The 137,826-nt window shown below is 39.9% G+C and overlaps 1 protein-coding gene across 4 annotated transcripts; it reads right to left on the minus strand.

Moving 5' to 3' along the window:
* Positions 1-48,964: 48,964 nt before the first annotated feature.
* NEK7 (NIMA related kinase 7) lies at positions 48,965-113,216 on the minus strand. Of its 4 annotated transcripts, none has more exons than XM_033067441.1 (10): positions 113,111-113,216; positions 100,243-100,327; positions 95,482-95,622; positions 85,864-85,926; positions 85,227-85,337; positions 71,675-71,783; positions 69,379-69,486; positions 62,539-62,633; positions 58,026-58,139; positions 48,965-51,842 (listed from the first exon to the last, which is right to left on the minus strand). In XM_033067441.1, the coding sequence occupies exons 2-10, from the start codon at positions 100,297-100,299 to the stop codon at positions 51,732-51,734; spliced, it is 909 nt and encodes a 302-aa protein (XP_032923332.1). In that variant the 5' UTR covers positions 100,300-100,327; positions 113,111-113,216; the 3' UTR covers positions 48,965-51,731. The 4 variants fall into 4 exon arrangements, with proteins under 4 accessions (XP_032923332.1, XP_032923334.1, XP_032923333.1 ...); XM_033067443.1 differs by lacking the exon at positions 113,111-113,216 and adding an exon at positions 112,579-112,654; XM_033067442.1 differs by lacking the exon at positions 113,111-113,216 and adding an exon at positions 112,518-112,605.
* Between the last annotated feature and the right edge of the window lie 24,610 nt (positions 113,217-137,826).

Genomic DNA, 137,826 nt, shown 5'->3' on the forward strand with positions numbered 1-137,826 from the left:
CACATCCCAAGCCTGCTGGTAGGATAACTCTTGGCAGACGTGGAGCTGGCACCCACCTGGCACCTCTGCATGCCCACCTGGCACCTCTGGGCTTTGCCATGGGAAGGTGGCTCCTTGGCACGGGCACCAAGGGCTGTGCAAGATGTGCTCACCCCCAGCAAAAGTGTGCTGCCTTAAATATGGGCTTCTCCATGCTCTTACATATGAACAGTGAGTGTGAAAATGCTGCCTGTCCATCTGTTCCTTAAAGGTTTCTTTCTTTTGCTGTGTGTTATAATTTCTCCCCAAATCTTCTTCAGCAGCACAAATCACATCAGTGACATTTATAGGTTAGGTAAATGGTATGCTGCTGACATCATCTAAGCACAGTAACAGGCACAGCTAGGTTGTCTGTGGATAGCTTTCATGCTATGGACTTCAAGCTACATTTATCCTGTTCTCAATGAGCAATAATTAAAATGTGCAGTAACAGAAGTATTGCTCTGAGAAGCAACAGCCCTACCATGCAAAAACCAGAAATTTTCCCAACAGAACAGAGTATTCAATCAACAGTTTCAACCATGGCACAGAAGTGAAAACTCTGATGTTTAAAACTTAGAGAGGACAGCAGCACAAGAGTAAAAACATGAGCTTACCTTGCATTGCATGGAGTCATCTTGTCTCAGGCCCAAGGAGCAGACGCTGTAAATTTTTGCCACTTCAGGCTCTGCACTTCTGGCTGTTGCAAAGTGATTTTTCTTCCTGGCCATTCCTTACTATTTCCCCAGCCTGCCTAGCCGGCACAACTCAGGAATTACCAATACCTCGGCAGTGACACAATTGATTAAGTATGAGCAATACCAGCTTGGGTTTTGCATTCAGTCAGAGCTCTGTAATGGCAGCACAAGGGGCCTCTCTTGTTGAGCAAGAAGGGCTTTATGTCACTTGTCCCTAGAGCAAGGCACAAGTGATCTTGATGGAGAAGGCAGCGAACATACTGTCAGAAGCCATATTCGCAGGGAAAAGGCAGAACAATGGAGATTAAATGACAGGGCAGAAGCAAGGAATTAAATCATCCCTGAGGCTCAGAGATTCCAGGCTTCCCCATGACACCTGCTAGAGGCACAGGGGAAGACCTTGAGCAAATCCCTGTGGAAGTCTTACCGTCTGTACCAACACTCTGATGGAAAACCTGCAAAATCGCTTGTGGCTCTTCTAAAAATCATGGGCCATACAACCTCGTGTCCAGCTGCACACTCTCTTTTCAGCCAGTTTCCAGTCAGAAAACTGGACTGGAAAACAACAGTAGAATTGTTTTGAATCCAACTCTCTTTAACTCTTTCTTTCTGTAAAAAGCATAACTCCTGCCTGCCCTCCTGCTGCACTAGCATGGTTCACTTCCAAGTGGTAAAAAGAAAGGAAAATTGCAGGAGGGACCCTGAACCCACACCTGTCCTTTCAACAATGCACCCAAACCACCACAGCAGAGCCCTCTGCACATGAGCATCTTTTTCTCCAGATGCTCTTCTATGCGTACACAGACCCACAGAAGAGATTTTGGCTGGGAAGGCAGAAAGGAGAGATTTTGGATTGTCACCTGAGACACAGCCACAGTTCCAGGCCCAGTGCCAGGGAAAAGCTAAGTTTTCCAGAGACAGGGAAAGAACTGTGAGGAGAAAGGGATAACTAGAGGTCTGCTCTGTCTTTAGCAGCCTGATAGCTATCTCCTCCTATACCAGAGGAAAGACACCTTTGTTTCAGAAATGAAGACAAACTCTGGTCTGAGTCAGATGGAAAATTTAACCCTTGATACTGCCTTTCCCAGATTTGTGCTGGAAATGGCACAATGACTGCACAAGGGTGAACAGCAACATTTCAAAGTCCTGGTGAATAAGTTCCAGATCAAATTACAGCAACTTAGTGCTTCCTTATATTGAATAAAAAACATTTGCTCCTGTGGAGCAATGGTTCAGGCTGGCTGTAGGTTTGTGAAGTTCCTTGCTCCTTTCAATTCAGTAATTTATGGAGATGATGGACACTGCTCACTTTACAGCTCTGTATGCCTCTTCTGGTGTGCTGCCACTACCTCCCTGCCTCTTTGGACCATCCCTCAGGTTGGTGCAAAACTCAGGGATCTTTTCCATCTCTTGCCTGTAAAATAGAAGTCACAATAGTAACTATTTAATACAAGAAAACTAATTGTATTTGTAGGCAGTCTCTCTGTGCCCCATTTTCCAAAGAATTTTTCCTCCTCATTATTTACTTTGCTTTCAAAACATCAGGGCAGGAAAGGTCACAGACAACTGGCATAGTCCTGTTGCCAATGTCCCATTGCCAAACCTCTAAGCTTGCAAGGAGGTTCCTCTGATGCTTTCCATAGTTACAGAACCCATGTAGAAGGACACTTATGTTTGCATGATACCAAGGATTGTGGGATCTTAGTTGAAACATGAGGCCTCTAATCCCCACCAGTACAAAAAATAATCTTCAACTGGTGCCAAAGAATCTGTAGGCCATGCTCAATTTCACTAAAACAGCATCCTGTCCCTGCTCAAAACAGAAGAGAAAGTCACAGAACAGGAGCCACCACCTGCTTGGGAGTGGCTGCAGCTGCCACTGCTCAGACAACAGGGAGCTGATGTTACACAAGTCAATCACAAGGGAAAAGTGACCAGCAGCAATATTAAATAATTTATTTCATTCATTCACATTTACTTCATTCATTGTCAATATGAGACTGTTTCCCTTATACTTTTCTCCTCACCAAAACAGGTTCTCTATGGAATTTGCTCCCAGCTTTGAGATGGATACAATCCTTTTAAAACTAGCTGCTTAAAAAGGAGAAAACCACACTCTTTGGCATGGCTTTGGGAAATTAACATTATTTGTCACTAGTAGGATATCACTGGGGATTTTGTTTAGCCAGAAAGGTTGTGTTTAGGCTAGTGACTGAAACACATCTTCGAGACCCCCAGAGCACGTGTCCCTCACACAGCTCCTGCTTTCCATGGGGGAATCGTGAGGCTGGCACCCCCCTGCTGCCAGCACCACACCTCAGCAGAGAGGGACGTGCCTTTAGCACCACTCCATGGCTTTCTTAGCTGCTGATACTGCCAGTTTCCCTGTACCTGCAGCTGCTTGCTGTTTAGACAGCTTCTATAATATTAGAGAGCTGCAATGACTGGTCTTGAGCCTAAAGCAGTATTTTCACTGCAAGCATTGCTGCTCAGCCCTCTGAAGTGGAGCTAAGTACTTCTGGGAGAATTTTATCTGACAAATATAAACATGGTATGCATGAGTTTTCATTAATATTTCACATGAAGAAAACAAGGCTGAATCAATCAGATTGTATTGCAATCTAGCCACTATCTCTGGTGATAAGCAACCACACCAAACCCCCAACTCTTTTCAGTTCCCCCAGTTTAAAATTATCCAGGATACTTCTTTGTGAACAGTTTTTTGTTTGCTAGACCTTCTCTCAACAGCTTACTCACATATTTTGATTTAGAACTAAAGTCTAAAAAAATTTTTTTTAAAGTGCTCTCTCTGCGTTCTGTGCTCCAAAACACACCCAGGCCCCTCCAGGGCCCTTCTCAACTCTCCCTTCCTTCCCCTCTGCAGCTGCCCTGGCTTTGCTGCCCCTCCTCTTGCAGGGCTGCACAAGGCACAGGAGCAAAGAGGTCACCTGGCAGCAGAGACATCCACAGAAGGTGATGGGAACGAATCCCACTAGTCTCAGAAGGGTTCATCTCTACCTGCTAGTTACACAACAATCCTCCAAAGGTACTCAGCTGTGGGTTGAAATAGATTCACCAACCTGCTCTCCCTCAGATCAGTACCAGAGTCTAGTGATTTCAATCTGAGGGCATGGACACCTTCAAACTGTGCAACCACAGAGCTGTGGACTATCTGACAAAATTCTGCATTTCATTGCAAAGAAGCAACTCCTCGAATGGAACATTGAGCTAATGCCAGCATTAACCCAGAAACATAACAGCAATTTGAACTGATTTCAGAAGCAAGCTGAAAGTATCATACTAACAAAATGCACTTTATGACCTAGTCCACACCTAGTTTTAGACACCTCAGAGACCCTTAATGGTTTGGGGCTTTTTTTCTTTGTGGGGGTTGTTTTCTGGGTTTGGTAATATTTCATTTACAGGAAGGTTGAAGACTTTATGCCAATATATGCACTTGCACCATATTTCTTTAAATATGTTCCAGGAAATGCCATACTGATGAACTGCTCTGTAATGTAATCCTTCAGACTGGAGCAATTCATAAGATCCCAAGAACAAAAAAGCTTTTTCAGCAGGTATAGTTAATCAGGAAGTGAGTACATGCCATATTAGTATCCCCTCAGGGTCTCCAGTCCTCAACCAGAGCATGGCCAGTTTGTTGTTTTGCTGGGAAAGCTGTCACAGGACAGACAGACTCATTAGAGCTCCATTTCCACCTTCTCTGGAGTTCAGAGCAGAAGCTTTGCCATGTCTGCCCTGAGATCTTTATTGGTTGTAGACCAGGATAGACTCGAAGGAAAATTCTCAGCCCTACAGTCCAAAAAGTTCACAGTGTAAGAAACAATTCACACCAAGGATAAACTGTGAAATACATTCCTTAAAGTGTTGTATTATCATTTTTCCTTTGAGCCTGCTGCTGGAGGTGGATAAATCTTTGACACAAAGCCCTTTGTCCCACAACCAGTGTAAGAGCTCCAGGGACAAAACTGCAAATTGGTTTCCAAGTCTATTTTAGGAATGGCTTAACAGAAAAGGAAATGTGATATTCAAATCAAATGGCTAAATTTTTCAGTAATGAAGGAGATGGGGCGAGATCTGCTCTAACAGCACAGAACAACAAAATGCAAATATTCTAGCACTGAGCAGATTTGCAAGGGCCACCCCTGCTGAAGCCACGAATTTCTACCTGCTGACTTTGATAGGGAACAAGGCTGTAGGGGAGCTCCTAGGGGACAGAAGCCCAGGGGGCTGAGGTCCCCCCTCAGCACAGCAGTCCACGGTGAGCAGCACTCTGGCTGCAGCTGCATCCCCCAGCACATCACCATCAACTCCAGCCACACAGCAGCCTCAAACAATCATCTGCCAGGGAACACTAATTCCATGAACACCCCAAAAAGCAATACTTGGGGGACACAGCAGCTGTAAATACTGCACCTTCCTTCTCCCTGCTGGAGTAGGTTCCATTTGAAGAGGATAATGAATTCCATCAGGCTGGCACATTGGACAATAACCACCTCAGCACTGAGGCACATGGCTCAGGAGCCTGGCAGGATGTGACACAGGCACCTGAGCAGCACTGCTGCACATGGCTGCTAAGGGTGCCTGCACACACATTCAGTCCAGCTCATCTCAAACACCAGCATTTTCAAAAAATCCACTGATAAGAAAATATTAATGTACACATAACTTAAGAGAACACAAATATACATATAGCTGAACTCAGGTTTGTTTGCAATTACCAGAGAAAGGTTTCTTAGTGATCATATTAAGCTATTTTTGAACTGGTACAGTTACCTAGTGATCACTTGCAAAAGCAGAAGGCTTTGTAGGTTTTTGCCAGAGAAGTAAACCAAATGTTATCAGGTGACAGCATAACACAAAGGCACCAAAGAGAATGGAGCCATGCCTATTTAAGGAGGAGAGGATCCAGCCTCCCCTGCACATTCAAGTTAAATGGACACACCACAACCTTTTATCTGGTGCAAAAAGAGCTGGAAAATCACTGTTGGTGCAAAACCAGTTCTGCTTGTCCTGTGGAGCACATTGTGTCCATTTGCTCGGCCTGATTCACAAAACAAGGCACCCAGCCATACAGCACACCACAGGTGTGAAATCCAGCCACGTGCTGCTTTAGGGGTGTCTGCATAAACCCCTGCTCAAAAATCCAGCTGTCGGTGTCATTGGCACTGGGGGTAAGTCACTGCTCTGAGATGTGGCCACTTACAGGAAATGGGCATTACTCCACTTGTCTAAGGGTCTGTCAACATGGGGGAGATTTACTGAAGCAATTACCCTGCCTGTAACAGGCCACTAACCTGCTACAGTCACACTGATGCAACTCCTAGTACTGAAATACTTATCTGCAGTTCAGGTTAAATTGCTTTGAATGCAATATAATTGTATTACACTGACAGAATTACAACAGCAAAGATCGCTTTGCAGACAAGTTCTAAGGAGCAAAGGGCTTTTCTGCCCTGGAACAGATTAGGCAGATACAAATAATGAATCATCAGATTCTTTTTCTTGCTCCTATTATCTGTCTCTGCTAACAGCCTACATGTCAGGAAGCTTGAGCTAATGGACTGGGCATGGGTTTAGGACAACAAGTGTCTCATCTCTGGTTTTCACATGCCGAGTGACAGCAGGTAAGTCACCTGTTCTTTTTGCCTTTGGGTTTGTTAGTAGCACCAACATTTTTTTCTGGCAAGTCAGTAGAGGCAAAATGCCAATTTAATAGTCACTATCTAATTTTCCTATTTCAAATTTTTTTTTCTTCTTAACACTGATTAAAATAAACAAGATATCTATTGCTCCAGCATTCCACGTTACCACATTCCCCACAGAAATACAGCTCCTCTGCTCAATGCACCTGATGCTGACAGTTGCAAATGTTTTGCAAATTTAGAAACGCTCTGAGCTCAAAACTCACATCCTTTGTGTGAGTCTAACCAGTGCAATTCTCTGGAGACAGACCAGGAAGAGCAAAACCACATTTGATACACTACTGTTACCTTCAAGCCACAGAAGTTCTTTGTTTCAACATAGCATTTTACCTGCAGTGCTGCATGTGGTGACCTTCAGTGATGCCATGTGCTATCACAGATCTCAAAAAATAGGTCTTTCTACATTTGCTCACCCTGCTAGATGGCTGGGACATGCAGTAGGTCACTGCAACTTCTGCCTGAAATTACCTCAGAGTGTATTTGCCTATAGGTCGGTGTTGGTCTAGTCTCAAACACCACAACCCAAGAGCTGTGCTGTGCCACTGTTCCAGACCGTGATGGGCTGCAGAGACAGACAAGTTGACAGACAGCACCTGCCAGACAAGCCCTGGATCAAGGGACCCTGTGTGCCTCTGGAGAGCCTGATGCAGCATCTCTGATTTCTTTGTCAGCCATGGCTCCCTATTCCCAGTAAAGGCTCTATATGGTCTTCATAGGCATCAACCTAACTTCAAAGTTCAAAATAATGTATTTGTAGCCCTCTTGTATTTGAGGGCTCATGCCTGGACCATCAGAATGACTTCAGCCTTTCTTTGGGGTAGCTAAGTCAGAGCATTCTTTTCTGAGACTGATTTTCTTTGCTTGCTTAACTGACAGGTGAGAGCTAGGGGCAATCTACCTTTTGATTTCCAGGTGCTTGCCAGCACACAGGGATGTGGGCACAGCTGCCAGAGGCTCCAGCAGGTGCCCAGTTACAGTGAGAAGCAGAAAAGCTCCCCAGCCCCGGAGGTGCTCTGGTAGGGAGTTCACAGTGGGGATGCTCAGCCTGGTATGAACCATGCCATGCTCCCAAATGACCAGTCAAGAGCTCGGCTGCCCTGTGCCCTTCACTTTGGGTCTGGACCTGCACAATGCCTGTACTGAACACACTCTGCACCCTGCCCATGTTTCACTGGGGTCCTGGCATGGAAGAAGTATTTCAGAGCCAAAGAGTCATGAGAAACTTCTGAGCAGATAACAGCTTGACATAAATGAGAGGAAGACAGTACCCCCTTCAGACCCAGCCTGCAAATGAGTGAAAAAGGACAGTGCTCCCAAGGCAACAGCCCGAGACAATTCAGATTAAAAGCCACTGATGTGCCATTTTACTCCCGAGAACACCTTGGGATGTGAATTTTTCCCCTTGTATTTTTGAATAGCAAAGTGTAAATCGTGTGAAAAGGTATGTGTGTCCTTCTCCACCCAGCTGGCACAGGCCACAGTTAGCAGCTAAAAGAGATGATGTGTCCTGTGAAATGCCTGTGAGAAAAAATCATGGTGAATGTGCCAGCACGTGAAAATATCAACCTTTTTGTTTCCTCATAACATGGAAAATGCTTTGTTTTCCACAAAGCAGCAAAAATGAAAAACACTAGGAACATCTCACAGGGGAACGGTTTTTGATAAATAAAAGCAAAGGTGGGGACACACAAATGTAGCATTTGCATGCTACCCATTGGCCTGTTTCACACACTGAAATGTCTCCATGAAGCCCTGGACTCACTGAGATTTGAAGTCAGGAGAAAAGGAATTTCAAATTTAAGTGATGACAACACCTGGAAGCTTTCTGCATTATCACATCTTTGCTTTTTTACTCAAAAGTATCCTGAAATACTTAAATACTGAAACAGTATGTCTCTGAAATACTCACAGCTTAATAAAGTATAACTGTCATATGCTGCAAATACTTCACGTAATCAAATGACCAGTTCATGATCTTGCAGGTACTAAAATGTGCACACCCTTACCTGACAAACAGAAAAAGTTTGATTTCATCCATGTGGACCACATTTTCAGGCACGGGATGTAATTCTTTGTGTTGCCTTCTGCAGGGCCAGGAGCTGGGCTTTGATGAGCCATGTAGACCCCTTCCAGCACAGGATAGTCTATGATTCTATTGGCAGAATGACACATTTTAAAATCAGTATTCCCAAAGCATCTAAATGTATGACTCATGTAAATATTGCACTGTACAGCTTCCTACTTTTGAATGCTGTTGTCCATATTTGCTAAACTAAACAAACATACAAGTCTTTGAAGGCATGGGGGAAAGTTTGAGACATGAAGCTGTACAACAGAAAAAGAAAGAGAGATCACACAAGCAGAGATGACAAAGATCAGCATGACATGGCTACCTCCCTTTTGGGGTGCTTTTAAGAAAAGTATGAGATATTTAGGAGATGCTGAGTACCTTCAGAGAAAAAACAAGCCCATCTGAAGGTGCCAGACAATCACCCTGCCCTCGAGTTTCACTTCTACTGTGCCAGAGACATTCTGCCTCACCTCAGCAAGCCTCCCAAAACCTGTAAAGACCACAGTGGAAGGTGCCTTACTCCAGGACACATGGGTATCACAGCACTGGGAGTCCAATAAATATCATGAAAAGTCATCGACCACAGCGGGAACATGGATTTCCTTCAGGGTTTTCCTGCAACTTGTTTTCAGTTTGGTGCTTCCTTAATTTTTGGTGTGTGGCCTGGAGCACCAGCAGTGAGTGGGGAGCAGTGTGGGTCATCCCAGGCAGCATCTGGAGCTCCAGGGCTCTGGGCAGCTGCTCCAGGCACAGGGAAGCTGCAGACGAAGGGCATTGTGCACTTTTTAGGCGGAGGTTGTCAGCCAAGTTGCTACGCCTGACACTTTTTTGGTGCGGGCACTCGTTTCCAGGAAACACTTTGGTAAACAACTTTGAAGTCAAAATGAAAAATTACAGCCTGAGTGCTTTTCTTGCTTTTATCCACCGTACCTTCATGACTGTGCTCGTCCATTTAAATGGCAAAGCAGTGCTGAATGCAAACAGCCTCCTTCTGCAGGTTGTCTCCACAGTTCAATTACCAGTGCTTTAACAGTGCTAATTAGCATTCCTCAGAGCTGGATCTCTTTGAGTGACAGGTAACCATGGAGAGTCACAATCCTGTAGGTGATCAGCAAGAGTCTGACTTTTCTTTTTAATTAAAAATTAGAAATGCCTTAAACAAAAATAATAATTCACTTATTTATGCTATTATCCCAGGGTTGCCAAGCTGGTGAGAAGAACATTAGTGTAGTAAAAATGAAACAATTTTTAAATGAATAGACTAGGGTGACAGAAAGGAGAGCAGGTTTATTATCTGTAACAAGAGAATGTACTCATAATGATGGTACAAAATAGTAGACACTTCTCCAGAGAGTTGGCATGGAGACCAAAAATAGGACACTCTCCTGAATGTGGGATGGGATTGCCCCAATTTATTTTAGATTTTAACAAGATAGATAGATAAAATACACAAATAGAAATTTCATAGGGATATCGTTTCAGTAAAATTTAACCATGAGTTATATTGAGAGATAATATTGCATCTGGTCCAAGTGGGAGCCAAGACTGGAAATTGAATCAGCCAGATAATCAATTAGTGAAAATTGTTTTCAACCTAACTATGCCATTTCCCATCAGCTAATGATCTAGGTCTCCTTCCAGAAATGGACTACAGCAGCAAAAAATTCATAGCCATTTTTTGAAAATGGCAGTGGGTCTAAGTCAGCAGTGTTGAACCAACCAAATCTGAATATTATTCATCAACAAATAATAAGGAGCATTTTTAAGCTGAACGTGCCAAAGATAGGAGGATGGATATATGAATATTTGTAATTATGAAATATTTCCCAAGACCAAGTAATTTCAACTCAGCAAAGTCATTAATTGTAGATTCCAATGAAAATAAGTGCATAAAAGACAATAAAAGGAAACAGATGATTGAGCAAAAATTAACCAACAATCCCAATGCAGAATTCTAGCCATTGTTCATAGGCAAAACCACGGCTGTTAATTGTGAGGCATCTATTCAACAAGGGATTTTTAAATAAATTATAAATTTCCTTCTTATATGCAAAAAACCCAAACCCCCCCAAACCCCAAAATCAATATGGTTTGTTTTCAGGTGGAGGTATTTGCATCTTTAATCTAAATGAGAGTAAGATTTAACCTTAAACAGGAAGGAAATTGCATCCTTATAAAAATTGTCAGATTGCCTAGTACTATTTCCATTTAAAATTGAAGTGTTAACCAAAAAGTTAATTTCTGCAAGTCCTAGAAGGAACACTTTCCTAAAAACACAAGTAAAAAAATCCAGACAGCTTTTCGATTTACCAAGTATGAAGGCATAATAGGGAGCAGTAAAATAAATACTCCATTTTCAGCTCATTTATTTCATGTTTTAAGCTTACAAATGGATAACAAAGTATTTATCTACAGCTGTCAAGACATGCAAACAGACAGGGCTAATCACAGTTTTACTGAAGTTTATAACACAGTCAAAGAAAGAAAGAAAGAAAAAATGATGAGACATCTCTGAGTCTAACATTATCTTTCATTTCTTTCTGTATTTACGAAATACAGAATATCAGTCACTGACAGATTTTTAACTCCACTGAATGCTCTGAACTTTTTGTTTTTGAAGGAGAAATTTTACAAGCAAACAAATCAGAGATGAGGCTTTGTGCTGTGAAGAGACTCGGGAGTCTCATCCAGAGAGATCTCAGCACGGCCGGAGCATCAGGCTGGCTCAGCCCCAGCAAATTCACTTTGACTCTTTCCTGGTTATCCACACACTCAGGCACACGTCTCCAAACTTTCAGGTCTTGTAATCTTCTTACTCTCAAGGAAATAATAAATTCAGTTTTATGATAAAGCCATTTTGATCTAAATTCAGCCTGCCTGTGTATCCATGTAGAACGGTTCATTCAAATACTGCAAACTTTAGTCACCGGCATGGACAGAAAATTCTTAATAAAAGACAAGCAATTAGTAGAAAATAAGTCTCAGAATAAAGGCAGCCTGCTTTGGAGACCAGGTCTGTCAGCTTGTTTTGAAAGCTGTTCTGCTTTCCTTAATCTCTACTGCAGTGCAAGGGAAGCAGCAAAGGGAAAGAGACGCCTTGTGCAGGAATGGAGTAGGAAAATAAACCCTCCACTCTCTCCTGCCACAACTGCTGCTGTCCTTACTCTTGGAAAGAAACTCGTTTTTATCTGCTAAACCATCACCTACTTAAAGAAAAAACAGATTTGAGCAACTACAAAAATTACAAAGATTCCTGCCAGTAAATTTCAGATTTAAAGAGGTAACAGAAATAACCATCATCTCACACGCTGAAGAATTTTTTTAAAAACAAATGTGTTCGGTTCAGAGTTTAATTAAAATAATTGAAAATGAAAATTGCTAAAATATTATTGTGGCATTTAACAGTTTACATCCTTTTTGCTTCACTTGCCTAAAAATCCCATCCTGGCAAGTTTAGGGTTTCAAAAATTAATTGTCCTATCCAAAGAGGATTCACTTCTTTCCCTTCATGTTGGCAAAGCTATCAACATGCTTATATCATACTAACAGGCTATAATCCACTCTCTACAGCATCAGAAATGTTGAAATACAAAACAGGCTCTCTGCTAGCTCTCAGCAGAGGGATGAAGTTCACTGACAAAGGGAGCCAATAAATTGCCCCCAAAATGGCTCTCAGAATTTCTCAGCAACATCTCTCAGTATCACAGCCTCCGTGCCTTGCCCTGTGACTGCCAAGCTGGAAGGACTGCTAACTGAAATATCTTGGTTTCTTTCCCAAAATCTTTGGCAATATCTCCATCGCTCTCATCCCTCCCTAAAAAAATCAGTGCAAGCAATCAGATCCCCTTCAGTAGAACTTGTACCGAGACTTAAATGTGCTCCTGTTACCAATTCTGTGATTGATTGTGATGGATATTTTGGTATTATTAAATATTTATAAAACTTCAGAATTTTATATAAGATATTATTTCTTCTCTTCCCTGACAGAAACCCTCTGGCTATGGAAACTGGCTGACATGTTTCTGAAACCACACTGCTTCTCTTCTTTCAACTTTCGCTTCACACAGCTTAAAAACAAAAATAACCTCAACCCAGTCCATTGATTATTCCCATTAATCTACATGTAGGTGGGCATCCTAGGGCAATATCAACAATATCTTCAATTTTTTCCTCAAAGGGTCCGTAATTCTTCACCAGTCTTTGACTGTGGAGATAGCTCCCAAAAGCAAGAGTTTTCACAGATGTTGCTTTAACACATTGTCTCTGTCCCTGCTGTGATAACCTCATCTTGCTTTCATGCTTTCTTTATGCTTTGAAATGTTTACAATTCAACACAACCCATCTTATTAATAACATTGTTGGGCATACTAAAACTCTGCTGTTTAGAGTCCATCTGGATGAGGGAGCAATTATATAGCTGAAAACACTTCCTTCAAGATAAGAAGTAAAACCTACTGAAAACATTGAATTATTCAAGTGAAAAGATTGCTCTCCTGAAGAATAGAATGTAATTCTGTAAGATGTGCTCCTTGCTGTGGAGTCCAGGCTGGGGTCTCTGGCTCCCTCCCCAGGGTTGGGGCTTGTCCTGGGGGTGCCCAGGCTGGACCCTGGCACGAGCCCTCAGCCACCCCTGCAGGCTGAGCCACAAAGCAGGGCTGGCACCTTCTCCTCCTTGCACCCTGCCCTGTGTTTCCATCAGCCTCAGAAGAGCTCTCAGGTGGGCTCTGCTGCCTGCACTCAGAAGCAGGCACCCTGCCCGTGGTCAGCAAGGAATGCACCCTGTTCCTGACTCCAGCACAACCTAAGAGGTCAAAAGTTGAGCGTGGCACTCACTGTTACTTATTTTCCCATCATATTTTGTGTTAGATCCATTTTTGAGTCATTTTGTATAGATGGCAAACTGAGATTGGACAATGGACCTGTTCTTGGGCTCCCTTGTAAAAGCACACATAGGAATGATGGTTTTTGCATGTGGCTAAATTTTGGTTAAATATGCACGGTGCAAGAGAAGAGAGGGTGTAAGTCAGACATTCAGGAAAATAACTTTCGCATCTCTGTTTTCAAAGAGGCTGCTGGAAAAGCTGCTGGCAGCTGCAGAAGCCCTGCCTGGCTTGGCTACTCCTTTCAGACTGGGTGTCAAAATGGAAAATTTCGGTGCTGTCCAACGGAGATGCTGCATTTTGACTTTCCCAGGAACAGAATAGAAAGTGGAAACTAATGAAAGCCTACTCCAGTTTTTCCTTTGGTAAAAGGAAAAACTCTTCAGCTAAGAGGCTGAAACACATCTGAAAGCCTGGAAAAAGTAGGATCCATCTTCTGATTCCAAACAAGAGGAATTAATTGCAAAGAAAGAAAATGTTATCACAAGTGTGTTTAAAATTTACATATGCAGGTAGCTGCACACATGTTAGAAAAATTCCAAATGCATAGGGGATAAATTTAAGTTTCAGTAGCATTAAGAAGCTGTTTTCTACTTATTTCGGCAGGCCATAAGTGATTTTTATATTCAGCAGAACAGGACAGAATGTATTTCCTTTAGGAAACAAACTAAGTATCTTGCAATGAAAGGCTGCACTGTTTTGTTCAAACTAAAGAGAAATAGCTGATGAGTGAATAAGAGCATGATCTAAAGCCTATTGAAATCAATGGAAAGATTCCCATTGACTTCTCCAGGCTTTGGATCAAGCCTCAAAAGAGCAGTGATTTCTCTCTGATACAGCAAGGAATCAATTCCCTCTCCCAGCGGTACTCTAAATAATTCAATATTTTGTCTCAGATCATTTCCTAAGAAAAATGATGAGGATGTTGTTTAAGTGGGCGATACCCTGAAGTGACAGAGTTTACAAGGCATTCAGCCATGTAAAACCTGCTCGGTGCTGCTGCACAAAGGCAGGGCACCCGAGCAGCCCTCGCATGCCCAGGATCCCTCCCCGCCTGCCGGCCGAGGGACAGCACGGTCCTGCTTCTCCTCCCCGGCCAGGAGACACACAGGAATTTTCCTCAATCACAAGGAATGCCCACACAGTGACAATGCTCTAAAGAAGCAGCATTATTTTATCTTTGCAGTAAAATCGTTCTCTCTTTGCACAATTTTTTCGATGTCCACAGAAGGGCAGAGATTGTGATACTGATCATGTTATTTACCAACAAAATTGATGCTCTCACCATTCTTCAATGCTTTTGCTTTATAGAGCAAAACACTGTATGGAAATTATATCTTCCTTCTCAGCTCTTTTGTTCCACATGAAAAATTAATCAGTACAAAGCAAACCAGCATTAGATTAAGGAACTCTGCCCCAAACATCAGCAAAACCTTACTAATTCTGCCCATTGATCCTTTTCTCCTGTAAGGTGGAGGAGCCTGCTCCAAGCTGCTTACAGGGAGTTTGGAGGTGAGGCACAGGATCCATGCTGTCTCTTGGACATAGAGGCTGGCAGGAGCACAGCCCAGCTCCCAGCCATGCCTCCTTTTTGGAAGGAAAAAGGGGATCCTCCCCTTTTGCACTGAGGGACTGCAATTTGTAATACACCGTTTTTAAGGGGGAGATAATCCCACTTCTCCACTTCCACCTGGCAGCTACCTAGAAGCAGCTGACAAATGGGCAGGATGGAACTGGTACTGAGCTGTAACTGGGGCGATGATCCCCCTCCCTGGGAGTTACACCTGCTGGAGGAACTCACCAGCAGCAGCACCTGTGATGACTGCAGACATGGCAGCTCTGGCACATCCCTCTCTTCATTCCCCACACAAAGCACAGCCACAGTCATCATCACTTGTGCAGAAATACTAATCAGCACCTGCCCAAGCACGCTCCTGTTTCCCTCCCAGCACACAGCTGTACTCACAACTGCTCACTGTGCATTTCAGGTGCTTGCAGCACTGGGTGGTGCCAGTCCCAAAAGCCAGTCCTGACTCCTATGCAAAGCCTGGAAATCCCCACGCACACAGAGAAATCTGCTGCCAAGGCAAGCTTCCCCTGCCAGCTCTTCCATAAGAGCAGGAGAAGGGACAGGCTCTCCCCTTGTCGGGACTGCTCAGTTTCCAATGGGTTTGGAGAGGAGCTGGCTCTTTGTGCCAAAGCCCACCCCACTGCTCAGCTGGCTGCTGCGCACCGCTGGCACAGCTGGGACAGCCACGGGGCATGGCTGACTGCCCAAAACACCCGAGAAATCGTCCTCACAGCTGGTACAAAATACACCTGCTCTCTTCTCACACACCAGGAAGCGCCTGGTCTCGGCAAGGCCAGAGGAGGGGATCCTCAGCATCCTTCCTCTGCCATTTGCCTAACACTGCCACATACAGCCTGACTTCCCACCCACCCCCAAAGTGCTTCTGCTCCAGTTTCAAAAGATTGTATTTGCCAAATTGAGCTGCTACCCAGAAAAAGACACTCAGAATATTTCTGACACATCCTTCAATTTCATCAGAAAGTGCCCTTTTGATTTCTCAGGCACTGGGACATTTAAAAATTATGAATTCCAAAGGCATGATAACAATCAGATAGTGAAAAACAAACAGCATCCAGACTTCTAGTCAGAGGGAAAAAAATTGTCTGCAAATAGATTAATGTATTCCAGCAAATTTGATTGTTGCTTTTATATTATTGTCATCAAATCTCATAGTTTTCTGGAAAAGGCTTTAAAATAATGCAGCAATAAGCCCTTAGTTCTACACCTTTTCATTTAAACAGTATTCCCAAACCTTTCAACTCAGATTCCTCCTCCCAAATCGATTTTTTCATTAAACAATTTGTTACAATACCGAGGGGGATTTGGCAAAATAACGTATTTAGGAGTAACTGTACAAAAAATATGAACCATCTCTTTGATTTGCTGTGTAAACCTACAAAGACGAGTTAATATCAACATCACCCAGCCATTTGAATTGCAGTAACAATGCTTTGTGAGCAAACTCCGAGACTAAAACCAACAATTTAAATTCCTTGGTTTAATTCATATTTTAAATTGGGTTTTAAAGAGAGCATAAACAGCTTTTTTGCAGTTTTGGTATGAGAAACAGACAACAATAAATATTATAGTCAGAAGCTTTGTTTTAGTACAAGCAATTTAAACTAGTTTATAAATGAAGCATTTTACATTCCTGCATAGAAATTTAGGCACTATACACAGAAGACACTCGTTTCTTCCCCCCTTACCACAGATGAGCACCAAACTGAGTCTTTACCCCCTTTCATTGTGCCTTAGACTCCACAGCTTGGCTGTCACACTGAAAAGACCACGGTGCACATCTGTGTGCATCACACCAGCCTCATCAATAAGGCACAGAGCAATGCCTACATGGACCCCCACCCTGCACCCCCAACCATCTCATTAAAGAACAGGATGAGACTCTGTCACAGTCCCATGAGTAAAGGAGAAAGGCATCATGAGAATTTAGGAGTTACACATATCTAACCATAAAAAGAAATTAGCTGCTAAAACACCACTTCCTCTTCTAATGAGCAAATTTATATAGCAGTGAATAAAATAAATTTGAGAGCTGCTATTTATTACAAGCAAATTAAAAATGCTCGGAGCGCACAGAAAGAAAATTTATCAGGGAAGACACTGCATCCAGTTTTGAAATGTATTAACCCCTCACTGAGACAGGGGAGAAATGTTCAGCTTTTTCTTTAACCAACCTTGGTCCATGTTATTAAACACTCCTCCCGCTGTTGATAAAAACCAGTGGCACAGGAGACCCCACACTGGCTGTCTTGCCTCTCTCTCTTCCACCCCAAGCATGGCTGTGCCTTTGGGAGGCTCCCAGCCGGATCCCACACTGCCAGGAGCATGTGTGCTGCCAGACACACAAAACCTCACTGCAGCCCCTTTGATTCTGTACTTTCTGTCCCTGCCTAGATAACTTTTCAGAAGCTGACAGAGCCTTTACAATTTAATTGGTGTTGACACCTTTTGAAGCAATGCCTTGAGGCACCGAGGGTCATTGTCTACTTTATCCTGCTTTTCTGCTGCTGCCTCCATTTGGCTACCTTGCAGCCTGTGGTGCTGTGGTGGCCCCTGCACTCTTCATTCATGTTTGTACTTGTACTGAGTCCCGTTACAAGGACCCTTGTTAAACGCCCAGCAGGCAGCACTGAATAGAGATTTTGACTATCTGGGATTTGAAGGCCTCCAGCAATAAGGGAGAAAGGCCTGTAAACACAAAAGTTTCCCAGTAGCAGTGGGGCGTTAACGTAATCACACATTTATGCCACAGGACCTCAGGACCGAGCTCCTTACTGTCGATTCACTGGCTATTAAGCCTTGGTAATTAGGTGGTTTCCCGTGACTTTTCTTTCCTGGGATTCACCAAATATCATTTTCCATATGTCCCTTTTTCCCAGAGCAGCTATACACCCTCACACATTCAATAAGCCAGGCAGATGGTATCACGTACCAGGCTCTGAGCAGCCAAAGCCAATTCAGAACAAGAGAAAGGATGTGGCGTGGCATTCCCAAAGCTGCCCAGGAAACCTGGATCCAAAAATCACAGAGGTCACACAGCCCTGAGATGGCAAACACACCTCTCCAGGTTCAGTGTCTGCAACCAGTGAGAGATTTCTGGGCAGTCACATCTCCAAAGTACCACTAGCACAGAAGGTGAACAGGACAGAGCACTGTGAGATCCATCTTTCACTTCATAAACAACATTTTATATCCATTTCTCTGATGTTTTCCAGGTTTAAATAATTAAGTCTCTCAAATTTCCTACTGAAAATGCAAAGGACTCACTCACTTCATTTGGACCTAAGTCCCAGCCATCTTGGGGCCAAATCTCAGTAAAACTCAGCCTCAAATACTGTAATAAGACAGTGAATGAAGAAGACCATAACCATATAAAACAGAAAATAACATTTCAGTTAAGTCAATATTTCAGTAAAGCAAGATATTAAAGCATGGCCAGAATGACCTCAGTGGCAATTTCCTACTCGAAAAATTCCCTGCCCTCCAAAAAAACAGTCTTGCTCATCAAACCCGATGGCTGAGCTTTGCATTTTCCACCATTCTCTCTGCCACGTTTCAGACTCTGCTTTTCCACAGTCACTCAGAACTCCAGCACTTCACCTAGACAGCTCTGACAAATGAGACCTGTAATTCCACTATGGTGCTGCCAAACCCTCCCACATTCAGTATCATTTGGTCCTTTGCCATCTGGGGGATGCTTGTCCCTGTATCCATGATCCCATCAACCCCTTGGTTCTCTTGTGGAAAAAAGCAATCAGAAACAGGCCCCCATGCACACCTGCATCCCATGGAAACTGGGATCTGATTCCAGGTCTTTACTCCCTCTTACCTCTCTTGCCCGCCTGCAGTCACGCCTCCCAGTCTCCCAATCACAGCCATTCTCCTTTGCTGTCCCCAGCCTGCTTGAAAGACATCTGCAGCTCTGGGCTCTGTGTCTGAACCAGGGCCACAAAGACACATTTCCATTTGTCCAGCTAATCTGTGACCACGAGTTACCAAGATTCAGAACAAAAACTTTTCCACACACAGATAAAGCTGCACTCAACTGCGATGAAGGACTTCCCTTTCTCTTCCCTTTGCATCTTCCCGTGGGCTTGTCTGGCATGGGCTTTATGGGAGTACATCAAAGTCCAACAAACAGGGAGAAAGGAGCAATCCTGGAGAGGCCAGGCTGGCCTGGCTGTGAACACATGATACAGAGATGCACACAAACCACCTCCAGTGACAAGTGTGCTTGCTCAGTGAGCTGAATGAAAACAATGCCAGCTTCCAGCTCAGAACACTTCAGGCAGCTCTGCCAGGAGAGGTTTCCTTTGGCTGACAGGGGCGAATGCCTGGTGCAAAGATGAGTGTCCCACCAAGAGCATGAGCAGTGACACTTTGCTCCCAGGCAGCAGAGTCAGTCACGGGAGGAAAGCTGGTTACATCCACCTATGCATCTGCTGCCTTGAAGGCTGCAGTCAACCCAAAAGTCATCACAGCTGTGAGCACATGTTGAGGCAGAACCCTGCCATTCTTCTGTTTTCATCATGTCATACAGAGGATAGAAAATAGAAAGTAAAGAAGCTGCTCTAGACTGGCCACTCTAGCTGAAGTTGTCCCTTGCAATGACTAAACCAAAGCCATAACTCTTTCCTCATGGAGGCAAGGATTTTACAGAGTCCATTGCAAGGTACAGGATATTATCTATGTACACAACAACCACAGTCTGGTCAGATCAGAGGCTAACCTCACTTTTTCTCTAAGTGACTCTTGTGCCCTCCTTTTAAAAAACCTTACTGAAGCTTGCCTTCCATTGCTGTGCTCAGACTCTTTCCAAGCCCCACCACAAGATACCCATCCATTCCAGAATCATGAGGCTCATTTAGAATATTTGGTGTTTCCCTAACGATTCATTCAAAATAGCACAAAGTCCTGTACAGGAACTGTTCCCTCAGATAAAAGAGTTTTCTGTTGAATGCTTGTCTTGTTACCAAAGGGTTATGGAGAAAACATTAATTTTATTTCTGAAACATTCAATATCCCTCTTTAATTTCTGCTTTCTTTGTTTGGTTTCAGTGACATTTTTCTAAATCTCCTGTATTCTCTCCAAGATGGGAAGAGCTTATTCTGTTCAAGGACTTTGACACAAAGAAGCTACTGAGCCAAAGGAATCCCTGTGTCTGCCCTTCCTCCAACACATTTTATGTGGGAGCTCTGTCCCACACCTTCCATGCCTCAACCACAGGCAGGCAGGAAGGGCTTTCCCTGCTCTTTTGAGAGAGCAAGGAGAGGTTACATTGAGGTACAGCAAGGCACAAAGGCTCCCCCAACATCTGCTACTCAGACTTGTGTCCTTGGGGCTAAACAGTTGTGCTGATTACAATGAGCTCCAAAAATCTGCTCATTTTAGGGAGAAAAGAACTTAAAAAGCCTAACTACATTTACAAGGGGATTTTGCTGTCCTTTGGGTTAGATTTATATCTGTCCTGGTTGTTGCCCTGATCTCCAGGACACTGAGGATGAAACTGTCCATCTGACTCTAGTTACCAAAAAAAGCAATGCTGATCCTACCAGGCGTCAGAGGGGAGATTACAAATGAGAGAAGGAGCCACCCCAGCTGATTGGATACACTTCCAAATCCTTTCCTTTCTGCATCCTGCATTTGCTCTTTATTAAAGCAAAAAATAATAATACACTGTTTACATAGTGCACAGGGTAGCTGTAAAATTTAATTAATCATTGTAGCTTAGCTTGCTGAGATTTTTCAATGAAAACTCCTATAAAATATAATGCTTGCCATAAAGAAAACCCCTCAAAATTGCCTGACTTCCTGCTTTGGTATTGTACCTTGTGGGACCAGAGACAGGACACTGCCAACAGTCCTGATTCAGCAAGTCACTTGGAAGGAAGCACATACCTAAGCCAGTGGACACCAAAGTGTGCATTGATCTGGTCGACTTGGGACGACTTAAATTGGTGCCCTATAGACTGGCTGCTTCTACATTTCCTGCCCCCTCCAAGGGAGTCTGAATTACCAATGAATCTTTCCTTCCTCACTTCCAAAGCATGAGCCCCTATTCAGTAGTGCCTTACTTCATGAATATCCCATAGGTCTGGAGGAGTAGGTACAGCACAGAGTGTTGTTGTGAGCAACAGCTACGCTTAGGATTACTGACTAGCAAAAGCAAGATTTCCCACCCCACCCCAGCCCCATCCCTCCCCCAGAATTTGCCTGGGATTTGCCCCAAGGTGTAACACGGGTGCTACAAAAGATCAGTGCTGTATCTCCGTGCTTCTTTTGTCTTCTGGGTAATTCAGTTTAATCACATGAATATATACTCTTACAAACTGATAATCCTCCCAGATCTCCCTTCTTCTAAATCACATACTAGAAGTCAGCAAATATTCTCTCTTTTTTTCCCCCCTAAATTACAGCCTTATATAAAGATTAGGACACGGGGATGGACTGAACACACAATGTTTCCTCCCCCTGCAGGTATTATCTTTCCTGTTCCAATCTGAACAAAAACCCCTCACGGGTTAATTTTTTCAGTAACAAAGAAAGGCAGAAAAGAAGAGGGCCCTTAGCGAGGTACAATAACATGTGCAGGTTTGCTTGGATCAATTGCCAGCATTGACACTGCATCCTTCAGCTAGCAGCCTGTGATGAATGGTACCCTGTAGCATTGGAGAGAGCAGCAGCAGCCAGGCAGCATGGGTGACTGTGTGCCCTCCTAACTGCCTGATGAATCAGGGAACTCAACAGAGACTCCAAGCGTGGGAGCTGGAGTGGTAAATGTTTTCATCTTTCTCTTTTATGATCTTCCCTTCTCCATTTATATAGGACATTTTAGAGATTGAGCTTTGTTACAAACTGTTAGCCCAAGGCAGTGGGTTGGGGACGTGAGATCTCATGGAAAGACAGAGCACAAGAAAGTGTGAACAACTGGAAGTACATGTGATATTAGCGGTTTGTAGTTGAGGAATTTCTGTTTGGATTGTAGTTCAGACAGTTGCCTTGATGTACTGGAATGAAAATCAGCACCCAATGTGCCTAGAGACAAACCACAGAACTGTCAAAAAATGCTTGCCTTTTTATCTGGCAGAATCTTGAATTCAAAACGAAAAGTCCCCATTCACCCACAGCACAAAAAAACACAGCTTGGCACTCACAGCACTGGACAGTACTAAAGGAAACAAGAAAAAACAACTCCCCCCAAGAGCACCAACATGAGACACTGGTTTATCTGACTGCCCACAGTGCTCTGGCACACTCTGTGACACTGGAGAGCCTAATTTCAAGCAATCCCACCTCTGGTAATTGCCAAGAGCCAGGGAAGCACCCACTCAGATTGTCCAGATTTCAATTTGGAATTCAGTTTTTGTTCTGCATTTTCTTCCACCCAGTAGGTAAGTATAGGTATTTGGTAAGAATATGGTGACCCACATGTGAGCAAGGTGTTAACCTGTGTGTGACCAGTTTGTTCATCTGTGCTGCAGATTCAGCTCAGCCTGGTGTAAACTCCTCTTTCCCAGGAGCCAGGGACCCACACAGGCCAAGGGATGGGCTGGTGCTTGCTCTGAGCTGGAAGCAACACCCAGCTACTTGAAACACCCAGCTCCAGCAGAGCTTGTGCATGGAGGTTGTGCAATGGTTTCCCAGAAAACAAAAATAACCCCACACAGGTGTTCATTTAAATAGTTGTAGGCCCCCTGTGAGTGCCAGGAATTTCTCTGGCCTGTTAACCAACTACAGCTCTCAACATCAAGGTGAGAGAGTGGGCACAGTGAAAGCAATACCTGTGTGCTTGGGATGGCCACACCAGAGCTCCTAGAGAACACACACACACAAAAATCTAATGGACAGTTCATAGAGAGAAAGGAACACCTGGGGACACCCCAGGAACAGTTGATTTCTCTGATGGTATGACAACCTTATCCAAATGTTTTAATTTAACTGAAAATTAGTAGTGACACAATGCTATTAGGTAAAATATTTTCTTGGGTTTGCTACCACACATCAAGGTAGGAATTACTGTGGGAATGTGCTAAATCCATGGGCACATTACAGAACTGTGTTAGATGGCTGGTAAGTCCAACAGGAGCTCTAGAACTGAGCAAAATTAAAAATATTGTATATAGATTGTTAAAATAGACCTTTTTGTCCCTCTAATTGTGAGAAGATTAGTTGTGAGACTTCCTTCCTGCCCAGTAAATAGTTTGTTTTCCACTTGAGGCAAACCAAAGTGCTACTGGGAGAGCCCTGCAATGGAAATGGCTGAGGAGCTAAATTCCCACTTCTGAGGAACACAGGGCTTTAACCAAAGGGAATAGTTGTTTCCTTATTATGTTAATGAGTTTACAAAATATGAGACCATGAAAGAAACAGGGAGTTCCCCTTGTTAAATATTTACCATTAAATCTCTGCAGAACTCCTACCATAAGCCAGAGAACAAGAGAAATCGGGTAATTTTCTTTTTGGGACCAAAATCTCATTATTAAATTACTTCATAGGAAAACTTGAGATCTGTGGACAAAGCTTTTAATGATGGGAAACTGAATGAAGCAAGGCCAGATGCGATGGGGCTTTGAGCAACCTGGTCTAGTGGAAGGTGGGAGGTGTCCCTGCCCATGGCAGAGGAACTGGAACCAGATGATCCTTAAAATCCCTTCCAATACAAATCATTCCATGATTCTATGAATGCTCACATTTAAATATAGAGTTTGATTTTCAAAAGCATAGGCTACAATTTATGAATTTATTAATGTAGCCTTATTTTCTAATGAATTTATTTATGCAATGCTTTTTAGTTAGTTTTTTGAATATTTTACACTATATTTTGTCTACCCTTGCTTATGGAAGTGGGAAATTTTGAGTCAACTAAACAAAAGTAACTTCAAGCAGATGAAATTGAACATGCATATTCTACTGGGGAAAAAAAAAAGCCTAACTAAGCCACAAAACCACAAGGAAAACCACACTTAGATAGAAAAGCATTTGAAAGATTATAATAGTAAATCCCCAAGGCAATAGAACAATCCCCAGGGCTGTCAGCAATTTAGAAGACATTCAGTGATGGACTCTTGAGTGAGACAATCCCACATTATTTGACTGCAGGGTCAAAAAAACCATACAGGCAACTCTTTGAGTCCATGAGGATTAAGGACATACCTTTCTACTCTGCCTCAACAAGAAAAAATAACAAGGAAAAGCCTTCCTTGGTCAACTACACCCACCAGAACACTTTCACCTTCCTAACACTCAAAGAAGCCACTGACCAACTGCACTCATCCAGCAACAAGGAGAAGGAATCAAGACATGGGTGAAGACAACAGAGGAGAAATAAAACATCGAGTGGCTTGGCCTGACAAATTGCAGGTCAGGCTGCCTTCAACAAGTCAATATTCTGACTGGTGTGGGTCACTCTAAGTAAAGGTCATCTTTTGTTTACTTCTATTGGAAGAAGCATCTGCAAAGGCCAACAGAAGAACCCAGCAAGAGTGACAAATGTTTTGGTTACAGCTGCAAGTTGCTCTGGCAACTACAGGATATTCCAGGAATGTTTGCTCATCACAAAGCCTAAACTTGTCTGGAATACATTGAAGTTTCTTATAGCTCAGGCACACCTCATAACTAAATAGTCTGTGTCACTTTCAATAGAAATACTAGAAAAACTTGTTCTCTATACAAGGTTAAATAAGGTTGCCAGAATTACTTCAGACAGGAAAAATCAAGTTTTCCTCTAATTCCAGTAGATGATAAAATCCTGTGGCCTTTGGCCCTCAAAGTCTGGTCCCTAAAGCAAGTCACAGTGCTGCAGCACTAGGGTTATGAAATGGGCTCTCAGTGGTTGAGTCCTGGCGTGTCTCAGCAGCCACAAAGCACAGAAGTTCTGAGTTCACAGTACAACATGAGCTTTAGAATCAGTGCCAGACATGACCCATCTCCTCTAACCTGACCTGCCTGTTGGTCAGAGCCTACAGGTTCAGTCTGGGAGCTGGGGGAAGTCCATGTCTCCATTAACTAACAAGAAGGTGCCACAAGGAGGGAAGAGGTGAAAGCATCCTCATTGACCTTGTGGATCTCTCTTACTGTGATACAAATCCTGGAGAGGGTAGGGTCAAAACACACCACTGAAACAATATAAATTTCCAGCCTTGAACTTTAGCCATGCAAAGACCACCTTTTCACCTCCAGCTCTCTACGATTTCAGGCCAGAGGAGCCTGGGTTTGCCACTTGAATGGAGTGGACAGAAATTCATAGTTAGCAAAGCTCTTATGCAGAACAACCAATTGTCCTCTAGGCCTAGAGGCCCAACACTGTGCATGTGGAAAATGCAATAATGACACCATTAAACAGCCTCAAAGGCTCATGATTCCAAAGCAAAGATGAGGCAGAATGAAAAATGAGTACTCACTACATTTACTTGAACAAGCAAAAGATATCAGACTTGGCCAGGTCAGTCCTGAATCTTTTCGAAGCACTTGGAGCATGATTTTTTTCTGCTGTATGTCAATAAGATCAAATTTCCAGCATTAACCTCCCAATTTGCATGGCAACGAAACACAGAAGTCATGCATTCATCAATATAGCTTAGAAAAGATGATATAATAGAGAAATATTCACCATTGAAAGTAAAACAGAAGGACTAAATAAAAGGACTCCACCTGCTTTTAATTTGAACCCACAACACAAGGGAGAAGTTAAAACTCAAATAGGTACATACGTTTCTTTGAAAAGCTAGATCTGTGCCTGAACAAAAGAAAGAGGCTTTTCACTTACCTCCTGTGGTATCAAAGAGCCCATTAAAAACCAATAAAATATTATGAAGCTTTTTCCCTTTGTGAAAAAAGTGCAATTAATATCCTTCAGCGGATGATTATTGATTTTTATAAAGCAATTTACAGGCTTCTAAAGTCGTGATTATTCAACCCTCTGGGGGCCAGAAAGGAAGAGTTTTCAGAAGTAGGAATTGTATTCTCATTTCCACATCAGCACAGCTAGAATTTACAGACTACTGATTTTTGGTTTTGTTTTTTGCCCCCAGGATATTTTTGTTGTTGTTGATGTTGCAGTGCTCCAGCACAGGATTAACCCTTTTATTCTCTCCCACCTGAGACAGATCTGTTCTTGAAGTATATTGCCTGTCAGATATTTATCTGCTGCTCACGGCTGGTGGGTTGGATGCTCAGCAGAGTAGACTTCGTGTCAGAAAACCAGCAGCTGCTCATATATCACAGTGGTCATTAGCAGAGGATCATTCTGGACCTTTGCCCACAGCACCTTGCTATGGCAAGAGAAAGGCTATAAAACCCTAGGCCCTGTCAGCTGTTGTCATTTAGGTGAGAATTTATCAGGTCTCAGAGTGCCCTCTGACTGGATTATTATGAATAATGAATGAAGCTTTATGCCACACTGAGGCATTAATAAGACTGGGATGACTGGGAGAAATTCAGTCCAACATCATAGCAGTAACTTTGTTGAGCGAGTACACAGCTGGTGGGCTCGCTGGATCCAGCCTGTGAGACACTGCCCTGAAATGAGGAGCTCATTTAATTATTGAGCAAGGAGCACAATGCTTCTGGTTTAGCCTATGGGTGGTATTACTGACCTGCTCACAGAAAGCTTGCAACAAAAGGCTTTCTACCCTCTAACCAAACTCATTTTCTGCTCTTAAGCTGGATCACTGAGCCCTCCCCAAAATAAAAACCGTGAATGTCAATCTTCATATTTACTATTAATCCAGCTTTTAAAAAAAGGATATGCAAAAGCAACCAGCTAACAATAACTCCCTAAAATCTCCTCACACAGAAGTCATCTAACCTGTTGGTGATAACTCTGGGGATATTAGCCAGGATTACTGATTTTCATCCTTGTTTTTCCTCAGTTCATTCAATATGTATCCCTATGGTACACAAATGAGAAACAGGGAAGGAAGGAGACAAAAAGGCAGCCACTGACCTAACTTGGAGGGGAAAAAAAGCAACAAGAAAAAGCAGATGCACAGCAGAGACTATTGGCAATAATCTACCTCCTGGTGTGGCAGTTCCAGCTGCACTCCAGAGGAATGAGCCCACGGGGCTGACAAGCACTTGAGGCTGTCATTTATCTTAGTACCAGCTCCACCAGGAAAATTATTTTATAGGGCTGGACACACTTTTACAGACTCTTTAATACCTTAGGTGCACAATATCGTTAAAACCTTAGGCTCCCAGTATCTCATATTACTGTGCTCTCAGCAAAAACAAAAATGGCACAGCCTCTTTTAGATAAGCATGTTCTCTAATTTTTAAATGTTTTTCCCTCCCCTTTAATTTGGCATCTAGGCTCCAGGAAATCCTCAATAATATTAGGTTAGACCTTCATTCTTATAAACAGTCCTAAATAAGGAGGCAGGAAAGGAGGAGCCAGCCTGAAGACCACCAGCTGGTCAGACAGAAACCTGTAATTCAGGAGGAATATTTCAACTCATTCCTCACACACAGGCAGTGCTAACTCTCACATCAGCCTCTCCATTAACTGTTTTTACAGCACAGCCACTGATGTACAGCCAGAGTATGAACAGAAAGAAACTTTCTCTTTTTCAAAGGGCTTTTCAGCAGGGGCTGGACACAGGAAACACCCATTTGAAAAGGTTCAGTTCCCATCTTGCTCACACAGTGACAACTGGAGAGCAGGAGAAGCACAAGGAAAGGCAGACTGGGGACTGACACCGACCATGGGCAGCTCTAAGAGCCAGCCCTGGCCACCAGGGACAGACTTGGGCACACAGCCCAACCAGAACTTCAACAGCAAACATGTCAGACAAGTGTAAGAAGCTTTTCTCCAAAATACTATCAACTTGGGTACCATATTAAACTACAAGTTTTAAAATATGCTCGTACTGTAGCAACTCTCAAAGCAAATATTAGGCACATTAAAAGGTCTTAACTTGTCCCAGCTCGGTTTCTGCTCTTTGATCTTAACTGCTTTGACCTCCCTGACTCTCAGGTAGGACTCATTTTCGAGGATCATGTTCAAGATTTTGTTATTTAAGAAAAATCTAACCAGGAAAAAAGAGGGAAATACCCAAACACACAATTTTTTGGAACTACACAAGTTCTTATGGCAGCAAATTCCATTGTAATAAAGAAAGCCCAGTTCAGTCTCTGTTTTGTAGTGGTAATATGGCCCCTTTCCCAGAGTTTCACTACTTTTTTGAGAAAAGCAAAATGTAGAAAACCAATCCCTTGATTCCTTTATTATGCAGAAATAATGTTAAATGTTTCATTTTCATTATTTCAGGGCTAGACACCTCTAATTAAAAGAAAACTAGGCGTAATCTGGAACTCTGAAACCTCACTGTACAACTACAGAAATAGCAAGATTCCTATAGATTTTTCATTTTACTAGATTTGAAATATTTATCACTACTGTCACTCACTGCATTTTTTTTTAATAATATCTTCATTATTTTATGGCTTTGATCTAGAATGCCTCATATTTGCATCCTGCCACTTTTGTTATGTATAGGGAATTTAAAAATGACAGTGCAGTCATGTATGGTTTTTCAACTTATGGATCTTTTTATTTATCCATCTTTCTCACAATGAGTCAAGAGTGTAAATAGTCTGTGCTTGATGCACGTTGGTGAAAAAGCTTTCAAAAGCTGTTTAGAAAGCTAGAAAAACAGAAAAATGAGTTCTCTTTTTTTTTAAATTTAATAATCTTTGTGTCTCATGGTAGTTTCTATCTTGGTAAGAGATTTTGTATGTTCATAGCATTTCTTCTGTAAGGACCTCCTGTTTTGCTAAAAACAGACACAGTCCTATTTTGGAGGGTGTAGCAGCATGAATAGGAGTAAAAAGCAGATTCCCACAATTAATTGAAGCATCATGGCAACAGGCTTGGGTTTTTGGTGGTGGATCACTGCCTCTGCCTCGTGGTGCTCCCTCTGTGCAGAGAGCATGGGGCTAACACAGCACCCCTGGTACCCTCCTCCCACTGCACCTCCTTCTGCTCCCTTAGTTCACAATCCATCCTAATTTCCTAACACTTCATTTGTGCTCCATTTCCACCAAAATATTTAGAGGGCAAAGCCCTGGGCCCCTGCCCAGCCCAAGGACTGCTTTGCAGGGAGGGTGTGGAAGCCTCTTTGCTGAGGGGCCAGGCAATGGCTGGGGCACCAACAGCACATCGTGCTTTTCTGAGATTCTTAAAAAGACAAACAGAAAAGTGTTTGCCTAAAGCGTATTTCTAAATGGGGTTACATACCCTGAAAAGAGATCATCTTTTCAATGGCAGAACAGAGCCAGGAGAAACCTGCCCAGTCTTGGCAGCCTGAATCCTCTCCAAGTCAGAGGAAAAATCTCCAGTGGCAAATATGTTGGTAGAACTTGCAAGAAGTTAATTTTAGTTTCTTTTGTGATTTTTTAATTAGCCATTTGGTATTACAGATGTCTTGTTGCAAAGTAACATTGCCAGTGACACCAAAAATGTGAGAAACTAATGAAATGTAACTACACTTCTTTTTTTGACTTTTCTTTCTAAAGTCCCTGCACCACATCTAGCAGTGCAGTTACCTGTGCAGTTACTCCTAAGCAGTTGCAATGTTTCAAGCTGTTCTCATGTTTAACAAATAATTACCACAATTCACTGGAAAGTGATTTGGTTCAGAGGCAAACCATCCCCCCTCTCCTCCCTGGGGGTCTCAATGTCCAAGACTTATACAAGGCAAAACAGAGTAATTCTTGAGGAAAGAAGGGAATAAAAAAAAAAATCTGTTCTTCTCAAATAATGGCCAAAAATGCAGCCTTAGAAGCAGTGAAACAATTTGTGAATTCAGCTGCATTTTGACAACTGAAAACAACTAAACACAGAAATAGATAAACAACTAAACAGATAAATTTAAAGTTGCCTCCTCTGAGCTATGTTGAATTTCCACATGGCAACTCTCCCACCTTCCTTCTAGTGTGCCATTATAGTGGAAAAAATATCTTGGGGAAAAAAGCCCACCCTCTCAGCAGAAAAGCCCCAGCTCAGATCCCATACTCATAGTGAAGTGTCCCATACAAAGCTGACCCTTTTTATTGTTTTGAGCCACCCAGGATTTCTGAGTGTGTCTGTGGGCACCAGAAGCACCCTAGATGTCCACACATGCCCTTTGGAAGGAAGGATCCACACCTTCCCCTCAGTCCCCATCCCTCCACACAAATCCTCTGGTACCTTCTGGCAGAGGTGCTGCAGCTCCTGGCTCTCCCCAGGCTGGTTTTTGCTGTCAGTGGTGTTCTCCATCCTTCCATGGGAGCTCTATGGGTCTCCTTCCCTAATTCAGGCCAAAAAAAGTGATAGAGGTGAGTCTAGCTGAGTTTCACAGAGCAGCAGAGGCACAGAATGTTGGAAGGGAGCACAGTGGGTACCTGGTCCCACCTCCTGTCCAAGCAGGGCCATCCCAGAGCACATTGCACAGTCCTGCAGCAGGCAGGTCTGGATTCTCTCTCTGCTGTTGGACACACACTCCAGCTCTTGTTTTGGGTGAAATCCACAGCAGCCACACTCATTTTAAAATGGGACTCTGCATGCAGGGAAACAGCACTTTGTGTTTTAAGTTTTTGGGTGCATAATCTAGGAACATTGTTATTCCCGCCTTTTGATCACAGTGGAGTTAATGGACACAAGTAAGAACACAAATACTGCCTAACCAGCTTTATTTTATTATCAGCAATAATGAGTAGCTACCCATTAATTTTACAGTGTAAACCTCAAGTTTTAAAGTTAATGAGAACCCAGAGTCAATTAAAATAACAACAATTAGGCCATTTTATTGATTTTTCAGCTATCTTTTTCTGTAGCAATTTTGTGGCACATACCACAGGTCATCTGTGTGATATATTTCAATGCAGGGGATCATTTCCATTTAAAAACTCTTGTACTTTACTATAACTGAACAAGACATGCTGCTTTAAAAATCCTGGTTTACTATTATATATCTAAACTATGCCATTTATAGGATATTGGAATCTTTAAACCATTTTTCAAGCTTAAAATTTCTTACAAGTTGGATTAGAGAGTCTGGGATAGGTGGAAGAAGAGAATAGTCTTTCTCACCCCATATTTTGTATGTGTTAATTCAAGGTTCTCTTCTGGAGAAGAACTTTTTTCCCCTAAATTTATTTCCAACTACTTTTGTTTTCCTTGAGGGACCTTTGAAACACTATATTGCTACTTTTCATGTTTTTTATTTGCCCTCTGGAACAATAAAGGCTCAAAGGTTCATAAATATGCATTCTGTAAATGTATTATGCTGACAAAGTGTTGCTCAGATAGCTGCTTTTGCCTTTAGGGAATGAATAAGTTTACAGCATGCTTAAAAAACAGTGTAAGAGGAAAAAGAGAGAGAGGGAGAGCTGTGTCAGCGTGTGGGCTGAAAATGGAACAAAAGAGCTATCCTGAATGCACAGAAAAGAGAAAATAAAGTTAGGTAAGACAGCACAGTTAGCACACCTTGCAAGTAACAGGGGTGGGGATTTAAGGGTGCTGCTCATCAGTGATGTGCTTGAGAGGGCATCACACCTTGTTTTCCAGGAAGGCTGCATACACAAGAGTTCATAAATCAAACTTCTTTGCTAATTTTGGCACCTGAATCAGGGTAACTCCTTTGTTCTTCCCAAACATTCAGTTCCTGGCAGAGTCCTTGTCCTGGTTCGTTCTTCTCTGATCACACAGATCTGCTTCAGTCATCTCTGCCTCGCTTGTCAACACAGACGCTTTTGGCAAGAAGAAAGCATTCAGCAATTAGAAATACCACTTAAACACACACCTCCAAACTGGCTCATGGATGTTGATGTGACAGTAGGCTTTGACAGATAACACTCCAGACCTGGGAACTGGGTTTGCACAGCAAAGCCCTGGTAGCGGGGGGCGACAGGTGGCTCCTGTGAGAAGCTGCTGGAAGCCTCCCCCATGTCTGATGGAGCCAATGCCAGTCAGCTCCAGGCTGCTGGCCAAGGCTGAGCCCAGCAGCAGTGGTGGTGGCATATTTGGGATAACATATTTAGGGGACAGGCAGGAACTGCACAACAGAAACTTCAGCCAGAGAGAGAAGAGGGAATATGAGAAAGCAGCAGATCTGCAGACACCAAAGTCAGTGAGGAGGGAGAGACAGGAGCTGCTGCAGGAGCTGCTCCAGGCACCCAAGCAGAGATTCCCCTGCAGCCCCTGGTGAGGCAGCTGTGCTCCTGCAGCCCAGGGAGGTCCATGGGAGCAGAGATCCACCAATAAACCTGGAGACAGGAGCATGGCACACTGATGCTTCTTGTCTCCTGAGGGTGCAGTGCAGAGCCAAGCCAGCCCAAGGTGCTCCCATTCCCACCTGGAATCATATGCCCCTACACAGACATGGCTCTGCCTCCACTCTTCACAGGATGATGACTTCTCCAAAAGTCATTATCTGTACTTATGGCTAAACAAACATGCCAGTACTGCAAGGCTACAGGTGATCTCTTAGAGCTACAAATTTTAAGCCCCTGACAACTCATAAGGATAAATTCAAAGGGATAAGAACAACAACTAGTTGCCACCCCCAATTTTTTAATAATCTTTCAACTACTGGCTCAATGTCGCTTAAGCACATATATTTTCCTATTTCATTATCTAGGTTTGTGTCTGGTTCTTTCCTTGGTGAGAGCCATGGGATCACCTATTTTATATACCAGTACTGGCAACTGAAGTTATTCTTTGTGACCTGAGATTGTCTTAAGCTAACTTGGTCATTTAAAAGCCAATCTTTCCTGTTCTCCTTCACTTCATTCCTTTATTTTATGTTACATTTCTCTTAGGCCAGCATTAAATATTTAAAGCTTCTTGATATTTTTTTCATAAGATTTTTTTTCTATTCTTGTTTTGTTTCTTCTCAACTGTAGGAAAAAGCATTTTCCATCTGAACAGTCCAAGGATGCCTCTTTAGCCATGTAAACAATTAACAATGTTTGCAAAAGTAAAATATCAACAGATTACAAAACCCCCATCAAGTAATGTCTGGCATGTTGTATTACTACTCTCTAAAACCCCGAAACCTCTTACTTGAAACCAAGTTAAAAACCTTGTATGACTACATACCATAAAGAAAAGCCAAGTTTACAATCTAAAGTTGTTCTCTTCAGAGAAGGCAACTCTTAGCAAAAAAATAATCATCAAGCTGTGCCTCACCCAGCCCTTCTCCAAATGCTGCAGAGAGCATTGCAGGGTGAGTTCCCAGCTCTCAGGATACATCAGTGTGCTTTGCTGTCTGGTGCCCAGTGAAACCCCAGACACTGCTTAGGGCACCCATGAGTTTGGGAACACAGAACCTTCACTGAGCCCCCTGCTCGTCCCTGGTGCCTCCCCACCAGGGAGAGCCTGAATTGTGTCTCGGCCACAGCTCCCAAGCTGAGGCACATCCACCCCAAGCCTGGGAGGTGCCTGTGCTGGATTAAAGGGCTGGAAGGGTGCAGCCAAGGCTGTCTGGGAGCTTGGCCCCATCAATGGGGATGAGGAGGCAGTCAAATAATCACATCTCCTGTGAAGATAGCAACTGATGGGCTTTGCTCCTCTTGCACAAAGCTTCCACAAGCAGCAGCAGGGGTCTAACAGCCTACAAAGCCTCAGCTTTAGCCTGAAACTCTCCCTGACAGGAGAGTAAAGTTTGAAACAGAAAATATAATTATTTCACTAGTCCTCTCTGTTCTTGTAACTCTACTGCAGCCTAGCACAGCTGTGGCCACAGGCAGACAAATCCCCAAAATCTGAGGTTTTTTCCTAATCTGCATCACAGGTCACTGTATTGTTCCACTGCCACTTTTACCATCCCAAATTTGCTTTGCTGAAAAGCACTTCCTCTGTTTGAGTATATATTTATTTCCATAAAGCTCATTTTTTCTGAGGTAAAATGATTAAAATGGCCATCTTTGATATACGCTATGTTCCTACATCTAAAATTGGAACGTTTGCCCAGGTATTTCTCAGCCCAGTTCTGGCAGTGACTCTGGATTCAATGAAAAATAAACTCACAAAAAAAGCCTACTTGCAGGGCACAGAGTTAAAAAAGGAATTTCATTGTTGAGACTGGACCAATCTCCCTCTTTCCCAACAAAACAGGATCAGTAAGTTTCTAAAAAGTTTCTCAAAATAATTATAAGATTAACTTGCAAAAATGGAGCAGAGAATTCCAGGAATAAATCTGGGACAAAAGCATTTAAAAACTCCTGGCAAGCGCATTATTATTAAGGATAAGAGAGTATTAATCTATGTTTTCAGAGCAAATCTTTATACCCATTCAAGTGACAACTTAGTACCTCCTAAACTTGTGCTAAAGATGACTTTGACCTAGGAGTGGCAGTTCTGTGGACAGGATGTCACACAGATGTGCCACAGCAACACTGGGGCCCTTCCCCCATGAGCCCTGAACTGTGCCAGACACTTTCCCTGAGCCCTGACTGCAGACAAAGCCACCATGGGCTGGGCACCTTGCCACGAGTGTGTGCCATTGATTTCCCTGAAATGGCACTGGTGCAAACAAGTGAACAAAGTCAGATTGGTGGCTACCAGTTCAATCCTACCCCTTGACAGTAAAAACACATTTTCCTTGTATGGACAAGGCTAGGTTTTAAACTGAAATTGGAAGCAATATATCTCTGGCAATCAATTAAGGATGAGGGAAGGGGGGATATAACAATCCAGTTGTCAGCCAGGTTGTTCAGTCTGCAAGCATTCATTGGCAGAAGAAAGGTGAAAGTCATAAAATGAAGGGAGGGGGGAAAATAGGCTCCTGGGCTATTCAAGACAGAGACAGACACACTGTGAGGGTTTCCAACAGAAAGATAACAGATCAAGACAGGGGATACAGATGCACACATGTTCTGCATCTCTCCCATAGATCTAGTTTAATAAAGCACAAATGATGATCATTTTTTTCTTTTTTTTAATCTATTATTAGGTTTTTCAAGTGTGTAAGTGTGTCTTAATCAAAAGAACAGTTCCATACAGCTCTTGACATCAAAGAAGAGCATTTCCAAAGCTATTACAGTATCAAAGTAATATTCCGTGCAGAATCTAAGGTGAACCATTGGAATAATCCTTCTGGGATAGAGATGAAAAAAATGCTGCATTCAGTGTTGCCCAGAAGCATCCAAAGCAATCTATCAAAAAAAGACATAAAAATATTGGGCCACACTTACTTGATGCATGTACTCACCACTACTATTATTTTCCTCCATTTTCTCTTTGTCTGCTTAGCTACTAATCTTACCTTTGTCTGAAAGTTCCTGCTGTACATATGAAAGCACCAGAGCTGATTAATGAGTCACAGGAGGAAATGACCTCTGATGTGCTTCAAATCCATGCACCTTTTATGTATTTGAATCACATTATGAACAAAAAAAAAGTGTTAAGGCAAAAATAGCATCATTGTAGCAGCACTAAGGTGAGAGTGCTGGACATGAGAAATACTTTTCATGTGCCCTTAATACATTTTCACTGCACTATTAGAGACTTCTGCTTAGTGAATATACATTTAAAGTTAAGCTATATTTAACTACAGCAGTTTAGTTGGATAACCCATTTCAACAAAAGACTTTGCTAATCCGACAACCATCAATTTAATCATATGTCCTGTACAATGCAGAGATTTCTGCCTTCAGCTGTGTGAGTGAAGCACCAGTTTCCTTGCAGAAGAGATGGGCAGTCTGGGTGCTGCTGTGGTCAAGAGAACAGAGGGGGTGAGGGCAGAGAAGGTAAGGAGAAGTTACCAAGCACAAAAAAGCTGTTCCATCTGACAACAGTAGTTAACTTGCTCCTTGAACTTAACATCTGGTAGCATTTCATCTTCTCAACACTTGTAAAACCTTATGGTACTTTAGACAGTGGGAGTTCCCATCCAAAAGAAATTTTAACAGTACAAAAAGACCACAAAGTCCATTTCTTACTGGGCTGGGGGTTTTTAATTCTCAACTCACAGCTTACTTCGAGAATACCCTAGAAGTTCTTCCTTTGCATAGTTTTTTGAGAACAGTTTTAGCATTAATTTTCAGCAGGGATAATGTGCATATAGGCTGCCTCTATATTCCTCATCATAAAAGAATAAATGTGGGTAGATAGAAATATTTTTTCTCTTTAATTGCCTAATAAGGCCAGTTTGGGAACCAGAGAAAACTTCATTGCTGCCAAAACACATCTAAAATTAATATCCACAGAGGAAGGCACAGTATGTTGTGAAACTATGGTTCCCACCTTTGAATATGCAATTGGCAGTGCCAAGGGCCTGTTCTGCTAAAGTTATGCTGGAAACAGCATTTGGGTTAAATGAAGACAGCAAAGATTGATAATTTGGTATTAAATTAGCTTCAAAGGAACTCCACCGCTGCCAATGTGCAAGCAGCACCAAGAGTCACCCAGCCACAAAGACCAACACATCCACCGAGGGCTGTAGGAACTGTTTGCAACCAAACTTCATTCAAAACACAAATGTAAAAAAGCCTTTAAAACGGGATTCTTTCTGACATGTTTGTTTATTATTGCATGATGGTTGTCCTCAATACATGGAATTAACACCTGCTCTTTCTGGGAAAGATTATTTTTAAAAAGCAAAGGATGTGATTAGGTGAGGATGCCTTGCTGACTACTAAGTCACTGGAGCAGCAGTGCACTCTCCATTTGCCTCTCTCTCTAAATCAGCACCACCCCAAAGCATGAAACAAGTCTGTGATCATAAGAAAAATGCAATCCAAACCCACTGTGACCCAAAATGCAGTGGTTTCGCCTCAGTCTAAGAGACAGCATGCAATAACGAGCAAACCTGGAATGAGTACTAAGCTTTGCATAAATAGTACTGCAATTAAAATAGGGTTGAAGTACTTGCAAATACTACAGATTCACTAAGAACCATCAAAATTGGAGAAAACCATGAAGAACTGCAAAATCCATTTATCAAAAGGAAAAAAAGAACAACATATACGAGAAAAAAAGAAGTATTTTTTCACTATGGTCAAACACAAGATAATGCATTATAGAAAAAAAAGAATGGAAAGCAGAATTCTTCTCCTTCCAAATTCAGTTTGTTCCAAATTTTATTTTAACGTGACTGTAGAAGTAGACGCACCTGAAGAAAGATCTTTAAAATCTTATGCTCCTAGACCAAATGAAGAAAGCTCCAAAATAAAGGAGGCAGACTACAGTTCCAGCAATGCAGATGCAATCTGGAGGACAAAGATCCTGAACAACCTCAAACGCAGTGTGCTGAATCCAAAGTAGGGCACTCAGAGACAAAATTACCACACCAACTTTGGGAGCAACCTTTGCAAGAACTCACAGTCAAAACCATCCTTGGGAATCTTCTACCTTCACTAAGCAAAGGAAATTCTGCTTCTCAGCTGGGGCCCTCCTTTCCCTCCACATCCTAAGTGTATTTTCCTTAATTTGAAGTTAAGGGAACTTCCCGGAGTGATCATTCCCGAGGCTCTCTGGCAGCGGCAGTCCCAGGGCAGGGAGCAGAGGGGCCCTGTCGGATCCCGCACTCCCCACCCGCATCAGAGCCGGCCTTCCCTCGGCAGCACCTTAGTCTCGTTCCATAAAGCCATTTATCCACGGCACAGAAACACAGAGACAGCCCGAGCTGGGGAGGGACCCCCCAGCAGAGCCTTTCAGCCCCTCACAGTCCAAACGCGGCCAATTCCCTTTTCCTCCGGAGGAGCCTCCCTCACCGGGCTGTGCCACCCCTCCCCGGGCTGTGCCACCCCTCACCTGTGCCCTTTGTCATGGAAAGGCTCGGCAGCTCACAGCCTCTCACCTGGGATCCCACCCAGAGCTCAGCCTGCATCTCAATCTGCATCCCGACGGAAAGGCACAGCTCTGGCCCTGCAGGAGCAGCGTGCACCAGGCTGTCACTCTGCAGCATTCACCACCTTGGCATGTGCCCCTTTACTCCTGCCCCTGCACACACCCACAGGAAGAACATGCTGGACAAGCACAGGCTGCTCTTTCACCTCATCCTATTTGCACCAATGTCTTGTGATGGATTTCATAAAGCTTTTGCAGAGCTCAAACTGCAGGAGAAAACAGATAATTTGAGGTAGAAATTTGCTAAGCATTTGTCACCATGCTTCCCTAGAGGGATCAAAAATCAAGCCACATGCTCATAGACAGCTCCCCCTTAAATCCATGCACAAGCATTTGGACTTCTGAACAACTGGACAAATGACTGAGGCATGGCTTTGCCTGAAACAAAAACAATAATCCCATCTGGTCAAAAGCCAAGCAGTCACTATGAAACTGCTGTGAACAGAGCAATTCTTCAGAGCAGGCTATATGCTCATATACTGCATTTAACATAGGCTGTAACATTAAATATCGTTATTTACATTTTTACTGTCTTTAAAGGTCTCTTATTTGCGCTACAGAAAGCAAAAAAGAATCTAAAGGAAAGAGAAATTATACATGGAGCTATTTGTTACAGGTAAAATGTTTTCCTTACTCAACACCACAAATATGGTGTAGATGGAATACCATGAGAAACTGCACCACTCTGGGGATGAGATGGAAGGAAGCAGTTCTAGAAAAAGACTCCTATCCTATGGAAGACGTCTCTTTTTTGCCTGCATATTTGAGAGATGCATGTATTCTCTTATTTCCTCTGCCTCACTTGTCTACAAGATGACAAGTGATGCCCAACTACTTTGGCATATCATATTGCATTGTGTCATTCCACCACCTGCCAATGCCAGTGGCCCATCAAGCCTGAAAATCAAAAGCAGCAATTTGTTAGAAACTGGGAAAAGGAAAAAAAAACCCCACCAACCCACCATATTTTAAGCCAAAAATAGAAACATTCATTTTGTATTAGTAAATAGACTGTGAAATATTGATCCACAAGAGTAAGTGAGCGTGAGAAATGTATCAATCTCTTAAGCAGATTCAAGGATTTAGAAGCATTTCAGTATTTGTGTATTGTAGCTGTATGGAAGACAACCTCTATCTCATATCAAATATGGTTCTGCAAAACACTGCTGCTCTTTAAACTTTCCTTTAAGGGCAGCAGACCTTGTGATGAAAGAAAAGCTACAGAAACTACATGTTCTGATGAAAATATTATTATGGAACAATAACCAAGTATGTAGTTATCTTTGCTGGCAAGAGTAAAAGGCAGTGCTATTAAAAAAAAAACAAAAGTCTGCCTGGATCCTCATTTGTTCTTAAAGATCAGTGCTGAATCCAAGAGAAGAATATTTGTTACAGAAGCACAGAAAAATCCTTTTTTTCAGTACAGTCCATATTTATCAACAAAATCATCTCTCAGGAAAAAAGAAATCACTGTTTGCTTTGCTCTGCAGAGAGAGACAATACAGACAGAGAAAACAGCAAGTTTACCAGTACTAGCCAAATTATAGCAATTATTTTGAAAGGTGCTGTCCTCGGGGTAATTGTTTTGTTCCTTGTAATGCTGTACAAACACACTTCACAGGAGTGTTTGCTTAAGATCTAATCCCACACTGTCCTGAAGCACAACTTGAGATCTTCACTCAGGCAAATTTTCTCTTCAAAATCCTCCATACTGTGGCCTCTCAATTTTCTCAACAGCTGCCATGTGCAAATTGTTTGGTGATCATCCTTTGTGCTCAGCTGAGCTAACAGAGTCTGCTCAAGGCTCCTAGCCCAGCTTCTATGGGACCAGGACTCTGGCAAAGCAGTGACATTACCAGATTCTCAGAATGGAAATTGATTTTTGTGTCCCACCAGGGAGGCAGGGAAGGGAATCACCAAAGCCATCGCCCCTCAAATCGCAGCAGAGGTGCACAAGAAAGCAAAGCACAAAATTACAGGAGAAGAAGAAAAGGTTACCAAGCCAGATGCTGTGAAAAGGGTGCAACATTGAACAAGAAAATTCTCAAAGCAGGGTGGAGCAAAGCTAAGGGCAAAATGCTGAACCACCAGCTAAGCACGGTGTGAAATGCAGGACCCCACAGAAATTTGGAATGCTAAAAAAAGGCCAGAAGCACTGCAGGAACTGGCTCCACTCCAGAAGGAGCAGGAACCAGGACTCCTACTCAGACAATTTGCTGTGAAGCATTCTGCCCAGGAACATCTGTGTGGAACATGATGGAAGCCTGCACTGTGCAAATTGCACACAAAAATGAAATGGAAAGTGAGACACAATTAGGGTCAAACTGTACAACACAGGGTCACTAGGGTAAAAGTGTGCCATGTTTCTCCATACTGAGCAGCAGATCAGCCTTTCCAATGACAGCCAAATGATTTTCAGATACCCAGTTTAAAAGTGTCTACAGCACCCACATCCACAATAAATGCTCAGTACATGTGAATATTCAAGTCCCTTAATGGTGTCAAAGCTGGACATCCATGGGTTCAGTGGAACAGGTATTCCCATGCCACACACCCTAAAGCACCCAGCCAGCCCTTCCCTGCTGGTAGCAGCACATCATGGCCAGGCAAGAGCTCGGGCAGGGGAGCTCATCCCACACCTGCCCACAACCTCCCTCTCCTTCACAGGCCACTCTCTCATAGCAATTGTCACAGTGATAGTGCAGATGGACACATCTACTGGACCTTAGTAACTCTGGGCAGACTGAGCTCAGAAGCACCACTTCCATTCATTTACAAACTGAACAAAATGCCACACAAGCCAGAACAGCCAGAAGTACAACATTAACTCTGCAATCATCATCTGTAAAGAGTTTGATACTTTAACAAATACAGCAACAAAGAGTAGTCCCCAGACTATGACAACATGGTTTTCATATGACAATTATATAATTAATTTCAAATGAGGCATGTATGTATGTTTCCTATTTATGTTCTGGAGCAGAGCAAAAATTATTTGGAAATATCTCCAGCAGTCCATGTTCATTGTACGGGACACGTAAATTATTTTAAGGGAATAATACATCTCCAAGGACATTTTAATGGATTAAATGTCAGGAATGAAATACTGCATTTCAACTTAGCCAGGACCTTAAAGAATGAATACAAAGACAATTATTGAGAGGTCTGAAGAACACGATTGATTTCTTGCAATTTAAACTCTGAGGCACTTCATGCACTCAAACAGAATTTCTATTTCAAGTTTTTATTACATAAAATTATGAAGTATGGAAAGACAGAATGCTGACAATATTTTAAAGTTTATGAGAGAACTGTAGAGTACCTGATTTAAAAGGAAGTTGTGTTTTAGGACTGCATTTTAAGCACAGAATTTTATGCTCAATTACTGTGAAATAAGTTATAATCATGATCTACAGTCCTTTTAGTAGTAGCCTGATAGTCCTATATAAAGCCAGAAATTAAATATCATGAGGAAATAAAAGGGACAAATTCCAACAAGAGCCCCATAAAGCAAGAAGTTATACATTTGGAAGGTGCTTTGCTGCAGGCAAATGGCTGCCAGCATTCCAAATCAAGCTGTGAGGCAACACACTGCAGATATACCTGTCCTCAATACAGAAAATATTCTCACACAGACACACCCCTTAGTTACAATGGGATTTGATCGTTATAATGGCACTTGCATACTACTCTTACTAAAGAAATAAAAAATTATACGGTGTCTAACTTTACTTTCTTACAGAAAAAGAAATATAAATCATTACTTGCAAAATATGCACGAAATTCTCATACTACACTGTGTTAAAGCTGCCTTTAAAAACCTGTGACAGTTTTTAGAGCTTCAGTGCTGTTTAAAGAAAACATCCAAGACTGAAGGTAACAATAACTGGAATGAATATGGTACCTATGAGAAGTAATACATCCCATTTCATGGATATTACCTGAACATCCATCTGTTTCTATCCATTTGGGACTATTGTCATCAATATGTGCACTCTCAGAAAACAAAAAATAAAGCAATTCTTCAATAAAATATAGTTTTATAAATAGATTGCTTACCATCATAAACACTTACTAAACAGGCAGAACTTTTTTTAAAAAGCATTTCAGCTCAAAACCATCACCACCCTTTTGTATCATTAGCACTGTAAAGATGACAACTTTCCAGTGATTGCATTGGTGGAGTTCCACAAGGTCTTCTTGGGATTTGTGACATTGTGAGGGGTGGCCCAGTGTCACAGCAACAGAACACCAATAACAGAAGGGTCACCCACACAATCCTTCGCCCTTTTGCTTGAGCTGACAATTCACAGTGAACTGCCCACTGCTTCTCCACACTCCTGGGAAGTGGGGCACTCCTTGCACTAGGTTATCCCCAGGGAGAAGCAGGAGCTGGGGAGGAAGCTCAGCAGTGCAGAGCCCCGTGCTGGCGGCTGGATCAATGGGCAGTGTCAGCAGGCTCCCCGTTAATGATGCTGGAGCCAGCGCCAGCCTCGCTCCCGGCCACGCTTACCACAGGTACCTACACACAGGACACAGGGCTCTGGAAAAGCCCAGTAATTGCCTCACTTTGCAGTATGAGGAATTTTTTGTTAAAGGCATACACCTCGCATTTTATGTTCCTAGGATCAGCCCTTAGATTTGAACAAAGAAAAGATGTTCACATTCACAACAGTGCCATGTGACAGCCAAGGGCAGCCAACAGCATCTGTGACTACAGATCCACTTACAAAGGTTTGCTACAAAGAAGAATGCAGTGTTTTGTAATCCACGCTTATGTGTGTGTAAATGCATATAAATTTCACATTTATGGAATAATTTTTATTATTGTTTTAAGGCGAGAAGTGTTTGGCAAACACAGAAAAAAAAACCCAAAAAAATAACCACCAACAAAAAACCACACTACACAAAAATACAACCACAAAACAGGGGAACACTCGTCCTGCTTCCGTGATAAAAGAATGGAGCACTTGAAGTCATCTCTGTATCCATGTAAGCTCTCGAGTGGAACAACTGTATTATGGAAATGGGATAACTGCACAAGGTTCTTCAAATTACTGACTTATTATTATTGGATGTTCCATGCAAACTACTGACAAACACTCTTGCCTTGAGTGGCAGAGTTTTCAGCCAGGCTCTGTTTCAGCCCCAAACATGCAGTCCAGACCTCTCAGCTAAAGGAGGAAGGATAAGTAGGCTTTCCTTTGAATTCAGCCTACTGCATCCTGCAGCTGAAGATCCCCGTATTTCCAAAGCCATTCTCAGAGGCCACAACACTAAAAACACTCTCCACAGTAACATTTTAGGATCCCTTCCTTCCCTGCCAGCACAACAGAAGTTTTTAAGGTAGTCCTTAGAAAGTTTTCTTATGTCTATCTAGCAGTGCTTCTGCTTTCCAGCCATAGGCAACAGCATTTCAACTGCTCACCCCCAGAGTCAAGCAAAACATCTTTCTTTGGAGCTGGCAGTCAGTGCAAATACAACTGCCTACACTTCCAAAAAACTCTTTACCAGTAAGTAAAAGTACAGCAGGAAGAATTTTACTCCTATCACATTACGCAGGAATCAGAATCTAAAATAATGACTTGTTCCAGAACGAGGAACAAAAATTATTATTGATAAAAATGCATCCTGAATTTAAAAGTTGTTAAAAAGTTAAAAGAGCATACCTAATTTTGTAATTACCTTCTCAAATACTCTCCCACAAGAAGAAAAGTTCTGAATGACCTGCCACTCATTTTTTTTAACCTCTGAACACTTTTAAAAGCTCCAGTACAAGAATGACACACACCCACCACCACCCTCCTGCCAGACTGGTAACTGTTAAATGATATTTTACAACATCAAGAAATCATTCTTGGTTTACAGAAATTGTTTCCTCAAAGAATTTGACAGATTTGAAACTGAACCCATTTGTCAAATCCTTTATTTGCTCCCAAGAAGTTTGTTGTCAGAAGTTTCAAGTTCTCATATAACACAGGGCAAAATTTACAAACCCCTGCCCCCGCTCTGAAAGCTGTCCTGGCTCCAGCCATTTTCCTTCTCAAACTTCAATTTCGATAAATCTCTCCAAGCAAGTTTCCAGTAACCCTCGAGTTGAAAGTAGTGTTCCCATAACCAGCAGTGATCTGACACCTCTGGCTTCATTCTCTTCCCATCCCATCCCAGTGGGATGCTCCTTTCCTCAGAGCAGGCTCCAGAAAACAGAAGCAGAGTTATGTTCAGGATCCCAACTTCCCTGCTTCACCATGGTGGGCACAACTGTGATCTGCCAGGAAACATTTAGTATATTTTGAAAAGTAACAATTGAGAAAATCCAGGCCATACACAACACAGAACATTTGTATCAAGTTTTACTGCCGAAAGTTTTATTTTACACTCGAGTTGCAAATGAATATTGTGTACAGGCCATACAGGATGCAGAAGTAATACATGAACACATTTGTTAGCAATAACAAATTTTCAGAAAATAAAACATCCTCTCTGTTCCAATACTCGACTTACCTTTTTGCAATATAAAGGACACTTGAGGAGTGGCAGAAGAACAAAGAATGGCCATAACCTGTAACTGAGGAGTTTGTGGGTGCACACAAAGCAAACAAGATTTACAGTGAGGCACTGGAGCAAGCTACCCACAGAAGTGGCACCATCACCTTCCCTTGAGGCTTTTCAGATCTTGCTGAAGCCTCAAGCCCTGCTCAGAATTCAGCACTGACTCAGCTCTCAGCAGGAAGCTGGACTAGAGACTTCTCTCAAGGTCCATTCCAATCTAATTATGAAATTTGATTATAGCACAATCAGCAGCCAAATTCAAACAAACCAGTGAATGCCTCCCGTTTTCCCCACTCCCAACAAAAAAACACTCATCTTTAATGAACCATCTTTACAACAGTCCAGCATGACTGAAATCAAAGAAACAAGCAGCAAATTAAATGTACTGAAGAAGACCAACACCACATTAAAAGGCCTTTGCTTAATTTAAAAATTTTTGTAACAGTAAACACAGATTTTTTCAATTACTCTTCACACATCTGCAATTACCAGCTGTATAACAATACCAAACATATTCCTAGTAATTTTAAACTGGAAGATCTCCTGTCCACACTGAGAAAGTTTCTACTGGCTCTTGATACACTAGCAGTGCCATATTGCCTGCAGTCCCAGGGAAGCCAGAGAAACAGGGCCTGGGAGGTGGAAAAGAAGTAAGGAATCCCAGAACATCTGTTTTATCCTGGGGATCATTTCTCTTCCTGTTTGAGACCTCTTACTATTGCTAGGGCTTAAATAAAAAGCAGGTGAACTTATCAGGAAGGACACAACAATTTCCTATTTTTAATTCCATGTGACAGAAATGGCAATTACACAAAAGCTGTAAGGCTGACACCCATCATTAAGGCAGCTGTAAAAGAACTAACTGCATACTGTGATATAAGCAAGGCAACAAGGAATAAATATAGAACCTGAAAAGTACTAGGAATTTTTTTTTGTGCCAGCAAACAACTGATTCTCTAAAACAACATAATTACTCTAGTGCAAATAAAAAGTCAATAAATGTGTGTATACCCACACCAAATGTGAAATTCAACTCTATAACGCCCAATTCCAAAACACCAAACTTCTCAGTTTTACAGAGATCTTTGTTTCTCAACCTCAACACATCATCTCAGGGTAATGATGAGCAGTCAAAGGCCAGACAATTTGACCAACAGTGAATCTCGGCCAACACACAACCTTCCACCTCTGAAAGCCTGCTAAAAGTGTGAAGTCAGACCATGCACCCACCACAGAGGCAGGTTTGGTTTTTTGTTAGGGTAGTGTGGGTAGAGAAGCAGTAGAGTACTGAGCTCAGTCCTGCACCTGGAGGGTCTGGGTGGCAGAGGAACAGAGAGAAGCATTGTGCCCAACTCTTGCATCAAGCCAGGAAAGCTCTTAGGCACATTCTTATTTCAGCAACACTTAAAAGCACTGAAATCAAGTTGCTATAGCAAGAAAACAACTGTTAGCTGTATGTGCAAGAAAAAGACAAGACACAGTTACACACAGTTAATACAAAGCAATTATGGGGAAAAAAAAATCTTTTCTGAAATGACAAAACTAAAGGCCCAAATTCAAGGACTTTCACTGTACTTGCAGAAACAATCTATTCCAACTCTACAGTACTGAAGTAAGATCAGATTTTGGGATTCAGGTCCCTTTAAAACACAAAACAAGTACTAATCTGGTGGAGTTCCTTCTTCAGCACACAGAACAGTGAAAGTCCAATGACCGTTTAGTCCTGTCAATTTTGATACTTTGAAGGGAGAAAAGAAGCCAAAATGACACAGAGGTTAAATCAGTGAAGATAAAAGATAAGAAAGAACAGATAGTGAAGAGGGCTGGACTCTGATACATCTAACTCTGAGATATTTGATACGCAGACATGGGAAAAGTGTCAGAGATAGAAAGGTTGTGGCCTTGGAAAACAGGCAAGTAAAATTGTCAGGATGTTAGAAAATAGTCCAGAGGGAGTCAGAAATAAAAATTAGATCTTTGAATCTGAACAGGTCCGAGGCTGGCTGGATACTAAATGAATAATCTGAAGATATAACCATGGGAGAACCAGACTAGGGGGGAAAAGCACTGGATTTTGGGGGCATCCAAGTAGAGTGTAACATAAAATAAATCCAAGAACAAACTAGAAAGAGGGTTTTTAGATACATGAACTTAGATGACAGGGAGAAAAAAGGAAAAAGTATTAAAAACCAGCAACAGTGATGATGATGATGATGATGGGTGCCATCATCTTAAAGACAGAGGAAAGAGAAACTTGGTTGCTACTTAAGGAAGAAGTAATTCAGTGAAAGGAGTAAGAAGCACAGAAGATACAGAAATAAAAGGGACAAACTTGCACAGATAAGAGGCAGAGAAGCTCAATTCAGAAGTAGATTCTGAGAATAAAAACAACTTTGAAAAAGATCTTGTCATGCAACAAAATCAGGACTGAAGATCTACCAAGAATGAATGGAGAATGAAAATGAACAACATATCTGCAAGGAAGCTCAACCAAAAAAAAACCAAAAAAAACCCCAAACAAAAACAACAAAAAAAAAAAAAAAACCAAAAAAAAAAAAAAAAAGGTGAGATAACAGTGGTTAAAAAGTCCATTTGGGAAGAGCATTGAAGCAGATAAGGCAAAGCTGAGTCCAACGCTGTATTGTGCTGACACACTCTTCAGATATTCAGAAAGGCTGGAATGGAAATTAAGAAATTACATGAGAATATGTCTGGAGGGAGGAATGGAGACAGGGTAGTGCAAGAAGCAGCCAAAGAAACCATGTACAGAGAAGCAGATGAGATAAAAATAAAGACCAGTGAGTCAAAAGAAGTGAGGCCAATGAAGGAAGGAGGCAGCAGTGAAGACAAAGGAGTCAAAAAGGTTAATAGACTGGAGATCCCAAAAGGAGTGAGTGACAGGGTAGAGGAGAGAGAAAGACAGATGAGCTGAAAGAGAAGCAGGTAGTGATCAGAGAAAAAGAATTTAGAAATTAGAGATAATAAAGTGAACAGCATTTAGTAAAGATAAGGTCATGGGAATGACTGAGGCAGTGAGAAAATCTATCCAAAACTAGAAATCACAGGCATAGGGCTGGAAAAACAGAACGAAGAGCAAAGGATTAAAGTACTGAAGAGGAGAAAGGAACTGGGTTTGCGCCCATGGGGAGGGATGGAATTTGGAAAGACAGAAACAGGTTGAGTTTTGCAAAATCACAAAGAAAGACGCAAACTAATGACCACTAGGAAAACTAGACACAGAGGACTTCAAACCAGGAAGAGAGCAGAGCTGACAACAGGATTGATGAAGCAGAAGCCAGGAGTCATAGAACTTTAGTGGTGAATGAAAATGGAAAATACTTTTTAAAAAGCATCACAGAAGGGAATAAAGTTTAAAAAACAACTCTAAACATCTGTATTTGAGTCATGTTCAGAAACATTCAGAAATAAGCAGCACCCCAGCAGGCAGGGTCAGTACCTCTATTTCTCTCCTCACCAGAAAGATTTCCTCACCCAGATCAACCCAGAGACCAGAAATTCAAAAGACCAACACTCCCACTGGCTAGACAATGTGGGGATATGGCAGGGCTCGGAAAGTTTTCACTGCTGAAGCACATAAAGACTATTAAAAATTATGGAAAAACAGTGATTTGACCTCTGTCATCCAGCACCTTTATGTCTTCAGAGAGCAAGACCTGAAGACTTTCCCTCACATCCTCCTGTTCCTACCAGCTCATACAGTCAATGCAGCATTCATCAGCACTCCAACTCAGCTGTTAAGATTCTCACCACACTGTATAACAGCAAAGACAAGAGATAAAGCGGACGGATTGCTGCAAACAAACATCACTGAGATTTTGGGTCCCATTCAGAGGTATCTGAGAACCACTGGCATGAAAGTTCTTCTCCATTTCCAAGCCTCTGTCAAAAATTCCACTCTACAGCTTTCCTCATCACGAGCAAGAATAAAACACCAGCCTTCCCAGACACTTTTAATACTGCATTTCATCTTCTGCTATACTGGCATGTTTTTAAAGTTTCTGCTCCTTACAAAAAAACAACACACTTCTATTGCCTGCTCATACAATTGGAAGCTGGATCATTAGGAGTGCAACAGAAGAGGGGAAAAACCCCAAATTATTCCGTGCTACCAAACCAGTGACACACAGATATAAAAAGTCAGCTGAGCACATCATTCCTATCTACCCCACTGATTACTGTTTATTCATGTGCGTGGATGTGGTTCACTCAAAATTACTGAAATTACATAAAAATAGTTGAAATATGAACAAGAGCTCACAGGACTGGGGCCATAATGGGAGCTCTTTGTTATTTTTATGCTTTATCACATTTTAATATGGCTTGAAAATAATTTTAAATTTAGTTTAAAATTTTAGTTGAAAATATACAATATATTGGATGAAATATTTTTAGATAATTTTTTAACAAATACAAAAATTATTTTTGTTTAGTGTACTGTCTTTTGTTACAGTCGAGAAATCTCACCTAGAATCAACTACAGGAAGCAATAAGTTGTCCATAAGATAGGCAGCATCTCGTGTAACATATATATATACATATCTAAAAAAAGAAGCTTGAAAAATTATCATAGAAACACTATAATTTTTACATGACATTGAATATCTGTATGTTTTATTTCTATCTGACTACTGCACAAGCAGGGGAGCTTTTGAGACAAAGGGATTTTATGCAATGTCATTCAAAGCACAAAGTTCACTCTTGACACAAGTTAATACTGAAGCACTACTGAAATAAAAGGAGGAGCTAGTCAGACATTTTGGGTAGAAATGTTACATGTTTTCTTTAAAGAAAATAAACACATAATGCCATAGCTCAAAATAAATAGTGCCAAATGTTATCAACATATGAAAAATAGGATGGTGGTTTACAAAAGAAAATAGTTTATAAGCACAGAGCATACACTGGAGTGTTATAACAAGACTTACCATTTTCATATATTACTTTACTTTAGGGAGAGATTCTACAATATCCACTTATGTGAGCAGTTCTATTAACCCACATTGGCTTTTTAATTACAGTCAACTGCATCATTCATTTCACAGATTTTAAGTCAGGAACAACTATTTCTTTTCCTCAGCACAGTATTTTATCATAAATACTAAAACCCCCACATTGCTAAAAAATTCAAATGCTCAAGTACGCACATTTGCTAACTCTTAGTTCATGATTCTTTTACTCAACACACCCTTCCAGGGGAGGGACATCTATCAGCAGTTTCTGGCAGAAAAAGTTCAATACTTTAGGCATAATATTAGATGCAAACAGCCTGTATTGTATTTGGGTTTTTTTGGTGATTTTTAAATGTTCTAGTACGTTTCAGAAAAAAAAATTTGAGTACTTGTGCATATTAAGAACTAATTCTGGCAGTCAAGCAAATATTGTGCTGCCTTTTCAATATAAAGCATTTCATTCTATGACATGTGAAATACTGTTACAGAATATAACAATTGTGTTTTAAATTATATAACCATTTAATAAGTGAAAACAAATCTAGAGGCTGCTGAACACAAACGAAAAATTTCTCAAATGCTTCTTTCCAACAAACTGTTCCACTGAAGTTCTATAAGGTTGAGTGCACACAGAAGTGAGAAATAAAACTAGAGATAAAATAAAACAATAGATTTGTCCTACAAAACCTGGAAGCAAAAATATAAATAAAGTCTGTATTAAGATAAGCTGATGATCTGGCACATACCATCCAAAAACTCCTTTTTTTCAAACACAATTTTCATAGTATTTGTAATTTTAAAAAATACAAAACTAAAAACAACCCTGACCCTCCCGTGAACACAAACTCCACAAACAGTTTTTTATTCTTTGAACATTATATCAAATAAAAATTACAGCTGCACAGAGAAACAAACAAGCAAAAAAGAATCTGAGCATACAGGGATGTGACTGCATCTAGAACCTATATGTGTATGTACATGCTGCTGCTTTTATTTGAACTAACTTTTTATCCACATAAAGAAAAAGACTTAACTGACAGTAACAGCTCCTTAGCTGCTATCACTGATACTAATTATCTTTTGACAGTTCTGTAAAAAAAGTTCAGTCTTGAAACTCTCCATTTTTACCACATTTAAAAACAAGACACATCACTTCCTTAACAACAAAAATATTATATAAGCACACCACAAAAGGCACTAATGTCTAACAAAAGTATTGAGCATTTCCTTTTAAACTAATAAAGTATCTGTAAGAGAGTTTGCATATATAATTATTTCCCAAATTAAGGCGTGGCAACTTTCTTTTAAATATAAAAGCTGTAATTTACTTCTGCTAAATATAAAACTAAGTCTCAGGATACAGTATATAAAGATCATATATTTAAGCAGAATACATTTTGTGTTATCCTAGACTATTATATCTTTGCTAAAATATTTCAGTATTTAGAAAAAAAATTAAAATTTAAATATACTGTAAGGTCATTCAAATTATTTTAAACACAAAAATCTACAGTGACATATACACAAACAGTTGGGAAGTTGTAACTTAAAGATCACATCTTTTAATCAGACCTGCTCAAAGGACAGCCACAAAAGAACCCTATTGGCTACAAGAAGCATCTGCATGTTTTTAAGAGTGAACTATGCAGAGTCCCATTGCCCCAGGGCAGTGCTGCACAAGTCTATTGAGAAGGACCCGACTGCTGAATCAACACCTTAAATTTTCCCAGAAAACCTCCGACAAATGTTTTGTGTATTATGAGAGACTAACAAAACCAAAGGGGACGTTACAAAATTTTACCATGACAATTTTTCCTGAAATTATTTTTCCGTTGCATTTGGCAAGCAGAGAACTAATTCTATTCCTTGTCTACTCTTAGAGTAAGAACTGCAAACTACAACTCAATATAAAATACAATAAACTCCTGTAATAATTATATTCCTCTCAGAACAAAAAGATTAAAATAAAGTTAACTGTGCTGATTCATACTTTCCATAAATTATTAAAAAGATGAAAGATTCAGACATTTTGCTTCTTGATAATAAGCCTAATATCTGTATCATGTGCAAAAGTGCAACTGTGTTTTAGAACTGAGGCCCAACCGAATACAATTTTGTTATTACAGAAAGTATACTTGAACCCACTAACATGGAAACAGTGGTTTCACGGCATCTTAAAATCACGCTTTACATATTTAAACCTGTTGTACAGCTGCGAGTTAGTAAAAAATACAAAATCCAGAGAAACAGAAAACAACAAAGCTTGTATATAAATTGGTTTACAATTCAAAGCACAACAGTAAGCTTCAAATAATTACACGAGTGTAACACACGGAGGGGTGGATGATTTCTGCAGACCCCTGGCTGCTGGTGCTCCGTGCTGGGGCTCTCTGTGCTCAGCTGCTGGCGGTGTGCGCGTGCATGCGTTTCGCTACATCGTACACGTAGGTGATGTCGGGGCGCTTCTCCGGATCCGGGTTGATGCACATATTAACTAATTGTCGCAGCTACCAGGGGAGAGAACATGACAGCAGAGTTGGCCTTCTTACAAGCAGGATTTGTGCATTATCAAATTCAAATTAATACGACTGGTAAAAATGAGGCAAACAGCGATTCTGCACAAGCACACAGCAGCGCTCCCTCTCTGCTAACACACCGCACGCAGCCCTTGCAAACACGTACGCAACACACTCCCCGCTTTCTACATTTTGCACGGTTGTCCAGAGAAACTGATGAGCAAGTTTAAGTTCTAATCCTTTCCACATACAACTTCAGAGAGGCATGAGTCCAATTCCATGTAATTTATGGAAAACTTGCCGTGTTTCTGGAGGGCTGTGCCTGCACAGCCCAGAAGACTGAAAGGAGCACAGAGCAAAGGCGAACAAGGGCTGCTCTGCTCATTCAGTCCCGATACAGGAGTTAGCCAGCAATAAATGGCATTTCTGCCTGACAGGGCCCAACAAACAAAAGGCAGTGGTGCTCCATCTAACACACAGTTCACACCCAGAACCTCTTGCTGCCACAAGTTACCAATATACACACATTCATTCAGCCACTGAACAAATTAAATCCACTGAGGGCTACCTGCTATTCCACCCTTGAGGAAATATCTGAACTTAAAACTGGAAGCTGGGAAAGTATTTTGGGCAAGTACCACATTATGCTGGCCCTGTTACTGCACTTGTCCACTGCTGAAGACATGATACTGGAATAAATAACCTTTGGCCTACATCATCCCAATATGTATTCCTCAGGATTAGATTGTTAATAGTTTCTTTATGTAAAGAAGCACATAATTAAGAAATATTCACAAAAGCCTCTATTTGGGAATAAACAAATGACTATGACCAGAAATGCCCATGTTTCCAGAAACGCCATAACCTATTGGGTGTTTTTAATGGGTACATTCAGTATAAGCAAACCAAAAGAGCTTCTACACCACCTGCATACTTTTCATTGCCTTCACAAAGTGTGCCTAAGAATTTAAGTCATTAGAATTGAATATATTGTATGGATACCCTTCCGATAGGACATCTGTTTTAAATTATGTGCATTTCCTAAGCAATTTTCAATGTGGAAAATACATCTTTCATACTGACTTACCGAAACATTCACAATGTTTTGCAAAAACAAATTAACCAACTCTAAAGATTTTCCTTTATACTTTTAAATAGCTTTGCCAAATCCTCCTAGACCTCCTTATAGAACTGGGAACAGGTGGTGAGGGAGGGGGATGACAAACACATTGTGATCCAGTCTTCTACAACAATATATGAAATTTGGTTTGGTCTCCCAGCCAGTACAACTAGGCAGGATTATTGAAAAAAATCTGTAATTATTGCAACTAACACAGAGAGACCTCATCACCCTCATTATTCAAAAGTAACATAGGCTGCCTCTTTAAACATGCCATCAGAGAGTTTCCTTCCTGCTTTTTATAAAAAGAACAAGAAGGATTTTAAATTATAATTATACTTCGTTCACTTTTCTGAAAATTAATTTAAATGCATGGGAATAGGAATTCCTGAAGTTAAGGAAGAAGCACTGCATACCACTATATAAAGCTTTGTCCATTAGCCCTTGCAGATAAACTGTACATAACGTATAGATTTTTCTGTATTCAACAGCATAAAAGTGACACCATTAGACATTCCTATTCTTCAGCAAGAAGAGCTCAATATTTAAAAGTGAGATAGTGGTCAGATTACTGGACTGAAAAGAAATATATTAAAATAATTTGCAATAGACTTGCTATTGGAATTTTAAATACATTAAGTATATTCTGACTAATGGAGTTTTAAAAGCCATCATATTGTTTCTGGCAGTCAATAAATAAAACGCAATGCCAGTGGAAACAAAAACTATTAGCCTGCAATAACTCCCAAACATTTGAAGAACAGAATGCTGGAAATCATTAGCTACTGTAAGAAATAATATTTGCCAGCATGTAATACAAACACGCAAGCTAAACAATCTCCTGCAGAAGTAGCAGGTGGGACACAGGATAAGCAGGAGGCACAGTATAAGCAGAGATGAGCAGTCTGCCGTGCAACACCTCAGACAGTCTGTAGAGAAAACAGGAAAGACTGAAGAACACCCAACACCAAACCTGAAATTAGAGTCAACTAAGTGAACATTTTGTGAAGGAAATACATGTGTAATTTATCTTCAAAATACATCTAATCCTGAATATATACATTTCTCTTTCTGTGTGAAGACTTTCATCTGTTCAACAGAACTGCATACAGTAAATAGTCTTCATAAAGGACCTTGAAGGGTTGAAACCCACAAAGTCAGCATCAGAGAGGAAGCAGTGTTCTTTCTCCTGCTTTTACTAGTTGTTTATTAATACTTCATTATTTGTAGAACAGCAGAAATAGATCTTCAAGAAATTCACCTGTCAAGGTCTTGAGAAGTCTTGCCACAGACCTCTTTAAATGGCAGTCACTGCAATTACTGCAGTGATCTCTTCCCTTGGCAGGTCCAGAGTCTCACTGGTAAGGCACGAGTTGACCATGCCTGGGACACCACACAACAACAGTGCAGATTCCTGAGAAACTTAAAAATCCTTCAGCTCTTTTGGGGTGTGTAACTGAACAGCAAACCCTTGGAAGAAGGTGAATTAATTCTGCTATACAGGATGAAAAGTTACATGGGAACAGAGTCTTTCAGGACTGGAACTGGGACCACACTAGATGCTAATACTTGGTTACAGCACTGATCTTTTACTCCTACAGGAATATCCATTTCAATAAACCTGAAATCCATCTGTCAGCCCCTCTAGTACTAATAAAGTTTCCAGTGTATCAGAAAAGCTCACCAGTGTCAGGGGAAGAGGCACTGGGAGTCTAAAATCAGACTATCATTAGAGATGGAAGCAATTTTTTACTACCTGGCACAGACTGGCCAAGAGGCAGAGCAGACTGAGCCAGAGGGACCTCCTGTTGCATACCCAAGCTGCAAACTTCTTTGTCTGCTTATTGTTCTTAACCTCCTCTGTGCACTTAGCACAGTGACTGTCTTTAGCCTGGAGCTTAGCCTGACACTGGAGCAGTGGGACATACTTTCTTTAACTTTAGCAGGTTTTTCAGCTATGAAATAAATAATTGTCACTCAAGTCAGGAGGAGGGGGAAAGACAGAAATATGACAGGCAAGTCCTTTGCATTGTTAGCCAGCTGAAACAGGAATTTTCATATAGGGAAGTTTGGATAAAAAACTGCACATACCACTGTTCTTACTCTGAATAAAACCTTCTTGAAGCCTTTTCTGAGTGCCTCTCTCAAGACCTGCTGGCAGCTAACACTACCATTGTGGACCTGCTGGCTCCTTCTGCTTTCACATCTGGGTAGGAGGTTGACAATGGACTTTAGAAGAAATGCACCTCAATCAAAGGGAAAATTTTAAAACTTCATCATGAAAGCAATGTGATACTAATATTAGCTGACAAGATTTTAAGAGTATTGATTGGAGGTGGCAAGGGAGCCCCAGCTTTGAATTCCCTAAAGCAGAACAGCTTTCAGTAAATGCTGAGTACTGACTCTGAATACCAGATGTTTTTAAGGGATACTAAAAAATTGAGATATCCAAAGTTACCAAGCATTTGAAAACCTTGGCTTGTGTCTACCACTGAAGCAATAGTTTGTGAAAATGCATCTCAGACTATTAGGATGTCTAATGAAAGGTTTTTTAAAACATTACCAATCTGTCCATCTAAAAGTGCATCTTTCTGTCACACTGTTCTCTGATGACACAGATGTGACAATTACTAACATGTTACTTTTACAGAGGTTTCAAAACTTAGCAAAAACATCACACCTTAAAACTCACTCAGATTTTCTTACAAATAGTTTCTTGGAAAAGCACTAGTCTTTTATTTCACAATGAAGTTATTTACACACTCCTATATAAGAGGATGCAGAGATCAACATTCAGAGAGATTTTTATTCCAGAAAATTCTTTTTCATAGAAAATGAAGGGGTTTTTCTATTCAGTAAATTCAGATCTTTACTGCTCACCGAGTATCCTTCTGACCCAGCTAAAGGTTTGACACCTGTATTTCCAGTAGAGGTGAAAAATTTAGGATAGAATTCTAATATGACAAATGCCACTTGTTTGCTTCTCTTTTTTAAAGTTCATGCCAGTACAATATTTTTTGCACAAGCTAAAAATGATTTATTTTGGTGCAAGAGATAAATTTATGTTTTCCACATACCTTAGTGAAGACACATAGCAGAACATAAAAAGTATTCCCATTACAGTTTCCATAACTGATGGCTTCTTTCAAGAAACTGTTTTCTTACCTATCTTAATACCTATAATAGCTCTGATTCTCTCATTATCTTTAATAGTAACTTACATGTATTTTGCAGATAACTGGCTTATCCAAGGTGCAGAAGTACACGTCTGCTTTGAAATGAATAGAAAGCAACACACTGTGCTTTGCATGTGTTTGCAAAACAAAAAACCTATACAGATGTAAGGAAAAGCTGGAATCTCTCTCCCCACCCAAACCCTAAGACCTATCTGGGCCAGACTTTGATATTTGCCCCTTGGCTGGGAATCCACATCTCCAACTTCACACTTAGCTGCAGCGAAGTAGCCTTGCAGGCAGGCCAACTTCAACGAACCACTAGTGGTATCATCATTAAAATCCTGCTGAAGGTCACCATGGAAACCGCCTGCTGAGGTTTCGCTGCTGCATTCGGCATCTCCTAATCAGCTACCATGTGAAATGCAAATTCAGACAGTCTGAAAATTAGTCAAGAAGAATAGAGGATGAGGATGCAGATATGTGAAATATTCATGTGCTTCATGGAAAAAGGAAGACAGCATGAATGACACAACAAAGAACGGCCCCTGACATTCTCGCTATCATTTTGCATTATTGTTCACACCCTACTGTATTCCTAGGCCTCCAGTTCTGAAGTTGGTTATATGAACTGCCATATTTAGAGTCTATAATAAATAATAATTAAAAATGGCCAAGGTAAAATGACTAATCAGAAAACCCACAAAGCGCTAGAGTGTATAAATTACACAATAGATCATTATTTCATCCTTTGTAACATCACCAAATTATCTTTTTTTAAGTCCAGTTTGTTTCATAAAAGGGGAAAAATTGTCACTATAAATAAAAAACAAAACACTGAGTAGTAATCTTTTATTAATAGTCCAATCACTGTCTGTGAATGCAAGAAAATTTAAGGTTCAGAATTACAACCACTACTCGATAAATGAAATTGTATAATGCTTTATGTTTATTAAAATTATTTCAGTGCTTGTGTTTATTTGTGTTTTCAAAGTAATCTTTAATTCATGAATTCAATTAGAATTGGTTACTAATACCTGTTCTTTGGTTTACAGCTTCTATCAGTTTGCCCCATTCTTTTCAAAGTGAGAAAATATTTCAAAACTGGCATCTCAGAACACTAACAAGCATTTATATTTTTTCATTCTGTTACACTAAAGAAAATATTTATTTTGTTTCATTTCTCTTCGTTTTAGAGCTCATAAAAGCAAGTACTCCCCCTTAAATGCACTAATGACAGAATTGTTAGCTCTCAGCTTAAAACAAACATAGCTGAGATTTGCAGGAGTATATTGTTCAAATTCAATTATATTATGTCTGCCTGTATTTCTCTGAAATTTATTGTTAGTCTTGTCAAGAACCACTCCTTGCAAAATAACTGCTGTTCAACTGCACTGAACGGCACATCCCAGTTTTATAATGCAGACAAATGGGACTAGAACAATTGGTTTTTACTACTGAGTTACATTATATCTGTTTTAATGCAGGCCCCCAGAGGAACAGGGCCAGTGCACTAATTTACTGTGCAACATAAACATGTATGGTTGTGCTTTTAGAAAAACACCCCATAGATGTAAGACTCTATCCCATCCTGGCATGTGGAACATATCACTGTGCATTCTGGGAAAGCATTTTGTCATACTTGCAAGGAAGCCCAATGAAATTCAGAATCTAACAGTGTGACGTTTCCATCATTAATACCCTCAAATATAAATCATGAGAGACTTGTTTTGACAGAAACATTTGAGTGAGTTCAACAAGCAAACACTTATAGGCATAATCTGCAAATAACATAAAATCACACAAGTTCATTTACTTCCCTGGAAGCGTGCCAGCTTACATAAACTGGGGATCCAGCCCATGAAAAGGAAAATTACTTACTTCCTCTGAATAGTGATCTGAAGGGAGAGGTGGGTAGTCACACTGTTCTATCTTCTTGCATAGAGAGTACAAGTTCATTTTATCACCATAAAAGGGACTCTGCAGTGCAGCCATCTGTTTAAAGAAAATGCACAGTTTTCTTTTGCGTTTTAAGTAAAGCTATTTTGTCATAAAATCTGTTAATAGTAACAAATCAAAAGTGATTCTTAATGACTCTCGATGCTCTGCTTAGAAGGAGCCTTGCAGTGATAATAACAGAAGTTCCAAAACTATTCCTGTAACCACTGTATGTACTATTCTGTCATACAGCCACAGTTGGCACAATCCTTACAGTGCAATATCTGAATTGCACACTGTTAGGGTTTTATTAATAGCCTATGAGGGGAAAATCAGTAGTTTATGATATTGCTGAGAGTGGAGGGTCCCTGAACCCTAAGGAGCACTGAAAAATCCAAGCCTGTACTTTTCCTTGGAAGACCTTTTGTAAGAAAACACATAACTTACAGGAAAACATTATCTAGCCCAAAGCAATGCATTGTGTAAATAACACTAAATAATGGTAGCAGATTTTGCAACTTTCCACAGCCATGACATTAGACTTCAATGTAACTGGGGGTTTTGAAAGCAAGAAAAAACTATCATCTATACTTCCAAAGTCTCAGACCCAAAAACTTCACAATTCCGGATGTTATTCAAAAATACTTTAAAAAAAATTCCCCAAACTTCTATCAGAAGCAAAGAACTAGCACCTAAGGCAATAATTTACAATTACAATACAAAACCAAAAAAATCTGTTGCAGAGCACTTATATACTTGATCAGCTTAAACCCAGCAGTAATAAACCTACCCTTTATTTCCAGACAATGTTACAACTTGACATTTGAGATGGAAACAAATGCTATGGCTAGCTGGATTAGAAATTTAAAAATTCATCTAAAATCTCTCCATTCTATTCAAAGCCTAAGAAATCTTTTAACCGCAGCACGAATGCTGCTCTGAGTGCAGAGCTGCCCCAAAGTCAGTCACCCTTTTCTACATGTGCTAATAAGTTTGATTTTGGAAGGACAATGTGTACATTCCCCAGACAGGCAGAGTGTGTGTGAAACACGCTAGTCCATGCTGTGCTACTCAGTGAGCTTCAGCAGGGACAGGACAAGCTGAAAATGGCTCTCATCTGTCTTGTGGTCTTCCAGATAGCAGTTTAACTCTTTCATGTCTAAGCATTAATATCACTGGGAGAAATGTAAGAAAAGAATTACCAAAATTCCCTTCCATTTATCTCATTAATTTGCTCTCAAATAGTTCAGTACTTTCATATTACCTTCAAGAAAGAATAAAAAATTTTAAAGCCCCCCAAAACAAGTATCATGCTGCAGTTCCATCCTACACTCCTCCCAATCTGTATTACTAAAATCATGTTAATTTTTCTATTTACATGACATTGTCTCTTACCTTAAAAAGAATGTTAAAAATGCAAGCTGAAGACCAAAAAAGAAGGAAAAAAAAAAAAGAAAAATCAACTGCAGGGTCTGTACGCACGCAGAAATTCTAAATAAATGCACAGATACTCATTTTCATACTCTAGGTGTTCATTAAAAAGTACTTTTGTTTGAATGCTGCCGGGTGTTAAAAAAATTCTGAATGTCCCCTAAGGAGTTAAAACAGGAATACTATATTTTCATGCATCTCCTGCTTTGACAGATGAAAAATGTCAACTGTCCTGTTTTTATTTTCAAGCTTTTGCACTATTCATCTGGTTCATTAGTGCATCTCGCTGCTGCCCCTGACAGCTGCTCGCCCTCTCCTCCCAGCAGCTGAATTTTTCAGGCTAATTTGATCCTCCACACTGAGACGATCGCTAGAATGATTGACTTGCTCCCTGACCTCCAGGGTCTGACTTTGCTGATTAGTATTCTGGGGGTGTCTGAGGGACGAAAGCCCACTGTCTGTCTTCAGGGCTGGTGGCAGCTCTCTCTCTCTCTTTTTTTTCCCTTTCTTTTTTTTTTTTTGAACTGTAAGCCACCAACCTACAACCCTGTAAGGATGCAATTGCTACGACGAACAATAAAAGGAAATGTGTAAGACCTACTTTTCCGTGTAAAGGTCCATGTAGCAAAAGCACAGCATCTTGATTTTAATTAGTAAAGTCTACTTTGTTGCATATCAATTAAAACTCCACTGGTAGTGTTTTTGAGGTTTCAGAAATACCTGGGGCTCTAAAAAATTCAGACTTTAAAACATACTTCTGCAAAATCTTATTGGCCACGCTGTTAGCATTGAATAACAGATTGTTATACACACAAGAAATAATAATTGTTAAAAACAAATTAGTTTAAACCTAAACTAAAAAGTAACTGAAGAGTTTAGAGGCAATTAAGCAGTTCCTGAGATGTGATAAACTTGCCACAGCTTTTCTCCAATTATGCTGGAGACAATCCAGAGTACATATGAACACACATGACATGAAATCAACATAATAAAACATGCTAAAATGCAGGCAATAGACAAATCACAAAGACACCCAGCACAAAAGTACACAGACTGAAAAAAAAAAACCAAAAAAACACCATTCATTAGTCCACACGAGTCTTGAAGAATCTTAAGTAACCACTTGGCAACAATTAAGAAAAAATATGAAGTGAAAAAAATGCTGAGCATGTATTTTAAATTTCCTGTACCTGAAATTTCACAATCACAGATAAATGCTCAACAGAAACAAAATTAAACAAGAAAACCCACCACAAACATCTGGTATGTTGCAGAATCAACTAAATGCACTTCTAAAAGAAATTAAAAGCTATAATTGAAGATAATGCCCAATACTGGAGCTATATATCAACAACAAGCGTCCTCATAATTATTTTATTCTTGCATTAAGGAAAACAAACACTACCCCATATCAGCTTAAACAGCACCCTGGTAAAACCTCTAAAATAAAGAAGAATGGTATTTCAAGATGCTGAGTTAATCAATGGAACTGTTATTTAGGTATTTTAGGATTATCTACCACATCAAAGAAAAGTGTAATATTCACATAGGTGTTTAATATACTCTACCAGCATTAAGACAGCAAGCTTTAAAAAAATCTTTAGAAAAGTATTACTGATTTATATCCAGCAATTTAACTTTCATATAGCATAAAACAAAAATTAACCCTAAACTGTGGGGATTTTATATACTAGTAATTCAAAGGTTTCATTTGTTTGTTTCCAGATTTAAAAAATCCTCAAGTAAACCAACGAGGGGCAACAAAATCAAAATACTGAAAAATGCTCATCCACCTTTATGCTATTTTAGGGCTTACACAAGTGTGTAAAGCAGAGCACTGAAATTCAAGGCAGCTGCCATGGTCACTATTGAGGAATCCCACTATAGGATTAGGTTTCAGTTCAGAATTCAAACTTCTAAATGCTTGCTTTCAGCTAGACTTCCTTCCTTGAATGATCCCCAAGATTTAAAGCAACAGCTCTACACACATCTGTAAACTGCAGACTTGCAATAAAGCTATTTGTCCTTTTAATATTCAAAGCCACGTATCAGTGATAGAAAGTAAACAAATATTACTGGAGATGATTCACCTAGCAGTAACATCTAACCTCAACAGGCTGCCAATGTCTTCTACAAAATCCTAAAATAAACAAGGAGGTGCTGATACTGCTGAGTATGTGTTAAAGGAGTTCTGTTGACCCACTGAGGCAGGTGGTTTGTAGGTAAACAAAAAGTGATTGGAGTGTATTAGTTTCTACCTGGAACACGAATGGGGAGACTCCACTGCCATTGCTGATGGAACCATTTTTTTCCCCAGCATTGTTCAACACAAGTGTTTACTCTTCTAATCAAGAAATAACATGCAAAGGATTTGGAAGACCAACTTGTTTTAGAAGCCTATTTGTTCTTCACACCTTCACTTGCCTCCATTTCCATGTGCCCTGTACATTTATTTTCTCAAAATATAGTATTATTTAAAATTATGTGTCACCTACCAGTCTCAACTGTACCCACAGAGAAACAAACAATTACAGTTTAACCACCACAGGAGAAGAGCAGAAAAATTACATGTGTATGCAGCAGAAGTTATTAAACTGAGAATACATCCAAGCTAGTAACAATACGTACAATAAACTTTTTTCATCATTTTACTTAGGTTTAAAGTATTTATAAAAGTAAGAAATTTGTATTAAATAACTATATTGCAGTTTTTGAAAGCATTAGTTAGATATTCAAATCAATCCTACTACTTGTCAATGCATTTATTAACAAAATCATATAACCAGCATAGGCCATGAAAAAACCTAGAACAATTTTACATGTGCTTGCTATTATTCATTTATTAATCCTTCAGTCATGCCCCATCTTCAAGAAATTCCTGTAAAAATCTTGGAAGCAAGTCCAGTTAAAGGCAAGTTCAAGTAAAACACAAATAAAAGCATTTCACATGCTGAAGTTATGTAAGGGGAGGGGGCAGGGGAAAGTTCAAGAGTGTTATTAAGTTCACTGTATATATCACTATTACCTCATACAGCAGACAGCCTAGAGACCAGATGTCAGACTTGAAGTTGTAACCATTTTCATGTATTCTCTCTGGAGACATATAATAAGGTGTACCAACTGCAAAAAAACCACAAGTATTTCTGAATGAAAATTTCTGTTGTTACGCAGTAGTAGAATTACAGTTTTCCTGGTACAAGAATATTTTTCATCTTTCTCATTTTGCTACACTTAAAACTTCAACTCCTACTTAGGACACTTCAGTTAGACAGAACTACATTAATTAGTTACCTATTTCACCCAGTGCAGCTTTTTTTCACTGCTCATACCTTATTACAAGAGCTATGAAGTTGTAGAGTACTTCTAAATTTTGCTCTTAAAGAACCTCCTAAGTAATTTGTTTCTCCTGAACAGAACCAAGGGAAGGTACTACACACACCCATCCCTGCTTCTTTCCCAAAACGTTATCACTGTGGCTAGAAACAACAGTTAGAAATTCTCTTCCATGGGCTGAATTTAGTTTTTTGTTTCACAACTTCTGTTCTTCCTTTGAGAATATATAAATCTGAAAAAGCTGGTTTTGAGACTAAAAAACACAGCTACTATGAACAGCTGAAATTAAAACTGAGCCTGAGATTCAGGACCTTCAGAGATGAGGGCAGGAAAAGCAGCAAGTCCAGCAGAAGCTGAGGTCCCTATGGGTGACTCAGCCATCAGCTGTAGGACTCAATTCCACAAGAGAATTGAGTTGTAGGACTAAATTCCATTTTTCAGCTCCAAACCTGTGCCTGTCCCAGCTTAATCCTGCCTCAGACCTGTGGGCTCTGGAAATGTCTGCTCTTGAAAAACAGCACTTATTAGGACTATCCCAGAGTAAATTTATATTGGATACTCTGGAACATCCCTCTCCTTAATTTTACTCAAACCCCACCCAAGTGTGTTACAAGTTACTTGGAAGACAGAAATACTGAGAGAAATTTTAGCTTTATAAAAAATGTCATTACAAAGAAGTAGTTGAGTGATGGTTTCATGCATGACAAAGCAACAAAAAAAAAGTTATGGAAAACAATGGTAGTGGCAATTTTAGTGCACTGTTTCTGAACTTTCTCGTTGTGTCCCTCCAAAATGATTGCCTAACAGCAAAAAAAAAAGGGACAGATATATATAGATTTTTATTTCCATTTTGTTTGAATGTTTTCTTAAGCACTGAATCCTGATGATGAAAACCAGCTGATTCTGTCAATTAAAGTTGATTTTATTTTGAAACCAAACATCTTGCAACACCATCAGCGATTAAAATCAGCAATTTCTTATTTTTGTTTTTTGTGGTATGAACCTCACATATTACTGTAACACAAGGATCTGGTTTCACTTCTGCTCTTCTGTTATCCTTCAATGGATCTGCCCCCCTAAACATTCTGGGGGGACTTTGAGCTCTGGGGAAGCAGAGAGTGCCACAGCCCATCCCTCAGCATAGCTCTGAACTGAGGCTGTGAATGCTAACAGCTTGAAGGAGAAAGGCTGGGGAAAGGCAACTCAAGAGAATACTATGGGAGAGACACTTACTCTCATAGGATGTTTGCATTCACCCACAGAGAATAGTCTTTTCCCTGTGAAACAACAGGCAAGCAGATGGGTAGACCACAATGCCAAAATAACTACCAAAATATCCAGGAGCAACTCTGTTTTCTAATCAACATCAGTATTTTAATGTGCACTTAATGACAGATACTTTAAGATCAGAACTGCAACTAAACATTTGGAATGACATGGGTTTCATATTTTTGTTATCTTGCTGTTTTATTTCCCTCTTGGATTTATTTTAACACCCCAAGGATTTGAGAGCTTGGACTCCTCCTCCAAAAAATTTCAGCTGGATTTGGTACTGATTAATTAAAGCACTGATTTAGTATATCCTGATACTTTGTTGGCAGAATTCATCTAACAACAGAAATAAGTTTAACAGTAATGTGGTTGTTCACTGGTTACAGCAGCAGTGCCTCTGCTGCTCTGAGGTATCACACAAGTGGCTGGCAGTGAGTAATGTGCCAGAAAGAGGCTTCACAGAATCCACAGGGGGCAGCTGAAAACACGGAGGTTTGAAGGTTCATAGTCTACCAAAAGCAAAGGTAATTTTAACCAGTAGCTCTGGGAAGCCTGCTGATACATTAGGGGTCTGATATGACCGTGAAAGATTGATGATAGTGAAAAGCAAGAACAAATGTTACTATTTTACAGCGTTTAGCCTAGTGTAACACCTTCACCGCAATACAAGCTGAAGCCCCCAATGACCAGCTAGTGAAAGGAATTGAAATTAGTTACCTTACGCATGGAATCACAAACAACCTGAAGATTCAGACATCATTACTACCTGTAAACTGTTTTTAACAGAACATGACACTAAAGATTCATTATTCTGACATTCAGGAACTACAGCAAGCATTGCAATAATCCTTTTAATACAGTTAGCACTCTCAGGACATAGCTGTGATGCTGGTAAGCAACTACCAGTGTGATTATATGTTATAGTTCCTTCCTGGATCTTTTTTTTTTTGCTAAGTGAAATACAGCATCCCAGTAGTAGGGATATGCAACTTTCTGAATTCCTTTACTTATCTGAAGACACAGAAGTGGGATAATACAAGAAAATGAGTTAAATCATTGAGGTGCCTACATTTTAAGAACAAAATCAGTAACTTCAGCATTCTGCTCAATGCATTTGCAGACTTGTGATAACCTGCAAGTCTGAACAGTAAACTTGAAAATGGTCTGGGTCAAATACAGTGTCTCCTCAGAATATGCTGCTGCTCTGCAGCTCCCTCCTTTTGAAGATGCTGTAGATCCAGAAAGTGTTGATTATGGAAGATTCTGTTACCGGTAGAGGGAATGGACATAATGAAAATGGTGGTTAACACAGAACAGGGAGCTGATTTGAAGGATCAGAGGCAAAGAACTTATTACAAAAAAGGGAGTTATGATATCAACAGTCCATCTTACTACCTGGATAAACATACAACTCACAATGCATCCAAGTCAAGTTAAACAAGTGCATCAAGGAGCGGAACAAAATGTATGAAGTTGCTCTAATATAGTTAGTGGTTCTAAAATAGTTACTAGCTCTAAAAGCTATCAAGCATTTTTAGGCTGGGAGAAAACTGCCTGGTAAATAAATGTTAAATCTACTTATACAAAATAATGCAGTGGTTCATTCAGGACAGGTTTAACAGACCAGTTTGAAAAACAGCCACATAATCATTACTGGTATTTCCTGCATTGGCATACATAAGCATCAGAATTCAGGAAGGGGGCTAAAGAGGTCAAATTTCAGTAACCAAAAGACATGGTTTATGTGACTCAGTGTTCATAAGATGATAGCAACTCTGGAATATAGAGATCAATACAACATGCTTAACAAGAGGAACGTGTATGCTGAGGACAGACAAACCACATGAAACAAGCATCTTGGAGGTCCTTTCCAACCCTACTGATTCTGTAATGCTCAGGGTTTTGTACTTGTTTAATATAGCTATAGGAGATGTCTAACTCAAGGGCTCATCTTCAAGGACAGGACTCAAAATACTGCACTTATCCAAAGCAACTCCGCAACCCAGCCCACAATGTGCAAACAGTCCTTCTACAGAAGTCTATCTACAAAGATCTTGAGTTATTTTATAACACAATTTCTTTTCAGCTTTCAAACTGCTGCAAGAGTTCTCATGTTCCTGTACATAAAACTCAAGAGCTATGTTAACACAGCTTCATTGACTGCAATGACTCAGCTGCAGATTTCCCAGCCAGCATTACTACACACTGAGTGTGAAGGTTCTGAGTGTGGTTGGGTATCTAAGTGGAGATTATTCTACTCACAAAACAGTGAACCACTACAATCACCACCTCAGCACACCCTCTACTGCACTAGAGACCCATATGTGAGAAGAGAGTATTAGCACACATTTTCACAAAGTATTTTATTCTCCACAACCTGTGTGAGTTTATAGTTAAGCCCCTCACATAATAGTCTGTGTTGGGGACAGCAGTATCACAGAAATGACAGAAGTTGTCAAAACGCAGAAGACCAGAATTCCATGCAGATGATTCTCTGCATTCGAGCACTTTAAGAAGATTGCAGATCTACTCCTTTGCCCTGCAAGAAGGGATCCCCATGCTGGTGGCAGCTCCTGCCTGGACAGCACAGTGTGCAGCCTTGCAGTACGGCCACGGCAGAAAAATCAAGTGATTCTTGTCGTAACTGAAATCTGTAACTGACTTATCTTTACATCCACTGAATGGCTAACAAAGAAAAAAATGCACATAGCCATGAGCTGGCCTAAGAACTGCCATTTCACCAATAAGGCCTGGCATTCAGCCATTAAAACAACAGCAGCAAGAAAACCCTAACAGTTCTAGGGAAGGGAGTAAGAACTCTTTGTTGAATCGTATTCTTTCTAACATAAGGTCTTCTGGAAACAAAAAATTTTGTCAACTTTGTATCAAATCAATACAAAATGCCTCCATTTCCTCTGCCCTTTTGTAAGAAAGGTTTTCCATTTCCAAAAAAATACAGGCATGACAATAGAAAATTCTTGAAAAAGCTGTATAGAAAGAGTTAAGAACATGAAAAAAACCTGTCCAGTGTAGTTTTTTTCATTTGTTTCAAATGACCATCAGTAAAAATTCTAATTAAATCAGTATTACTCATAATTAGCAGTTAGAAGCTGTAGCTAATTAAAATTTTAGTACATTTCTTTATCTCTGAAAGCCTGAATCTAGTTTGCTACTGAAATTTTTATAAAGCCTGTAAACAAGTATAAATTGCCACACACATGTTTGTAATTTACTAGGTTACATGCAACAAAGGTTTATGGAATCATAAAAAGATACAACTTGGAAAAAAATTCAAGAAAACCAGCATCAGAAACTGCAGAAGATATCAATTTAAGAAGTGGTCTCTGCTAGTGACATGACAAACCAGAAAGTCACTGTCTCCTCTGTAGCCCGAGTTAACAACTGACACAAACCTTTTTTCTAGGCTGAATTCTGACATTAGGTCATAATTAAGAGGGAAATGGGAAAAGAGGAGATGGGGAAAAAAAATAAGTAACTTCTCTTCCAAGACACAGCAACCAACAAAAGAAATAAAGCTGCCATCCTCCCCTCCTTCCCCCACTCTCTGGATGACTCTTGGATCTGTAAAAGATGAGTTTTAAAGGGCTCAGGGGTTTTACACTGTTTTTAACTCTGGCACAGTCTTCAGCTTTTTAAAATTTCCAGTTCAGCCCTCACAACTATTCCCCTGCCAGGAGCCAAAATAATCCAGGGTTGAGGCAGTCTGCTCCTCTTTAACTTGCTGACTTGTGCCTCAGAATGCAAGTCTACTCTCCCACCCTCACTGCTGACCTCGGCCTTATCCACGAGCTCCTACTCCTCAGATTAGGATTTACAGCTCCCTCTTCCTCCCTCCTTCCATCTGCCAGCAGGAGCAGAGCCCACCTACAAGAACCCAACCCAGCCTGTCCACAGTGCTGCCATGGCTCACAAGGGCAGCATGAACTTTGGGTGACACCCTGTGCCCTGTGACAGCAGCACCTCTCCAGTGTCACACCTGACTGACTCCAGCGTGGCACCTGAGCACATTTCCAGCCTGGGCTCTCCTCTCCTCCCCAGCCTCCTGCTGATGCAGGACTGCACTCTGTGGCTGGGGTTCTATGAACACCTCTGCAGTTACTCATGGGTTTGACTTCACCAGTCTGCACCAAACACTGTAAAACTGGAAGGCACAACAGAGTGACCAAAGGCTTTTTGGAGGACAGGAAAGTAAAGATGGTGTCAAAAATTTCCAGTCCAAAATATTTTATTTTTGGCCATTAACACACGTATCACTCACACCTCAAATGTGGTACAAATGTGACAGATGTGCAATCAATGAACAGACTTGAGTTCAGTAACCAAACACAGACAGTGTGGGAAAAGAATGTTTTTTTATCTAAAAAAATCCCAATTTAACAGTATTATGAACACTAATTCCTAGATTGCTCTCTAAAACTGATGTTACTGTAGTTACAAGGCTTTTCTCTTCCACAGAGATCCTCTTAGATTCTATCATTCATCCATTACCTACTTGAAAACTTAAAATATATGTCAAATGTTAAATTCTTCTTCTTTAAAGGCTTCTTAATCATCCTAATATTCACATGCTACTGAAAAGATGCAAATTGCATTAATTTTTTTTTGATAGAGACAATACACTGATAGTTTTGTGTGCTAGCAAATAAACTGAGCATTTCAGAAGACTTACAAAAACAAGGAGTAAAAAAGCTATCTGAAAATTGGTTTTGTCAATTCTGATCTCCCCTCAACTACCTAAGCTTATATTGAAAAATGTCACCTTAAAAAAAGGAAGGTCCTCCTAGAGCCCTTTGAAAACATGTAACCAAGAGGTCATTAATGGTACTCATGCAGGCACACAGAATTACAAGATTCTTTCCAACATTTAATAAAGTTCAAGTCAATTTTTTAAAAATTCATCCATATTATCACCTTAATTTTTCCTAGCACTTCTAGGTAACACTATTGTCTTGAAGACTTGTTCACAGGCAGAAATGTACACTAAATTATGCAAACAAAGGAAGGAAAATAGCCAAAGTATGCTGAAAGTAATGTCTCTGTGTTACAGCATTTCTGTATTTGTCCATGGTGCTGACCATTTTTTTTTACTAAGAACACCTTTAGGACTGTATTTTTATTATTACTTCAAAACAGCTTTAGCTGATCCTAACCCTTCTTTTCCTTCTCCTGACTGGGCACAGTATTTTCACCATGTAAAACAATGTACCTGTCCAACATCTGCACCTCAGAGAGAGCTCACCTAGAGAATGTGCAGCTGTGGTTTTGGAGCTGAAAAATCGACCGAGGCCAAGATCTCCCAGCTTTACTACTCCTGTAGCTGTAATGAACACATTTGCTGGCTTTATGTCTGAAAGAAAAAAGAAATTTAAAAGTTTTAAAGTCACAGTGAGGTTGCAAGAAAAGCTACCCTACTATTAACAATAGACCCAAAAAGGATTTTATTTACAGCTAATATTGGTAAAATTTGACAGTTCTATTCAGAAAGAATGGAACATAGAATTTCAAATCCACTATTTTACAACCATCACTCAAGCTAAGAAAACCAACAGCTATGGAAAGTATTGTTTTAAAAAACAAGCAAACAAAAAAACCCACACACCCAGAGTCCAGAAGCACATAAAGAAGACTTCACTACTGTTTTATATAAGCTACATAGGACTTACATTAGAACTAGACAACCTCTTTTGTTATATCTTAAGTAACAGCCTAAAAATGTTTCCAAGAACTCTAAAGCATTTTTCATCACTTTCACTGATCAAATCACCCACAGTGGCTTAACATTATTTATTTGAAATAGATGATTCTCTATAAGAGCAGGCATTTTAAAAAAGAAGCAAGTTTACTCAGGAGAATGGTTATTTGAACTCGTCAACGGAATTAGGCTGATCAAGTAGAAACAAAGAAAAATAATGATGCATACCCCAGACAGTTATTTTTCACAAGTAATATCCAGTTTAAGTTTTAATCCAATCCCTTAGAGACAAACAGCAGAGACTCTTATTCTCTGATTTCTAAAAAGATACCTACCTTGTTAGTCTTGGAAATAAACTGACTTGTTATTTGTTTGGCAAGGGAGTTCAGCTCTTACTCTGATAAGCAAGAGCAATCCACCCTGGCCCTAAACTTACAGAAATCAGTTCACTTTGATAAGAGGGGATTACAGTCTACATAAGATACAGGCACAGTAAAAGGAATGGTTAATAACCCTTCAAACACCAGCATTTTCAGGTTTCCAGTAAAAAAGTTACAAAACCTTACAAGCTTTAGAGGAAGACTGAAGCAATTATATTCTCCCGCAATCTGACCCAGTTTTCAGGAGTTTGGATAACCCTTTGTGTAATAACCCAACATTGAAACAGTTCAATTTTAAAATAGCTTTAAGTGTCACTGCTTTTGGCATGTAACCATGGAATCATTAGATTTGCCATAGGTTTGCCAGAAGCTTTGACTGTAGTATTTCAGTTTAAGGAACTTAAATCCTTTTGTTTTGAACTAAAATATACAGAAATTAACCAATTTAATTATAAAAATATTAAAGGAAGATACTTGTACCCTACAGAAAGAATTGGTATTTTACGTCCTTCTCTTGGTATCATTTTCACTTGCAAATGCACAAAGGAAAAAAAGGAGAAAGGGAAAGGCATTTGCAGGGGTATCTCAGCTCATCTGCTAAGGGTGCAAAATTCCCAACTGCATATGACAGAGCTCAGCAGACAGTGAGGAACTGTTTCTATCAGGCAGAGTTGCATTCTAGCAAGGGAGCCACCAACCTAAGAGAGGTAATGTCACCTGAACCCAAAAAGTGACAGCTCACACACAACTCACAATCCCATAACCACAGGGTTTTCAAAAGGAAAAAAACAATAGTAGATCCGAGAAGTTATATTATAATCTGTTTTCTTTGACTCAAGAGTTACAAGGTAAAATGAAGACCACATCCAGAGGAGACAGCAGCACCAAGATTTAAAACGGGCCAAGGAAATTTGGTACCTGACAGGGATAGCTGGCATCTACAAGGGCTGTTGGGACACAGAGATTGGAAATCATGGAAAGGAGCAGAGAATTGGAGGAAATGCTCACACCTGCACATAATCCAACAGAGAAGGGATTAGGAGAAGGGTTGGTACATCACAAGCAAGCAGGGCAGGAGCAGATACTCTTACTCTCTAAGACAACCAGTGCAAGAGGAGTAAAGAATGGAGTGACAGATCTGTGCAAGGCAGGCAGCAACACTTGGGCAAGACAACAAGCAAATACAGAAGAATAAATACAGGACAGAAGGTTAGAGCCAGAAAAATGAAGCAGCTATGACAGTATCCATCACTCACAGAACTACTGCTTATTTTGAAAAACTTGCTATCAAACAAATCCCTACCACAACAAATGTACAACCACAAACTTCTCTCAGTTTTCCATTACTTATAAAATCTTACAGAAACATACAATGTTTCAGCTGTCAAAATTGATTCCAGCCAGCTTAATTCTCACACAGTCAAAGGTTTAGTAAGGACAAATCATCTTTGATCCTGTATTACCTCTATGCATAACACGTCGAGAATGCATATGTTCCAAGGCACTGCAAAGCTGAACAAAGTACTTCCAAACTGTTCTTTCAGGAATCAATCTCTTCTGTTTCTTAAAATGCTTCAAAAAAACATGGATAGTGAATGTTTAAAATTAACACTTGCACAAAATGACCAAAAAAAAGACATAAAACCCGTAATTAAAAAATAAAAAAATACAGGAGGCTCAAAACCTAATGAGAAAGGTTTAGCAAATTTTTTTGAAAGACAACTTCCCCCTTAAACATTAATATATGTATCATCACTGCATATGAATGTCAGTCTACACACAGAGCCAAAATAACATTAAAAATGAAATAAAACTCCTACCCCAAAAAAGGATTTATACAGTATTTAGTACTCCTCAGTGTTGGATTAATGGGGTCAGAGTAATCTAGTATAAAGCAGCCACAGAACAAATAATAAAGGTCAGATATAAAGTCAAGTGCCAAACTAAATACACTTCCTTACACCAAAATTGATTTCTATACCCTCATTTTCCAAAAGGAAGGAAAAAAGAGAAGCAGTATCACACAGTCACAAAGATCACATATGAACAATCGGTCACATTAGTTTTTAAAACTTCCATAATACATCAAAGGGAACTAAAGGAACTGTAATTTCTGAAAATGCCACAGTAATGTAACTCTTCCTCCTGATCACTGGTAATGTTTCACTGGCCTGTTCAAGGTTACACAAATCAGTTACACTCTGCTATACACATCTTCAAATGTTATATTCAGGAACTGAATAACAGTCCACCAAAGATACCTAGTGAAAATCTGGAATTCAGCCAATGTTAAAATGTAAAAGTTTAATCATTATAAATTCTGCAGCTAAAGGGAAAAAGATTGAAAAATTTTTGCTTGTTTTGCTTCTGTTTCCAAAGAAATCATATTGTGTCAGGTTTTGAAGTTACACACAAGGAGAAAAAAACATAAACAACATTAAGACTAGCAAAATTTTAGATGGAAAGCAAAGTACTTGATGTATTTTAATTGTGTGTACAGACAGACTTCACACTCATGTACACCTTAAGAAGGTTCACATAACAAACATTTATTACTTCACAAAAATAAAAATATTTTCATACTATGTTAAAACATGCCACTGAGAAGTTGACAGCTGCATCTGCACATTAGAGGCACACAGGAGTATGAGCGAGATGCTTTTAAACTACCTATAGCAAAATGCATCAGTCATACAAAGGATCTTAACATTCCACCAAATGGTTAGTTATCAGGATTATTTCAAAATGCATTTTCATTTAAATGAGGCAAAGCATATAAATTACATCTTTAAATATGATTTTTTTTTTCAGTCTTGGACTGAATCCAAACAAACCCTGTGTATCTGTTCTCCCCATAGCTGGATTTGCATATCAGAGGATTGTTTGATGTCAACAGGAAGATGGAGACCAGGTTTCTTTTCATTTAAAAACAAATACACAATACATCTAAGTATGTGCACATGAAAGCATAGTCCCTTGATTTAAAATGCATTCTGAAATTATCATAATTATAACTAGGTACTTTATTTAAACATCCTGAATTATTATTTTTTTAACTTGAATGCAAGTACAAGCAGTGATGAAATGCCATTCACAAAATGCCTGAAATGGGAAGATTTTCGATTTCACATTCCCATTCCAATTTACCTAAAGTACATCACCGTACTTTCAAAGTATTTATGTACAAGTTTTCTTTTAACACTTCATATTCTTGCCATCCATAGCACTGTAGTTGATGTACACTACAAAATTGGTTTCAGTTCTTACAGTGCAAGGATGCAACAATGTGTGTCAGGCGTGGTCTCATTCTGCTGAAGGCATTAATAATTTTGCAGGAAAATAATAACCTCCTCCTGAAAGCATCAATGATATTACTTAACCCCAGAGAATTTATCCATCTAAAGACGATGGAAAAGAGAGCTGGATTTGCTGACAGTGTTTAAAACTAAACAAAGAAACAGGCAGCATTTCTATTTGTATGGGCTTAAAAATAATGTAACTATCTTTAAAATAAATTCAATTAACATTATGTTGTTTAGTAATTAATTACTCTATCTTCTTCCCCCAAAAAACATGCTCTCAGTTTTTTCTTAGGCTGTTGTCCACCAATAGGCAAAATAGTGACACAAAGTCACCAACAGAAAGATGAATTTTACAAAACTAGCTATTGAAGTTGTACACTTCCAGGAAACAGTCCAGCAGGCACAATTAACTCTGAAAAAAGTCAATAAGGGAAGTTCCATTTCTGTTTAGAACCTTACCTTCTAACAAGAAATGGACGCTGATGGAAAACAGAGGCAAACCTATTTTTACACCAAACAGCATAATTAAATTTATATAGCACACATGAACTGATCCTTTCCTTTCCCCTTCATTTTAGAACAGTCCACAATGCAAAATGCGGCTCTACCGATTGTGGCGTTTGCTCCCTCCCTACAGGGAAGCCAAAATGAGAAGACAGGATGCTGCAACAATAATTTTTAACCTGTAGCACAGCATAGCAGCAACCAGTCAATGCTGAAACGAATCCACTGCTTAGTGCCTGAAGCACTCCAAGGTGCACACCACCAAGTTCACTTCATACAGCTCTCTCCCACTGTACACAGGTTGGCATTACCTGCCCAGATGTGCCCTCAGAGGAACACAGCCTGACACACAGCTCTCTGAAGGGCTCTCATTTTCAACACTCCATTATGCTCCTTTGTCCACCTGTCTCAGGCTCAAAGGACAGTCCTGATGTCCCTCAGACCACTGACCTTCTAGGGTGGGACATTAAAAAAACATGATCCTGTTTGAGGTGAAAGATCAACCTCCAACTAGTTGAAACAGGGCAAAAAGACAGCTGCTTGTACATGTGCATTAAAAATCTGGGCAGTGCTGCAAGCCAGTGCTTTATCAGGTAAACAGAATGCCAGGCACATTTTGGTAGCAGGTTGGCCTCCCAGCAAGATTTATTTATTTCTAAAGCCATATTCCATTAAATTTCCATCTCCATGTGAGAATGGAACCACAAAAATCTACTTTGACGAGTCACCACAGTTACAGTTCAGTCATTTAACACAACTGGACATTCTGGTGGTCATAAACTTGCAAGTCAATGCCTTAAAGACCTTTAAGGCAGGCAGGCAGTATCACCAGTTCATATTTTTGTCCCTTTTACAGAATGACTGAGCAGTTTCATCATGGGAAAACAGAACTCTCCTGGTTCTCTAATGGATTGGTAAAAGAAAAATTGATTCTCCAAATGTTTTCATCCTAATGAAATTACATAGCTGCCCTGCATCTAAATAGCAAATGCCATTCAGTTTCTTGACAAACAATACAGAGGATAGATGGAGAAAAAAAATTCTGAAAGGCATGAAATTATACTGAATTTCTAAAGATCATGCTTTAAAGGTCAAACTACAAAAGTAAAAGTGACAGCAGTCAGAAGTTGGTCCTACCTAGGCTTAAAAGACACAATTCAGACAAGACTTACAGGAAACACTAGGGACTATGTTTGGATTGTGTAAGAAAACTAAGGATTTCCTACAGATGAGTAAGAGAGTGAACATAGGATTTCCACATAACTAGAAATTCAGATTTGACTGCCTTCATCTCATTAACCATGCTTGGAAAAAATTCAGCATTCAGTTCTCCTGTTGGTGTACCAGAGGATTTTAAGGTGTGATTTAGTCTGGTTTAGGTCTCACAGTAGAGAAAAACTAGGAGTAAATAAGAAAAAATACAACACAATGAGTGTTTAAGAAACAAACTGGACTAAAAGTAAGATGTTTACGAACTTCTCTTGCAGAGTGTTGATAAATTGATCATCTAAACAATTTTGCAGAGTCATTATTTAAAAAAAGAAAGGAACTGTGGAACTGTCAAACAAGCCCACAAGAACATACATCTGAATTTTTCCCTGCACATGTTATAGCCTAGAGCTGTTTTTTTGAAAGACAGTATTTGGAAGAAAAGTAAAATGAGAAGGATGATTTCATTATTTCAAACAGATTCCTTTCTTTCATAATTTGATAAGAATCTTGATCACATCTTTTTGTTCTCATGATTTAATTTACAGCTTACAAGAATATAGAGCATGGAAGGTTTTTGTATTTTACTGTATAGACTTTAAAACAGTCATTCAACAACCAGATACCAGTGGCAAGAAATCTGAACTGCATCAAGAGGAAAGAGATGCAAAAAAAGATGGCACAGAACTTCTGAACTCTTGACCACTTCTGACTGCGTTTCTTTGGGAGCTTTTTTAATATGGACGAGCAGGAAGAACAGAGAGGGAAGAGGAGGTCAGGCAGCCATAACAGGAAATTATGGAAGCACAAGTTGTATTCACAGAGTGAGAACTCTAACAGAAACAAACCGCAACAGGCAAGGGCACGCAGGGTCAGAAAGACAGACCAGTGGAGAGGGGCCACAACATCCCCATATTTTGGAGACTTGTGAATATAGAAAGGAAGTCTGTACCTAAATCTTGTTTTCTATTTTAAAAGCTACACAATTCCAGAAGTAATACAGCCTCCCAGGAGTTGTGTGGTTGTGTTCTTTGATTAATTCAGCTGCCCACCTCTTTAGACCATGGTAAATTTTCTGCCATTTTTCTTTGCTTTCTGTGCAGAACAGAAATAGAACTTCCCACCACATCCTGATTCATTCATTCAGTTTGATACACAGTGCCATCAAATTTGCCTACATTTCAAGAGTAGCAGCTGCCTCTTACTTGAAAAAGAGAACAAACACCAAAAAAACCCACCCGAACTATTTGTCATCTATTAACTGAACACAGCAAAAGCAGCAAGTATTCAGCAAATAAAGTGACAAAAATATTTATCTGGCTTTTTCCCAATCTTTTTAATAGTTACTTATATCTCCCCTTACTGAAGATGCCATACATTTATTTTCTATCCTTCAAGAATTCACCAAACAACAGCTTTAAAAAATTAAATCTTCCTCTACTAGTCATCTTAGTATACAAAAAAACATTGTTTCACCAAGAGCAACTAAAGACTAAGATACAATACAAAAATTAACACACAAAATAATGGTGGTACCTACTAACATCAGGACAAGTCAGTAGAATGAAACTGTGCTCTTTTCTTTAAAAAAAACCCCAAAACATCAGGAAAAAAAAAAAAAAACAGAAGAATGCTGCAGGGACACCACAGAGTTGAGATAAAAGCATCTCCTCAAACAATCTTATTTCACACAAAATTTTAAAAAATGACATTCACTTACAAGAAATAATAAGCCTTGTAAAAAATGAAAATTTTCCATACTTTCCATTTTAGTAAATATTGTTTCATGCTAATAATCAGACATAGTAAGAATCCTGGTTAAACTCATATTCCTTAGAAAGCTCTGCACAAAGTCACTTTACATAAAGTATTTTTAGCTAACTTTCTTTGCAAGGATTCATTTCAATTTTCCTTATTGAGCAGACCACCTACAGTCCCTCTGTTCCACCTAACATTTTTGCTGATGCAAAAGAGCAAGGACATGAAGTGTTCAGAAATAGAGCTCACCTACTGAAATCCAATATACTTGCAGAGCCACTAATATAAAATTTCCAGTACTGCACCATTTTCCTTGTCTCTGCTGTTACTGCTGAGTGGGGCTTCTTAAATCACACAGCCACATGTTTAAATTCAATAGCATTTGTTTACATGCATCTCTCTCCAAAAAAATCCCCTTGAGAAAACTGGTACAGCATGAAGAGGTGAAACTCATGCTTGAATCATTAACTCTGCTTCCTAATAAAAAGAAACAGCATGACAGTAAATGCAGATGCTATCATCTTAACTTTTTTTTTTCTTTTCTCTACAAACAAGGCAGACAGATATGAAATCTCTATTCTGAGCAATCCACATAATGTAAACACTGACAGTGCAAATTTTTCAAATGCAACTCTCCAAAATATTGAGATTAGTCCCTGAGTATTGTTTGCAGGGCATTGTAAACAAGAAAAGTACCCAGAGCTACTATTCAATAAAATCTTCTAACTCTCCCTACCCTTTAAAGGCTCACAGACAATTTTAGAACCAGTGGGCAAAGGTGTAGATGAAATCTCCAAAGCCTCTTGGAACAGCCTAAGTTTACTGCCAAGTTAACTTCTCATAGCTGACTGACACCATTATTTTCCCTGTGTGCACAGCCAGTACTCCCACAACAGCTTCAGGTGTGATGTCTGTGAAGGCAACTGGCCACAAGACAAAACACTGTTGATTGTCTAATTATTTCAGCAGAAAATCTGCCCACTTATTGTTCCAGTGGCAGACACACACAATGGCTGACTCATGGCAAAGCTAACAAGGCTGCCTGGCAATTACCCAGCCCAATTATCCCAGTGATTATAAACTGGGGGACCAGCCAGCTCTCGTTCTGCCAGCACACGTAGGTAACACACATGGGGAAAGCTAGTCCTGCTGCTCTCACTGTGGTTACCTGTGGCTCTAAGCAAAGGGGACAGTGGAGCACCTGTCAGACACCCCAGTAACACACATGGATAGAGGAAAAGCTTACCAGAAGCAGCTCTACCACCCTGCCAGGGCTCTGTGCCTTCCCTTTTTCTTTTAAGACTTCACAGCTCCTGAACAGAGGAGCCGCTTCCTCTTGGAACACCCCACCCCACAGCTAATACAGATACACAAAGTTGAGCAGGATGCACTGTTTTTTAATTACAGGAGGTAACTTTTTTTTTTTAAGAAAGTTTTTTTAGCAGCTTTAAAAAAGGTTAGTGGCAAAAATCAGCCTGACTGGTTCAAAGCCCCAGGTTCCTCCTTTAGGAAAAGGCACATAAAAATAGTTTAGCTTTGATCTGTAATTAGCACACTCTGTGTTACAATATCCTATTATATTAAAGGCATCTTCAAGATGGAGTGTATCTTTTGAAGCTTTTTTCAAAAATGAGTAAGGAAAAAAGCTAAGGTAAAGGTGATACAGAAAGCAAAAAATAAACCACTGAGGAAAAAATATTTGGAAGCTTTTAACATATCAATGATGTAGCTTCAGCAAAGTGCCAAACTTTTCTATATTATAAAATATAACCATATGCTCAATAAAAATACTTTTTGTGAGGAGGTTTGGTGTGGGGGTGGTGGTACTGGGGTTTTTTGTTCTTTAAATTAAATCTAGCAGCCATGGAAAGAAAAAAAGCTCGAGAGACACAGATACTGCTGAAAGCTAAAAGAACCAGATTCCCTATTTTAAAACCTGCAATTATAAATCAAGAAAAATCAGTATCATGGAAAGAAACAAATTGCACTAACATGCACAAAAGACTACTTTAAAAATACTTTTCCCAAAACCATTATGTCAATTATTTGGACATAAATATATGTATAAGAAAAATCTCAGAATTAGCACCACCATCATTTCTCTCCCTTGAGAGTGTGTGCACGCCATTTTCAGTTCTGTTTCCTTTATGTTAGAAGACCCTTTACTCATTCATTCATGATACTCAGCTAATGAGCAGCTTCAAAATGTCTCTAGGCTTTGTTTATTGTGCACTATTCATAAGCTATTATTAAATAAAAGTTTCAGAGAGGGATACAGCTTCCTAATATGCATTGTTGGAATATCAAATTAATAAAATATCTTCACAAATGGCCTTAGAAATGATGAGGTAGTAATATCCCCATTTTACAGATTAGAATGTGGGCCAAGAAAGGAGATCAAAAGTGTTAATTAATTCTGGCACCAATTTAAGCACCTCCTTCTCAACATACATAGCTTTATGAAATAGTTCATCTTCAAAGCACAGTTTCCACCCAGAATGAAGCTGTGAATGTTCAATACTTCTACAAATAAAGACCCAGAGTTCTGCCTTGAATGTCAGAAATACAGAATAAGCAATTAGACTTCTCCCCAAAAAGGAGTGGTTGAAGTGGTTTGTTCAGTATCCCTTAAGAACAAGTAAGGATGGTCTTTGGAAAACCCTTGAATTGTAGTAATCACAAAGACTTTGTCTTTCAAATTCCCTACCTAGCAAACAATTGCAGCAAAGAAGGCAGCACAGCTGCAACCATTTCTGCATAGAGTAGCTGCATCCTTAACACAGCCCCATCCCATCCTGTTCCCAGCCAGTCTGCCTCAGCCCATCCAGGCTCTCTCCCTGCTGACAGCCAGTTTGTCTGTCTCAAGGCTCCGCGCCCATCAGTCCCATTCTCTGGCAACACATCAACTCTTTTCCAACCTCCCTGTCCCCATGTGCAGTATAGGAAATCCCATTTCACGGTCTCCCAATACACTACTCTTACACTCCTCAGTCTCTAGTCCAAGGGTGTAAGTTCCCTGTCTGCTCTCAAACCCTCCCAGCCAGTACAGGTGCACTTGTCCCCTTCTTCCCTCTCTCAGAGCTTAAAGATCACTCAGCTATTTGTGCCAGCCTGCTCCTCGAGTTGCCTTGTCTTCTCCACATCCATCTCAGATTACTCCCTTTCCCAGGTTGTTAGAAAGAGTAAACACCCTCGAGACACAGAAAGCTTCAGCCCATCCAAAGCATCTGGAAAAGGCTATTTCTGGCAATGCCATTTCAGTCACCCGTCCTACTCCAGCTCCAAGCACTGACACTCACTCGGGTCAGCACCAAGAGACGCAGGAGGTGCACAAAGCCCTTCACATACAGAAATTCTCCACTTCTGGAATTATGCTCCAGCAATTTCTGTTAAGTACATATGTTAGAAGAATTGAAATTTAGGTAAATTTCCACTGCCATTACTGTAAGAAAAATCCCCCAAGTTTCAAGGCACAAAGGGGCTTAGAATATTTCAGATTCAATGGTTGTAAGATATTATAATGAAACATTGGCATGAAACATTTTAGTAGGAAATTGCTGTATTTTGGCAAACTGAAAACATTCTCACACACAGCAGCAAACAGTTACTCCTGCTGGACATGTGTGTGCACGGCAGAAAACAGCTTCTGCAACACTGCCATTCAAAATACACAGGAAACAAATTTTCCCACCAGCTTTCCAAACAGTAACACCAACTATCTCCTACAACTGCTAAAGTTTTAGATCAGTGTTTTGGATAACGAAGAGATAGATAACCAAACAATAACCCTCAGTTAAAAATCCTGGGAAGGGTATACAAAATTAATACCTGGCCTGATAAATTCTGACACAGCACCTCTTCCCTACACAGATGCATCTCTAACTTCATGCTCCCACAAATCCTGCAAATATCACAGCAAAAGAAAATTACAGTAATTTCATGACTATAAGGTGCACCCTTTTGACTAAAATTTTGGTCTGAAGCCAGACGTGCACCTTATATAATGCACAAAGTTGCGCAATTTGCCGACTCCCAGAGGTACACCTTATAGTCGTGAAATTACTGTATCGCTATTGCAGTTAAACAGTCAAACAATAGCTACCATTTACTATCAACATTTATCAGAAAATCTTACTTTCTGCAGAAGCCTCTCTACATTTCTAGCACATTCTAAGGATGGCAATCCACCAGAAAATAGCTGGGAAAAAAAAAAACAAGTGACACTTCTCCATTCCCAGAGAAAAAATGGGTAACAGTAACAGCTGTCCCTCCCAAAGGGCAGCCACTACACCCAGAGGTGCCCAAGGGCCGTCTCCTCTGGCCCTGCAGCCACCTCTCACCATCACAAGCTCAGGCTGCAGTCACAGGGATGCTGCAGTGGAGTCCTGGCTGCTTCAGACAGGCAGGAGCAGTGCCCTGCTGGCAAAACTGCCAGTGAATGGAGCTAAAGTTGCTCCCAAGCTCATCAAAAGGCAGGCTACCCCTTACACAGGTAAGCCAGCCAACCTCAGAGTGCTGCAAAGAAGCCTCCAACTCCAGAGCTAATATACTTTGGCACAGGAAGGAGGGGCTGCATTCCAGACCACAAGGAGAAGAGAAATTGCCTGATGCAGTTTCATACAGTGAAGCCCAAAATATCCACCACTTGTGAAACACTGAAATTAGAATCAATGAGATTTCAAACAAGTCTGAACAGAGCTCCAGGCTCCTGCAAGGAACAATTTAAATCTCCATCAGTTGCTTGGAAGAAGTGACTACCCCTGCATTTGGGCTATCCTACAAGAAACAAGTTCAAAGACAAAGAATGGTTCTAGATACAGAACCTTGAGATATCAAAAGGAAATTTCATACTGATGAAACATTTTAAAATATTTGTTATTTTACCTGGCTAATTATAGTATGCTTATCTTTTTTTAAAGTTGAAAAAACACACAAAAAGTGCTGTCTGAGGAGTGGCTGAAGTGCCCAGTTGTTTCCCCATCTATCTTGAAAAAGCTGCACACATTTTCAACATTCAGAAGAAAGTTTTCATGCCTGTTTCCAAAACATGATTAATTTCCTTAAGATCTGTATGACATTCAGTTTAAAGTTTGCTTTTTTTTTTGGTGTACTAAGATTATTTGTCAGAACCTAAAACCAAAAAATAACTGCAGAAATTAAACAGACTTTGAAGTGTATTGCCGAGTTTAAAAAAATCCAAGATTTTAGTGCCTTGATAACATCCCTTCTTGCAAGCCTAGTAATTTTATATTTAACCTTAAATAATATGCTAATTATTCCACAAGATAATTTGAATTATCTTGTTCCAAAATCTTCACGACAGACTTTACTAACTAGCTCTTTTTACTGAACTATTATGTATTTTCTTAATTTAGTAGATTCTTCTTTGTGGCAATTTCTTTATCCAATATGTCAACTGCTTGAAAACAAGAAAACAAACTAAAAAACCCACAGAAAATTTGCACTTTGTCAGTGTTTGTGGAAGAGGAGAACCATGACTAACAAGAAAAGGGGACCAAGCCTCCAACTTGCCTTACAACATGTTATTGTATTACAGAAGAAGGTGGCATTATGAGGTAACACCAGTTCTCATGAACTACTCTGAACCTTGGCAGCCACGTACTATCACATGTTCTGCAGTGGGGACCACAGACAAACAACAGATCATGAGCAACTGGGACTTAGCACAAGAGTTAATAATGATTTACTTGTGGCACCTTTGAGGTAATAGTATCCCACAACCTAATCCACTGACAGAAAAATCAAGAGTTTCTCCTTCTTTCACCATGCCACAGAGGGGTTACACAGTGCTGAGGTACTACAGTGCAAAACTAACTGTGAGCCAAACTCAAACATTTCCCCCTCACTGATGTTTTCCTCTCAGTTCTACTGATATTCCTCATTCAAGAATTCTAACAGGTCATTAAAAGCTGTACAGTAAGAAATCCTCAATTTTGAACTCTCTTGCTTTTGAGAATGGAGGCTATATTGAAACATCTCCCTGTGACAGAGTTAATTAAAAAATAATTAAGGCAAACTAGATTAAATTTGTGTATGTACATACATAAACACAGCAGCAGAGCGAACACACGAGATACCTCTGTTTTCATTATGTGATATGTAAATGCCAATGCACAGCTGCTTTTTTTTTTTGGACATACAGCATATTCTATGAATTCTATTAGAATACATCTGAATGCACCAAGTGATTTTCCTCAGCTGTCTACTCAATGGGGACAAAGACAGCATTATTCGCAGGTGACAAGAGCAAGGGTATAAAAGCTGGGCAGCAAGGATGCCGTTCATTAAGGGAAGAACTAAAGAATTCATTAAGGTGCACTGTGAGGCACAGCAACCTTGTAAGTATTCTCTGATGTGCCAATAACATCATAACAAATACCTAAGTAAACTAGTTAAGTAGTTTTCCCTCACATTAACATTGGTTTAGTGTATCTCAAGTGTGGTCATTTACAATGTCAGAAACATTCTTGATCCCCTTCACAAGTCACACAAGCCTGGAACCCAAGCACTGTTCTGAGGGTGTCTCAACATTCTCCAACAACTTACAGTAACATTCTAGCAAGAACACTGGAAACCAAAGCAGTTTATTTGTCTTGGTAACACAACCTAGTTATTTACCTTAATAGCGTGACAGGCAGCCACTCTTCCAGGAAGACTCTATACTATTACATATCATTTATTTTCCAGGCAATTTTTAAAATATATTTTTAAGACTGTGTGCCCCACATTTAAACTCATTGTCAAAGTAATCTACCAAATAATTTCCTCCACCAGGAGCATGAAGACACAGCGCATTGTGACATCTCATACATATTTAATAATAGCCTGATAGGCTGTCATTAACATCAAAGAGCAATCTAAGTTTGCTACATTAAACATGATCCCTGTGTTAAGAGGACAATCACAAAGTGCCTCCAAGATCGAGCCTGTAAGAAATACCCACCGACTTGAACAAGGTGTAATGAGGCCAACTGCACTGAAAAAGCCACACACTGGATTTAAAATTAAATAATAAAAAAAAAGCAAAGGGAAAAAAGAAAAAGCTTCAGTGGGTCATAAGACCAGACATGCCATAAGGCAATCTGTCACAGAGTACTCATATTAGTAACTGTTGTGTCAAAACTGAACATTCAAAAGAAAAGACAAACCTTCCTTTATGTTTTATGAAATGTAAGCCCACAGAATTAATAATTCATGAGATGAAAAAAAATATCACATTTGGCTATAAATATTAACAGATGCTGTCAACCTGCTTAGAACTAAATTTTGACTGTCCTACCTCACAATTATCAATTTAGAAAGGAATAGTCTTCAAAAGCTCAAAAAAAAAATCAGCATAAAAGTCATTAATGAAGAAATTAACATTCTCTATTCATGTAGGTCCCAAGCAAAACAGCCTAACTGTGTTGTGTGCCTGGTGCTGCTGAGTGAACACTAATTGACTGGCATTGTTTGTGCCCACAGTGCTGTTATGCTGTGTTGACAGCAATAATGCTGGTGTGCACACAAGGAAAAAATTCTAAGGACATACTAGACCAAAGACACAGTGGAAAAAGGAAAGGGAACAAGAGGAAGTAGTTGTCAAATAACAAAGAAACCTTTAAAAAGGCAGTTAAAACTTTACATAACTTTTAGAGTACAGAATTTTATACAATGGGTCTTGGATAAACTTCTCATTAGCTAAATAAGCATTTAAATATTACCCAAAAAAAGCAATTAACCCATAATGCACAACCATCTATCAGTAAACTCACTTCATGTGATCTCAAAGAAATATGAAATACATTTTTAGCTCAAGTTCCAGATCTAGAAGACATTTCTGCTGAATGGCTACAGTTCTGTTTCACTGCTATTGAGAATAGAATATCAGAACACAAACATGCCAAAACATCAAGAACACCATTAAAATGGATTGCTCTCAATGGTGGTGACAGTGCTTTTTTTTTTTTTTTTAACATGCGCTTTTTCTCCCCACTGCTAATATAACTTCAGTCTACTTATGGCCCCATCAGCACTTAGATTCTGAGCAAAGTGTTAAAAATACTTACATAAGCATCAATATTGGCATACACTAAAAAACTAAAAAAAAAAAATATATATATCAAACACCTTACTTTTCTCTGCAGATCCTGACATTTTCACTGCACTTCACCCAGTGATTATCACACATAAGTCGAATGTTACAAAAGCTCTTATTATTTTAACAAAAGTTAATCCCTACCTTTATCATTCTAGAAAGATCTCCAGCATCTGCTAATTCCAACACTATGTTCAGTTCATTGTCTTCAATGAATGAGGCATAGTATTTGATTACATTTGGATGATTCAGTTGCTAAGAAAGCAAAATAGTAATTCACATTTTAGTGTAGAGCACGCCGCATGTTTTAAGACTGACATAGAAACATTCTCATTCAGGCAAACAGAACAACCCCTAAAATCTATTTCACTACGACACAAATTACAAAAAGTATATGCTGATGACAAGCATTCACAAATGCTTTAAAAGAACAGGATAGCATTTTAGGGATCTACATAGCGACTGACATTGCCATTTTAGGGGAATTTTGTTTCAATGTATATATCCAATAGCATGCTAAACTCATCTGGAACAGTGAAGGTGATTTTTGATGTAAATAGCAAAATCAATTTTTGAAGTCAGAATTTCACTGTACAAAAGACACAGTCATATACAATATTGCAATTTTGGCAGAAACTTTTACCTGAAGTGTTACTCATTTATTTCAAAAGTAAGGCTTTTAAAAACTCTGCACAAAAAACAGTGGACAGCTCAATTATGTCTATGAAAAACATAGTACATTTTTTAAGATGGTTGCACATTTTCTAAACAAATCTTTTACCTTAAGAAGATCTATTTCTTTGATGCAGTCAGCACGGGCTTTGGCATCCATTAAATCAAATATCTATGGACAAGAGATTAAAAAATTTTATTAAGTGATAAACATATAGTAAATTGAGTAATCATTATCATTATTTCACAGTATCCATAAAGCAACTTGAATTATGCATTTCATGGCAAGATGTAACATCAAAGTAAGAAATGTTTCTAACGCTCTGATGCACTGATTTAGTGCTGTGGCCATTCTTTTAGCCCCCCCCATAGTAAACAACTCCATTTTAAGTACAAGCTTTCCAATTACTTAATTGTCACCTCTGCATATCTGTTCCAACACACCACAATAATTTTGCATACTTTATAAACGGTTCAAATCTCAGGCTCCTATCCCATTCTGCCACACCATTTTCACAAACTGATTGCTTAGTAACGAGCATACCTTTTTTCCCCTTAGTCTTGCTACAGTCTTCCATTTCAATTCTAAATAATGGGTATTATTTTACTCTCAGGATCAAAACTTCATTGTCACCTCCAACCCCTTTCCCATTTTCTTCCCGTCAGCCAGCAGGTATTGACTTGGTTTATGATATTTGTTTATTAGAGCCCTTTTTCCTAAGTCCTCATCTATCATCTTGATTTTTAAAGGCTTTTACAGTTAGACAGCTCAGCTCCTAATTTTTTTCCCCACCTCACATCAATTCCAAATTATTTTGCAATGTATCTCATTTTTGCCTTCTCCAGTTAGCCACTCTTCACTAATTTCAATTTTTGTTTGAAGTACTTTTGCCTGCCATTAGAGTTTGTCCAAATTCTACAAATCTATATTTAATGTAATGTCTATTTTCACTCCCTTTTTTACCACCTCGGGGTTTTCACTTTCTCAAATATGCACCTCCATATGCTGACTATTTCCCTAAAAAATGACCTAAACGCTATTTCCTCTAAGAATCCTTCCTCTCTCATTTGTGATTACTTTAACAAACAAGTTTAACAAAAAAAAACAACAAAAAAACAACAAAAAGAAACCAACTTCTTTATGGTCTGCATAATATATCTGAACTACCCAGAAGAATAAGAGACATCCTCAACTTGATCCATCACCACAATATTTATGCAATTATCTTTTCCAGTTAAAACTTCCCATGCACATCATGTTTCTACATAGTCACCAATAAAAAGATAATGTTCTGTGATCAGAGGTATCCAATTCCATAAGCTCAAAATAACCAAAAGCTCAACATCTGATAATTTCTATTTAATATCTTGCCACTAATCCCAGTAACAAAACCATGGATTAACAGCAGTTTCAGCACTGAACGTCCGCAAAGAGGTCAACTCAAACTGACAGTAACTGTCCACTCAAATCACACCTCCTTCCTGCTCCCCAAAGAAGTTCAAACAAATCAGGGAGTCTGCAGATGGTTTGGTAAACCTCACCTTCAATTTCTCACAGAGTGAGTTTGTCATTCCTTTGTCATTCCTTTTATCAACTGAAAGGAGAAGTCAAGAAATGTCATGTATGGAGCACAGACCTCCGAGAGCACGCACGTGCTCCTGACTAACCACTACTCACATATCCCATCTTCTGTCCTCTGAGCTGGCAGCAGAAAGAGGAGCCTCCTGTGGATAACACTCACTTCTCAAAGAAGAAAAAATAAAATACAACAAATGCCAGACTTGCAGATAGTAAGAAAAGGGGGAGAAGAGAAGAAAGAAGAAAACAAGACCACTAAACAAGAAAGAATGGGAATAAGCCACCACACAATTACTGGTATACTAATGACAGGATGATGAGAAATAAAACAGAGTTAAAAGCAGTTATTCAAGCAGGAGACTGTGGCATCTAAAAGTTAAATCACAAGAAAGGAATGCTAACACCAAGAAATAAAACAACTTCAGATGTAGAAGAAGAGTACTATGTGAAATTACAGGTACAAGTATTAAAAGTAACACTGATGAAAACAGAAAAGAACTTCTGAGTTCAAGTTGGAAACTTAGTTAAGGAGATGAAAGAGTCTATATCTGTTATAGATCTACACTTTGCATGAAGAAGTATTGCTCCTTAATAATTCTGACAACAGATTAAAGTCCAGGGGGTCTGGCAGAGTCACAAGAGAGTAATGATTTTCCTAGGAAACATTTTAGAAAATTGCATATATTACAGGTAGCACAGTAACTGAAAAAATACTGAGAAGGCATGAAATCAAGTATTTTTCCTTATAATTTGAGAGACCAGAAAATGGAAAAATTCATATCTCATCTCCCAAAAACCAATGAAACTGCAGCAAGAAGCAAGGACAAAAAGGGAACGGGTACAGGGGTGCATCCTGAGGCTTCAATTTCTGCCAAGTTCTAGACAACAGTGAGATAAGATCATTCCTTATAAATGACACAGCTTCAACTCCAAACACACTGGAAAACCTAATCAAAACTGAGGACAGAATTTAAGACTAAAAACTGTACACAACAATCTCCTTGTAAGATCTGGAAAGTTATCAGGAACACAGATTCAAGATTCAAACCAAATGAGCTTCACTACGTGACAAAGCAGGGCAGCTTGCACCTGTTAATGGGTGTTCCAATATGCCAAGAGACATACTAATTTAATTTACCTGTTCCAGGAACAATTCCTTACACACCCAAACTAACAGGTTTTCCAAGAGTTTTCTTACAAGCTATGCCTCTGCTAGGGGCATAAATCAGTACCTCTCATAGAATAACAACAAAACAAAAAAAAAAACTCTAGACCCAGGGTTGCAAAAAATCTAGAATCCAGGTATAGGAAAGACAAAATTTTGTTTGTGTACTCTGGATAGTATTCCCAGTACTTCTAAGTTGTTATTAAACAGCATAGAATAGACTAGACCAAGCAGCTTCTCTCCCCTAAGGACAGACTTCAGTTTTATAAACATGACTCTCTCTACTTGTGCTGCACTTCATAAGCATCTCTGCAAATTTGTCACAGCTTCAGCTAAACTGAGCACTTTGAAAATTACCTAAATTAAATACAGCAAGGCAGTAAAAATAAGTTAGCTGATCCATACAACCGCAAATACAGACAACTTTAAGATTTACTGTTTAGTGTTCTTTTGGTTCTCAGATTTTGATCCAGATCTAACCACAAAAGACTATAAATAGCATTTCCCAGAACTCCAGAATTTCAGTTTCACAGACATTAACTTCCTCCAACAATAAGATTTGTAACAAAAAAAGTAACTAAAAAAAGGCAAAAATATTCAATCTATGGCCTCTGAAGAACCTTTGAATCACACCAGATGCAAAAAGCTGTCAGAGATTTTCTCTCTGAAGAGATGATCTTTTATTTTGCCAAACTGCTGCAGTTCAGAGCAGAGAATTCCAGTGTAATAAGCCATGTCAGCTCACACAAGGAGGTTACTGTAAACACAAGGAAAAAACCTCCGTGCTTCCTCACCAGCAGATGACTCAACACTGAAGAACGTCTTGCCCTGAAAAATGGAAGCTGCAATGAAAGACTTTAAGAACATCCTTTCAAGTGCATGTCAGAGCCCTGCACTGCACCTGGCAGCACTCAGGTTTGTTTAGCAGGAGAAGCTGCCCTTTGCTCGTGGCTTGCAGCAGAATGGCCATTAGTGTAACACTGTGGAGGGATGTCAGTGCTTCCATCACGACTGCAACAGTTTATAGCTTTGCAGGCAGATTAATTCCACCTTCAGCTCCTATGACTCAGCAAGCCCAGCTGAAAGGTCAGTCTGTACTCCAGCACAAGCCTTGCACACAGATCTCTCATACACACGACTTTCAGCCCTGTGCACACAGTACCCCCTTGCCATCAGCAGGCCACAGGTCTCATCCACCCCAGACTCCCACTGCCTAAGGACTTCCAACCTTTTGTCCAGCCTTCCCTGGGACTGCACTCATTTTCCGAGCTTGGCTCTAGCTGTAGCAGCACATGCCCTGCAGCTGAGTGACTTCACTGTAACTAAGTCAGTGCAGTCAAATGACTTGTGCCTAACCCGGCTTTAGATCCAGCTCAGCTCTGTGCAACTACAAGTCCTGAAGGAAATTACAGATTGCAGATACAACAGAAGCCTAAAAAAACTCTGGATTTCTGGATAGGCTTGAACAATAAGCTTTTGGATCAACACAAACTGACTGCTTGAAATCACCCAGCAGTCTCACATGAAGACATTACCAGCATCCTCCTCCCAGCAGAGCTCAGGTCACTGATGATGCTCCACACATCGATTATTGGAAACTAGCAGTAATTAGACAACAAGTGCTATCATCACTGTAATTGGCTAACAATAAGAACTGCTGTATTTAGATTAGACTGCTAGGGTATTCATCAGACGAACAATAATTTGAATTCTTGACTCCACTTATGAGGTCAGGATCACAGGGTAATTCAGTTTGGAGGCATGCTTCTCTAGTCAGCATCAATTCCACTCAGCACAAACTGCACAGTGTAATACCTCCTTATTTACACTTTTAACTATTTTCCCCGAATTTCTTTTTTCAAGGACACTCGTAAGATCATCATTCCTAAAAATGAATTATGATTGTATTAAGAAAACCTAATAAGCAGCAAACAATAGAGTACATATTTTTATTATGTAATAGCTTCCATAAAGTGTAATCAAGAAGTCTAATTGTGGTAAGCTTTTTACCTTAGTTAGCAATTACTGTGAAACTCCTTTAAACAATCAGGCAAATACAGATGAAGAGATTTAAAGGAACATTTTAAAAGCCCTTAGCAGTTTTTTCCCACTTAGCAAGCACACTGTGTGAAACAAACCTTTTTAGTTCTTAGTTTTTTATCTCATCCTGCAATTGGCTGTGTACAAAGGGAGAGTAGAAGGACAAAGATATATTGAGTTATCACACTTCTGTGTGCTAGGCAACTAAGGGATCTCTGGTAACTTCACACTCAATCTCTTCTCTAGTACCTTCAAGTGAGCTTAGATTATAGTCTTTCTCTCATTATTCCAGAAATGTCAGTTGTAAATACTGTCAAGAGATACTGGTATTTTTAGAGTACTTTCTAAGCTGTTATAAGCTACAGAGCAGGAATGGTTCCTGTGCAGATGTGTAAACTAAACAAAGGAGTCGCAATGTATGAATCCAGCTTTCTGAGTGAAGTTCTTATATGCATGTCCCCAGAAAGCTATGGGCGTAGCAAAAAGGTTTAGAAACATGGAACTACCTGACAGAGAACATCAAGCCCTAAGCTTCTAAGGCCAGAGTGTATCTGATCCATTACCAGCTACCAACCAAACCCCTCATTTGAAGTGAAGTGCCAAGTTGGGAATCTACCTGATTCCACTTGCTCTAGAAGTTCACTTTTCCAGATTTTTCTTTTCAGCATTGAAAAGGATAAATTTAAATGCTAAACCTATGTCTGTTGTGTTTGAAATTCTGTATACAATAAAAATACCAAAAACCATTTCCAAACCAAATCAAACATGACTGCTGTAACATAACCTTCAGAGAAGTAAGCAAAATAAAGACCCGAATGCACATAAATATTAAGAGATACAATACTGAACAGCAACAAGCATTAGAGTATTTTGCCACCACAGCACTGCTGTGCTGAGACAATAGTGCTTCAGAAAGTGTGAAATTACTAGTGCTTTTCTAAGATTAATTAACTGTAATTCAGGCCCTGAAGTAGCAATCCACTGACAATGTACAATGAATAATGAATGTACGCCCTAGATAAAAGGATTCATTGTCTGAATCTCTAACATGGGGCCTCCAATTTTGTAATGAAAGGAAAATAAAGATGCAACAGTGTAAGGTAGAAATGCAATTAATCTGAAAATCTGTTGAAATATGCAGTTTTATATATTTGAAACTTTGAGTAGCTAAGGTTTCCTTAAAAAAATAGCTCCTGAAGTGAACTCCTATAGCCTTACAGTTTTACCACTCATTTGCCATTTAAAGATGCTTCGTGACCAGTAATTGCTTACTTTGCCCTTAGAAGGGACTCCTGGAGTGGTCCTCGCTCAGAACACTGCACTGTACCCCAGGTGTTCTGCTGCAGGGGTTACCCAGAGCTGCAGGGGCAGAGAGACACTGCTGCTTCCTCAGGCATCATCTGCAGCATAGTTTGGATCTGAGACTTAGCATGTGTTCAGAAACTTACCTAGAAACCTTTCCATTTATACTGCTATGGTCACAGTTTACTTGGGGCTGATCTTTCCTGATGTCTCTTTAACTCCCAATATAGTGTAGACATTTATAAGAGTTTGTAGTGAATATATGATTTTATTTCTATTTTTATTTAGGTAATATTTTAACAGCATCTCAGAAACAGTTTCATGCTGGAAAAAGAGAGGACCTAACTATTACTTCCCTAATTACAAAAAACCAAATCAAACATGGGAAGATGAAGCACAAAGGATACAAAAGAAGAAATGACCCAACATACCATTTTGTGAATTCTGCTGGTTAAATTACTACTAAAAAACCTGCAAGTTAAACAGTTCTCACTGCGCTACATGCCCAATAAAAACCAAATCAAGAATACTACTTCTTTCTGTCATCTGGACTCAGCAGCAACTACAAATTCAGGAACAGTAGCTTCTGTCACCATCTGCTTGTCCTTTCTCCCAGAGCATCTAACTGCTACTTACTTCTGCTCACATTTTATTCCGCAAACATACATTTTGTACACATTAATACAAAATTGATCAATATTGTACATATTTCAGCCAAATAAAATTTCATTAGTGAAAAATAAACATTCTTGCTGGAAAGCTGCGTAAGAACTCAAAACTGCAATCCTTTTGGAACAAATAGTGGCCTAAGATCCTGCAACTCCGAGAGAGGATAACGAAGGATTCTAAGCCCCATAAGCCCTTGACAGTAGAGACACACGAGGTACCATTACCAAACACACATAAAGGAAACAGGTACACACCTAACCCAGCCAGGAAAACAAAATGGGGAGGGGATGGAACAGACATGTCTTGTAAGATTGGAGAGGAAGGAGGGCATGCAAGATGTAAGAAGATGTGAGATGAGAATGGGTAGATAATGGAAAAGTTGAAGTTCAGATCTCAGTTATGTTTACTTAACACATTGTAGAGCATTTAGAGACACTGTTTTAATGTAGAGAGTGAAATCCATGCACAGGTGTAAAATAGAGAGAATAAAGCCCCTCTCTCATAACTGACAGAAACATTTCTCCTGTGTTGTCCATGTTGAACTTACACTAAAAAGGTATCAGAAAAAAAGGAGTATTTTAACTTGAATAAAATCGAACATGACTGAAATAAAAAGGAAGAAGCACCATCATAGAGCAGACCCATTTTTCAACTCCTCTGAAAAGCAATTACTTCTCAAAAGGCGTCTACAAAAATAAATTTTATAGTGAAATTAAATATTGTGACTATTTACCAAAAATATTTCTAGGCAGTCTTAGGAAAGGTCACCAACAATTGAAGATGTTGCTTAACATCTTCACAGTAATACAGAAGATGGTCTGTCCAAAAGGAACCGCTTTAGATGTCAACTGTGCAAGCTGGAACAGCTGTGCCAAACACCCTGCAGCCACGAGCCTTTTGAGCTATCATTATATGCTTAGGAATTTTTTCTCCTTCCAGGTTAAGCAAATCTCACTTTGCATTCACACAGTAGTCTCCTACACACATCCAACCTCCACAAGCAAAGTGACTTTACATACAACACAGCCCCTCCTCATGTGCCCTACGTAATAACATTCAACAGAAAATCAACAACCTATGTTGGACACCAAGACACCTGGAACCCTGTCATGATAAAGCCATTTGGGAAAGGCACAACTTTTTAATACTATTTCCTATCAACAACCAAGTATATTCATAGAAAATTATTAAAGGATTAAGTAAAAATTAAATAAGAAAGCTTTTCTGCTGTAGAAACCACAACCTGCACATGGACAGCATGTCATCTTCAGACATGGAAAAAAATCTTCTGTCAAATTGAGAAGTCTGCTGTGAGAACACAGCTACACATATTGACTTTTGAAATGCTGCTAGGAGTACACATGCTAAAATACCTCTGTATTCTTAATGCAAGCACCGTTATAAAAATTTCATGGTTGGACTTTTATGACTTTCTTCAAGTACCCAGGCATTCCACATCCACCTTAATCGACATGCATTTCAAGTCACATTTGACCTTTTTGGTTTCTCACATGCTGAAAATGAAGGAAGAATTAGCCTAATGTTTTAAGACTGTTGATCAAAGTTCTTAGAACATATTTCAGCTTTTGAAGTAGCATAAATCTGGCAGTTTTCCCAGAAGGGGGAACCAAGTCTCCTTTTTTATGACTGCCAGGACTAGCCCTGCCTCCTGGTGCTGCAGCACACAGGAAATCACAGAAACCGAACAGCAAGTCAAGATATGACAGAAAAATTTACAGCGCATGCATGTAACTTGGCAAAAACAGAACCTCTAGAAAACAATCTACAGAATATTACACATTGTCTTGCAGTCTATAAAGGTAAAAACACCCTTTCAGATCTGATGGTAGTACTCCTTCAAGTATAATGTTAAACGTCCCTCAAGATCAAAAGTGAAATGCTAATTTTAGTTTTGATTTCAAAATTAAACACATTGTCAGAACTTTCATATTCAATCCAGCAGAAAATTCTAAAGGGTAATTGTCTCACAACTAACATATGAGCAGCTCCCAACAAAAAGAGAGAATGGAAATTATACTGGATAGAGGCATAGCTCGAGTTGTCTTTTCCCTGGGTGACAGTGAAGATGCTTCAGTTTGAAAAGCTCTGCTCATTTAAACTGCTGCTTTTGATTTAAACATTGTAAAAATTGCTAATTGCCAAGACAAAGTATCTGAACAAATAATTTCTTATGTTAAAATTTACAAGGGCTAGGCTTAATGTATCTTGGCCAGAGTAACCTAATTAGCCTGCTGCTCTTCCACCTTCTGTAACAACTGCTGTTTCACTACTGGCTAAACCATAAACCTTGGAAACAGTCAGGTTCCTCAAGAAAATTTTTTGACCAATGCAGTTCACTCAGATCCACGGTGCACTTGCATTTAATTACCATGTAGAGTCCCACACACAGATGTATTATTCATGAAGATGGTCATATGAACTGAGCTGTATCCCAAAATCTGAAGGAAACTCTTATCTATGGATTCAAGCACAGTTTTGGTTTCTATTTGTCTCAGATAGTTTTCAGTCTTTTGAAACAGTAACTCTCCCTCCTTTTCACTATTACAATTTTGATTACATACAGACCTTATTTAATTTATGCACTTTTGAAGCATGGCTACTTTACTGAAGGATTACAGATGTTTATTCAATAAAAAATGCATGGATTTGCATAATATATTTTCACATTAGACACCACTAAATATTCATATTATTTATAGATTCCAAGATTTAGTTAGGAAATACAGCTCATTTAGATGTGTTAACTTTTTCAGCAACTCTGGACTTTACCTTCAATCTCAAAACACTGTTTTGTGGAATACTATATAAAGTCATGCATGAATTTCCAAAGTTCTTAATTCCCTGCTATCTCTAAACATTTAAAAATTCATTAGAACCGTATCAGAATGTCACATGCCTTTCAAATTTAACTCTATTCATCCTTTTAATATGTATACAAAAATCATCCTTACCTGAACCTTCTTCAGAGCCACTGGTACCCCATCCAGCAGGCAGGTAGCTCTGTAAACTTCACTGAACTGCCCACGGCCAATCTTCTTCTCTATTCGAAAATTGGCAAGCGTATTGTAGCCCATGTCAGGTCGTAAGGCTTTCTAGAATCAAAGATATTGCAAAGAAAGTTCACATTTAAGACTAAAATCAGTAAAACTAATCACACCAGTGTAAAAATAGATAGGAAGGAACATGGTTTAAATTATTAAAATTATTTCATTCCAATGCATTAAAACCAAAACTGTTCCAGACTAACCACAAGATGCTCTAAGGAAAACATTCACTATGCCATTTGTGGAGTGAGAATTGAAAATTATAAATTCTTGAGTGCATTTAAAATATTTTCAGCTTATTAGCAGTCTAAGACATAGAAGAGAAGATACCTTATCAGGCTTTAATTTGCTATGGGTTCCCACGGCCTAGGTCCCATCATCCAAAAAAAAAAAAAAAAAAAGAAAACAAAAAAACCAAAACCCCTACCCAAATCCATAATACAGGATAAGCTTGTATGCAGCTTGTATGACTGTATTTTAATGTCCCTCTTTCAGTGACTATCCAATATATTTTTATATATCCTTCTGTTGCTCCAGAAATCAAAATATGAGAACTCTCGTTTTGACAAAAGTGGCGCAGCATTAATGCTCCAGTGCATCCCAAAGCGCAGGACCCAGTTTAATGAGGTAGTTATGGGCCTTTTAGGGAAAATGTCTGAAATTACACTTCAAGACTTTGAATTCTCTACACAGAGCTGCAAGATACAGACCCTCTAAATAGGCTATATTTAAGAAGTATTGTGTACTTCCCATCTGAATTGGGAGTTGCAGCCTCTGCACAGCAACTTGACAAATATTATCCTGAACTACTAAGGCAGTGTGACAACCGCATGCTGAGAGCAAAGTCTCAGTAATGTGTTTTGGCATGCAGGTTTGTAATCACACATTTACATATGCAATGACCTACATTTGCATGTCAGATCACACACTGTCTTGCTTTATTAAGACCGGGCACCTCCCTGTGCTTGGCGGCCAGAGTGGCGAGAGAGGGCCAGAGGGCCGTGTTTTTTGGCAGTTGAGGGATGAACTGCCACCAAGGATTAGGCTGATATGGCCTGAGCATTAGACACTTCATTAGAGGTAATCTGTTTAACAGTGGGCAGTGTATGTAAACTTCACAGCCCATTTGCGGCACCTTTTCCCCCCCATGGCCTTTCTTCAAAGGGCAGCGTGGCTGAGTGACAGCTTGTCTCATCTGCTCCCTTGTCCTGTCACACAATTTAGATGTGGAGAGCTGACATGAGAAGCAACATAGCTGCACATCTCCAACTACCACTGGGTCTCTCCTCACCACAATGCCATTTGTGGGGAATAAGCTCGTGCAGGATAAAGATTTCCTTCGGTCTGAGACCATAATGGAACAGATTACATACACTTCACTAATGATCACATTACATTGTAGCGCCAAGCAAATCAGTGAGCACTCAGAATATTACAGTTTCCATGGAAGAGATATCTATCTGACAGCATTAAAATAACCAGAATGGCTTCCTTTTTTCAAATTTATTTTTTAAACTTCTGGCCGAACAATGTATTAAAACCGCAAGAATGTTATTCTTTTTCCTCCTCTGAACAGACTCCTGATGTAATCCTACACAGAGAAGAAACTGGGGAGAGGAAAGATAAGTTTAAACATTCCTACTAGAGAAAAGACAAACATCACAATATAGTAATTAATTAATCATGGCATGAAGAGCCCATTTATACAAGAAAACAGAATCTTCAACAGAAACCATCATACTAATTTTCAGACTTATTTCAGTCGCAGAAAACAGCTGATAGATAATTTAGCAGAGGACTGCCAGGGAAGAAGAGCATCCACAGGAAGGCCACAGAAGTTAGTACAACGCATTCACAGTTAACGTTTAAAAATATGCCAGACAGTAGCTGTCACTTTAGCCAGAGCTCTCAAGAGAAGTTCTACTTCAATATTTCTCCAAAAATTGCTATTTGCATTCAGTTCCCATCATCTCTGAGACTTAAATTTTCAAGACCATTTCATGTCCCATAATGTACCAATGAAATTCAGTAGTGACCTAGGTAGGTACAAAAAAAGACAGTGTGTTTCAGCACTGAAGAAACCAATAAAGACTTAATTGACCAAAATATCCCAGTCAAAAATCTGTGAGCCCAGAACCATCAGTTTGTCCAATGAGCAAAACTTCCCAGGAGGTCCTTCTCTCCCACTGCAACCTCCTCAGTATTGCTCCATCACTATGCCAGTGCACTATACCCAGCAAAAAACTCAAAAAACAACTGATCATTTATTTTTAATTACTTACAGATTCGGTTCAAAACCAAAACCAAACAGACAGCTGGATTAAAACAATTTAGAGATTCCAATAAGCAGTTGAGTCAGACAGGTTTTTCCTAAGTGGGATTTTCTGTTGAAGAAATCACACCGCATTTCTAAAAATGCTTAGCCAGTTTCGTTCACAGTGAGGATTCCTGACCCATAAAACTAAGCTCATCAGGTTGAGAGAGAACATTAAGCAGACTAACACCCAGCTCCAAGAGGAGAAACAGCAGCAGAGAAGTTATTTTCTTGGAGAAGTTACCAATGAAATCCCAAAGGAAACTACACTATTCAACGCATAAAATGCTGCAGTAAAGTTTCTTCAGATTCCCAATTTATCCAGCCAACCAGCTGAAAACAACTGCAAAGCCTTGCAGAAGACTCCCTTAGATTTTCACCCTGGCATTCAATACTAGAATCTCAAGGTTAGCAATCTAAACCTTAATGGGAAATATCACCCAAAGACTGTGAATCATTGTTTTTAAATTAGCTATTACCACACAGGAGAAAGATCTACAAAACACCATTGAAAAACTTCCATGAAAAGTTAAACTGATTGGTCAGTTACCACCAAAAAGCTAGTCAGACATTTCTAGGAAAAGCAACTGAATGAAACAAAATGTTTCATTACTGAAGTATATTGTGTGTGCAATGAATACTGCACAGAGCTCTGAGCCCTCACTTTGACAGGCAAACAAGGTAACAGAGCAGAATGGCAATGTTGAGCAGAGGCAAGCTTCCATACAAGAAGAGACTTAATAAACCACTGCTCTTCAGCTTTGGGAATGCCAAAACAAACAAAAAACCCCACTCCAAACAAAACAAGCCAACCCCAAAAAGCAAGGGATGTCTAAGCTTCTTTCAGTTTATGGCTTTCATAGACCTTCAGGTTTAGTCAGAAATTAATGCTTTTCCCTATTTGGATGCTAATATGCTCCCATTCTACTCTCACAAAAGTTCTGGAACTTAAAAGAGTCTACTGCCTCAGACTGCTAATCCATAGTTTTCTATCTTCCTCCATAATCCTTCTACAATGTGGAAGCAGTTTGGGAGTACTATCTGCCTTCCCAAAACATCCTTGTGATGTAAGGAAGTGGAGTGTTTTAACCTCATAGATAAACTCGGATGGAGCTTTCAGGCACTTCATTCCAAACAGAAAGTGAATTTCTGATGGCACTGAGTCTGGGTGGAGGACTGCAACTAGCAGTGTACCTCAGGAATCAAGAGTGGGTTCAATCCAATGCTGATCAACACCATCACCAGTTATCTGGATAATGGGGCCAAGTGTGATCTCAGCAAGTTTGTTGATGACACAAACCGGGAGGACTGGTTGATGCACCAGAGGGTCGTGATGTCATCCCAGGGGACCCTGACAGGCTGCACAGATGGGCTGACAGGACCCTCACACAATTTAACACAGGCAAGTGGGAAACCCCACACATAACCCCAAAATGCACCAGAAACACTGGACACAGACCTGCTGGGAACCAGCTCCACAGGTCACACCTGGGGACACCAAAGTGAACACAGGCCAGCAATGCACCCAGGGGTGGACAGTCATGTCCTGGGCTGCATTTGGAGTGGTGCCAGGAGGAGGAGGGAGATGATCCTTCCCCTCTACTCAGCACTGGTGGGAGCACACCTGGAGTGCTGCAGCCAGCTCTGGGCCACCCTCACACAGACATACTGGAGAAAGTGAGCAGGGCTCTGCAGCACAGATCACAGGGGAAAGGCTGACAGCACTGGCAACATCCAGCCTACAGAAGAGAAAATTCAGGGGGAATCTCATCAATGGGCTCAAATCCCTGAAAAACACATGTCAAAATACAGACTCAGGCTTTCTTCAGTGGTGTCCTGTGACAGGACAAGAGGTGATGGGCACAGGCTGAAACACAGAAGGTTTCATCTGAACATCAGGGAAGATTTTTTTTCCCTGTGAGGATGACAGCGAAAGGGAGGTGGAGTTGAAACGTGATGCCTAGTTTCAACAGGTAATGACAGAAATTCATATAGTATCACTGTCAGGAGGTGTAAGATTCAGGTGAAGGTAACAGTCTGAAATAAATATGGTACTTTGGACCCAATTCTCAAACAGTGTTTAACAACTCAACATTTCTTAAGGAAATAATTGTATTCCTCTTGGCTTCCTCCTCATACTACAACTCCAACTCCTCAAAGTCAGTGAAGCAGCAGGAGGCAAAAACTAAAACTAATTATTTTCTGTGGAATACCGGACTGATATAGAATTCATTTCAAGATCATGAGAAGAAATTCTATCTGTTTAAAGTTTCATTGTTACCTCAAGAAACAATGTTATCCCTTTCTCTATTTAAGAAACGAGTTACAGTTTAAAAAGTCCCAGATATATGTACCTGTGGCTGAAATGGTGGAGCAGTAGGCCCCTGCATTCCTTGCGATTGTTCATCCATTCTATCAAGCAACAATGTCCCTTATGTCCTGAAAAGAAAAATACAGTCATTACACTGTAAGCCAGTTGGTATTTATGATTAATGAACATTAGCAGAAGAACAAAGGAATTCATATTCTCCATTGTATGCTTCAGTTTAGGAACATTTAACTAGTCCAGCTCTGCACTGTTTGGGGAAGGAGGTTTTCTTATGCTTAGCTGTTCTATGAAATCACTACAGGCACCTGAATTTATTATTAAATAATGTGAATTAAAACTACTTGCACCAGACAAATGACTGTCTGATAAAAGCTGTATCATCCCATTAGTTTCAGGGGCACCAACCACTTTTTTAACCATGGAGATGTCTGACCTACAGGCAGCAGGGGAAATAGCAGATGAGTTACAACTGCGGTACACACTGCTTATCTGCATTGATTTATCTGTAGATTTTAGCGAACATGCAATAGCAGTTCCATCTAAACAGAAAAAAAGCTAAACACACAATGCATTCTGACGAGCTAGTTAAGAGGTCTTTGGAATACCATGTTAGAAGCACAGCCTCCACTCCCAACTGTGAACTTCTCATTTCCCATCGGTAAGATAGGAGGAAAGATGCCTACCACGTTCCCAAGATAGACACACAAGGTTTTGACCAGTAATAAGAGCTGCAAAATGCACAGAATTGCTAGTAGGAAAACCAGGAGAGACCAAAATGCACACGCTCATAAGATTTCTTTTTTTTCCCCTGAACTAAATGCCCTCTTTCTTGGGCACCCCTGAGAAGGAGCAGGTGCAGCAGCAAGGGTTACTGATGCCTGCAAGAGCAAGCCCTGTTCAGATGAAGACAGCACAAAAGTTCACTGGCAGCTTTGAACACAAACAATGAAACAAGCAAGAGGCAAGGCCTGAACAACTTTTTCATCACACAAAGATGAAGTATCCCTGCCTATTACCTGGTCAAACCTCCCAAGGCCTTTAGAGGTACAAGAACCATGTGTCTGACAAGGACATTATCCTTGCTTTTCAATTTATTGTTTTCTTATTCCCTGCTCCAAATCCTGAATTTTCTAGAGACAGACACAGAACACCTTTTCTGACACCATTAAATCTTTAACATAAGGAAGTTTCCTGTAATAAATTTATTCTGCTAAACCTATATACTTGCACATACAAAGCTATTTACACTCCACACAGAATCCGATGGCTGTTGGAACACGCAAATCTTCCCAGTAATTCCTCTAGTCTATTCAAAGGGTTAGAAAAAACTCTCAACAGAAAGCAGAAAACCTTAGAAAAGTTTTTCAAAAGCAACTGCAAAATATTCAAGAAACTAATGAATGGCTTGTGCTCGCAGCACTGTTGCCATTCTTACAGGATTGTTGTGGTAACATCACCAACAAAGAGTCACCAAGCAGCTCTGCAGAGTTTCTCCTGTGCTGCCCTTGTGTAGTAAGCAGTGGACAGCATACACAAACAAATCATTAGCGATCTGCTCTCCCTGGCCCATTGAAAGAAATCACCCACATGCCATCCCAGCTCCATCAGCAATTCCTGAAACCAAACTACAGCCACACTCCAGAGCAACCAAGGTGCCCTCAGGCCTTCCCTTCCCATCCATCATACTTCCTTACCAATCAGACAGGTTGGGGCTTCCTGTTGCTTTGTGTTACTTGCAACTGATTCAAAGACAAAGAAGATACACAAAAAGGAATTTCAGGCAGGCAAACAGGAAAAAAAAAAAACAATTATCAAACTACAGTGAGAAGCAGAGAAGAGGAGGTAGCAACTGTCAAGATTTCCAAGACTGTCAGAACAACCATGCTGAGAAATGGGGAGTCAGCTGCCAGAGACAGTGCACACCACTGACCAGGCAATCTTCCAGCCAGCACTAGGACACCAATACCAACACTTTCTCCAAGTTCTGAAACATCTCATGCAACCTCCCCTCCAAGGTAAGAAATCAAAACACAACAGCTCAAAAATTAAACTGCTGTCACAAAACTTAATCTAAAATCTTTGGGTAGATTCCCAGGGCTTGATGCATTTGCAACGAATCCCAGGGGGGGAATGTACAGCCAACTTAAGGAATCCTCTGCTAATTTCTTGTTGTAGAGATCTTTCTATCACACCTAAGAACACAACAGTTGTTTTCTGAAGAGCTATTTCAAAGAGTCTTTATATGAATCTAACTCTCTTCAATAGCATCAATATTTCTACTGAAGGTTTTGCTGTATTTTACTATTATGTTTCAAATTTCAAGATTTTGACCATGTAATGTACCAACAGGTAATTCCTATGGGTGAAATACTTGCTTCAAATTGCCAAGTGAAAAGTAGTAAATAAAAACCTCTACCCGCTATTGCACATATATACCCAAGACTAATGAAACCCAAACTGAAATGTTTAGATGATGTATGTGGAATCAAAATATATAACTCATTCATCCTGTCTGAATGGTCAGAGGCACTGACTGAAAGCGTTCAGAAATTTGTCCCTCTCTTTTCTTGTTAAATTTGGAAAAAGATTAGAAATGGGAGAAGTCATTACTACCACTGCCAGTCACTCTGCCCCTCTGTGGTTTGTCTTTTTAATAAAAGCAAGCAAACCAAAGAGGCAAAACATTCTACCATACAAAGCACAGGTTAATAACTAGTGGATTTGTTATTCCTTTTGCAGAAAGGCAAAGGTAAGTATTTATGTCCATATGTGAAAGTTTCAAAATTTTTTAATTTTTCATCTTTGAAGGCTGCATGATAGACGCACATTTTAGAGAATTGTGGCATTTTGATAATTAAAAAAATCAAAGATGCAAAAGAACACCAAGGATGCAATGTAAATATTTTATACTATAAAACAGAACATAAGTAAGAACTGGATTTTGTAGCTTAAAGACTTACCACTTTCAGGCATGCCTTTCACCTTAATATTAACTCCAGAAGTCAAAACATAGGGTTGTAATATTGCTCATCTTTAAATTTCAATTGAGGTAATAATTGTCTCTTCCAAAGATGGTTTTCAAGTTCTAATTTACAGTGACAAGACACTAAAGACACCCTAAAGAGTCCATGTTTAAAATTGAAATGAAAATACAAAACATATCTATTTGTAACATGTCTGTCACCTCTTTAAAAAAGTAACTCAGTGATCACCTTCTGCAAATTCATTACCCTAATGAAAGTTCACAAAAAAGAAGCAAGAGGTGAGGTGAGGCAAGTCAACTATAACAGCATCCCCCAAAACCCCCAAATGCAACTTTGGTTTTAGAGTATTGAAAAATATATCACATGGGTGGTAAGGTCTCCTTGCCCTCAGCATACCCCTTGCAAAAAAATAAAAAGGAACTTTCTGAACCATTTATCTTGTTAACATGATGCTCACCATTTTAATGATGAAGATCATTTGGATTTGGACAACCTGCACAGAATATGGATCACAGATATTCATATACACTAAATCTTATACTCTGGTTATGGCTGCTAACACTTCAGAGTTAATACTTTTGGTTTAATTACTAATATTTTAAACCTACTTTTTCAGATGATCAAAACAGTAGGTGGTACTACACATAAAAGGCGCAGAATGAAGTTCATGGAGTTACAGACAACAGGACCAATTTTTCATTTGGGATCACAAGGGCACAGCAGCTCTTACTCCACCAAGGTAGAAAAGAGCCCTCACCAGTAAGTCAGTCACCAAACTGCAAGTGCCTGAAACAGGAGTAACAGCTTTTCCTTCCTTCACAAACAGCCATCACTGTCCTCATTCACTTCCTCAGTGGGCACCTATCAGAGCTCTGGGCTATCTGCCCACACATCTGAAAATCATGCAGATACAGAGCAGCCCAAGAGGCAAGAGCACACTCCTACACACCAAGCTCACATCCCACAGGCAGCACTCAGCCTTCCAGGTGCTTTCCAGCAGCCTGCCAGAGCAGAGGCAGGACTACCCACGGCTGCCAGTGCAATTGGGGCAGAGGAGCACTCCTGAACAGCAGCCAGAGCTCATCACTTTCATTTCAATCCAATGTATTTTAAAATAACAGTAAAAAAAAACAAAAAAAAGATAGTTAGGAAAAACTTGACTTATGTCTTTAAAAACATGATCAGACCATTTCAAGAGAAAAATATTAAATGCACTGCTTAATCACATGAAGCATGCTTTTTAAGAACTAATTTCATAGTTCCAAGTCCATAAAGCATTCACACCGAATTCACATGGTATTTAGGCAAAAATGTTCTTGTTTTAACAGATGGCAGTTCTACAACAACAAAAAAAATACGTTTTCTTGTAGAAAACATCATTAATAGTCTCAATATACATGCTTTCCATTAGCTACTTGCTATGCACTTGTTTATTAATTTTGCAAGTTAAGTGAGAACATACAGTAATCAATGTCAAAGCAGAAACAGTTATACTCTCAAAAAAGAGCATATACTTAAAAGAATGTTCAGAATGTTACAGTTCTGCTGAGAATCTGAGAAGCTCAATCTTTTCTCTGCAAAATATAGCTGTAACTACTCCACATAATTGCTAACAGAAACACAGAGGTACACTGGTTCAGGATGTGCTGATCAGGGACACAGTCAATTTGGCTGTTCTCAAAGGATGGAATGTCCTATGTTTACTTCTGGATTACACCATCAATTAAGGCAGATATTTTCAGGTTTTACTACAACTATTATTTTAGTCAGGTTAGAGACAAGGCTCTTCAGAAACAACTTGTTTTGTAAACTGTTTTCTTGTAAATTTTGTGTAAAGTTAGATTCTTCAATATCTAACATGGATTTAAAATGAAAAAAATTAGATCAAAAAACTTCTCATCTATCTTAACGAAATTTAAAGATAAGGATCAGCCTCAAATGAGGGAGGGGTGGGGTGGAGAACCCAGCAACGCATATCAGTACTATGTTTCCATGTAAGAATACAGGCTAAAGAAATATTCCCATTTGCTTATATCACATGTTGAGTCTCAGCTACCCAAAAGCACAATTTAAACGAACATATACAGACACCCTGGTCGAACCTAAAAAAAGCCAAGTGCTGTGGAAACAAGGGTTTAGATTTCCAAATGCCTTCCTGAATAGCTGCCACACAATTCCGCAGCCCACCGCAGCAGTGTTAATCCCAGCAGTGTGTGCCAGGGAGCCCAGGCGTGCCAGCCTGATTCCAGCACTGCTCTCTGTCACCTGCAGTCATACTGACATAGCCTCCCAGCTCCAAAGCCACAGACCTGGTGGGAGGAGACAAATTTCAGACCCAGCAGTAACAGCATGGCCCTTCAGCTGGATGTGAGCAGGGTGAAAAACAGCCACAGCGTCACAGCTAAATTGAGACGGATTGGGCTGGCAACACCATCAGCCCCTTTCACTGGCATTTCTTACACATCTTCAGTCCTTATTCTCATACAACTCTAAATTCAACACATGTTCTTCTGCAGATCTTTTTCTTATACAACACTCTTTCTCATAAGCCTCTCTGTTAATTCTGCACAACTCTGTCTCCTTATCTCCTAGACCTCTCTGTTGATTCTGCCTCCATTCTCTTATTGGCAGCTTGTACTGATTCCTTTACTTATGGGCAATTTCATATGGCTCTAACACCTTCCTTCGTTCTGCATGGCTGGTTCCCCAAGCTGTCCCTGTCACCCAGCCCTGGACTGTCCCTCACACAACATCATCTTACCTCACCTGTCCCTCGACTCCTCACAGCACAGCCAGCAGCCTTCTGACCTCACTGCATCTCCAGCTTCAAGTGCCTGTATACAGTGAAAAGCTGGCCTGCTCATTTATATCCTTTAGACTAATTGGCCAGGCACAGATGTTTCTGCTTTGGTAATCAGTACAGCTGCTGGTCATTGGGGAAGAGACCCTCCTGCACTGTCCTAGCTCTCCACACCACAGCACTGGTTTATAAGGCAGACTGTCTTAAATCATTCTTTACCTCTTCAACCAAAAACTTGGCCACTGGAGGGAACTGGCTTGATGGTCAAATTCAACCTACACTTTGTCAGGTCATCAACACTGATCAAAACTCTTCAGCACCTACTCAATGCTGGCAACCCGGGGGCAGGTTGCAGTTTATAATGTCTATATTTACACACATTTTTATATGCATGCATTAATAATGCAAGATGCATTTAAGCTGACACCCACTTGAAGTTAGTCTACCAGGACTAACTGACGAGGGACAAAGCAAACTCACTACTAGAAGATGACATTAACCATTATCACAAATTGTCAGGTATCCCTATTCATATACATAAACATTACATATATGCACATTAAGATACACATGTGCACATATCTGTACACACAGATTATGTATCTATACCTGTGTATGTACATAGAATACTTCATTTTTACTTCTAGCTAACAGCAAATATTTACTTCACATCATCCAAAAAAGCCAAAATGTCTTCTGAAGTGTGGAAAACACATACTCATTTGTCAAATTCTCTGCAGAAGCATCCACATCAGAGAGAAGCTGTATATGCAACTTTTAAAGTACTGAAAGTGATTCAGCATAGATCCATATACATCTTTATTCAAGAAGGATTAGTTTTCACTTTAGAAGCAATTTCTAAAAACCAGATCAATACTCCCCAGAGGATGCCAAGACACTCCTCCCCGCTCTCTAGGGACAGCCTTGAATCTGAACAATACAAATTCCCAGCAGTTGTTAATCCACAGGTAGGTATTAACTACCTAACTGGAAATATTGCATTTTCCAGCAAATTTATGTCCAAATTCCCTACTCATGGGCAGTCCAGTCAAAGCAGTCATAAAACAGACAGTTATCTGGGGTAAAAGCTGGTTTTAGCAAGAGCAGGAGCAGTCATACACCAATAACCCTTTTGGAAGAAAGTAAGGGAATACACTAAGAGTTCATAAGCAATTTTCTCATCCATTTGGCCCGACTTAACAGGCTTATTTTCACTCCAACCCTGAAAACACACATGCCAACTCACTGTCATTTCTCAGCTACTAAGAGGTTGCTCTGTCAGTGCTGTCTGACTAGAAGATGAAAGTTGAAGCTCTCCTGCTTCACAAGTCCGCTTCCATTACTCTTTATTTGCACAATTTAAAAAGTTAGTTTGTTTACTTCTCCCTCTCCATTTCAACTATGTCACTCAAGTACATTGCTTATCTTGCAAGGTGTTCCCAAAGGGTTCTACATGCACTGACTTGCCCTTTATTGAATTGTTTGTTATTTCTCATGATCTGAAAAAAGAAACAGGAACTGAAACTGCTTGAGCAGCAAGCTTCTACATTTTTCATTTAGCTTCTGTTCACCTGAAAGAAATTTGATAACCCATTTCTTCATATTCAATAGCCAGTTATAAAGGGCATAAGTAGATCATAATAATGTCACAGTGAAAAGCATTGCAGGGAACAATGCACTGTATTTAACCATGATACCATCAAGAAAGCAAAGCCTCAGCCCACACCACACCAGGCTGCGCTCCCGGGTCTGTAAGCGAGCAGTTCTAAGGCAGTGTGAATGGATGATGTGATGCTGCCTCCCCTGCCTTCAGCCATGACTCCCAAACCCTCTTCCTTCCAGTGGGGTTACTGTAGCTTCCCAGACTCCTGGTAAGCAAAGTGAAACTAGCTGAAAACTAACCTTGACAAAGCCACTTTCTCCCAGTTCAGTTCCTGGAACTGTACCATTGCAGAGACAAGGACAGAAATGTGATGGCAAAAGAGAGGGGAAGACACAGGACTGCTCTAGCCTCAGCTAACTTGAATCAGATTAATCTATTGCCAAATTGCATCTCTAACATGAAATTACACAAGTCAATCCAACACCTCAATATCAAAGATCCCCCTTTCTCTCTCTGCCACATGATCCCACATTGCCATCTTGAACTCTCTGGCCCTGTTGCCAAGCTGATCCAACTCCCTGATGCAGCTGGGCTTCTGCTCTGCAAGCAGAGAGCAGAACCAGCATGTGGGGGGCCCTCCTGAGCACTAGAGAAAAAATTAAGAAGGGGAAGTTCAGAGATGGGAGAAAGGGACTGTACCTCACCACATTTAAGTGTGCTTCGTCCTCAGCAGGGAGGTGAACAAACATTTAAGAAAGCTGCAATCCCAAGGCAAGAGCCAGAACAGAGAGAAGGCAATTTACTCAACACCAACCCAAGAGTTTTGTCAACAAAATACCGTATGGGAAAGTAGAACTAGGAAACAAAATAAATGGAAGGAGTATAAATCAGGATAACAATTTAAACTGGAAAAAGGAAAAGTAAAGCAGAAAAAAAATCCAAGTGCTAAAATTTTCAGAAAAAGGAAGCTAAAACATGATTTAGAAATCCTTACAGGTACAAAACCTCACAGCCCTCACATATAAAGGGAGTCCCAATGAAGACATGACTTTAAATGCATCGATAAAAGCAAATTATTCATAAAGAGATGCTGAAGAGATTTTGCTAAAAGTGTAAAGAGCTGATCTTCACACAAGAGTTAAAAACACAACACAAATGAAAAGAGTGGAAGCACTGTCAGATAAACCCATTATGGCTAAGCACAGGGAAAATACATCCCAATTAGAAGACTGGGTGGACACAACTGTGCAACAACTCTGGCTGACAATGTCCATGTTCCTACAGGTGAAGTAGAACACATTTAACAATAAATTCCACTCCTTCAAGAAATGTCTCAGTATCTTAGAAAGCAGTGCAAGACATCCTACTGCGGGTGTCAGATGCACATTCACAATCTGAAAAAAAGTTATCTGTAATATAGTTTAAAATCTGCTAAAATTTGCTACCTCAAAGATGGTAAAATGAATGAAGCACTATAAAGAATCAGAAAAGAAACACCAGCCATGTTTAACAGTCTTTCTGTGAACCTCTGAGCAGCACTACCCTTGACTCCTCAAAGCAGCAGGTAATCCAGGATCCTGGGTCCAGAAGCAAGGCAAGCAGCAGCCAGCACACTCACCTCAGAGGCAAGCCAACACACAAATCTGCAGCTGTTTCTATGTTTTACATTAAAGCACCACTGCCTAAAAGATGCAAGACCCATGTGTGGCTGTGGAGCACTCTCAATGAGCAGCTGTACATTCAGCACTCCGAATGCAGCCTGCTCCTCAAGCCCTGCCAGTCTCTATAAAGCTCACACACAGCCCACACACCCAACACACAGCTCTGAATTTCAGTCAGGGCAAGGGCTGGAAGCTCACTGCTGCAAAGACAACTCCTTTTTTGGATTTGCTCTCAGATGAGGACAAAAAGAGTACATAAGAAGGGCCTCTACAGGGCAGAAGGCTATGTGTTTTCCCACCACGAGGTTTTACTTATTTTCAGAAGTAACTTTTAGTTTACCTGTGATACTGTTGCCTTCCAGCTATCAAAAAAAAAAAAAACCACAAATCAGTAATCTTGTAAACTCTGTACTCTAACTACAGAAAATTGAAATGAACTGAGAAAGATTGGGTCATCAACACTTCACAGCACCTAATTCAAGTATCTCACAAAGGCTTCAGCAATAATCTAATCTACAAGCTCTACATGAACTTTTATGACATGGTAAAGTAATTCATCTGGTCCAACATAAATACAGCTATTAAATAAGACAGCAATAACTTTGTTATAAATCATTCCAAGGAGCTTCAAGAGGCTTGAATGCAGACTCCCAAATGCCACATGATGCAAGCAGTCTATTTACTTTGTTACCTATAATCCAAAACAAAAGTCACTAATATCACAAGACTAACCAGGTGCAATCAGGTTTTAACATTGTTCACAGTACTTTCTGACAAACTGCTCTTTTTAATGTTCTGTTTAAAATTTTATAACAAATTCCCTTGCATAAATAAGTGCTATATGCCCAACAGGTTACAATGGCACTTGAAATACTGTGCATTTTATAGCTACAAAAATCACAACTGAATCACAGATATGCTTTACATGCCTGAGACAAATGCACATAAATCTCTTCACCAAAGCAGCAACTCATTTTAACAGCATTGTTTCTCTGCAGCTTTTTAAACCAACCCAACAGGAAGAATCATTTTAATACTTATTAAGGAAACAGAAAGTGAGATTATGTACTTCAGTCTAGGGCTCAGTTCCTTCCCATGTGGCCAGGGAAGTCAAATGGTGATAAACACAGCAAATCAGTGTTCTAAAGGCTGCCCTTATCATCACTTTGGTATTTTGGTCAGTTATTTTCATCTCTGTTGCAAAGCACATGGAACACAGATAAACTGAACAAATTCTCTGGAAATGAGTCAGTTAACTCCTAAAACTCTCCATAGAGTTAACCTTCACAGGATAATCCCATCTTCTCCTAAATCCTACTTCCTGGGAATCAGGAAGGATTTTTGGATAAACACCAAATCACAATAGATAAATAAATAAATGGAAATTCCTTGGAGGTAGGGAAGAAGTTACTGTTACTGCAGTTGGACTTTTCCTAGGGGACTTTCCAATGTAAGGTGAACTCAAGCAAGCACACAGCACAGATGTTTGGAACACTATCAAACTTCAGAAGGCAGCAAGGCACTGATAGTGACGAGCTGAATTTAGCATCAGTATAAAGGCAGAGAGTACTGCACTAAGTTTATTAAACATGGGGAGGGTGTATTGATGAACAAACTGCCTCAAGCAAATTGTCTCTGTGCACAAATACACAGGACTGACTATGTTTTGTGCAACTGAGTTCAACACTTGCACAAAAAAACAAAGCCACAGAGGGGCTTATATGGCTCTGTTTTATACTTGAGAAGATATCACAGGTCACAGTAAAATGAGCAACTGACCTCCAGCACTCTATGTTTCATCTTTCTTATTTCATCACAGGCCTTCCAAGGAACTCTAAAAAGTTAAGATTTTTTTCTTCTTTTGAAACAAGCTTCTATGGTGAGGATGAGAATCTACTTATCACAGGGTCTACATGAATTAGATAAGTCCATCAAAAAAAAGATTTTTGGTTGAATAAATTTCCTTGATTTGTTCTCAACTTTTTTTTAATGCAATGACTAACTGGTACATTGAATACAAGATATCTATGACAAAGGCACTATCTCTAAGTGTGCTTCGATAAGCCAACCACCCAAACATGAGCTATTTCTAAATATAGTACCTTCATATTTTGAAATTAAAGAACAAGTGCTCTTAATATTATTCTTTCTTCCAGTATCAAAAAATTTTAAAACAACAAACATGGCTTCAAGTTCTTACTTTAGAGCTGCCAGACTTGCTTGTAAGTTTCCCAATTTCCACAACACAGTTTTCCTTCCTAAAACTTCTGCCTAAGTTTTCCATAGGCCATGAACTAATGAGTGTTTTCCACTGCATTTCATCTGTCTCAAGACAGTGCAAGCCTGTAGTTTAAATACAGATATTTCTGCAGCACTACAACACCTGAGTTCTCTCCTAAACAGCCTGGGGGAAAAAAACACAGAAAAACTCTTAAATGTTATTCTTCCTGATTTAGCCAATCTGGGAATCTAACCATCCCATCTAATAATCCAAAGTGCATATTTCATGCAACTTCAGCATCTCAGGCTTGCAACACAACTCTATATAGGAATATATCAAGTACATTCCATGAAATTCTGTGCACGTGCAACCTTTCCTGAGAAGTGATGCCACTACCACCATCTGAGAAAACACCTCTATCACTACAAAAGGTGGCAAAAGTCACCATTCAGTCGGTGCAAGGGAAAAATATTTAGAAAGTTTTTATCTAATATCAAGAATTAAATATTTGTGACATTAATGAACACACATCCCCTCATCATCTGTTATCAGAAGTAAGGTGATTATCTTAAGTAGTCTGAACATTCCAATAGTGATGCCCCTCACAAAAAGCAGAACAAATCAAAGCACACTGCGCTCGAAGAACAGCGTTCTAAACCTCCGAGCCCTAAAAGCACGCAGGTTCAGCCCGCATGGTCACTGCGAGGAGCTCGGGGCCGGCCCTGGGACAGCCGAGGCTGGATGCTCGGTAAGGTGCGGGAGCGGACACCCGGAGCCCAGCCGGAGAACGCCTCCCTTGCAGCGTCTCCCCGCAGCAGAGCGCGCAGCGCGGGGCGGGCGGGAGGGGCCCGGCCGGGTACCCCCGGTGCGCTCCCGGGGAGGCGCGGGGCAGAGGCCGCCGGCCCCGCCGGACGGGGCTGCTCCCCCCGGCAGCCGCAGGGCCGCGGCTCCCGCTGACGGCGCTGTTTCCACCCGCGGCCGTGTGAAACCCCCAGGCCGGGCTGTCCCAGGAGCATCTGCCCGACACCCACCCCCAAGCGAGAGGAGGGCACGGGAGCCTAGAGGAAACCAGGGGAAAACGACGAGGAGTACCACGGAAAGCAGCTCGGCAGGAACGCAAGGAGCCCGGCGCGGCAGAGGCAAGGGGGGCCGGCCGGGCCGCAGGCAAGCTGGGGCCGGAGGCGGCGAGGCCGCCGGGCAGGGTCCCCGGCCGCCCGCTCCTCTAGCGGAGGCGGCGAGGCAGCCGCCACAGGGCCAAACGGCACCGCGGCGCTGAGGGTGCCGCTCGCCCTGCCGGCACACGGCGGCTAGGCGCCCCTCCGGCCGCGGGGCAGGTGCCGGTGCCCCGGACACGGCGCAGCCCGCGGCCGTCCCGCCCCAGCGCCGCGCACAAACTTTCTCGCTGCGGCCCCGCGCCGCTCCCTCCCCGCGCGGCGGGCGGAGCGGCAGCCGCGCCAGCCAATCGCGCCGCGCGCCGCAGCCCCGCGGCCAATGGGCGGCGGCGGGAGGCGGGACCGCCGGCACCCCGCGGGGGGAGCGCTCCGGCAGCGCCGGCTCGGCCGCCCGGACCCCCGGGACCCCCCGGCCCCGCCGCCGCACGCGGCCCCGCCGCCGCTCCGCTCACCGGGCAGCCTGGCTCCGCCTGCTCCTGCCGCGGGGCACCGGGACCGGCCGCCGCTCCTCTCCTGCTTCTCCGGCGCCTCGAGCCCGGGGCCGCGCCGGCACTGGCGGCGGGCGCCTAGCGGGGCTCCTGGCGGGCGGCGCGGACACCGGAGGCAGCCCCGACCCGCTCTCCACCCCCCGCCGCTCCTGGCAGGCCCGTAAACATCCCGGCATCCCCGAGGATGGGGCGGGGCGGCCGCCGGGCCCCGCCTCGCCCCGCTCCCCCGCCCGGCCGGGGGCGCGGTGTCCGCCGGGGTGGCCGCGGCCGGTCCCGGACGGGTCCGGATGTGCGCGGGAGCTCCGGGCTGCCCGGGAAGTGACGGAGTTGGGAGTGCGGAGGGAGCGGAGTGCCCGTCCCGGCGCGTTCCTGCCGTGGAGCACAGCGGGGCTCGGGCACTGCGCTAACGCGGCGGGCACGGGGAGCGCCGCTCGCCCCGGGCAGAGCCGGCAGCGGGAGGAGCGCCAGGGACTGACCCCTCTGCTCTGAACAGCGCTGCTCTAAGGCTTGGGCTTTGCCAGCTTTGAAAACGTAGCGTGCCAGACTTGCTCATCTTGTGCCTGAGTTGTGATACTCAATCTGCGAGACATTCGATATTAACTGAGTACATCAGTTGGAAGTGACACTACATCCTTTTTGCTATGCTGGGAGAAATAAAATGATGGGAACAAAAAAGACCAGACTCTTGGTGAGTCCTGTTACACTAACTTCTACTTCACAACAGCACTGGCTTTAAGCAGATAAAAAATACTGAATTCCAGAATACTACTGTTCTTGAGGTTCCTGAAAGTTTACCCTGCTTCAGTGCAGGGAAAGGTAATTACCTACCCAGAAGAGAAGCCTTAAGAACCAATGATGGGGAAAAAGTATGAAAGCTGACCAGTTTCCCCAGTAAGGTTATGGATTACTGTGATCAAATAACTTTTTCCTCAGGTGTAGAAGCCCTCTGTAAAAGGTACTGCAGTAATTTAAAAAAGAGAAAACAGTATTTAAAAATTATCTTTCCAAAGCAAAACTCAAGTTCTCATAAGGGTTGGAGGTTTTGCTGCAGTTGTTCCCTTGTAACAAGTAAAATAATACTTTATTTAAGCCTTGCAAAAGAAGTAGGAAATGGTCCAGTGTGTCTGGAAAAAGTCTATTCACTTCCCTGTGTACAAAATTATATGTGTTTTTGAGGCAAACTTTTATATCTGTTCTGAGGCAAGCTTTGAGACAGCTACAATGGCTCCAGTGATACAAATTCTAATGAAATTTGAAAGGAAATTATTTTTGTTGGCTCTCGTTTCTCTGATTTGTTAATCATTCTGCACATTTCCTGTGCATTAGCATTGGGGCATTCAATGCCACTGGCCAAATACAGTGACAAGATGACCATCCAGGCTGTGAATTCAGACATACCCCATGACCTTCCCCTTTGATGTGCATTTTGTATTTCTTCAGGGTAGTCCAAAAGAATTTGAATCGTGATTAAGAGTATATTTTCTCTTTTTTTTTTCTTGTTGTTGTTGATAAACTGTCCTGCAAATGCAGTTTCTTGAACAAGAATTCCCTGGATTGTTTTCTTGTAGAAAGTGCAATCCATCAGGGCTCCCCACATACCAAAGAGCTGATAGATGTGCCATACAGTGTTAAGAAATTACTTTAAAGACTTACAATCAGCAGTTCCACTGACTGTTTTCCATCTGCAAAAATCTCTTCAGCCTCAACCAGAAATGAGGTGAGATGAGGTAGCCACCTATTTACAAAACCTCTGATGTAAAAAGGAGAGCGTGTTGTTTGGTGTGTAGCTGACCATAAAATACTGAGTCTCATTAGATCTCATGTTTTCACAGATAAAGGCAATAGTACTATAATACCCAGCTATTGCTATTTTCCAGACTCTATAAGATGGAAAATTAACAATTCATAACCTAGACTTAGGTAACATTTGAATGTTTCTCTACATTCATGCATAAAAAGAGGATACCCAGGGCTTACTTGCCTTTTTTTTATGGTAGGTTTCTCACAGTCTTCCTTTGTTTAGTCCGATTGTATTTGAATTTTTTTTCTTTCATCCTATTTTTGTACTCACTGCTCTTTCACTTTCATTCTTTTTCTTTGATTTTCTCCATGCTGTTATTTCACTGTACAGTTCCATAATATTTTGACTTCTCCCTTTAGTCACCTGAATCCAAAGGCCACTTTAGCCTGACATTATCTGTTGATGAAGCATTCTGTCTTTCCTATATTCCAACCTTACCTTTCTTAGAAGGTGGTTTTTTCTATTTTATTCTTGGTGCTTGGGACTCAGAGAACTTAAAAATGAAGAGCTTGCTTTAGTTAATTAGTTCATCACCACAACCAGGCAAACAGGCTTTTATATAAATGTAACTACACTGCCCCCATTAATTTTAAATTTGCAAAGTGGCACATCTTCTACAGAAGATCCTCTTCAGACCTGGGTTGTTCAAATGTTTATTTCTAGAAGGATGTTTTTCTTTGCTTTTCAGTTCACATGTACAGTTAAATAAATTTGTCTAATATTCCCTGTAATGGAGACTTTGTATCAAACAGAATCAGAAAGGCAGAAGAGGTTCCAGAAGATCCAGTAGCCTCAGGGATTGTTAAGGAGCAGGCTTATCTCTGGCAAACGCTTCTCTCAGAGGCCAGAGGGGACACTGCCTAACCAGCTAGCAAAGGATTAGAGAAAATGGACAAAGACGTGCTGGAATTAGGGATCTGTGTGGGAGAACATGGCTTGTTCCCTAAGTCTTACCAGCTTCTGAAGGTGTTGGCAGCAAATGCTCTACACCTGGAACTGAACAGGTCAGAGACAGAAGGAACAAGGACCTCACTATTTGTCAGTGGATGCCATGCTTCATTAGCCATGCTATTATTAATCTCTTTACATTTCAGCATTGATTTAAGAAAGCTGCACCAGTCTTTTTCTGATCCTTGAAATCTGTGAATATCCATAACCTATAAATATAGTCAGGGTTCAAGAATATAAAAAATATCAAATGATGACAAAGGGTGTTATTTGGAATGGCAATGTGGCACTTGGATTGTCTTTGAAAACAGTGTCCATTGTCAGGACTAAGCTGCTAGCCTTGAAAACACCTAGAGAGTGTTGGGTAACAACATAAAAATCAACCAGGAATTCAAACATTTAGCCCAATTCCCCAGATGGTTCCTAACTTGCTTCCGCTGTTATCCAGGGCTCTGTACAGATAGAGACTCTTAGGATGTTCATTAACGGAATAAACTGGAAAATATAGATTTGAAAAGTTTAAAACTTTCAGGCAGAATAGGACAGTGGAGGATGGGGATAGGTGGAATCTTCGAGGTCACAGAGATAGGAGCATAACGTAACAGGCTTCACTGGTTAACAATTCTTCAGGTTCTTCAAATCAATAAAGTACAGGAAATTAATCAAAAGGAGCAACGGCTCTGCTCTAAGTCCTTGAAGCCTGAAAAGTCTCCCTCTCTCCTGGTACTTTGTTACTAACAGTAAAAAGGGTAGGGTAGCTGCCTGTGACATGGATGAGGAAATGAGAAAGGCTGTGAAAGCAGGAGTAAAGAGATCTCCATTATATTTGCAGTGGATAAATATTGTAGGGCTTTATGCAGAACTTAAGCTTTTGACAACATAAATCATTAAACAGAGCGATCCAGGGGAGCTTGGAGAACTCCTGATTTGTATCAAGCAGGGCACCAGACCTTCTGAATTTCTGTATCAAAGAATTGTTTTAGAACTTTGATCGTAATATATTCAAATTCAGAAACCTTGTAGAAGTGAAAAGGCCAAATAAACTTACCATAGCAACAGTAAACGTTGAAAAGAGGACTACATAAAATCAAGGAAGTTTGTTAAAAGTAAATTACAAGGAAATGACCTGTATTAGAGTTTCTAAGTATCTATCATCTGTCAAAGCCAGTTAGAGGGTCTCCAAAAGACTAGCAGAGCGCTACATGTGAATAAAGGATATTATTAAAAAGAAGGAACTCCTAAAAAAAAAAGGTGTTCAGATGAGAAAAACAGAAAATAGCAAAACCTCTGGCAAGCTACACATAAAATTGTAAAAGGCAGACCAAAAGCATTTGAAGGAAAATGTTAGTAATGGTATAAAACTTTATTGTAAAACCTCTTCCAAACTCATCAGAAGCAGGAAGCCTGCAGGATAGAAAAACTGTTTGCTTATGTGGATATTATGAGAGGTTCTTACAGGGAACCCCTTTATACCCCAGAAAGCTGTGAGAGTTTTTGGAAAGGTATGTGGAAACAGGGAGCTTGGATGATAGGAGATTCCTGTAAAACTTCTCAACAAATCTTCACTAAAATTGCTTAAAGAAATTAAGCTACATTGCAGTACAAAGAAAGGATGAATACTGTGCAATACGTTTTCCTAAAAGTTGTTTCTATATACATAATCACAGTTAAATACAGTTCTTTTCTTCAACTTTTTTCTTTGCTCTAGCACACTGCTATTTTGATGTATTATCATAATACATGTGTTATTGTGTAACTGAAATTTCCTGTAGTGATCACAGTTAGCCTAGCCTAGCTAACTAGTAATAAAGAAAACTACATTTTGGTACAGGTTAATTGAGCACAGGTAGGTCTGTCCATCCAGACTCCCACTCTGCTGCAGCCTCTAGAGCAGGCTTCAGGTTTTTTGTACCCTGGTCCAACTTCCCTCAGCATGTCCTGGTATTCCCCATGTTCTTTGAGCGTAGGAATACACATCCTCATTTCACAATGTCACTAATAGAGAACCCAGGCAGTGAGTTCAGATGCAATTTAGGGGTAGTTCTGCCATTCACACTTGATGGCAATGACTGTTCAAGAACCAGCAACAGACATATTTGTGTTATGTCTTACCTCGCTTCTTCCTGTTTAAAAAATACTTGTCATAAACCCCAAACTGTTCTTCTCAAGATTTTTTTTTTTTGGCTGAGTCAACTTTACATTTATCTAAAGGTCCGACCCATTTTAAACATGACAAATGTAACAGTTTCAGTAACTATGTGCAATGAACTATGTGACTAATCAGTGATGGCAAGGAATTCCTTCTATATACTTTTCCATTTTTCACCTCTTAAATTGATTACCCTGCTCCGAATGCCAAAATCTGAGTATTGGTACATTTTGCTAATGGTAGAAGCTATCTAACTTCTGCCTGTAATGGTCCTTCATGCATGAAGTTCTTTCACAGAAGCATATTCATCTAAAATAAACTCTTAAAGAAGTGGGTAAGACTTTCAGCTCCAAATAAGTGTTCTGTTTGTCCAAGGTGGCAGTGTTTACGATATGACACAGGATTAGAAACTGCCTTCAAGTCTATAAATGTGTACTTGCCAATAAAACCTGTAAACTCTATATCTGGTGTCACTGAAGTTCAGACTCTTACCCAGGGTAGGTTGGTGTAGCTGCTCTGACTTCAGTGGAGTCATGCTGATTTACACAGCTGAAGACCTGGGCCTTAGCTGCTGGATCTGAGAATTTTAACAAATAAAAAAGAAAATTTAGTCAAGTTCATCCTTTCCTTCAATAAGTTATAGCTGCTAACAATTGTGTCGTGCTGGAGACATTATCACTATAATATTGCTAAACAAAAATGCAGTATTATGAATGAAAATTCACAGCTATTACATGTTAAGCTAACTAAAGTAAATATCCATGCATATGGATCCATATGCAGAATCCCACTGGCTTCAGAGGTGCATAGAAAATGAGGGTGTGGTGTCTAAAAAATTACTGAAACCTTAACCATACCTTTAATTTTCCTCTCCTGCCTGACTAAATATCTGGGTAAATCAGACATCCACACCAGTACTGAAACTCTGGGGTGTCCATAGAAGCACCTTACCTTACATAGTAACACAGATAAACTGTAGAAGTTTGTTAAATATATTAGGTTTTTTTAGTGGAAACTGATAGGTAAGATAAATGCATTTTTTGTGTCTTTAGCACAAAAGTCAGTGAAGCTATAGTCCCCATGGAGGTGCATATTCAAATGTGTGATGTTACCCACTGTCTCATTCTAGGTATACATCTGGCAGCTATTCTAAATACACAGTTTGGGTCTCTTACCTGAACTCAAGGAAATGTACACCTTTGGAGAAAGGCAGCCTGAGGCTCATGATTAATTAAACATCATTTAGAGTTTACATTTAGTCCTGACACGAGACATAAAGGTACCCACATGTCACGTAGGCACTTTGCCCAGAGTCTAATTAGACTTTGACCAATATGTTCCAACCTTTCAGACAGAAATAAAATTAAGATAAACCAGCATTTGTTCTGCTAGCATCCTTTCTCTCAGCCTGTGTCACAACTGATTAGAGTGCAATTCTCCCAAACAAGAATTGTCTCTCACCATGTCTTTGCACTTTGCTTGGTAGAATGGAGCCTATGCCTGTGCTGCACTGCAAATGAATAATAATTTATGGTGATGTTGGAATGGTGTTGACAGAAATGGAGCTAACGGCGTGAGTGGGGAATAACTGCATTTATCCTAAAAATAACTATTGTCAGTCAAAAAAGCAAACTTAATTTCAGTGTTTAGCCTTTATTAGCTGAAATCTTAGAAAGAGCATGATTTTCAGTGGCAATTCTGCTAGAATGAGGACTACAGAATTTTTCTACTGACTTCAGAGCCAGCTTGAGACGAGAAAAATGCACAGAACAAGTGAAATAAATATTGTTGGCATTTTACAATAAAATGGGGATGCATTTTATAGGTGGCTAGCGGCTTGTAATTAAAGACAAGCTTAATAAAACTAATCCTTTCCCTGTGCTTATTAAAATGTTTCATGTATCAGCAGGCTGTGAAAAGGACCCACTCCCAATCTCTTAACTTGCACTACAACCCAGAGATGTCCACTTGAGTCATAGTTCCCAGTGCCAGTCCTGTCCTCTGCCTGCTATTGGAATTCAAAGCCTCTGAGGGAATTAAAATTAACACATTAGTTCCTAATTAAATCCAAATAACTTTATAGTATTTCTTGGGAATATGATCTCAGGAGGATAAGGAAGTAGCAATGGCTTTCAATTAATGATTTTCCCTCTTCTAACACACAGGAAATGTCTGCAATGTTGTTTTGACCCCTTTTAATTTCTTCAAGGGGAGCATTTGACTCTTCAAGCTTCTTCCTTTTTAAAAGTTCCTGCAGGTTTGTAATAATTTAGTAGGATAAAGAAGTACAGTCATTACTATAGCAGTTCTTTTTTCTTCAATTAGTATTTCTAATCACATTAGACATGTTTTCAGTATCCAGAGAGGATGCCTGATCCCTACAGCTATCGTGAACTATTAACTTTAATTAAAATTTACAAGTCTAATGTTGTTACATCTGCTAAAAGCATTAACTGCCATGTTAATTACCAAAATGTTAATGTTGCGTTAAAATATGAATGTTCCCTTTTGACAGTTCATCTGTGGTTTAATTATTTATTTTTGGTAGGATATCTCCTCAAAAAAAGAAAAAGGCATAAAAGCATAAATGCTGACTGAAATAATGAGACATAATGGGAAAACTTCATCTAGGAAGAAAACTTAATACTTTAGAATACCAGTTGCTACCAGAAATTCATTTGCATTCCTTGCACTGTCAAAAATAAATACATAGCACTTGTGTCATGTCTAAGATGTTTTTTATAATTGCAGCACATTCTTCTGCTTTTATTTTATAGGGATATGCAATGTGCAGGACAAGTTCTTACATCTCCATAGTTCAGCAGTGTCATAGTGTTGGTTCTACAATAGAAACTCCCCTCAAAAAGAGATTTCAGAACTTCACATCAAAATCTTTATTGGATTTTTGAAGGTTTCCCCATATAACTCATTTCAAAATAGATTCAACAAAGGAGATGTCTAGAACTTAGTCCTGAAGTTACTGTACTCCCTATCCCAAGAGTACAGGATCAAAGTGGAAGTCTTTTTAAATCACTGCAATTAGTAACAAGCATAGCAGAGACTTTGCAGTGGCTCATCTAAAGTAAACAGAAATCACTAGTTAAAGTAAAGCTGTCTCTTGTTATATTTCATGGTACAGTACTCCTCTATCATGTAAGTCTTAAAGGCATTGTCACTGAACTTAATAAATTATAAAGTTCTGACAAACCAATGTTAAATATAATTGTTACATGTTTCTCTCATGTTGAATAATTCTTTTAATAGCTCAAATTAACAGTGTGCCAAATAATTTCTTAATGTGATTGTAACTAGGTACTGTTAGATTTTATGCCATCTTCTATTTCTTAATTTTGCATGAAGTAACCTTAATTTTGCCTGTAAATCTTCTATGGTACATGTCAGAGGCACATTCCTCACTCTATACTCTGTTGAGTGTTGGAAGTAGGCAGCTGTTTAGTGGTAAGTGCATAATTGGGTTTGTGGGTGGAGGAAAAATATTTTTAGAGATCAGATGTCCAGCTCACAGATTTAGATGGGTTATTAGGAAAACAAAAACTTTAAAATCCCCAAGTAAGACCACTGCAAGTTGTCAGTGGACTTTGAGTTTGCAGGACAGCCTTGCTTCACCACAACCTGACCTCTTCTGATGTCCAGACTTTCTCTCCACTGTGTGGTGGAATTAGTACAAATCATAAAACAGAAGTTCTCATATAACATACTTAGAGCTCTTCTTAGAGGTGGTTATTGTACTATGGTTATGGAATTCTAGATGAGAAGTTGTATTCAGTTGTCTTTTCAAGTTAACATTGTAGGAGAATGCTGCAATAAATCCTCATTTGTTTTCCACAGAGTTTGGATAATTTGCCTGCAAATCCATTTGCAGGGCCTTTGATAAAAAAGAGCTATTGAACAAACTGGTCTAAAGCAGAGAAAAGCCTTGCAATCTCCCAGATGTTCAGAGCCCACATTGGTCAGAGTATCCACATACAACCCCACCTTCCCTCCCAAAAGCCCCAAACAAACAAAAAACCTAACCCAGATGTTCAAGCTCAGATGGCTGGTTATATTCTATGAGCCCTATTGCAGGCACATTCAGTAGGACTAGTGATAAGATTTAATCTGGTGTGCTCTGATCCTGAGGCTTTTTAGAGTACTACTTCAAACAAAAAAGATTTCCATTTAAAAATAATAGTGGTTATTATTCTGAGGAATGTAGCAAGTTGCTAAAGAAATGTTTTCTAATCGTCTGCCAGAAGGCAACCTATCTCCTGGGCTTTGTTTGCTTGTATAGATTTCATTGCCTGCAGCAATACTTCTTTAAGTCAAGTTTACAGAAACTTGTCTCTCTTGGGGAGATGAATCTCTTTCAAAATTCATTATTTATTTGGGAATATTCAAGCACTCTACAGAAGACAAGGAAATAATTCAAATGATTCATTTGCAATTAATCTGATACTAACTTTTGTGCTGCAGTACTCTAGCTTACATAATTTCTTGCAAAGGTCTGTATTACCACTACTCTTGGTGCATGGAATTCACGCCTCGCTTTTGTGTCACAGTTCTTGCAGCATGGGGAAATTACTTAAATCCCTTTCTAAGAAAAAAAAAAAACAACACATTTAGTGTTGGCTGGTGACTTGTGGTTGCTTGTTTGACCGTCATTGTAAAGCAGAGTGTGAAGGATAATCTTTTACAGCCACTGAGACACACAGACAAGCCAGAAGCTTCCCTATTCATTTATGCAATTATCAAAACTCCTTTTGTCTTGTGAAATGGAAATAAATTAACCCCCCTGTACCATGCCCACAGAGTAGCTCCAGCAAAAATGTTGCCTTTTCTCAGTCATTCTGATTAAGCTAAAGCCAGATCTTGTTTAAAGATGTAGCATTAAGGAAACAGAGTCCCTCCGTTCAACAGGTTCTGATTTGCCACAAAACATATATTTAAAAAAAAACCCTAAAATAATTTCTGTTTAAGATCAGTATCTGCATTTTAATTTGCGTATTTTCCCTCTCTGTCTACATTTTAATCTTTTTTTTTCTGTAGTGCATATACTATTAAACTTCAAAATATTTCTGTCATTCCCTTCACCAAGCTTATGGTGAAGGATGCTCCTCTGAGTACACTGTAATAGCTGGCAATCCCCCTGACACATCATCCACTGAGAAACTCTTGTTGGACTCTAAAACAGTGCAGTCTTATTATTAATACTTCATTAAAAGGCTGATGTAAGGGTATTATTTTATGTTCTCTTTCAAGATGTGTTCACAGCAGTTTTTATCAGACAAAGCATCAACAGGCAAACTGCTCGGTTTTGCTGTGCAGAACTTTTTGATAAGTGAGACAGCTTCAGCAATAAACCCTTTTTTGACCTTTCTTGCAGATACATATACATTCTTGAACGAACATAGAGAAAAGCACTCCATTGTTAAAATGACAGCAGAGTTCTGGAGCCCTGCTACAGAATCACTGCTGTTATAAATCTAGATTTGCTTTAAAGAGATCAATATTGACCTCACATACCTGATTTTGTTCACAGAGATCTCCAATGTGTGAGTATATAAGACTATGCCTAGCATCAAGGAGCTGATTTAGAGAGGATTTATACACTATTCATCTATTTTAACTTGGGTACGTGATTTATGCACCTTGCAGAATATTAAGGTTTCAGGTTCATTATATGTATGCATCTGTGGGTGTATATATATATATTAAGTATTATATGTATGATAGGAATTAACAAATTAACAAATCAGAAGTAAATACATTAAAAGTGTTGTCTCAGGTCAAGGAATATGGAAAACAAGACCTTAAATTTCAAAAGTAAAATCTTGGGTCATTAAAGCTGAGGGAAATTTTCATTTATTTCTCTGTGACTCAGATTTTCCTTTAAAAACTTAATTTCCACCTAACATCATGCCTTCTGTTCTAATTATTTATTCTTCTGCAATTACCCCAAGTAATATTATAGCAGTGGGGGAAAAAAGCTGGTAACTTGATGTTTAGCAGACATCTTCCATCAGTCATTTTTAGATCTGAAGCTTATGCAATTGGATTGTAATTTTGAAAAACATAGCACCTGCTTAATGAGGCAGTGCTTTAATGTTTAGAAGTCTAGTCTTTTATGTTCTTAAAAAAATTTTTATTCTACATTTCTCATCTGAAACATTGAAAGCTTTGTATCATCTCCTCATCTGCCCTGAACTTTAGAGACTCTCAAGGCTATATGTGGGAGTGATGTCACCCTTTTTTGTGTGGTCTCACTAGGGAACAGTGTTAATCACTCTCCTACAAGCATTTAAACCTAGTGTACTAATAAATACTCCTGGTTTGCTCAAAGCTTCTTATGAGATACTTCAAGGACACATAATCCATGCGTACAGTCCGTTCACAATCTTCATAATGGGATACAGCAGCTTTTAATGAAACTGCATTAAAATAGGGCACTGTTTTACTGCCTGCAAACTGAACCTGTCAGTTAGGGTGTCCCTGTTATTTACTTACAGCAGATTTAATGTAGCATAATGCTCCTACATCTGCAGTGTTTTAGATAAACATTCAAACTTATTAGAAGTCAAATGCTTATTTTACAACATGCATACAAAAATAGGAGCATATACATTCTTACTAAATATTCTCATAAAATATCTAGAAATGTACCATTGCTTGTTCTATAAACTTCATCCCATCAATGTTCCAATACACTCAAGACCCATTCCTATTGCCTTTGTTTCTTTTACCTAACCAGTCTCCCCATCTCTGGTTTATTATTTAATCCTACCTTATGCAAGGAAAGAATGGAAATCTGGTGGTGTTTCCTCTGTAAGTGAAAAATGGAATAATAGTTTTATTCCAAGTACTCCACAAACTACTGCTTCATCTGGCATGACATGATGGCTGAAATTGAATTTGGAGTTTTCATGGACTGCTCTTCCTAAAAAAATACAAGAAAATATGTATGAATGAAAACTTTGTTCCAGAATATCCAATTTACAGGAAGTCAGAGCAAGCCAACAATGATTTTCCTGCTCCTGTTGTCGCTCACTTTTCACCTTTTTCCTAATAAAATAGTCATTTCAATTACATACAAGCTAGTGAATAAAATCTATACAGGTACATTGACTATCCCCTGCTGTTCACTCATGTTCAAAGCATGCCCTTGTTAACTTCTTAGTCCATCTGATTTCATAAAGGTTGCCAATTACATATTCAAAAAAGGTTAGATCGACAAATGTAATTATTGTAGCCTATTGAAGTACTAAAATATGAGTTTAGATCTATGGATCAATCCTTAATTAAACAAACATCAAAGAACAGAAACCTGGAGGAACCAAACAGGGTACTTTAATTTGCCCAGAAAAAGACTTTCCTGTTGTCAGTATTTCCCACAAGTGAGAACAAGTCAGAAGTTCAGAAAAAAAAGTTGCACAGAAAATGCCCAGTCTCCCAGTAACACTTTTTGCTAAACTTAAGCTAAGTAGGTAATTCAGTAGCAACATTTAAAGGGTGGAGGAACCATCCTCATGTTCAACTTTGAGGTCTTCTGCAAGAACAGAATGAGAGGAGAGTACAGTTTTGGGCTGAAAATCTGATCATCCTAAGTAGATCCTAATTGTCAGTGTAAAGGACTGTGTACAGAGCTTTCATAAAATTACATTATTTTGAGGAAGTGTGGGATGCAGAAATACTGTTTTTTCCTTCTAATGCTCTTCTGCTTTTCTTTTTCATACAGATTTGCTGTTACTGTAGTAAAGTGAAACAGGACAAGTTTCTTCCTTTTGGAATGCTGCTTCCAAAATCCCACTCCAACACTCCTGAACCATTGCCACAGACTTAATAAATTCCAGAGACCACTGGGAGCAAGGTTTGGAAACACTTCAGCAGATGAACCACTTTCTGAGAACTGAAACCTTTGTTTCAAAAGCACATTCAATACAAGCTGACTCACAGGAGGCCTGAAGTTAGAGCCTCCTTCTCTCTTTTCCAGATTCAGTCCAAGGAGAGAAAACTTGGAGAGAGAGAAAGGTTGGTGTAATGATCAGGATACAAATAAACAAAACGTATAGGAAACATTGGTATGCATCTGCACAGATGCAAGAATAAAAAATTAGCATTCATTCAAAGCTGCTTCTGCTTTCTGACAGGTAATAATGATTGTTAATGGGACTGACATTTCCACTGTACAATCAAAACATATTCTTCAAAACCTATTGCATAATTAACATTACTTACACACACTTCACATCAAGTAACATCAAATTAGAAAGACTTATGGGGCTAGTATAGCATCCTGAAAAACATCTTGTCCAGGTGTTGGCTGAGCCCTGATAACACTTGCAGGGCTCTGCTGGGCTCCTCTCTCAGCCAGGCAAGTCCTCAGTGTGTTCTGCCACTGAGAAGAGTAAAAGGCTGCACATGTGAACACAGGACTGACAGGGGTGCTTTTCCTTCCTGCACATTTTCCTGACAAGGACAGTGATGGATTGGCCATACAGGAGACGTGTTCCTGCACTGTAATCCACATGAAATAGCAGGAGAGGTGGGAGCAAGGTTCATATTTTTACCTACCTGTTTAATGGCTTGGATGCCCAAGATTAGGCAAGACTATACAGGAGTTCAGATTCTTGATTTCTATATATCTTTATTAAATCAGATACTTGATGCAAATTCTATTTTTCCTCTCAATAAGCTTCTCTCTCAGTTTCTAGCACAGAGACTGATCTATGCACAGATGCTTCCAGAAACACTGCAGCTACTGCACATAAACATGTCAGCTGTGTCCTCTCGGTCCGCCAGAGTGGAGTTAACCATGTGGCCTCTTTGCTGAACTAGAGATGTGATGGTCTACAGCAGCTTCCCAAAGGAACAGGCAGGGAAACAGCCTTATTGCTTTTAATGTGATGTTTAGTTCATTACATGAACATCATTTTGAGGCTGTAGTGCCCAAAATATGAACCTGGGAGGTGCCTTCCCAACCTAGAGTTTGTATGGTTGGGAGTAACCTTGCAGACAACAAACCAATCAATTCCTGTTCTTGTCTTAGGAGAAACTTGATGTATTTTGGGGGTTGCAGTGGGAGAAGGAGGGGGAAAGGAAGTTGCTATCAAGTAGTTGTTAAAAACATGCTAAATAAAAGCTCTAGATAAAAAAAACACTCCTTCTACAGTCTTTGATGTTGCCAAACATTGATTGTGAATTGAACAATAAAAAAAAATAAAGCAAGCTGAAAATGTGCTGTCAGGACTTTTATAACACCAAGCTTTTTATGATTTTTTAATGCTCCAATGACAGATGTATGAAAATGAGTGCAAAATGCAGAGAAGAAAGAAAATAAAACCTCAGTGTAGAAATTGCACAGACAAAGAAGAAAGTATAATTTCCTAGCACTGACAAGAGCGTAAGCACGGAGTAACTTTCAGGAGAATTATTTTTGCAAAACACCAGTATGTTTCACATGCTTTGGTTTCTAATATGTCATTGTTAAATCAAAGAGTACTTATTTTTTTCCTAAAGCATGTAGAAGAGTTAAGAAATATGAAACCAACCGTAACACTACCACTAAGGCTTTAAAAAAGAAAATAAAATAAAGTTACTTGTTTATATTATTCATCTAGATCACACCAACAGATAAAATAGCCTACAGATTTCCAGGACAGTGCATGAGCATGCACAAAATATGGTAATTAAATCTTGCATCGAAGTTTATGCAAAGTGTAATTCTATCTGGCATTTCAGTTTATCGCCTTTTGAGGATTTGTGCAGGAGATAGGTGGTACACAAGTCATATCTTCCTACTGAATCTGAGCAGGACTAAATTGCACTCCCTTTAGTCCTTTTCCCTATTTCTCATTTTGCATATAAGGCACTAAACAGCTCAAGCTAAATTTTAAGAAAATTGCATATTTATGCTTTCTTAGAGCTTATCTCAATTTTTTCCACTCTACCTCTAGTGGAATAATCCATGTGTGGATCACTCAAAAATAAAGGAAATTAATTAGGATTCATAAATAGGAAATTATTTAAAATTTTGTTTTTTAAAATAGTGCATTTACATCACAGAAATAGATCTAAACATATGTTTTTATTTGGACTTCAACAATTCACCTTCCCAAAAATAAATATCCCATGCATCTGACCTCAAGCTGCCACTGGCAAAAACCTGCAAGTAGGTCATAAGCAGATTGCCAAACTCATCTCCTGGATATTGGGAATGAAAAGTAGGAGGAGCTGGAGTTCATCACAAGTATATTTCTCAAACATTCCTAAAATTAGAAATAGTTGTATAAATTATAGAAAAGAAATTCTCAATAAGGTAGAAGCTGGGGACAATTGAAAGAGGTTCATGCTACTATGAAGAGGAAGAAACTTTTCTACTACTGGTTCCTGAGTTTTAAACTGTCAAGGAAAAAAAATACTGAAATCTGTGGCCCAAGTTTACCTTCCTCAAAACTATCACTTAGTCTGTTTAACTAAAAAACCTTTTAAAAATGTTAGTAATTTTGATTTTTACTGCCTGTGAAATCCACTCTTAAATACCTGTCAGTACTCCAGGCTACCTGAAAAACTTGGTGTAACAGCCCAGCCATAACAGACACTTCATATCAGAACTGGGAATTTCCAAAGTGATTGAAGAGGCTAAAATGTAGTGTAAGCTCAGAATGAAGCTAGTACAGTGACACCTCAGTTTTTCCCATTTTCATTTGTGTTGTCTTGTATTTGCATTTTTAACATGAAAATAACTCCAAGGGGAAAATCCTCCATAATGTATTTGCTGGCTGACAAAACAATAATTCTGAAAATTCTGTAATGAAAAGGGTATGAATTCCAGAAGCAGTTTCTTGTAGTAACTGTCATAGGTTTCAGTGTGGTTAAACAAGCTTTGAAGTACTTAAGAGGCATTTTTGATCATGTGCAGTATGTTTCTCTTCCATGGCAATCCTCTTGCTTTGGGAAACCTGGATGGATGGTCCAGTGGGAGTCTGTGATGGATCTCCCTGCCCAGGAGAGTCCCCTGCAGTAAAGGTTTCTCCTGTCCCCCAGATCCCCACAAGTCTTTGTGATCAGCATCACTGTCCACACACTTCACCACGACTTTGATGAGCAGTCCTCTTTTTCTTGTCCTATTCTGGTCTTTGGGAAGGGAACTTTATACCATCCTGCCTCCTGATCAAGCTTTCTTTCCAGGAATCATTTTCCAAAATAGAGGCAGCTCCTTATGGATTCCCAGAAGAAAACAGGTGGGCTGGAACATTGCACAGAGATACTCAAGAAGGTTTGGGCAAGCTGGATCAGCACTGGAATCAGCAAAGGACCTGATGCAGGCTCAATGAGCCTGCAAGGGCACTGGAAAGATTTAGTAGTTAATGATGTGTCGAGGCAGCCTGCCCAGGGCACTGCGCTGTGACAGGAGACAGAAGGACCAGCTCTGAGCTCTGTGCCTGATCTGCTCATAACCACAAACACTTTGCCTCCTCTCCTCCCCTCCTGAATCTGCCTTGCTCATTATGATGGTGAGGTATTTTGTGGCAGGGAATGTTTGTTTCACAGGTGACATCCTTGATGTGCTGCAGCCAACAGTAAATCTCCAGGCTCTGGGCATTCCAAGTTTTAATTCTATGCATTCATAAACTGTTTATCATGGTAAGAACCCTTCTTCAGTTTCTAGGTGCAAACAAATTATAGCTATAAAGGGTCTGTTAAATCATAATTTTAAAGCAAAGCAATGGACTCTTTCATAGGTAGGAGGGTGTGTTTATTTTTCCATATATTTGATTAAATTCCCGTAACCATAGAGAGGAAACCAATTTTTAATCATAAGTACATGAAAAATAGGTATAAGATTTTTCACTTATCCCCTGAGCAGGCACACGTCAGACAGCATTTATTGGAACCCAGACAATGTGAGGCATTTGGAAAAGGGAGGAGAGAGGTTAGGAGAAAGGAAGAAAAGCAGATCACAGGTTTGGACAACATTTGAATAGTTTGGAATTGCTTTGAATACTGCACTCTAAGTTGTTGAGGTATGACAAATTTGGGCTTTGTTTTAAAGTGGCATAGTCTGCAGTTACTGAGAATGCTTTTAATATTTCAACTCAAAGATATCCTTTAGGGTGACATATTGCAAACATGCGTTCTGTTTTGTTTTCAATTTTGCTTTGTTGTTGGAGTTGCAATGTAAATATGCACCATATTTTCCTCTGCATATTCCTCATTATATTCATTTTAAAGTCTTCTCTGTGCAGTATCTTCTTCCCAGCACCAAAGCATACAGGAATATATTGTCTCTATTCTGTGTTTGGCAATGAAAATATTCTTAGTGGTTTAACTACACAAGGGCAGAAATTGTGATGGCAGGCAACAGCATCTGAACTTCGTTAGCAAACATCTGAGATGACTTCCTGAGTGGGCCACAATGAAGTGTGGAATGAGCACGTGATCTGCAGGGGTGGCAGAGGGAAAAAATTCCCATATATGATAAAGGCAAAGAAAAAGATGCACATTTGTTAATACAAATCTTTGCTTCACGCTGATAACAGGTTTCTTCCATGCAAGTCTCTTTTCCCCCTCTACTTAACATGAAAATTAAGAAACCCAGGATTCCTTTACCAACCTATTGCTCCATTTCACTCAGCTATCAATTTCAACAAGCTCAGTACCATGATACCTGCGACCAGGAAAGTCTTCCTTCCTTATTTTTCTTCAATTCACTCTTAATTCACCCACCCAGCACTAACCTGTGCCATCCTATTTGAAATACAAAGATGAATTCATGATTACTACATGGTGGCAACCAGAAGAGTGCTCTGTAAGAAAGGAAACTGATATTATATTATGGTTTTATGCCATGTTTTTTTCTAAATCATGCTCTTTAGACTGCAATATTCTTCAATAGCTGTTATGTTCCCATAGCAACTCCAAGTACTTGCTGTGGCTGCCTGTGCCAGGGTCTGTGCAGAGCAGAAATGGCCCTCGTTGTTAATTCCTAAAAGTTCTAAGAGAGGTGCACAGATGATTGGGAGAAAAAATACAGATTTTTGATACACAGGGTAGTATGTGATATCACTATATGAGCAGCACCAAAACTGGCCTATTTATTGTAGATATCACAGTGAAGGAGAAGTTTAATGAAGGATGGAGACTAATACTGAAAAATTTTCTGTTATGGCTGTTAAAATTTATCAACAGTTGAGAGTTTCTATAATTCTGCAAAACTTTGTATCACTATGACCAAACAAAATAAAACTCAAATAATTTTTCTAACATACATTCTGTAATTTGTACTTTAGACATTACATTGACTTTAGGTGTTGAAATGAGGTGTGTTATTTTTGTACTAGAGCACTTGTCATTGCTTTCCTGAATTTAAATTTGAGTATAAAATATCTGTCATTAAATTTTTAAACATGCTTAGATTAATAAATTTCAAAACAAAGCAGGAACTGAATTAACTGCTAAAAAAAAAAAAAAACACCAAGCATTAATTCAACCTGTCAGTTCAGAATTGTCAAATGCATCACTCTAAGCAGCAGTGGTTTTGCCATTTCCTGTTTGTCTTTAATACCTTCTTTGAATAATGTTCAGCTATATTTTTTGTTTTACTTTATTTTCTAGGAGAGACAAACTCATCTTTTATCTTGAATTTATGGGTGCAAATCAAACCAATCTCATTGCTCAGGCACGCCATAGGAGTTTTCAGCATCCCACTGCTAAATTCAGCAAATGACAATGTCTTGCATGTCTCAGGTTGAAATACTATTCATATACTTGTTTCTGTATTTCCTGGTCCAATTCTACTGCTATGATATACAGAGTAACCACATTTCCATTTTTCTGAAGGTTTTATTAGTTATTCTAACACACTTTCACTTCAGTGCTATTTTCAGGATCTGAGTTCTTAAAGGAAAATGAGATTTGCACAGGAGATAAGATCTGTTTTCCAACAAATTTCTTGAGATGCTCTCAGCTCTAAAGAAGCTGTTTTAATTTCTTTGGTGAAGATTAGGGGAGATAATCACCCCCTGTTAGCAGGTAGTTAATATTTATTTTAAAAATCATTGGTTACACACAGAATGTTGTGGTATTTTATGTTGTTGAGTTGGGTGGAGTTTTTTTCCAAATATACACATTTCAAGACTTGAAAGCACAAAGTTATCTAGATTCTGACTGTTGTCATATTTGAGCAACTGTTCAAATGTGCCAGTCAGGCTTTTGGAGGAACACTGGCCACGTTCTCCCACAGTTGTCATGTGTGTGTCACACTGACACCAGCTAGAAAAATCGAATTGGAACCATTCTGTTACGAGCTGTGAACATCCTTTGCAGCAGTGTCATTTGCATCAGAACGGCTGCTATTATTTTCAAATGTCAATATTCATTTTAAATGGAACAAGAAAGGCAAAGCAGCCTTTTGTTGAAGCTTAGCCCATTCATGAGTGCAGTGAGGAAACCACAGACTGAGGCACAAAGATCAGATGGAATTTAGATCCTTCAAGGGTTCCATGTACCTTCCACCTAGACATTGTGGGTAGATCCAGCTCTCAAAAACTGCCTTACACTCTTTCAATGCACTAGCTGGCCAAAAGGCACAAATAGACATCTATAATGAAGAATTACAGTCCAGGAAAATTTCTATAGTCACTAATTTAATTTTTAAAGTGGCAAGAACAGCTAAAAGTCGTCCCAACGCTGGTCCTTTCAAACACTCGTCCTCCCAATCTGTGTGTTTAAAAACCAGACAATTCTGTAAGCTATTCATTCTTCCAGCACTTGAGGAAGAGTTTTTTTCTCATTATAAGAAAAAAGGACATATTTTTAAAAATTGAATAGATGACTTGACACACAGGAACAAGATAAAAAGTAGTTCTTTCAAACCAGAAGATACACTGAATCATTTAAGAACTCTGCAGCAAAATTTCTTCTTGGCAAACTGCTTAAGCATATTTATATGACAGTGATTTGTCTGTATTCTTTCCACTGGCATTCCAAGATATGAATGGTAGATTTTTAGCATTTTTTCGGGTCTGGTTGTTGTGTTTCTTTATCATCACAATATAGACACACTAAGAAGTGTGAAATACTTGCTTGTACTATTTCCCTTCCATTTCTTCAATTCAAACAGCTTTTCACTACAAGATATTCTAATAATATGTTTTCACATCTATTTTTTTATTGTCTCATGTATTCTAAACATTATTCTACCCATCCTATTTGAAGTCCTACACTACAACAAAATGCCCAGGTTCCCTAACACGTGACTCTGAATAACAGAGAAGTATGTCTATTATTTATATGCAATATCTGGCTATATTTGACAAATAGAAATTGCTTTGATGATCTCATTTGAAACTGGGAACTACCTGAAGATTGACCAATGGTGGAACTTGAAAGTTATGGAAGTAGGCTGCACATGGTGAGAGGGAAAAATGAAGGTAGGGGAATTTAAAGAATTGAATCATATGAACAAAATGAGAATGAAAAACATTTAACAGCAGAACACAAACACACCAGAACTGAAAAGGATATTAACACAATTGAATATTTTTATTGTATGTTCTAGTTGTGTGAATAAATCAAAAAAGAGACATCTCAGTTATGGAAAACACTGCAAAATTTGACTATCACCTAAATCTGGAGATCACAAAGAGATGATGATAAAATAATTACAGCATAAGTGACAAAGTTTAATTTTGGTCACAGTTAACAAAAAGGAGGAAAGGAACAACATGATGAAAACACTAAGGGGCTTACTCATCTTACACACTAAAACTAAAATCTAAACAACCATAATATCGTGTCCAAATAGCTAAAGGCCGTGGTTTGCATGGAGGGAAAGAGTGTGAGGATGAAAGAGTGAGAAGATGGATCTGCATGTCATCTGCACAGCAGCAATTGTAAAAAGACACATTCCCAGGTTTATGAAAAGGGCTTAGACAGCACAAAATCAAGGAGTCCAGAGAGGAAAAGATTTAAAGGAAGGACACCTGCCACTTTCAGAAGGATAATACCACCAGTCATGGGGTTTTGCTTGGATAGAGTAAAAGACTTTGCAAAGGTTTTTCAATTATGGTTAAAGTATAAAGCATAGTGGAGAAGAACTAGGGTGAAATAGATGTGTTGCTCTTTTCTAAAGAGAACAAGCACTTCTGAGTATCCTTCTGCACAAAAAACTAATCATTCTCACTATCTGTCTCCCAGGTTCCCTAATCCCACAGCATATTGGAAGTTTGAGAATCCAAGACTTTTATTCAATCATATGATTTTGGAGTTCATTTATCATGAAAACCAAAGTCTGACTCTGAAGTTGGCATTTTTTCCAGTGGGATTTGTGTATAGATGTGACAAAGTATACCCAAAGACTTTTACTGCAGGTTTTAATTTCTAATACCATTCATGTGCTCATTTGCAGGTCTAGACCTATAATGCTTAGTTAGCTTGAACAGCTGTGTTTTTATGGCTGGAATAGGTTTGAATGAAAGTTTAAAAGCTTGTGTGTACTTATTGTATATGTCCAATTAATCTTCACTCTGCAAAATCGAGGTTTTCCCTTCTTTTTTTGCTACATCGCAGTTCTTATGCTTGCTTTGGACTGCAATCCTGGCTCACACTTCAGGCTAACAAGGCTGTGGTACTGCCTAATAATCCCTAACATGTTTAAACAGATGTTTATAGCTGCTGGTGTACCTAAGCTCTTGTTTTAATTCGTGAGGTTGCTTGTTAAACCTGAGTATGACACAAGGTTTCTGGCGATAAAATGTGATTTTTGCTATATTTGATGGATGATATATGAATGCCAACACCTGAAGTGTCTCAAACTCTTCAAAATAAATGACAAGTAAAGAGATATGGGGTTTAAATCTCGTAGCAACACAGCAGAATAATTTTATCTCAAACAGGGAGAAAACATCTAAAAGGAACATAATCTGACCAAGATTGCCACCATGTAAGAAGATATTTTGTGAGAGATTTTGAAGGAGGCATATTTAAAAATCCAGTTCTGGATTTATAAAATCCATACAAACTGCCTTATTCCAAAGGGGCCAGCAGAAGAGTTTTGTAACTCCTCATTTAATTCATCAGATTGCTCTGCAGATGGCAGTAAAATTTATTTTCTATTTAAAGAGCGTCTCGCCTCATCATAATCAAGGAAATATACTTTCCAACCTAACCAAAAACTTGGCAAAGACAAAGTTCTGCACTGGCACCAAGTAATCCCCTACAAAAAGCCTGTCTCCCATCTTACTTGTTTTGCTGTGCCAGAAATATTTTTAAAAGACCACAAAGTAGACCTTTCATATTCTACTGTAAAATATTCACACTCACTTTAAACACACACATGCTCTCAAGATCCCAGCAATTGGCTCAGCCTGGCCTGCACCACATGAAATAGGTGTTTCCCTTCCCCACAGACTGGTCTGTGGGAAGCCAGAGCATCTCCGGGCTGTCAGGGCTGCTGCAGAGAAGCATGGCTGGATAATTGCCTTCTCACACCTTGTGGTGTGAATGGGAAATGTCCTGAGAGGAAACCAAGGTCTTCCCGAGCAAACCCACACAACTTTCCCATACAGCTGTGTTGAGTCATTTTTCCACGAAGGAGAGAAAGAAAAGGGCTTTCCCAGGAGACTGGAAAATCAGAGCTATCAGCATAGGTGTTAAAGAATTCAAGGGAAAGGATGGGAGGATAAAAGGGAAGGAAGACTACAGCTGGCTCCAAGATGAGCACAGAGCCATCAGGACAAAGCACTCCAACAGCAAGGGACAGTGGACAGCAAACCCAAAACACTTCCATGGAGCACTGGGGCAGGAATAAGCTGCAGACAGGACAAAATCTGCATAAATGGCATTATCAGAAAGGTAAGTTCTGTATCTTACTGCACTTCCACACTAATACTTGACTGCCTTTTCCTGGAAGTTCCTCTGGAGAAAATGGCCACAAGGAGTATGCAGGTTTGGAGAGTTTGCTTCTTAGCTCTGTTATCAGTGCCAAGTGGTTTGAAAAAGTGTGCTTTTCCTTCCTTGCACTTACAAGCTATTCCTGTGACTGTGAATCCAGGACATTTATCATTCAAATATTTAAGTAAAGCTGCAGCTCTACTCAGGACTTGTCATCACTTGGAGGGAGCTACCAGCACTCTTATTTGTGCAGCTCTCACTTTGCAAAACATTTTCACAGTAAAAGTTAATGACAACTTCACATGCCTTCTTGAGATTGAAAATTAGGTAGTAAGCTAAGAATCAAGATCTTGGAAGACTCTGAAGCATTTCTGGTGGCTCTCCAAAAGAATACTTAACTGTGGTAATTCATCTGCTTAGCAGTTCAGCTACATATTTTCCTAATCAGGTGGTTCTTGGCTTTAAATGGATAAAAACTTCTTCATTAAGTAATAGAAAATATTTCAGAAACAATTTGTCAAGTCTTTCGAAAAACACAGCTATAGATAAGATAAATATTTCCTCGCCTCCAAAATTGTTTTGAAGGTATATTTACAATTGCAACATACACAGCAGGAAAATCTTTATCATCTAAAGTTTTCTAGCTCCAAACCTGCTGTGTGGAATGAAACTCGAGATAGAATCAAGGCAGATCTCTGGGGAGGTAATGATAGGATTACATATTGAACTGCTGGGAGCATGACTATGCACAGCTCAGTAAGGGCAAATGACAATGGCCTCTTGTACGCAGCTGAAATGGGTGTATATGTTTGTTCTTTCCTCAAAAAGAAACTGAATTCACAAACAAAAAAAAAAATTAGGAGCTGAATATTTGCAGCCCTTTATTAAATTAGGTTTCATCTTGAACTTTAGCATTGAATGTATTTAGATTTGAGGAATCTTGTCAGGTTTCATTACTGCAATATGGTAGCTTCTATTTTAATGGTAGAGGAATACTTACAAACAGAACATAAAAGTACATTTTAAATTACATTTACTAAGTTTTATCATGAAGGGAAGGGAAGGGAAGGGAAGGGAAGGGAAGGGAAGGGAAGGGAAGGGAAGGGAAGGGAAGGGAAGGGAAGGGAAGGGAAGGGAAGGGAAGGGAAGGGAAGGGAAGGGAAGGGAAGGGAAGGGAAGGGAAGGGAAGGGAAGGGAAGGGAAGGGAAGGGAAGGGAAGGGAAGGGAAGGGAAGGGAAGGGAAGGGAAGGGAAGGGAAGGGAAGGGAAGGGAAGGGAAGGGAAGGGAAGGGAAGGGAAGGGAAGGTTAGGTTAACATCACGGATCATAAGCTACTTTGAAATTTAATTGGTAAATAATTTGTATAAAATGTTTACTTGAGTTGAATGCTGAGTAATTATTTGCCAGTACCTGGAAGTTATTGGCACCGCTTCTCTTACTCTGTTGCTAAACAAAATGCAAGATGATAACCCTTAAGACAAAACCAGGATTACAGATTAAACTACTCCTTTGTTAAAAGTCTGTATAATTTTAATTCTACTGGGTTTAAAATGAGAGATATAGATGCTTATGCCTGAGGCAGCAAAGAATCACAAACCTTGCTGTAAGGGTATTGCTGCAATACACCAGCCAGGCTTCAGTGGGACTGTTTATCATCAAATATACATGAAAGACCAGGACCCCTACCTGACTAGGCATGACAATTTAACTTTGCCTCTTCCACTGCAGTGACAAACATATTATCAAGTCTTCCAGTGTGATCAACCACAGATGTAAAATTAAGAGTTGACAAGTTTTAGCAGGTAGCTGAGCCTTATGTATTTTATGCCTTATTTTAATTTCCAAAAATCTTCCAGGCAACTTTTTTTAAAAGACTTCAGAAACCACCCTTATT

Source organism: Catharus ustulatus, chromosome 9 (genome assembly GCF_009819885.2).
Source record: "Catharus ustulatus isolate bCatUst1 chromosome 9, bCatUst1.pri.v2, whole genome shotgun sequence".
NCBI classification, from domain to species: domain Eukaryota; kingdom Metazoa; phylum Chordata; class Aves; order Passeriformes; family Turdidae; genus Catharus; species Catharus ustulatus.

Coding starts and splice junctions, on each gene's coding strand:
- NEK7 (XM_033067441.1), bottom strand. CDS start 100,299: ATGGATGAACAATCGCAAGGAATGCAGGGGCCTACTGCTCCACCATTT. Junction 95,623..100,242: donor CTCCACCATTTCAGCCACAG/GTACATATATCT, acceptor CTTTGATTCTAG/AAAGCCTTACGACCTGACAT. Junction 69,487..71,674: donor TCGACGTGTTATGCATAGAG/GTAATACAGGAT, acceptor TTTTTCTTTCAG/ACATAAAGCCAGCAAATGTG.